Below are 138,909 nucleotides of genomic sequence, written 5' to 3'. Positions count from 1 at the left end.
CAGGCTGAGTTTTTTTAAAAGATCACATGATTTTTAAGCGTGCATACAGTAAAATGACCAGGGGTCGATTTCACAAAGTGTTAGGACTAGTCCTAACTTAGAACTAGTCCTTGGAGATATAGAAATTGCATGGACAGTCCTAAGTTAGGACGAGTAACTGGTCCTAACTTGAGATTTAAAAGAACGCGTTGCCTTGGATCGGTCGAGTTGGTCTTTGAAAAGCATTTGAAACCGTTTGTTATGGATTGCATATGGTTAGAAAGATGTTTTAAAAGTAGAATATAATGATCCTAGTCCTAACTCTTTGTGAAATCCACCCCAGGTCTCATTGCCAGGTCTCATTGCCAGGTCTCATTGCCAGGTCTCATTGCCAGGTCTCATTGCCAGGTCTCATTGCCAGGTCTCATTTTCAGGTCTCATTGCCAGGTCTCATTGCCAGGTCTCATTGCCAGGTCTCATTGCCAGGTCTCATTGCCAGGTCTCATGGCCAGGTCTCATTGCCAGGTCTCATTGCCAGGTCTCATTGCCAGGTCTCATTGCCAGGTCTCATTGCCAGGTCTCATTGCCAGGTCTCATTGCCAGGTCTCATTGCCAGGTCTCATTGCCAGGTCTCATTGCCAGGTCTCATTGCCAGGTCTCATTGCCAGGTCTCATTGCCAGGTCTCATTGCCAGGTCTCATTGCCAGGTCTCATTTTCAGGTCTCATTGCCAGGTCTCATTGCCAGGTCTCATTGCCAGGTCTCATTGCCAGGTCTCATTGCCAGGTCTCATTGCCAGGTCTCATTTTCAGGTCTCATTGCCAGGTCTCATTGCCAGGTCTCATTGCCAGGTCTCATTGCCAGGTCTCATTGCCAGGTCTCATTGCCAGGTCTCATTGCCAGGTCTCATTGCCAGGTCTCATTGCCAGGTCTCATTGCCAGGTCTCATTTCCCCGTCCAAACTGCACTTATAACACATTTCATCAGACGACCCTTCCAAAGATCAGCCGATAAGATCAGCCCGTGCAACATATCACTCTTAAAGGCACTGAACACGTTTGGTAATTTGTCCGAGACAAGTCTTCTCTTGGTGTATCCCAACTTAAGCGTGGTGAAAAATTTTGCTCAATTTTTTTTGTATTGGTCATCGAAGTTGCGAGAAAATTATACAAGAAGAAACACACTCGTTGAACGAATTATTTTGTGCACTTTCAGATAGGAATAAACGACTTCTAGCTGGAAGTCTTTTTATATTTTAGTGAGAAATTACCTCTTTCTCAAAATCTAAGCTATTTCAGAGGGAGCCGTTCGTCTTAAAGCCATTATACACTTTCAGTAAACAGTATTGTCCAAGTCCCACACTTCGTGTATCACAACTTATATATAAAATAACAATCCTGTGGAAATTTAGGCTCAATCGGATATCGGAGTCTGGGAGAAAATAACGGGAAAACCCACTCCTGTTTTCGCGCATTTCGCCGTGTCATGACATGTGTTTATAACAACTCCGTGATTCTCGTTAACGAGAATTTATATTGATTTACCGTTTTCTCAAAAAGTACAGCATTTCATGGACTAATATTTCAAGAGAAGTCTTTCACCATTACCTTCTATAAACCCTGTAAATTATTTGTAAATCTGTGAACTTTTTTTTTTCTGTACCGAAAGGGTCCAATGGCTTTAATGCTATACACTATCAATAACTCTCCAATGCTCGTTAACAAGTCAGTTTTTGAGTTAATATTTGTTTTGAGTAATTACCAAACGTGTACCTTCCCTTTACAAAAGAGGAAAAGAGTCTCTGAGTAAGGGTAAATGAGCGCTGACGTCAAAGCAGAGGCAGAGTTTTCCATCTCAACTTGACTTTTTGAGCGGGAACACTAGAATTGTAATCAATCAATTTCCATGGCAACCAGAAAGAAGTTCCCTTTATAATATTATTGAAATTTTGATTAGAACATAGAGTGATGTAATTTAGTCGAGCCCCGTTGTCTGATTTCTCTCTTGGTAAATTTTTAAATAATCTACTTTTGAAGGTCATCTTGGTTAAAAGTTTGTATTCAAAAATTTTGTCCGAATTGAAATCAAATTAAACCATTAGGGCGTCCTTCAAAGTACAATCCAATGCTGTGAATACAAAACATGAAAATACTTACTAAGACCACAAGGCGTGTACACATCATTATGTTTCTTGCCCATACTCTGTAACTATTGAAATTCCACTTTCTTATGGTGAATGTTACTTTCATTAGCAAACAACTCGTTTGTTTGTTGTTTTTGTTTCATTTATAATTTGATCAAGTCTGTCTTAATGTTGACACACCGTCGTCGCATTGTTATTTTCGGAGGACACAAAAGACGACGCCGATATACCAACATTTACAGCAAAATCAAAACCGCAAAAGGGGGGGGGGGGGTAGGATCTTTGGAAAAGATCTAATGTACCAAGATCTGAAATTTGATTTTATTTTTATTATTACATTTTTTAAGTCGGCGGTGGTCTACTTCGTTACCCGACTATTGTAATATTTGTCGTCATCCTACATAAATTCCACTTTCTTATGGTGAATGTTACTTTCATTAGCAAACAACTCGTTTGTTTGTTGTTTTTGTTTCATTTATAATTTGATCAAGTCTGTCTTAAATGTTGACACACCGTCCTCGCATTGTAAGAACACAGGGGTAGATTTCACGAAGAGTATAGGACTAGTCCTAACTTAGCCCATGCTTAGCCCAAGCCTATAGAGATACTAAAAACTTAAAGCTAGTCCCAAGTTAAGACGACTAACTCGTCCTAACTCGAGACAAGACTAGTCTTAACTCTTTGTGAAATCCACCCCTTGGGAGGTCCGGTGCAATACTCTTCCCCATACCACACTATGGGGCATTCTGATTGCTCTGTTTCTGCAGAGTGAGCGGTGTCTAAACTGCCAGTAGTACAGCTGCTGAGGCAGGAGATTTTGTCCCACTGGGGATTCTATATGGCGAACTGTGTACAAAATTCTTCTGATATAGCGCCCTCTTTTGAATCGTCCTCCTCCAACCTATGACGGGGGACAGAATCTCCGGTGGACAGATTTCTCCGGCGAACTAGAAACTCAAGAGAAGAAGCTAATCTTAGAGGATTAAAGACAAGATGTGATAACATATCACGTGTTGTAAATGATCTCAACTACATCGGCCAACAACATGTCTCTAGGCTGTTCGTGCCGTCCATAATCAAAGTTGCCAATTTCTAGAACTGCAAAGTTGCCAATTTCTAGAACTGCAAAAAAACGTGGAAACAACCTCTCGATCCGAGTTTGCTTCGTGTAGCGCCAACTATTTAAAGGCAGTGGATGGACACTATTGGTAATTGTAAAAGACTAGCGTTCACAGTTGGTGTATCTCAACATATGCATAAAATAACAAACCTGTGGAAATTTATGCTAATAATGAAAGAAAAATAACCCTTCTCACACGAAGTTGTGTGCGTTTAGATGGTTGATTTCGAGACCTAAAGTTCCTAACTTGAGGTCTCGAAATCAAATTCGTGGAAAATTACTTCTTTCTCGAACACTATGGCACTTCAGAGGGAGCCATTTCTCACAATGTTTTATACTATCAACCTCTCCCCATTACTTGTAATCAAGAAAGGTTTTATGATAATAATTATTTTCAGAAATTACCAATAGTGTCCACTGCCTTTAAGATGTCTTTTGGCTTTATTGTTTCCATAAATTTACTCCGAATCTGAATGTGTCAAGAGAATTCATATGCGGTGCGTGCAAACAATAGTAATATTAATTATAACACCCCTTGCAAGTATTTTGCCTGCTCATTGGTTTAGAGCGCGTCACATGACATGTCTTAGTTTTGCTAGACGACGGCCGTGTGATAGTGCGTCGGTTTGCCACGCGCTAGTCCGAAGACTAGCACACGGCGTGTAGTACCCAGACGTCCGTTGCGTGTACGAGGATGATAAAATAATAGTCTGTAACCATTTCGGATTGCACGACACTACATGCAGCACAGTAAACGTTTTTTTGGAATCTGTACTCGCGTCGTCCGTGGATTGTAGCATTTAGGTCTGTAACTTAATAATAATAGTACAGTATTTAGAAATGTTTGGGGTGTTATAAAACAAATATTGACTGCTTTTACGCGTGCAATGGTTAAAAACTATGACTCCCTCGGTGATCCCCGTAGCGTTCTATTTTCCCTCGGCTTCGCCTCGGGAAATAGAACGCTCCGGGGATCACCTCGGGAGTCATAGTTTTAACCATAGCACTCGAAGCAGTCAATATTTGTATACTATTGCGGTTTGATCTGGTTTTCTGAGAATAAAACTGCTGAAAAATTAGTAAAAGAACACCACTAGATATCTCAATATCAAAGGAGATATTATATTGTGCAAGAAGCACCCAACGATCTGTCTATTAACGAAATAGTTCGTCAGGAAGGCCCACTTTTCATAACTGACAGCTTACAACGAATGGTTTCAATTAAGGAAAGAGTATTAGATCGTCCATGAAAATAAATTAAAAGTCAGCAAAACAAACACTGATTATTCATTTGCTAGCTGCATGTTATCTATTTTGTTGTATATTATACAAAATCCCTATACTACTCTAAATGTTTACATGTACGTGCTTGTGCACCGACTCACGTCAGACCTCGAGATTATACTCAATAAACCTGATACAACAAAAACCACTAATCTGGAATCTTTGATCAGAACAATTCCCATCTGAATAAAGGATCTAGAAACGAAGATTTGTTTTCATTCTGATTGCAGATTTCCTTAAGAAATCTACAAAATTAAAGGAACACGTTGCCATGGATCGGTCGAGTTTGTCTTTGAAAAGCGTTTGTACACGTTTGTTATAAAATGCACTATGGTCCATTATCAACACACATTTGCCTCGAAATTGCGTGGTTTTCCTTTCACCTTGCGAACTAACACGGTCGGCCATTTATGGGAGTTAAAAATTTGGCCCCCATAAATGGCCGACCGTGTTTGTTGACGAGGTAAAAAGAAAACCACGCAATTTTGAGTGATACTTGAGTGGATCATTATATTCTACTTTTAAAATGTCTTTCAAATCAAATGCATTTGATAACAAACGGTTACAAACGTTTTACCGACAAATGAGAATTCGTCACCCCACTGCCTCTTGAAAGACGTTTTCTTCACAGAGCTCTGTGTTATGATAGAACAATACCGTTACCATGAGAGAAACTACAAAATCACTGGATTTGTTTTTCAAATCAATGAATTGATGTTTCGACAGTAGGAAAGTAATGACAATACGACACACATAGACAGGCACGGCCTGAGAAAAGCATTAGAATGGAAAGAAATGAAATAAGAGAAAAGAGGAAAGGGGAGAGGGTGGGGATACAGGAGTGGATTTCACAAAGGTAGTCCTAACTTAGGACTAGTCCTAGGCAATGCTTAGAGATGGGACCAGTCCTAAGTTAGGATGAGTTACTGGTCCTAACTTAGGACTGGTCCTATCTCTTAGCATTGCCTGGGACTAGTCCTAAGTTAGGACTACCTTTGTGAAATCCACCCCAGGAAACCCACAGAAACATCAAGAAGTGAACAATGAAAAGGAGACACCGGTGGGGGTTGATCACAATGTAGGACGCCCTCTGTTGAAGCTCTACTGGCCAATATTTCAGCAGTAGGTGCTGGTTTAAAATAATTGTAAGGTGATGCTCGCAAAATACACCATTAAAATAGATTTGTGAACAAAACTAACGACGGATAATCATCATGGCAGTAAAACGTGTTCGAGTTTTCAGAGGTTAGATTTAATAAGACATCAAACGATATACGTTTGTCTTTCAACAGAAACTGATATACCGTTAGTATAAACCAATTGGAGGTTACACTAAAAAGACATTTTAATTTTTTTTATTTTATTTGAAACAACAAAACATAACTAGAGAAATACAAAATATTAACATATAACTCCAGCGCAGTCGTACAAAGCCTCATTTTCACCAGTCTTCGGTGGAGCACTCCTGATTTTAATTTTTCTTGGGAAGATGACAAAAAATGGAAAATTCACCTTGTTGCAGACAGGGCCCAATTTCATAGAGCTGCTAAGCACAAAAATTTGCTTAGCATGAAATTTCGGCCTCGATAAAAACAGGATTACCAAAAAAAATTCCACATGATTTTCAGGATTCAGCAAACATCAGCTGAATACCAGTAACAAGCAATATGCAACAAATGGAAATTTTGTTGGTAATCCTGTTTTTATCAAGGAAGAAATTTCATGCTAAGCAAATTTTTGTGCTTAGCAGCTCTATGAAATTGGGCCCAGATATTTTTTAATTAAAATCAATTAAATTCAAATACACATTATTTCCATACTTCCATAAACAAATATTATCAATTACATGTCTGACGGAGTAAGGCATGCACAAATAATTAAAAGTATCTTCTAAATAACTATGCTCCAATTAAAGGCAGTGGACACTATTGGTAATTACTCAAAATAATTATTAGCATAAAAACCTTTCTTGGTTACGAGTAATGGGGAGAGGTTGATGGTATAAAACATCGTGAGAAACGGCTCCCTCTGAAGTGCCATAGTTTTCGTGAAAGAAGTAATTTTCCACGAATTTGATTTCGAGACCTCAGATTTAGAACTTGAGGTCTCTAAATCAACCATCTAAACGCACACAACTTCGTGTGACAAGGGTGTTTTTTTCTTTCATTACTATCTCGCAAGTTCGATGACCGATTGAGCTCAAATTTTCACAGGTTTGTTATTTTATGCATATGTTGAGATACACCAACTGTGAAGGCTAGTCTTTGACAATTACTAATAGTGTCCACTGCCTTTAAAGGTCTTTCAACTAAGGACCAGACATTGTGATTTTTTATTTAAAATAAGTTTTTATAATTTTTGTGTAATTATTGTTACTTTCAATTTATTTAAAATTTATATACATAGTTCGTAATATAGAGTTCTTTTCAAATGATACCTGTAAATGGCGATTACCCGCTGTTTGATATCGAAAATAATTTGTTTGATAATAACACCCCTAACATTTCTAAATACTGTACTATTAAGTTACAGACCTGAATACTATGGTGGCCCTGAAGGGACATCGCATATCGCAAACGTGTGCGCATACGTATGCAATGTCGTAAAACAATTCGCAAATATGTGCGCACACGAATGCAATGTCGTGAAACAATTCGCGAATATGTGCGCACACGTATGCAATGTCGTGAAACAATTCGCAAATATGTGCGCACACGTATGCAATGTCGTGAAACAATTCGCGAATATGTGCGCACACGTATGCAATGTCGTGAAACAATTCGCGAATATGTGCGCACACGTCTGCGAATATTATTTGCGATGTCGTGAATTTTATTGCATACCATGTTGCATACCTTTGAATAAAATGTCTAATGATCTGGGGGGTTTCTTTCCAACAGTGAGATAAGCGGTAGTCATTGCAGCAGTAGTCTTTGTTGTGAGGCAAGCGAGGCGTGTGGTCGTCCTTGGCCTGGTGCCAAGTTCCTGGGTATACACATGCTTTACAGAGGGAGCCTGCTGTAGCGCCACAGTACTCCCTAGATCGGTAACAAATTATCCACAACTATGACATCATCCTAATGGTATGCAACATGGTATGCAATAAAATTCACGACATTGCAAAACAAATCGCACTCGTGTGCGCACATATTCACGATTTGGTTCACGAAATTGCATACGTGTGCGCACATATTCACGATTTGGTTCACGAGATTGCCCACGTGTGCGCACATATTCGCGATTTGTTTCACGACATTGCATACGTGTGCGCACATATTCGCGAATTGTTTCACGACATTGCATACGTGTGCGCACATATTCGCGAATTGTTTCACGATATTGTATACGTGTGCGCATATATTCGCGATTTGTTTCACGACATTGCATACGTGTGCGCACACGTTTGCGTTATGCGATGTCCCTTCGGGGCCACCATAGAATACGACTCTTCTTAACTTCAACACTTTTGAACATGTTTTACTGTGCTGCATGTAGTGTCATGTAATGCGAAATGGTTACATACTTTTTATCATCCTCATACACGTAACGTTCGTACGCTCATTTCAGATACACATCATGCACAACTGATTGGGTTTGAGGAAGTTAAAAAAGACGTTTAGGTACTGCACGCCGTGTGATAGCCGTCGAACTATCACACGGCTGTGCGGCACCATAATGTAGCCCGAGCTCTAAATGTAGCCTGACCTAAATGTAGCCCCAAACATACATGTTACAGGCAGAATATTTGAAAGGGGTGTTATAAAAAAACTAGTCGGGTTTAATGAGTTTTATGAGCAATCAACCACCTCTTCCCTCTGAGCATGATTATAATCATTTACAAAAATGAGCCTGTGGCCTGAAGCTTTGACCCTGGCATCGAAAGACTCTGCAAATGGTCAAACTGGCTATAGTTTGTGCATTTATATACCGTACATCGAGTCTTTCCGGTTGATAAGTAGTTTGCAACAGCTAATTCTATTTCCCCTCAATAATGATTAAGGATGGATGCACTTTGGGTATGACTGTTTTTTTTTTTGTTTTTTTTTTAAAGCTCTGTAGCAACATATTGATTAAGATGAGGATAGCTTAATGCACTTATAGATCGGCCTTGAGTTTAATTTTATCGGTTGTTTAATTTCTTTTTGCAGTTTGTATGATAACTGAATCACTAATATCACTAATGTTTAGTCGTGTATTGTGGGTATAACATACTCATTCAACTGACATAAATATCCCATCTGAAATACTCTACAGTCACGCAAATAAATTATGTTAACAGTTCGCCTGATAATTTAGGGTAAGAACATGTGTAGCCTCGTCTGCAACCATAATAAGGATCGAAATACAAAGACCAATAAAACAACAAAGCATTTTTATAAAGCGCTCTACCATCCAGAGAAGAAACGCTCAACACACATAACACAAAACCCAAACAAGCACAAATTAAAGGCAGTGGACACTATTGGTAATTACTCAAAATAATTCATAGCATAAAACCTTACTTGGTGATGAGTAATGGGGAGAGGTTGATAGTATAAAACATTGTGAGAAACGGCTCCCTCTGAAGTGACTTAGTTTTCGAAAAAGAAGTAATTTTCCACGAATTTGATTTCGAGACCTCAGATTTGAAATTTGAGGTCTCGAAATCTGCCATCTAAACGCATACAACTTCGTGTGATATGGGTGTTTTTTCTTTCATTATTATCTCGCAACTTCGACGACCAATATTGAGCTCAAACTTTCACAGGCTTTTTGTTTTTGTTTTATATTATGTTAAGATACACCAAGTCAGAAGACTGGTCTTTGATAATTACCAATAGTGTCCAGTGTCTTTAAGCACAGTATCGGCGAGCCTCTTCTCTTGTCGACACACTAGGTTCTTTTACCTGAGTTACATGGGCACACGGAACTAACAGCTTTACGTCCCATCCGAAGGACGAAGCATCACGGTTTGGATCCAAACCCAGACTCCGCAGATCAGAAACACCATATGGTTGAGACCGGTGCTCATATTCGCTTGGCCACGTGGCGTGGTGGCTTGGTTAGGCTTACTGCTTTTATAGGATATCATGACGTAATTACTTGCGCATACGATGTGGTTTAGACAGTCATGATATCCCAAGGACCAGCATCAACAAAAACATGTGGTTTCCATTCCAGAAATTTGTCTGAAAACCATTTTTGTTTAAAGAAATATTATTAAAGGAACGTTACAGATTTGGTAAAAAGAACAAAAATCGTGAAGATCACAGATTTACATAAAACTTACACGGTCTAATGATGATAATAGTAGAAAACATCCCTTGAAAATTTCTGTCAGAAATTTCAAATTTTATGAGAAATAGATAATCTAGTTTCGCGTTTGGAGTTTATTGCTCAATGAGCGTTTTATTCATTTTTGTTTTTGGCCTCGATGCAATGCAAAATTTGTAATCACTTTTCACTATTCTCTCGTGACCCAGTAGATGACCGATCGATCTCGAACTTCTACATGTGTCAGTTTGTGCATGTGGTGGATTACATAAAGTGCTTACACTGCCAGCAACTTGTTTGCTAGAAAAAAAATTTCTGTAATGTTCCTTTAAGGGTTACTAAGTACAAAATAAGAACGACTTACGTCCTTGTCTAACACAGGCGCATTTAATTTGTAACCTGGGGCCGATTTCACAAAGCAATAAAATCCATCACAAAACAAATTTTCAGTATCACCATAGTGATTTGTATTGTGACGTCATACTTTACTAAGCAACTGCGATTGGTTTGGAGTTGTGATCAATCTTAGATCTTTGTGAAATCGGCCCCTGTTATAGAATATTTAAACTTCATCACGACAGCAGCCGTTTTTCTTTCTCGTTTTCCTTTTTTGCCGATGGATTACTCTGTGCTTTCAAATCATACAAAAAATTAACCCTGATCAGGGAAAAGTAAGGTTATATTTACTTGATCAGTTACACCAATTAAATGGTGAATCCAGCAATTAGTCGCTTAGTCTCGCTTTTCATTTGAATCCATGTTGAACACTGTGGAATCGCATGCTCACAACGCGATCTTGGCCACTCTGTATAATTAAGTTACCGCGCTTAGAAAATTTCACCATTAGGTTGGGTTCCAAGGTCAAATACAGGGTTGTGTGTGATGCACTCGTTAGCAATAGATAAATAAAATCCCCTAATATAAATTGGGAAAAGTTCTAAAATAAATGTACAAATTTGGTCAAAATGTCATTCCTTTCCAGACCGAAACTTGAAACATGACGTCATTGGATACCATAACAATGTGTCTGTAACATAAAAAAAAAAAAAATTTTGCGTTACTCAAAAGCCAAAATTGAACCCCGTTTTAACTGAATATCACTAATCAAAAAAGGTTAGGAAGGAACTGGAAAGTTAAAACAGTTCATATAAAAAAATATACACACCATATAGGATTTGAGGCATTACATGGTGAGGTATCAATGTATATTTGGTTTGCGGTAACACCATGTGTGTATCTACTTGCCAGGTAGAGTTGTTCTTAGAGAACTGTCTTGCTTTATTCTACTACCGCAGAGTAGATGTTCGGGTGTTCGGGATACTTCTCAGTTCGGAAGAGAACTGCCCTGTTTATCTTTTTTTTTTTTTTTTTTTAACTATTACCCGGATGGATGGTATAGAAAATAGGCTGAGACTACTACTTCAGCTTTTCGGATCGTGATTTACTGTACTACCGGGGGTTCAGTTCTGAAATTGGTCTCATCAACGTTTCGACTATAGCTTGCTCTAGTCATCATCAGTTCTCTATGAACAAACTCTACCTTGCAAGCAGATACACACATGTTTGAATTGTGAGTAATAACTATGCCTGTTATTTTTGTTCAGAAAGCTCGGGTTGTACTAAGTATACAGTGCTAACACACATCATTATAATTATAGGTAGAAATGTCCATCTTATAAATTACAACGTAATTTTTACACTGGTTGCACGAGTAGTTTGAAACTGGTTATTTAATTATGAGTGAGTATGACCTTGTGGCCTCGTATGCATGCACACACAGTCTGGTGTAAAATAGCCACACTATTCGTAGCTACGTTTTAATCAATAGTGGTAAAATTAGCACTGTGCTAATTAATGACCACAATCCATGACCACAATTCATGACCACAATCAATCAATCAATCAATCAATCAATCAATCAATCCATCAATCAATCAATCAATCAATCAATCAATCAATTCAATCAAATGATTTGTCTCATATTGATGAGATTCATCATTATATTTAAAAAAATAAATCAAATAAGCATTAAAGGGAAGGTTCACGTTTGGTAGATACTCAAAACAAATATTAGCTTAAAAACTGACTTGGCAACGAGCATTGGAGAGCTGTTGATAGTATAAAATATTGTGGGAAACGGCTCCTTCTGAAGTAACATAGTTTTTGAGAAAGCGGTAATTTCTCACTAAAATAACATAATAAAATACTCTTAATCCTATCTGAAAGCACACAACTTCGTCCAACAAGGGTGTTTTTTCTTTCATAATTTTCTCGCAACTTCGATGACCGTTTGAGCCCAAATTTTCACAGGCTTGTTATTTTATGCTTATGATGGGATACACCAAGTGAGAACATTGGTCTTTGACAATTACCAAACATGTACATTCCCTTTAAAGTGCCCTTGGGATAATTGGATATAAACAGAACACTGCTGTAACGTAAATGGAAGAATATCTGTGTTTGTCGTTCCCTTTTTATATTTGACCTTTTTACAAATTGTGTTAAATGACCTTCGGAATTCACTGACCGTGAAATCAATTTATTTTGTTTAAGGTGCAAATTACCTTCAGTAGGCCCTATTTAATAGTATCTGAAAGCAACTAAAAAAAATAGAGTTGAAGGAAAATTTAAGGTTGAACTTGAATAATGAAAAGAAGAAAACAAAAATGGATAAAGGTCAAATCTATAAATAAAAACCCAACTAGCATTGAATTCGTTGTAAGGAAGAATCCGCAAAATATCAATATCAACATCTAAAAAGCATCGGAAGGTAGAGTTAGGATTTTTGGATGAAAGACGAGAACTTAAAAGTATTAAGACGATCTCATTGGATTTTAAATTCCGCACGTTTTCGGTATCATCAGCCATTAAATGTGTACCACGTGTTTAAAGAATATCTGAGCAATATCTGAGCAAGTTCGTCGTTCATACTGAATCTGCAGCTAATTTTCTTTTTAAAGTATTTGTTTCTTTTTAAAAACCTTTAGAGACACATTGTTAAAGGCAGTGGACACTATTGGTAATTGTCAAAGACTAGCCTTCACAGTTTGTGCATCTCAACATATGCATAAAAATAACTAACCTATGAACATTTGAGCTCAATCGTTCATCAAAGTTGCGAGATAATGTGTGCGTTTAGATGGTTGATTTCGAGACCACAAACCTGAGGTCTCGAAATCAAACTCGTGGAAAATTACTTCTTTCTCAAAAACTATAGCACTTCAGAGGGAGCTGTTTCTCACAATGTTTTATACCACCAACCTATCCCCATTACTCGTCACCAAGTACGGTTTTATGCTAATAATTACCTCTGAGTAATTACCAATAGTGTCCACTGCCTTTAAAGATTTTACAAGGAAACCACAAACGGGGAGCAGGCGGAAAGCGTTGTATGTTAATGGTGGACATGGTTTGGGGACACAGTTGTTCCCTTTTTCGAATGGGATATAGATTAATAAAAGTTCCATTGACACATAAACAAATTAGGACTTCTGGCCGTGCACAAAACGCATTCTCCACTAATTAGTTTTGTAGTACTCGGCTGGCCGCAAAAATTGATTGCGTTTTTCGTGTTCATTTTTAATTTCATTTTTTTAAAATACCGATTTCAAGGTTCAATGACTATTTCAAATGGGGTGGGGGGGGGAGTGAGGTTCCACAAATGATTTTGTATTAATGTATTAATAATGTATTAATTTACATAAGTAACTTGTCGTTCAATAACTTGTGAAAGTTACAAAGGCCACCCTGATATTGTGATCATTATTATTTTCTCGTCAACGTTATGAAACAAAGGTTACCTCGGCTTATTACTCAAAACCTTGTCGCTGGCAAGTACAAAACTCTCATCAAACAAGAAAATACATTTTGATTGAATGATGACAACCTGAGGTGTGCAGTAAAAGAAGAAGAAATATAATATGTTGTCAATATCTGAAAACAGCCTCATCCGACGTACCGCATGTTGCAGTCGCTTCGGGCGTTTTGAACGACTCTCGGTACGGACGGTTAATTAATCTAACACGGTCGCGAAACTAACGAGTTTGCTGATTCTGTATATCCTCATGTTAGATATGAGCTTAACGACGCCATCTTGTCAGATTTGATTCAGTTGTTGAGTCAAAAGGAGTGATGTGCTGGGCCCAATTTCATAGAGTTTTTTAAGCAGAAAATATCATTGCTTATACAATTGTTGCACACTGTGACGGGTTCCATGGCGTTTTGTACACCCGAGGGGGAAAATGGCACCCGAGGCGAAGCCGAGGGTGCCATTTCCCCTCGAAAGTGTACAAAACCCATCGGCCCCAGTCACAGCGTGCAACAACTGTTTTGTTATACCTTTGTATAATTGTTATTCCTCTTCTCGAAGTTCTGTTGTCATCTTCAAACATTATTACGACGATCCATTGTTTATAGTAAGCAGACAAACAAGAAAAATTCCCTCGAACCCGCGGTTGTTTCGTTCACAGCGCTGGAAGTCGACCAATGCCGGGAACGATTGTGTACATCACTTTTCATGTTACCCGGCCAGTCGCGAGCCATGTAACATGCGTCTTTGTTGCGCGTCACATGATTGGTTCTCGACCAATCAAACTTCACAGTTTGCTACCGGGGTATAAAAATCACAGATGCTACATGTGAAATGGTACTATTAGCTGGTAACCTTTTCGCAGTAAGCATATTTATTGTTGTGCTTAGCTAGTTTTCTTGTGCTTAAGTAGCTTTATGAAATGGACCAGGTTGTAGCGGAGACTGCAGAGTGGGCTTGAGTGCACATTGCAGACATAGGCTACAAATACTGGCGAACTGAACGAAGCCTCGATGTAATTGATCAAACATTCGTTACGACAAGACATCTATTAATCCAAGGTTTTTCCGGACAAACTGGTTTAGGAGACCTCAGCTGCTGCTGCTAATTATGTTGAGACGGGGAGACAACGGCGCACTAAGAGCAGTTTACTATCGATCACCATATTGTGGAATTAGATGTACCCGGCTCGCAAAACAAATTTAGTTGGGTGACTCGTCAACGATAGGTCGATGGTACGAGTCTCGGTTAGTAGGCAGTGGGTGTAGTCATTCTGCCGTCAGAATTGATAATGGACCGGGTATTAAAGCTGCATCTATTGGGACTTGTCTCTGGGCTTTCTTATCTTCAGGTGGTTCTAACCCAACCTAAGCATATCGCCCGGCATGGAATGGACTCTGTTACTGAAGCCTTGGCGTTCGTTCAGGAGATCGCTAGCCAGCCAGTGGGAAACTGCACAATCGGTCTGACACTCGATCTGGACTATGACAAAAAGAGATGGAGCATAGAGGCTGACGTAGCTGTACGATCTGCCAACTTACTGACTCTATTATCTAGAACTGGTTTCGTAACTAGCGGGGTTTATGAGGATGAGTACCTCTTATACGCTATTGTTATTGATAATGTGGATAGTAACAGTAATGTGTTTGGTGCAGGGATAGCCTTTGATGCTTTCATCTATAAAAACCTTTACTTATTCCTACCGTATGCTTACCGTAGGCCTGATGGCTCAACAGAAGCCAAAGATGTGGCTGCTAGTATGGATTACCAAGAAGAACACGGGGAATGGTTTCATTATCTCATCCAGAAAAATAAAAATGTCACTTTTGGCTCGAATTATTCTTTTTATCGAGATCCGAGCGGTGAGAATTCATCTGAGTTGAGACTACAGATTAGTGATGGTTATTGGACGAAACCTTATTTTGATTGTGGTGGTGGGAACGTATGGATGGTCACATTCTCAATGCCTTTCTTTGTCGGCGGAATACAAGAATCAGAAAATGTCCAGTTGCAAAAGCTGAAGTTGGGGTAAGTTCAAACACCAATTCAAGTTATTTATTACTCATATCAACCTAAACTTTGACCAAGGAATGATATTTGAAAAGTATTTAGTCCAAGTGAATTCACCCATAGACTCAATCAATGACAAATTTGACTACCATGGGAAATGCAAACCATTAGTTGTTTAACATCACAACGCCCTGCATATTGCCGGGCTTTTAATCAGAAAATGTCCAGTTGCAAAAGCTGAAGTTGGGGTAAGTTCAAACACCAATTCAAGTTATTTATTACTCATATCAACCTAAACTTTGACCAAGGAATGATATTTGAAAAGTATTTAGTCCAAGTGAATTCACCCATAGACTCAATCAATGACAAATTTGACTACCATGGAAAATGCAAACCATTAGTTGTTTAACATCACAACGCCCTGCATATTGCCGGGCTTTTAATCAGAAAATGTCCAGTTGCAAAAGCTGAAGTTGGGGTAAGTTCAAACACCAATTCAAGTTATTTATTACTCATATCAACCTAAACTTTGACCAAGGAATGATATTTGAAAAGTATTTAGTCCAAGTGAATTCACCCATAGACTCAATCAATGACAAATTTGACTACCATGGAAAATGCAAACCATTAGTTGTTTAACATCACAACGCCCTGCATATTGCCGGGCTTTTATATTGAATAACTTAAATTTGTTTGGCACCGTTGCATTCAAAATGTACAATTTTTTTAAATGAACATGGGGAGATAGAAAATTAAAGTAATTATTTATGACTTGCATCAATGACTAGTTTACACACTTATATGACATATATTAGGATAAAGTTAAAGTCATTGTTATGATGATATCACATAATGACTATTATGAATCAGAATTGGACTTCACAAAATAGTTCTCGATAAGAACGTTCCTAATTATATTGCTGAACTTTATTTGTGGATAAAAATGCGCGACTGATCCATGGTATCCGGACCCGGATCACCCTGACCCGACAATATTTTAAAGGAACATTACAGAATTTGTTTTGCTAACAAAACCATATACCTGAACTGACAAACCTGTAAAAGTTCAAGATCGATCGGCCATCTAGGGTCATGAGAGAATAGTGAAAAAAAAAACGATTGCAAATTTTGCATTGCATCGATGCCAAAATAGAAATGAATAAAACGCTCACTGAGCGATAAACTCCAAACGTGAGATTATTTGTTTCTCATCAAATATGACATTTTAAGACAGAAATATTTCAAGTGATGTTTTCTACTATCATCAACATTAGACCGTGTAAGTTTTATGTAAATCTGTGATCTGCACGATTTTTGTTTCTTACCAATTCTGTAACGTTCCTTTAAGTGTACATCTTTGGGTAACTATTCACCCAAAGTGCCAGAAAGTATTGATTGATACCTTCATAATTAAAAGGATACTTGTCGAATTCCATCAACACTTTGAAGGGGTGACTCTGTGTACATAACGCCAAGATGTCTAAGCAAACATTTCACCGAGCCACAAAAAGAAAGCCAGCTCTCAGTACATTATAAGTATGTTTGATAATTATGTACTTCAATCTGATGGACTGTGTTTGTTATGCCCTCGTAGGACTGCACAATTTTCTTTATGGGTTTTTATTAATGACATTTTAAGCTATGCATGTGTTGCTGCATACTCCTGGAAAAGGCATTATGCCATTTTGTTCTTAATGTTTATAAACTACAACTGATAACGTTCGTTTCAAGTCGATTAGTTTGCGTACAAGGATTTGTAAAAAGATTTTTCAACGAGAATTGTTTGTTTTCGTTGGCTGATTTTCTTTAATTACATAAAAAGGAAATACTTGTATGGCGTAAGGGCTTAAATTAAAACACTCTAAATTTACGACGGTAATATTACGGCCTAATATACGACGTTTTAAAACTATATTACGGCATTTAATGCCCTTAGTTTACGGCGGTAATATAACATCCTAAATGCAACACGTTATGTATTGATAACAATGGTAATAACATTTCTTAGTTGGTTAAGAAAGGAAAGATAATAATAACGATGTATATATAAAATAAAAAGAAGGTACATTTGTCATACCCTTCCACTAAGGAGGAATTGTGTACAAAACATGCCTCCTAAGTATATAGATATCAGAACCACACAATTTCGCATTGCTGATGACTAGCGGTTCAGTTATACACCGTCGCGATTAAACTCGTTGTCATGGTGTTGATCATTAGTTACATTGAAGTCAGCCCAAATGCATTTTGTCTATCCTACCATTATGCTAAATGGGTCTAGGTTTATTGAAGTCAGCGCTGTTGCATTTATTACGCCCGCCATTTCGCCGAGTTGGTATCTGGGTTTCCGGATGAAAAACCCTGTATCCATCCAAGGTCGGTTATAAGTCCCGGGAACTCAAGAATCTTTTTGATGGGATCAGTAATTTGTAAAAACAAAACAAAAAAACAAGTAAACCAAAAAAGAATCGTTACTTACAGGGGGGTGGGGGGGGTGTCCTTGAGGGCAAAAGTATGTCAATTTCTTCTCATTTATAAGAGCCATGGTTTCATGTTTAAACTCAATGAAGGAAGTACAACTGTCTCCTTTGTTTCATTGCATTTTGTTATCATAACATTGCATAAACACAAAGAAGGCATTATTACCAATCCCTCGGAATCAGGTTGAGATTTTCCCATTCTTGTTTATCCCTCATTAGGTTAGGGAGATCAGTCGGAATCACCCCCCCCCCCCCCCCCCGATGTCCCTGTCAACTATTATTAGTCAAAACAACACTCACGCCTTAATAGGAAGCAGTGGTGAATGATGTGTGTGACTCGATTTCACAAAGCAATAATTAAAACATCAATCGTAAAGATAAATTGTCGGTATCACCATAGTGATTTGTATTGTGACATCACACTTTACTAAGCAACTGCGATTGATTTGTAGTTACGATCAATCTTAGCTCTTTGTGAAATCGGGTCGATTTCACAAAATAGTTAGGGCTAGTCCTTACTTAAGACTAGTTCTAAGTAACTCCTGCTGGGATTTGTTAAACACTAGGCTAGTCCTACGTTAGGACATAGAGGTAGTCTACCTCCATGGTTAGAGGCAGTGGACACTATTGGTAATTACTCAAAATAATTATTGGGATAAAACATTTCTTGGTGACGAGTAGTGGGGAGCTGTTGTTAGTGTAAAACATTGTGAAAAACGGCTCCCTCTGAAGTGCCATAGTTTTTGAGAAAGAAGTAATTTTCCACGAGTTTGATTTCGGGACCTCAGATTTAGAACTTGAGGTCTCGAAATCAACCACCTATAAACGCACACAACTTCGTGTGACAAGGGTGTTTTTTCTTTCATTATTATCTCGCAAGTCTGATGACCGATTGAGCTAAAATTTTCACAGGTTTGTTATTTTATGCATATGTTGAGATACACCAACTATGAAGGCTAGTCTTTGACAGTTACCAATAGTGTCCAGTGTCTTTAAGAAAGAGTATCTCATCCTAACTTAAGTTAAGACTAGTCTTAACTCTTTGAGCAGTTTACCCCTGGATCGTTGTATATCCCAGTCTCATCACATGAACACTCCACTCTTTTTTGCGTTCCGCTCTAAACCAACTCGGTGCACTCGGGATAAAATACACAGGACTCCATTTCAGTAAGCAACTCGATGCAGTTAGACATTTTCTATTGTTGATAAACGAACCGTGTGATGGGTTGAATTTAGAATGTTAGCAAAACATTCAACCGATGTGCTGACTGAACTAAAAACGTCTTACGAACCAGTGGTTTGTTGAATTTTGTTTCCATCAAACTAATGCAATTTTTGAACACTTGTGTAATTGATTTACAAACTGTGGCCATTTGTTTTTGTTTTGCATTTATAGCTTTCCACAGTTTTCCAAACTCGGTTGGCAAACGCTCGGGCTGTGACCTTTACGATAGAAATGTCTAAACAATAGTGCATGCATTTAATATTGCTACCGACGCCTTGACAAAACATGTTGACCCTGTTGACGCAGGCAGTCCTCCATGTTCTAACAGGTCCATCTTGCGCCTTGCTTCGCTATACGATCTTTACTTGACACTGATTGATGAATTCGAGTGTCCAAAGTTAATTTTGTCATCCATGCCAGACAGCAGTAACTCGCATAGACGGGTCTATTGATGAAAAGCTGTGCCAAGTCTTACGTAATTTAATCACATTAATTGGTTGATTGGATGTGCATCTGACGCGCTGAAGAAATCTAGTTGGCTCAAGGTTTAATTTGATGAAATCAAACAATATATTTTAATCACACTGTCGAGTCGCAATAAGTGTATGCAACTTGACGTTTTGATTCTGAGCAAATTCAAATCACAGGGTGTTGACATTATTATTATAACAAAATGTAATTGAGTGGTTCACAGTTTTTTTTTTAGTGCATGTATACAAGACAGTTTTTGTTGAAGGCGCAATAAAAAAATTAGTATTCTTGAATTGAATTACTGGTGGTCACTGTCTGGCTGAACGACGAGGACGCCCTCTTCCGATCTTTAATTTTAGTAGTCGTTTTGCTGTAGAAATCCAAGGAAGAATCTTCGCACAGTGAAATTAAAACAAGATTGAAGCTTGGTTACGTACATGGCGCCCTCTTTTGGCGGTCTGCATTTTACATCCGGCTTGCGATAGACTTCGGCTACAGCTACGTCTAGATCAGCGCGTCTACCAGTGTTGAAGAATAGTCAGACGCGCGCGATCTAGCCATAGCTGTAGCCGAAGTCGCCGTTTCGGACACGGCCTTTACCCCACGAGTATGAAGTTGTTGATGCCAGTCTACATAACATAACGTTGCGCATGATCGGCTGATATACGGTCTTGTGGCAACTTTGATGTACAGAACGGGCAGATAGTTCTTTTACATGCCCAAATATTGAAGTTAGCTTTTATGTGGAAGGTATAATTATTAGACTGCTGACAATATTTCACAACGGGTTATAATCGCAGAAAGACGCCCGCCAGCAAACATAGTTTCCCCGTGTAGTAGAAGCCCTCTAGGCTTGTTTGAAAAATAACACTGCCACCTAAGTCAAACCGTCAAACAAAAGAAAATGGTCCTTTCTCAAGGGTCAACCCATTGTTTCTGTTTTGAGCCACCCTTTTTTCACGTTACTGTAAAATGAATTTCTATCTCTATCGTTGTAATTGTGAGACAGAATAACTTAGTAAACTTGTTCCTAAAGACGAGCACAATGTCCGAAACGTCGAGACGAAAGTGGTTCTCTCTCAGAGGCAACTCTTCTCCCAGAATGAGTTTTTATTTATATGTGGTTTATTTAAACAATAGTTTTTATTGATTCATAATTGTCCATACAAATGTGTTCAATCATACTTGTTCACAGTACAGTTTTACATTTACTCGGTAACGATGCTGTGTATACAAACAAATAATTCCGTTAGGCCGTCAGCACAAACCAAACATTGCCTTGAGACCCTCAAACAGCGCCCTCTTTTGATTAATTCAAAGCTTATTTTTTTGTTATCCTGACCCGAACATCTGACGTCACACTAAGAGCTCTTTAATTACGCCAGAAAGATGGCCTTGAGCCGACGTCAATGAGTTGGTGTGGATGTGACGTTGATTCAAGGCTTGCATTCATTTTGATATGGATGTTGCATTTTTTTATTTTTTATTTTATTTATTGACATCCAACAGCGGAAAGCCACCACTTACAGGAATCGTTAAAAACTATGTAAAAATGCATACATTTTGCAGCATGTAAAAAATATAACTGTATGGATGTACATGTAAGTTTACTGTATGTACAACCATTGATTATATTATCGCTGGTTCTGGTAAGTCAATTCCTGCAAGGCCGGGGGACCAGTCTTGTCGTGTATAGAATACAACAAGATGACAACAACACGAGAGCTCATCCATCTAGACTATAATCATCATACACCATAATTGATAAATGGGTAGTCGCTATCATATCTGACGGTTTTACTGTCGCCAAGACAACATTACAAATGATTGTTATTCCCTGTGAGTCAGGTTTCGGCTTCTGATGGAAATATCTACCCTGAACAAAAGATGGCTTTACTTTTCACCTCATTAAACTAGGCTTGCTCTTCACTTTAATATGATGACACGTATTTTTTAGAAAGCTGAAATACCATTGTTGCTGTCGAAGGCTATATATTGCGTAAAAGTTCAATAAAATACCATGATAAATACACCACATGTCGTGCATATAGAATTGTCACTTGAGTACATTGTGTTTATAAATCAATTTATAGACGGATTGCCCGAGGATCGTGTTGTCTGAATTACTCGGTCCTCGTGGATAATTTATATCTGCCTCGAGTTGACAAAAGCACGTTCAAACCATCATTAGCTGCAATGATGGTCATCGACTAACGTGACAGCCTTAGGGAATATTGTTTATTTCCAAGTTCTACTAGTTTGTATAGCATTATAGAACGATTCATGTTAATGCGGACGTAAAAGTAAAGATCATTAACATGTTCGTTCTGATACAAATAACATTACTTCTTTCACATCGTCAGCTTCGGCTAATGATTGGGCTTGGGCAATAGACCTTTATCACGATGAAGTTCTTCAACTGATATCAATGTTACCGAAACCGAGGCTGGAAGAACAAAATAATCTGGTTCCTATTTACAAAATGATTATTAGCATTAATTATTGTTATAATCGGTACGAGGAACAAGACCAGATGCAGCATGATAAAGGTATAAAGGCTACCATCACTAGCATGGAGTTTATGACTTTGTTCGGAATGTCATGAAACAATACCACCATTAGTGCGACTATAATCATGAAGGTTCACCGTTTGATTTCCTCTGTCGTTGGTAAAATTTATCAGATACTCTTGGATATGTGTGTGTGCTGTACATGAGTGCTTAGTTTTTTGCTCAACACAAAGTGCTATTTGACCAGTTTGGGATATAACAATTATAACTCCAAATGTCATCATGACACTTTGGAATGATGGCTTAATTAGTAATTGAAGGACTCATTACCGGGTAGTTCATCTCACTTTAAATCACTGTATAGCTTAGCAGCCTCTGGAAACCTTTAAACAAGGGTGCTTGCTAAGTGAACAGAATTCATCGTGGTTTACCTCTACGATGTGTTCTTGATTCGTTTATACGTGCCGACCGGCCACAATAAAAGACAACTTACGGCTTAATTCCCCCATCCGAAGGACAATTAACGCAACTATGGTAATTAATCATCTTGCTCAAGGATGCAAGTGTCTGGACTGGAACTTGAAGCAACACTCTGTCATGATAAGGAACACAGAGCTTAAGTCTGCTGCTCAATTATCTTCAGGATTGCTCGCCCAAAACATGTCACAAAACCCTAACACTAATCCTAACGTATAGTAATTGAAAACGTAATGAACCAACAGTACATTGTTGAAATTTACTCATCGAAAATCAATATGACGTCAGTGACACAGCATAATATTTTTTACACAAAATATGCAATATTAAACCTTGCATTTTCAATCAATTTCCGTTACCATAACAACCAATGAGTTAATGAATTTTCCAATCACTAGAAAACGATGATCTGCAAAATCAATTACTTCATGGCCAGTTATTATGCCTGCAAAAGTCTTCATAGATAAACTCGTGAGTAAAATAAACACCCACTAACGGTCACTAAAACTCGAGGTTAAAGCCATTGGACACTTTCGGTAAACAGTATTGTCCAAAGGCCCACACTTCGTGTACCACAACTTATATATCAAATAACAAACCTGTGAAAATTTAGGCTCAATCGGTCACCGGAGTCGGGAGAAAATAACGGGGAAACCCACCATTGTTTCCGCACGTTTCACAGTGTCATGAAATGTGTTTACTATAATCCGTAATTATTGTTGTCGAGAATTGATAATTGTTTTAATGTTTTCTCATAAAGTAAAGCATTTCATGGAATAATATTTCAAGAGAAGTCTATACCGTTACCTTCTGTAAACCCTGTAAGTTTTTTGTAAATCTGTGAACTTTTGTTTCTGTTCCGAAAGTGTATAATGGCTTTAAACAACAAGAAAAATCATTAAATATTTTTTTCCGGGTTATTGCAATGACGTAGCGCCTTCGTTGTGCAAAATTATAACGTAGTGTCTTACAAACTGAATGCAGGCTGGTAATTCGAATCGACCTATGCCCAATACGATGGGAGAGGGTTCGCCCCCAAACAAAATGTTCCCATACTTAACGCACCATGTTCTTCTTGTCAGAAGTAACAACCCTGCCAAATGATGTTGATGGTCTACAAAGATATGACACTCTGACAGCTCACTGATAAATAAATGTTCACATTTTTCTAATCCTACTAAGTTGAGAAATATCCACTTTCGCTAATTTTGATTGATAAAAGTGTGGGCCTTTGGACAATACTGTTTACCGAAAGTGTCCAATGGCTTTAACCTCGAGTTTTAGTGACCGTTAGTGGGTGTTTATTTTACTCACGAGTTTATCTTTGAAGCACATGTCATGACACGGCGAAACGCGCGGATACAAGGGTGGGTTTTCCCGTTATTTTTTCCCGACTCCGATGACCGATTAAGCCCAAATTTTCAAAGGTTTGTTATTTGATATATAAGTTGTGATACACGAAGTGTGGGCCTTGGACAATACTGTTTACCGAAAGGGTCCAATGGCTTTAACAAGCTATTTACAGTAAATTACAATTACCACAAGTTATATAACAATGCCCCACGTCAAAACCAGTTTCTTTCATACTCAAAAATGGGTTTGTGTGCTTAAGAATAAACGAAACTGTGAGCTTCCAACTAATACCACCTCTCACAACAAACAAATTCTTCGTACCTGATGTTTACGTTTTCTTCATTTTATGAACATTTTCCAAAGATACTTTGGTATCTGTTTGTGGCAACACCGGCATGGTGTTAGTTATCAACATCACATTGTCAACGGTGAAACAAACACTATTGCAGCGTTGTCACATGTAGATACCAATACAATATGTTCAACACTATTTCCCTTACAGGTTGTAACCCCCCCCCCCCCGCCCCCCCCCCCCCCCTAAAAAAGAAGAAAAAAAAACAAAACACTAGATTCTCTAAAGAATTTACGGGATTCTTAATACGCAAAGAGGACATATAAAGGGGGTTGGGTACCACCGCGACTATGAGCACCAACATGTACATGATCATGGTATGGTCCAGCATGACCTTTCGTTAGCGATATTCACTTCTTCAGTAGGTATGATTTTTTTCAAACATTAAGTCTAATTACAAACTGACAATGAGTAAAGTGCATATTTCCATTCATCTTTATCAGGCTCTTGTATCCCACCAGATGAATAGTACAAAGAACTCAATACAAGTCAAGTCTTATACTGTAGTCATAAGTGATGAATTAGCTATGACGCAGTCAAAATCGTTATTTCCTTCTTCTCGGCGATGTCACAGGGAATGTATACGTTTTGTAATCACTCCTAAAATGAATCACAATAACCTCTCTTGTCTAGACGTACGATAGCTTTGGATGATAACCAACATGAGAATGAATTTACTCTAATGTATGGCGGTTATGGAAAAATAAAACAGTTGTTACCCCCAACATTTGAATTTGAGACACGTTACGTTTAAACAAGGTTTCTTAGATTGTTTATTCCAATCACGGAACAATCTTCCTACACGTGTAGCACTACAACGTATAACATGCCTGTGATATTTTGTTGACAGGACTTGGGAAAGTACTGAGTATACAGTGCTAACACACATCGGTGTATGGGTAAAAATCAAAAATGAATACAATATTTATCCCCGATGCAAATTTAACACCTCTTATACTAAAGGTATACTTCAACAGTGAAGGAAGTGTCAACAGTAAATGAATGTTGTGCTTCCTTTCACTCGCTGTGTATCGCTGCTGCTTTTATCGAACATTGTCATGATGGACATTATTTTATTTAAGGATACCCTCCAGTATACAATCATTACCCCTTTCCCTTTGAATAGAATGCATGCATGTTTATATATATAAACAGTTGCTAGCTTCACACGCTCTACTTTTGAAAGCAATCCCCGTTGAGTAAAGTGATATACAACAAATAAGTCGGTGTGACACAGCCCCTTAAATATATACCTGTCATATTATTTGTAAAACAAATAAGTCGTTGTGATACAGCCCCTTTAACGGATTGTTGCAGAATTGGTAAGAAACAAACATCGTGAAGATCACAGGTTTAAATCAAGACGGTCTATGAATGATGATAGATAGCAAATATCGCTTGAAATATATCTGTCTGAAATAATTCAAATTTTTTATTTTAATTTTATTTTTACTATTCTCTCGTGACCCAGATGGCCGATCGATCTCGAACAGTTTATGTACATGGTGGATAACATAAAGTGCTTACACTGCCAGCAACTTTTTTTTTGCTAGCAAAACCAATTTTGTTATGTTCCTTTAATGTGTACCTTTCATGAAGAACAAATAAATTGGTGTCATGCATCCCCTTTAATGTTTACCTTTCGGTTGAAACACACCCACACAGCGCGAGACACCTTAATAAAGATTAATCCCATACCACGTGTAGTCTGGTGCGGATATTAATACGAGTCTTGAATCATGAATTCGACAGGTAGTTTGTTGGTTCATTCCATTTTGCTTACGGCGATGTTCTTTTCTGTGAATGATGACAGGACACGACTTTCCCCTCATTACCTTACGCTGTGAGTTAAAATAAAAATTAACAGAGTGAACAGATTTCTTGTTTTTTGACTTGACAAAGATCAAATTAACAAATCAACTTTGACCATTAGATGCTTGTGACCTGCAGATACAGGCAAAAAATCATGCTTGTGTATTTTTTCAAAAGAGTCTCATTATTGTTTTAAAATTGTATTGGCTTTAATTATTAATTTAGATCTGCTGTCACTTAACGTAAGTCACGACAATGTTTACATGAAGATGTTAACACTTTTTTAACAGATTGAACAGATTTCTTGTTTTTTGACTTGACAAAGATCAAAATTAACAAATCAACTTTAACCATTAGATGCTAGTGACATGCAGATACAGGCAAATAATCATTCTTGCGTATTTAAAAATTGTTTTAAAATTGTATTGGCTTTAATTGTTTTAGATTTGCTATAACGTAATGTAAGATACGACAATGTTTACACATGGAGGTAGGATTAGGGATGATCGTGTATTTTTGTTTAAGATAAAGAATATTCAATTATATACATACACCACATTTGCCTTTGACAGTTCCACCAGCAAATTAATCCAAAACAAACACTTTAATTGAGACGTAAACACAAAGTGATGATGGTTGGTAATGCAGGTAGCAACAACTGCGCAATCTCCAGTAGGCGTGTTAGGCTTGAATAATAAGGAAGTATCGATATTATAACAACCTGTGCGTTCACACATTTCAAGTAGTTGGGCCACCATGTACCGACTACAACCGATGTGGTTGCTGCACCTCATCGTGTATGGAACCACCGTGGTGCACCTCTCGTTCACACTGACCCTCAACTCGGGTAAAGAAGGGCGAGATTCTGTTACAGAAGCCTTAGAGTACGTCGAGGAAATCGCTGGGCAGGATGGTAACTGCTCTTTTGGACCCACACTCGATTTGGAGTACAATAAAGAACGATGGACAACAGAGGCTGCGGTAGCCGTCAGGGCAGCCAACTTGTTAACACTCCTCTCCCGCACTGGTGGTCATATTCAAGGTGATCATATAGAGGACGAAGAGCTTCTATATCGAATCGTAGTCGCAAATGTTGACAGCAATCCGTTGGTCTTTGGCTCAGCTATAGCGTTTGAAAACTCACTATTTAGGGACTATACCATATTCTGCCCGTATGCATTCCGGACTCCGGACGGTCCTACTGATGTTAAAGATCTCTCCATAGGCTACAACTACCGGAGTAACGTTACTGATTGGTTTTATATTCCATTGTTAAACTTCCAGAATGAGTCTGTGAACTCGAACTTTTCGTTTATAAGACCTAGAGATGTGAATGAAATAGCTGAGTCGAGACTGAAGTTAAATGATGGGTATTGGACTAAACCTTATTTTGACTGTGGTGGTGGAGATGTTTGGATGGTCACGTTCTCAATGCCATTCTTTCTTCCGATTCGGCAACTCTCAACAGATTCGATTTCTGATAATCTAGCTTTTGCGTAAGTATACGATTTACTTGATACAAATTTCCATCAAATTAAAGAATATTCATTTTGATTTTCCTCAAACACCGCTGTGTGTTTAGCACTGTACACTTCCTGAGTAAAATATGCCTGTGATCAGAGCTCGGAAAAGCATTGAGTATGCTGTTTGTGCTCATATCGGTTTGGGTAACACCAAAATTGTTATACGATTTACTTTAAGTACCTAAAACAATAATCTTCTGATAACAGTTTTTAGCGTGTCGAACAGTGAAGTGATTTTTCCCATACATCGAGCGCAAGTAAAATCACGCAAAAAAAAAACAAACAAAAAAAGTCGCAAAAAAAAGGTTCTTGATTTTGTAATTACTTGACCCGTTCCTCTGACCATACAGGTGGGTGTTGATAGACTCATTCAAGCGAATATATGACCCAGGTTTCAAATCGAATTAATACATCCAGGCGCGAAATCGACTTATATGGCAATTTGATTACACTTATCAATTAATCTCTTTTATTTGGATATTATTCAGACACTCGACAATTCTACGTACGGTCCCCGCGTAACTCCGTGTCCAATGATTGAGTGACTTACACTCGATGACGGGAAAAATCCAGTATTTCATGGAGTCAGTGACTCAAGTTTATTTACCGAGTGGATTTGCATCTATCGATATCATAGCTTTGTCTTAGAATCCGGCTTTGGTTTTAGTTCCGTCAATAATCAGTTTTTAGTAGAACGTGCACCTTAATTAGTCGCGAGACTTCGGCCAGCGGCCGATTTCACGAAACGCTAGGATTAATTCTTTCTCGAGTTAGGACTATTAACTCGTCATAATTTAGAATGGGTTCAACGCGTCCTACGTATTTGGATACGGAATTTAACTCCCTAGTCCCAAGATTAATCCTAAGTTAGGACGAGTTTGGATTAGACTACGGCCGATCTATGGCGTAATAATATTCACGAACCTCAAAGTGTGACGTCAGATATTCAGGTTGTCACACACGAACCATGCTATGAGACAGAGCTATACGATGTGCTTTTGATAACGGCCGCTGCCTTGACGCAGTGCGTGTTATTTGACTCTTTAAAACATTGTCCATCACTAGAAGAGCCCTTGTTGCAACGATAATAATCGATTCTAAGAAGTCTACCCCAGTTCAACCTTGGGCTGCAAACCGAATATTTTACTTAAAGGTCAGTTTTTACATTGTTGGTTTGACTTATTGATGACATTTGTGTAACTCGTAAAAGAACTCGCAGACCAGGGAATAAACGTGTGTTGTAGATTAAAAGATTAAGGATAAAAATGAATCAATTACTTACCCGTCTCAAATTTTTTCCAGCGTTGACACAACCGATACATTGCGATAACCAGGTATCAAAAAAATAACATATGGTTTTGATGTGTCCATCTACGTTTTAGGGCCTATAGGATTAAAATAGTCGAATGGTTACTAAAACTAAATGTTTACTTTCCTGTTAAAGGCAGTGGACATTATTGGTAATTACTCTAAATAATTATTAGCATAAAACCTCACTTGGTAACGAGTAATGGGGAGAGGTTGATGGTATAAAACATTGTGAGAAACGGCTCCATCTGAATTAATGTATTTTTCGAGAAAGAAGCAATTTTTCCACGAATGTGATTTCGAGACCTAAGACTTAGATTTTGAGGTCTCGAAATCAAGCATCTCCACACACAACTTCGTGTGACAAGGGTGTTTTTTCTTTCATTATTATCTCGCAACTTTGACGACCAATTGAGCTCAACTTTTCACAGGTTTGTTAATGTATGCATATGTTGAGATACACCAAGTGAAAAGACTGGTCTTGGACAATTACCAAAAGTGTCCACTGTCTTTAAAGGACAAAAATAACTATGACATTGGGACTTGACTGAGACTTTGAAGGTATTGCTGAGGGTTTCATTTACTTCAAACATTAACATAATCAACCCTGGCATATTATCCGTGGGGTACCAGTAGATATTTAAACATGTATACCCCTCTCGAGACATTAATATTGCTTACGACCTTAATCAATGCTGACAGAGATCACATAAACCCATCATTCTGAAGGCTTTAATCTTTAACACGACGTCTGAACTTTCTGCCTCGACAGAGCTACCAGTATACCATCTTTATTGTCATTTCATTCCGCTATAATTATTCATTGTTGCTGATTACTATGATGCAATGAGCTGCCATAGCAAATAGCCCAAGTCAAGTATTCGGACACCGGTCACGTGCTTTAAAACGAGACACACTCAATGGGCCAGATAAATAAAAACTAGCATTTGCTTTTACTAGTCTTTTACTTAAATCCTCATAAATAAAAGTAAGCCTTAATATTGCTAGTAATTGGTCGAACTAGTAGGTAAAATCAATGCTTGAGGGACTCTTCTTATTGAGATGTAAATAAAACCGACATTTTACTATTACCTGATAGTTTCACAAGATACTAGGCCGTATAAAGGCCAGCATTAACAAAATGTCGATAAGTTTAAGATCAGGCATGAGAATTTGCTCAAATCTCTATAAATAACCTTTTACTGGAAAAACACCATTTACTTGAACGGATTAGTAAGTGGTCGGAGAAAAGCACATTAGCGGGGTATTCAGGAGTATAACAATAGAGGCACGGACTCATAGATCAATAGCGATTAACAGAAATGCAGGCGTGGCAGTTTCCACTTAGTCAAGTTTTTGATGGCGGCAGTGGCTATGATGAGGAAACAGCCAGCCTCTCCACGCCAGAGCTCCAGAGATTGGTTCTTTTAGAGCAATTAAAGTACACAACAAATTTATAAGTAACATTTACAGTTGGATCATTAGGCCAAGGCAAAAATAACCCTTTAACCCTGTAGTCCCTGCACCGCCCGAGTTTGCTGAAAACTAATATATCAAGATTCTTGCAGTTAATTACTGGAATCGTAGTCCAAATTTTAAAAGATAGCCACAGCTTAACTTTATGCACAATTTGAACCTTGATATTTGTATAAAAGTACAAGTTCGCATGAGAACAATGAATGTCTCTCGTTAAACGGCTGCGGTAATTTTTATGGCGAATAATATTTGTTTGTATAAGAAAAAAATGGACACAATAGCTTTCCAAGGCTTTTATCTGACTTAATTATTATACTGATTAAATGCGAAGGCGTGAGTTTTCGACAATATTATCATGAATGATGAATAAATACAGTTTCCTTTGTGTTTACTAATGAGCGTTTTGTTGGGGTAAGAGCTAAATTATTTCATCATCATTAATAGCTTCATTAGCTTAATAATGACTATCGAGGATTCTTTTGACGTTCCTTTTTTTCTACAAACACAAGCTAGCAAGGTTTCCTCCTACCACATACAGTATATCGATAGGCGGCTGGGCGGTCCAGTGGATAAATGGTTAATACTGACGCGATACCGAGCCATATATGCAACACTGTTGTTTAAGTAAAATCTCAAGCTCCTCATGCAGTAGCTTGTAAAAATACAAGTAATTGCTACAGTATGTTAGTAAAATGTCGTTTTTATTTATATGTCTATAAGTGAAAGGTAATCCAGTGAGCAAAATGTTCATGCCTGATCTTTTACTTTTCAGTCTTCTTGCTAATGCTGAACCTTTAACTTGATAAGTAATTGCTAGTTTTTATTTATCTGGCCCAATGTCAGCAGCTATGTTGCTTATCTTAGGCCACTGCTCTAGAATTGCAAAGATCGTGGGTTCGAATGCCACCCGAGTATGCCTGTGATTTTTTTTTCCACAGAACTCTGTTAATGGGTAAAAACCAGCATGAATATTCTTTATTCCCATCGTAAATTTAACATCTTTAATTATATCTTCAGGCCACGTGGGTGGCTGCGACTCGGGCTGTGGCTAGCGGATTAATCAATGTGTTGCTAGGGTCCTATACCTATCTTCCACGTACGTAGACATAGTTGTAGCCGTTGAAACTTTACAGATACAGTCTTTAAATTGGGTTAATGAACGATTTTATTCAGGCCCTTTTAACTTGTGTAACTGAAAGACGTTGTTCACCTTTTACCAGCGTTATTCGTGACGTAGGTCTGGCTCGCCCAATACACACTGGCGTGACGAGTGACACGTGCACGTATCAGAACGTAAATATTGCTCACTATAATCGTATGGTAAATCCGGTAACGGTTCCTTAAACACAAACTGCAACTTTGCGAGAAATTTGTCTTTGTTACACACACGCCTTATTTCAAAGACGTGCTCCTGACAACTATTGGGTAAAAAAAAAAAAAATACACATTTTTGGGATCATGTTGAAAATGAAGAGCGTGTTGTTTGGTCATAGAAGCATGTTTGTATTGAGACGTCACCAAATAAACGGATCGACTATTGTTTCCACCTCACACCCAAACAGCCTAAATAAACGTTGTGTTTCTTTTGCTACAAAAGACATGATAGCGCATTTAAAATAAAAAAATAATAGTTAATGGCCTGACGTTTTGACCCTATCCAAGTCTTCCTCGAAGGCTAAAATGACAACAAAACACACACAAGCGTAGCGTATTGTCCTCAGTATATAGATTCTTTCCATTTATTATTTAGCATAATTTAATAATAGAATAAAAGATTCTTCGACCCGTAAGGTCTGTCCAACCTGAAAGTAAAAGCTTTACTGCAGCTGAGTGAAAGAAAAGCACTCTGCTGTCTCAGATACTATTTTTGCACAGACTTCTTTCCAAATTATCATCTTTTATTTTTGTATGCCTTCTCCTTTCCCCACCATTAGATTATCCTTTTTAGCCTGCCTCGCCCACTAACTAATTAACTTTCTTCTTCTGCCCATCTTGTTGTTTGTGTTTCAAATTTCCTCTTGTCAAACCCGCCTTTTGTCCCCCTTTTCATTGTCTACCCCGTTGCTTTTGTGTGCTTTCCGCCTGGCTGTCTATCTTGCTCCCTCTTAAGGTATTTGCAGTTGACTGTTCATGTCATACTTATTATTATACATGCTTGTACATTGTGTTTCTAATTGCCTTCGAGAACGACTCTGCTAGGGTCGAAACGTCAGGTAATTTTTGTGTGAATAATACGCATATATCATAAGTCCTTTTTTGGTAAGCAGTTTGCATTAGCTGATACTTGATTCTTAGTTATTTTAGTATTTCCCAATTGCATTATAAGATTGATACATTCACGGGTTTTGTTATGAGTAAGAATGAAAAAAAAAAAAAAAAAAGGGAAAAAAAATGAACATGTGAGATAATAAGAACGTGAAATTATCACACACAGGAAAACAATACAGGCCTGAATGTATTCCTCAAACATGTAAGCTAGTCCGGAGACTTGCACGGGTACAAAGAATAAAGTAAAATAGCTTGTGTTGGTACAAAGAAAAAAACATGCAAAATTTACCACGTTAACACTGTACCTAAATTTTGGTTGCTACAACCGAAAACCAGATGTTTCTTTTTTTTAAAGGTTTTTAGATACAGTTTTCTCGAAACCTACTTCATTTCATAGAGAAATATGTCACAGAAATAAATTGTTCTAATATGAACTTGATATTCCGTTATCAACTAAAAACTTAATTATGTTTTTCATCCTTTAAATGCTGTTTAGTAAAGGTTCATTAGTTAACAAAACAGTAATAGGAGTAACAAGCGCTAATGTTCTTCTTGAATATATTATACCTAAAACTCCGCCAGATCCAGATTCGAACCCTTGCTCGGACCATGAGGGGTTACTTTAAACCCCGGTTCGAATCCGGTTAGACCCACCCCCCCCCAAAAAAAAAAAAGAAAAAAAAAAAAAACACGACGAAATGCGACAAAATATAGAAACCGAAAAACTAATTTACGACAAGAGCTAACGCAGAGTTCAGGCTACCCACAGTTGGCAGTAGATGCTTTTGGGGATCTTGTTTCACTGCAAGATGAATTCTAGTACAAATATTTGTTGAAGTTGAGTGCATGGTCGTTTAACCAACGAGGTTAATTCTAGTCTATTTACCGACCGCGTGAATAGGAAAACCCGGTTTGCACCAAGGGATTCAATTCTGTGATAAAGCATGGATGAAATGCATTCAATATTTGTTTTATATAACTCACGCATAAGCCTTTACTTGAAACTGTTTTTCACAATAAGCACAACATACAAAACAAAAACTCGTTAAATCATACTCTGAAAAAATCAACCTCAAAACAAGCAAACAAACAAACACCTCCACAAACAAACACAATCTTATAAGCAACGTGGACGTTTTTATGTAAGCACCAGCCTTGTCCGTCGTAAACCAAGAGTTGCCCGTTTGGACAAACCGAAGGGGAACAATTTTATGTATAAACGGCACTTATCGAAAAACGGGCAATGACTGTGGCAAACAAAAGGATGACACCTGACGCATGTTCAACCAATCAAATGACAACAATCTGGTGCGTGTGTGTGTGGTATAACTTAATAGTATAATCCACGAAGGATACGGGTCATGAAGTTGCCACAATAGCTTTTAGAACACCTCTTTTTTAATTACGGAGCAGGGTCATTTAAAAAGCATTAATAAAGACCGCGGTGCTTTTTGGTTCTGTTTTCATTCTAGATCAGTCGTCAAATTTAATAAAAGCTCAAATGTCATTGTCCAGCTTTTTTATTTTCATTGTGTCGTAATGGAACCCTTTTGTTTTGAATAACAATGCGATTTTGTTTTACAACACCGACAACTTATACACACGCCATAGAAGGTGCACAAGAAAGGACAAGGATGCAATTCTAAAAACACGAATCAAAGCAACACCAGCAAACAAATTAAATTGGATCTTTCAATCAGTGGAAATTGAATAGAAAAAAATTCATGCTCCAAATATAGCCTGAAAATATAAAAACAGGAATTATTTAAGTGATTGCATGTGTTCTATTACGAATATTCCGGAAATTTGGTAATAGCGAAAACCTAATTGAGTTTGTTTGCCCCAACCTTCAAATTCGAACCACAAAGGTGATACAATTTGATGCTTTGTGCGAGAAACTTGGCGCTGGGTCGACAAAATCAAGTAAGAATAGCTGGGAATGGCTAAATAGAACAGTGAAAACCGTTGAATTCTATTTTTGAAAAAAACTAAGCAGTAATCTAATAAATTGTAAAACTATAATTTTGTTATTGGTATTCCGGGTAATTTTTGGCAGAAAGGTTTTCTGTGTATATAGAAATCTATTTTAAATTGAGGGTATTCTGTGATGAAGTCATGCGAGACCGGCCTTCAGTTTGGCCGTCTAGTTTACAGGCACAGACAACTTTTGTAAACAAAATAATGTTTTTGTTCTAAAGCTACGGCTCTCTCATAAAAGCAAACATTTATCATAGCCAAGAACCCAATGTGGATTAGACAACGAAGGAAGTTTGGTCTTAGATATGGGAAAATTGTTCAAGGCGAAACTAAAACGCAGTCCTGTGGGTAGGGACTGGAAACCTAATCCACATAGTGCTCCCGTTGGGATTAGAACCGGGGTCTTAGATGCGGAAGACGAGGCAAGATACCACTCACCAACCTGACAATGTCATTGTTCTATGCACGGATCTGTTGTTCTATATTGAACTTTTTGAAATGTATATGTCGTTGTGCCAGACACCTGGGGCGGATTGCAATAAAACGGTCTTAGTCAGCCGTCTAAGACCAGTCAGTTATAGCCGGCTATCTGCCTTAGACGGTCTTAGCTTAGTCAGTCATTAAGCCTGTTGCAATAAGCCGGTCTTAGATAAGTCGGTGAAAAGTAATGAAATACGAACAAATGTCCCATAATACTTAGCACTTTGCAGGCACTGGTGGTACGGCATTGTTCTTATTGCTTTGGTTTAAATCATCGAATATCAAATCTGTGAGTTGTATCATTTTTACTTTGGGGAACATACATTTACGATACAATCACCTTGATCATCATCATAATGCCTCCCATGGGTGTAATCTATTTCTAAAACAAAATATAATCCTAGAGCTCTTTGAATCAAATCATCTACAACCAACAAATGCAGCGCCATCTTTAAAAACCAAAACAAAGACCGATTATAGCCAGCTCAAAGCAGGCTTAAGATTTAAGACTGGCTATAATTAAAGACCGCGCTATTGCAATCGGTCTATAATTAAAGACTGTCTAAGCGCGTCTCAAGTTAGCCGGCTATAGCGCATAGACTGGTTTAAGACCGCTTGGTGCAATCCGCCCATCATCATGTAAGTTTGGTTGTGCTTTAACATACTACTTTGGTCTTCTTCATTGTTCAGTTTGTTAAAGTAAATTTATGTCGAGAAACATCAGGTAAGTTCTTCTTATGCAATAAGTGAAGCATTGGCAGATCTTTTAAAATATAAAGGAGAGGACACAGCACGAACTTTTAGCTACAATTTAACTGCACAATAATTATTACAACAAATGAATTTTGAATAAACAAATATACGCTGCACAAATCTGCTGCTAATTTAAATGCTGTATGTTATAGAATTGCATAAAACTAAAGTTTTGACACAGACCGTTTCAGTATGTGATAGAAATGAACACATCTCAAACATTGTTCCTATGATTTTAACACTTCTTGATTTTATGTCAACCGACGAACACACCTCCCGAAATATCCAGGAGTGTACCAAATTGTCTACCAGGAAATTAAATGGATGAACAAGGTCGCTTATATTGTCAGTATCGTGACCAGATACGTTGGTTTAATAATACACTGACAGGACTTATTAGTTCCTCCAAGGAAACGATAGCCATCTTTGTTTTCTCAACAAACTTTGCTCTCTACCGCAGTTTCCTTAATCAAAACCTCTTTGTAGATTGAATTTGCTCTCGAGATACAATTGTGTAATTAAAACCAACAAGCAGAAGGACCACTAGGGTCCGACCAACCTCAAGAACCTCAAATTAGAAATATCTTAACTTGGGTTTGAAGTCAAGACATGAAGCTATACCGTTTGTAGATTATTGTTTAATTTATTAAGTTTTACTGATTGTTTACATAGGTCACTCACTGTTTAAGTGGTTGAAAATTGCATACAGAAGGCAACGTCCCAAAAGGGTATTGCTAAAACACGCAATTGCCAATGGTGCTGTTGTTTGAAGTTAAATGACCATGTTATTAAACAATAGTAATACTATATGCTTTTTTTTGTAGAGCGCATAAAGAAAATATATGTCTCGCGTACTTTAAGGAAATGGACAAAAATCTAGAGATTATAAAGTAGCCATAAAGGTACAATGGTTTACAATAAGCATACTAAAACACGTTACGATTGAAATAGAAATGTATTCAAGACGGTTTAGAATTGTTTCTTTGTCAGAGATTCCTCGGTCATTGTATTCCAGAGTGTATGGGCGCTGCATATTCGAAAAGCTTGACCATTCCCTGCTGTCGAATAACTGCAAGGAAGTAAGAGGCTTACTAGAAGTTGAACTGTAATGAGATGTAAGAAGATGTACGTAAATGAGGTTGCTAAGTGCGTTCTTTGCTTGTGATCTTTGTGATGTTTAAGGACAGTGCCAGTTATGCAGAGTCCCTCGCGGCGTGATTTCATTGGTCTTATACGTACGCTGACTCCTTACAAATGACTGTTACTAAAATAAAGGACTGAGGACTTTCAGCAGAATGTGGGTTCGAATTCCGGTCGTGACACCTGTGTCCTTCAGCAAGACAACCAAGATACTTCGTCCTCTGGATGGGACGTAAAGCCGTCGGTCTCGTGTGTTGTGCAACGCACGTAAAATAACCCAGAGCATTTATCATCGTGGGGTTCGCCCCGATATTCCCGGTTTGATTGGCTGCATATTCAACGACATCATTATGCTGTGTTAAAATGAGTAGGTCTTACACTTCAAACATAGTCATCCATTGCAGAAATCACTGATTAAAACCGCCGTTATAAGTTGTGTGTGTTATTATTATTTGTTATATTATTAATATTATTATTTCAAATTCGTTTATAATTTTGAAAGGTAACTCATTCCTTTACGAGGAGTCGGTCAGTGCACGTATAAAATCGAAGACATTTCAGGAAAAACTCTTTCAGACCCGATGGATACTACATTCAACTTTGCGTTCAATAAGTCAGATATACTTATTATGCCCTCAATAATGACAACTTCAAGGTAACCTTTGAACACAGGCTTCCTGTTGTGTGTTTGGTGGTCATTATTGCGGGCACCAGCAGTTATTTTATGTCAACAGAATTAGATATTAGATAATGAGAGGAATGATTACAAACACTTCGCTTGACTGGGCACCTGCCTTTATCCGCAAAGGGTATATATATAGGGTGCGTTCGTTTGGCTTCCCTGGGTCGACCCCGGTCTGCCCCGGTGCGTTCGAATAGCTTTTGACGTCATTCCAAAGGCTTACTCAGGTCAGCCCCAGTGCCCTGCTTGTGGAGTGGGTCACTTGGGGGCTGGCCCCAAGTAAACGACGTCACTACGAGGGCGGTGAGTGGTCGTTCGTTTAGCTCTTGTCAGGGGCTCCCCCGAGTGAGCACCGCGGGGTAGACCCAGGGAAGCTAAAACGAACGCACCCATAGTTAACGCTACTCGGGCCGAACTCAGCTCGAGACGTTGTGACCACTGGTTTGTTCAATGTTAGAAAAGGATCCACTCTAAGGTTAAAGAAAAGCCTCGTAGTCTCGGTGGATACTTTACTCATTATTTTGAAGGTCAAAATAAAATAGAACCGCGCAGTTACAAAAATGCAATACAATAAATTACATATATAGAGTGCTCTCACTCAAAGATGGTTAGGGCCTAGACGGCGCTGAACCGTAATCTAAATAATTTAGCCAATAATCCAGCTAAACATGTAGGTCATTGTTCAAATAGATGAGTTTTCAGAGCCTGTTATTAAAAATTATCCACGTAAGGGGAGCAGCAGATGCACGGTGGAAGCTTATTCCAGAGTCGATGTGCATGTGCCTGGATCACATAGACCCTTTTCGCAAATACCCTTTTCGCAAATACCCGAAGAGAGCTAATAATGGGATGTCCACCCGATATTTTGTTTTACTACTTTCGTAGTTGTGCATGATTCAGTGCAGGGGAATTCAATAGTGACAATGTGTGTGCCGCCGTGTTTTAAATCACTTGCGATGGTCGCGTGTGTACAAAAAGCCGTATCCGAATTTGCAGATACTGATGAGGCTATACGAGTACGACTGTCTATAAGGGTGTTGCTAAGGACGTCCTTTATTTCAACGCTTGGTTTCAAGAGTTTTACCCCAAAATGAAACGAAAACGGCAATCCCCTATTGACACATTGCGAGTGATCTTGGTTATCGCTAATATCAACCCGGCATAAACCCATTGCAACTTAATTCTTACACTCCTTATATACGTTGAGAGTGTTAATTTGGGTTTTAACCGTAGATACACCTAGTGTGTTAGTCTTGTACCCAGTGCTTTCTTGAGATCTGTGGAAAAAAATCACAGGCATGTTGGATCGAGTGAGATGAAGTTAAATCGACTCATGGAAAGACAACCAAATGGAAATCCGCTCATCAAGCCAGTGCTTTTATTTACGTACACATAAATTAAAATCGATAATAAAAGCCGTCTTCAAGATGGAGAGGTAATCTTCATGCATCGTGACACAATAAGAACGTCAAATGCCATTCGGTTCAGACATCTTGTTATGTTGTTGATCTTTCAATCAGAATGTGGCCACTCCGAGATATTTATTAGATCTTTTCCAATTTACCTGGATCTAAGAAACGACCGTTCATGTTCGCGCATATATTGACATCAAATAGATTGGTTGTAGGCAGAGAGACACACACACACAGGAAAACTGAAGATGTGATAGAAAGATACTGTATGTTCGTAACGTGTGGAAAGTCACATTACAACTTGAAATATCGATTTTGGGTAAATTTGAAGGTTCACGTTTTGCGTAATGTTTTGAACTCAGTCCTTATCTCACCACTTTTGTTTTAAACCTGAAAACATGCATGCAGACCCATGGAGACGGAAAAAAACACATTCAATTCAGTAAGGCTACATACAAACAAAATAACACAGATTGCAAGCAAACTAAAAAACTAGTAATCATTAAGAAGCATCGTAACTGTTGCTTTGTATTCCATTAAAACAATACTGTAAGCTTAATATCAAACTTGATTGGATTCGTGACAACATTCCAGGTTCCCAACCTCAAAGAAAACAAATAATGCAGATAAAAAATAAATGATGACCGACTATTTATGGTTTCGATTGCACAATGTGTTTTGGTAGAAGCCTATTATTCCTGTAATGTTCATCAAACACTAGAAGTGACATGTTTTTGATGCTTTGTTTATATTCAAGTATTGTGTTTACAATGTCAGATGAGAGTTCCACGTGTTTCACATTTCAATTTATGTCTGTGTTGATAGAGTATTGGAGAACTCTGTATAATATGCATTGTGGATAAAGTGATATGAAGTCATGATACGCAGTTAATCAATGCGACGGTCTCATGGTTGCCTATAAAACAGACATTAATTATCAATCGTATTGCTTAACGAAACTAAGCAGGACACCAGTCATAGTTAGCACATTTTGACGTGGTATTTTGGCTGGTTCCTTTTTGCAGCCTGTTGGAATTAGACAGACTATAGTAACCAGACAGGATCGGGATATTATGCAGAGTTTAAATTTTCTTGACTTTCTTTGTTAATTGTGAGTTGATTTGTTTGGTTTTCGCCTTTACGTTGAGATTGTGTATTACGGTGATCTAGTTAGTAAGACCATGGAGGACCGCGGTCGTTTAACAACACCTCGTAATCACCGACATACCTTATATTTTTATACAGACAATGGGCGACCTGGCGTATGTGAATTTTCGCGTGCGCACCTGGTTCTTCACTCAACCATGGTGTCGTATGTCGTATGGATATAATACAGAAAAACAACTTTTTTGAGACCTGATAAAATTTGTGTACACTTGTGCTCACCAAATCGAAAAACACAATTGAATACCAACCACCCTCGTGTGCTAATACCCAAAATTTGAACCACCGCTAGTACCCGGAAAGTCACAAAAAATGAAAAAATATGCCATGATGTTTCAGTGAAACACCACAAACGGTAAATGAAAACGTGTTATTCACAATTCTTGTCTCCAATGATTCAACTTTACACGAAGGCAATGGTGCAGAGCGGCGGTACCGCACGTTCTGTACAAAGAGATCTAATCCTGCTCGTTAATCAGCCGTCCAGCTGGAGGTCTCCTATCTTTTTCCACTGGTCAGACAGGGGCATTGTCAGGGTATTATTTTGTTACTCTGCGGTTTTGCGGGTCGTTCGAGCTCCTTCTCTTCCTTGCGCCATGGTAAGACAAAACTGCTCTAGAATTGCAAGGGTAGTGGTTCGAATCCTTCCAAAGTACTGTGCCGGTGTTTTTCTTTCAAAGAGCTTGGGAAATAATAATTTAGTATACTCAGTGCTTACACATAAATGGTAAAACCAGAAATACTACTCGTAAGTTCCCCGATGCAAATTGTGTAATAGTTTTGCACACAATAATTAATACACATTAGTATCACCGAGGCCCATTATATCGAGCACCCAATAGTGTTACCCAAGGACATCTTTTTCTTTCATGCCCATATACTCCCTGTGTAAGATGCGAAGTAAAATTGTGGTATTGACCTTGGAAAAAGCATTTAGTACAGGCATAGCTCATGGATTCCATTGAAAAGGGACAGAGATAGAGCGTTCTATCTACAAGCTGAAGTGATTCGGGAAAAGTAGATAATTTAATAAGAGAATATTTCATTCAGTTGCCTTTCAGTGGTTGACCTACTTAGGTTCAGTTACTTGAAATGTCAGTTTTATCACAGTATGATAGCGGTAACACGAGACACGCATTCACCTACAAAGGGTGAACCGACACCCACAGTGTCTTAATCAATGGTTGTGTAGTGGGAAGGGGTTGGGGGTACTGGCAGACGGGGTTGCTGGTCCAACCCTCAAACAAATAAATCATTTAATTGTTATATACGGATTGGGCTATTATACATACATTTCTCAGAGTTAACAAATCACCAATTATAACAAAAACCATAAATTTATCAACCAGTACTTATACCAGTCTTATATTTTAAATCAACCTCGGTTTGTTTGTTGGGTGATTGCTTGTACAAAAAAGACATCATAATTTGTATATGATTTTTTTTTACAATGATGACCAAAGAAACTCTTCGGATGGAACATTTAGATTTTGTCATCCGTGGTTTTTAACGAAACAAGTTGCATTAAGATATTTCACGGTGCTTTCATCAAACCTTTTTAGATTAAGTTGACTCTCTCCTATAAATCAACGGTCTAGCTGAAGGCACGAATTTCATTTTGTTAATGGTTCAGATAGTTCCAATGCCCAGTACTTTGAGTAAAATAAGTCGGACGTTCCACAGTTTATCTTTATTATTTATTTTCCTGGTGTCAAGCGAAGTTTATAACAGTCCCAGTGCTTTTTTTGATTTAGGATTGTTTAAAATCATTGTGTGTTTAATATCTCATATTAAAAAAAAAAAAAACACGTTGTATAAACAAAATATTTGAACATATTATTCGACAGATTTGCCGTTAGTGTTACGCAATTAACATCTCATACTAATAGCAGCATCTTGTTTCGGCAAGAGAATGGGAACATTATTCGCCAAGGAAGGTTTGGCTTTTGGCGTATAGTTTTGCGCTGAAATTTAAGTGATAATAAGTTGTTCCCATTTTACTTTGTTAACCAGTTGTTTACCTTTCGTTGCGAATCGAGAATAAGAACACAAGAGCAATCTTAAAATACAAACTGACCTTTCAGCTCGTCTTCTTGATTGTTGATTCAGCATTTTTAATTTCAGAAATAATCTCAGCACAGTTCGACATCCGAAAGGTCGGACTAATAGTTAAAAAAACAATCATCATTGTCAACGATGGTTCAGAAAGCTCTTAACTCCATTTGTCAACCTTTTCAACAGGGGTGTGACGACTATCGATGTTGAACTGAGTAGTTTGGATATTAACCAGTGTTCTGGGGGCGAGGATAGTAACGACGTTTTTGATCCGTTTGTTGACACACATCTTTGTAAAAACACAACACAGGTGAGGCATATTGTTATATTTACTGTTTTGTTATCTTACACAGACGAAGAACACCAAAAACGCATCAAGAGATTATCTAAACAGTGACCTAAATCAATGTTGGTTTTACAGGCAGTGGATACTGTTGGTAATTACACAAAATAACTGTAAGCGTAAAAACTGACTTGGTAACAAGCAATGGAGAGCTGTTGTAAAAAAAACAAACAATTTTCCACTGAAATATTTGAATATTATTTCGAGACCTCATACATAACTAGATTTTGAGGCCCCGAAACAAGCATCTGAAAGCACACAACTTCTTCCATTACTATAGCTTGCATCGTCGACAACCAATTGAGTTTAAATGTTCACATGTTTGTTTTGTTGTTGCATTAGCGTGTCTTTAAAAGTCACCGTGGTCCAGTGGTTAGACTGCAGGAATTGCATCACCCAATTCGAATCCCCAGCTAACCGCTGATTAACAATGACTAGAATAAATAATTGTCGTCTAGTCACTGAATCTAGATTTCTTGATTTGTAATTCACAATCATAGACGTTAAACCAATGTTTGCATGAGGGAAAGATTGGCTGTTGCCAGCTTGGTGTTTATATCCCTTTATGGGAGTTTGCCAAGTTCCCTTGATGGAAAGAATATTCAAATAAATAAATAAACAAACAAACTAACTCGAATTCTACGTCAATTTGACCCATTTCTGCGTTGATTTTGTCACAGTGTCCTTGTCACACTGACCCAGAAATGGGAACCCAGAAACGGAACCAAAATCCGGGTCAATTGCAAGGTTTAAAATTGTATTCATTGAAAACTACGGGTCGGATGATCAAACCTTTAAATTTGCACGGTTTTCCTTTTACCTCGTCGACTAAACACGGTCGGCCATTTATGGGAGTCAAATTGTTGACTCCCATAAATGGCCGACCGTGTAAGTTCGCACACAATCAAAGGAAAACCACGCAATTTCGAGGCAAACTTGTGTGGATTATTGTATTCTACTTTGAAAACATCTTTCCAACCATATGCATTTTATAAACAACGGTTACAAACGCTTTTTATAGACCAACTCGTCCGATCCAAGGCAACGTGTTCCTTTAACGACAGCCTGAAGTAGTGATGCTCAAACAATAAGAAGTGAATTCTGATTATAAGACTTCTTAAGTGGTTTTTATCAGCGATGCAAATCCTTTAGAGGATAATTTTTTTGTTACAAAATGGAGCAACCCGTATTGAAATACGTCTGCTTTTTAATTCAGTTCCCTCACAATAACAAATGTATAATCAAATCAAGGAATTATGTAACCATGGGAAACAAGTCAAAAATATTCAAATGGGGTTCTGTCAAGATTAATTCACTCGGTCAGTTAGTCGAATACTTACGGAAGCGTATTCCCATAAAAACAAAAATCTATCTTATCATAAGTTGCGATTTGTCGTGTACGTTAAGTTTTCCCTTCTCTTCTCTCCATTTGGGTTCTTGGCTAATAAAATGATTAAGTTTGCTAGTACAGTCAAGTACACTTTACCAAGAGTTCATGTTCGCTTCAGTACAAAAATAAATAAATCAACAGGTTTTTCCCCCAGTTTAATACTCACATTCAACTAAAAATAACAAATAATAATTTGGTTTTACCCGTACACCGATGTGTGTTAGCACTGTATACTAAGTACTTTCCCGAGTCCTGTGAACAAAAATCACAGGCATAAAATTTATAACATTGAAATCTCGAGCGAAGTGCAATTGTAAAAAATAAAAGAAACAAAAAAGTATGTAATGAGTGTTTTTATGATTATAATTAGTGGACACTCGGATAACCGGCACAGTGCTAATTTCTCGTTAATACTGCAATTAGTTGTTGATGAGTCTGGTAGCGCAATCTTGAACATAGTCACTAGTAATACCACGCTACCTCAGTTGCGCTAACGTTTTGAACATTATCGGGTTTGGCAATTAAATGATCTTAAGTTAATTAGGCAGAGCAGGGATTAAGTGGTGACTATGCTTCATTAAAACTTGTATCCCTATGTGTGATGTCATTAATGAGCACTGCGGTAGGGAAACAAAATGGCTTCCAACTAATAAACAACTACAACACCGTCAATTACTAACACTAGTTTTTGTCAATATCTGTGTTCGACCATTCCACCTGATGCAACGACCCTATGAAATATTTCATAGAAAGGAATATTAAAATATATTTGCAGAAAAAAATCCAACGAACAATCCTTTGAACAATGTTCTCGTCCCAGAAGCTTAAAGTTATATCTAACATTTGTATTGTTTCTTATGTTTATTTTAAACACAGTGCATTCCCATATCAAGCCTTATATATTTACAGAAAACATCTAAAGTGAGCAATCCTTTGAACATTCTTCTCGTCCCAGCAAGTATATTAATTTATTAGTTTTATATCTGACATTCTGGTTGTCTCTTTTGTTTATTTGTAACACAGTGTATTCCCATATCAGGTCTTGGTTTTCAGCGAGGGGCTTATATATGCCAATGTTTGAAGGGTTACTACTTCCCTGATACGACAGCCAGTAGTCCAGCATTCAATGGCACTACACTTGAAGATGAGTACAGCAAGAGTGTACGTGGGTTACCTAATACATACGACAGGTTAGTCAATATTTAGTTTTTTCAAATTTTGTTTGACGAAACGCCTCGAATATGACGAGTCAGGGGAAATAATGTTGGGGATCGTGCTTTTGATATAAGTTTAATATTGTCACTCGGGTATGTCACAAGAAAGACGTACCGTTATAATGGCACAACAATGCAGCTCGATCCAAATATCTGTCATATTGAACTCCACTAATCGCATATTTGAACAACACAGGAACAGCACAATTTCAAAATTTTCAAAATGGCTGCCATTGCATGTTTTTATTTTACCTATATTTTCAAAGGACAAATCTGCGATGGCCATACAGCCATCTTCATTATGACATACTCTGACTGTAAACCCAATTCCACGTGTGCGTCATCAATCAAAGGGACAATTCAATAACAACCTCCAATATAAACTTTAGCTGTATTCCCCAAACACACATGATGCCTCATTTTTTTCGGAGGGTGTTATTTAACACGCATGAATAAATGGGGCAGCAGTTTTCAGAATTCAGCAAACACTATTGCCCTCGCGAAAGAAAGCACATGGAGTCAGTCCCAAAAATGATGCCTTCAGTTTTATAGGAGTTTGGCTTGGGGCTTTCGTGCTGGAAAAAAAAACTCATGGCTCAATTAATAAAAGAGCTAAGATTGGTTTTATAAAATGTGTATCAATCTTAATTGAAGCAAAGTGCGATGACCTATTACAAAACACAAGGTGGTATTCAATTAACTTTTGTGTGAAATCGAACCCCGAAGACACCCAAAATATGAAAACCTTAAGCCACTGAGCAACCCTACTTGTCAATCAATTTGTATATCATGTAATTTTTAACATGTTTTCTTTTTCTTCTTCTTAATTTACAGCAATTTATTCGACTGCTTACAATGCGCAGAGAAATGTGATGAATGCGTGGACGACTCGCCTTGTTTCTTAAAGCCATCTCCAATCTTAAAGATAGTTTCTCTATCTGTGACTGGCTTCTGTATTTTCATGCTGTTTCTCTTCACTATTTACACCTGGGTGCATCGAAATAATAAGGTGCGATTCCAAAGAAAATTTATTTTGAGTTTTGTGTCGATTTATTTCCTCTGTAATTGATTGTTTTGATGTATTTTGCTGTGACCTTCGGATGGGACGTAAAGCCGTTGGTCCCGTGCGTTGAGTAATGCACGTATAAAATAACCCAATGCACTTTTCGTTAAAACGGAATTTGCCTCGGTGTTCCTGGTTTGATTTGCTGCATACCAGTATGTAAACCATTTCATTGTGGTATGTAGAAAATGTTTCATACTTCAAAAACGTAGCTCCCACCTTGAAGGAAAGTACTGAATGTTGGAGCGCCATGAGCATCACTGATTTTGTGCGCTATCTAACTAGGAAGCCACTTTCATTATTGTTTTGTCATTATATTCAAACTCCTCCATGTATTCAATTCTTTATGCAGGTTTTCAAAGCAGCAAGCCCAGGTCTTCTTTATGTTTTTCTACTTGGTTCAGCAATAATGTACTCAGAGGTTTGTATAATTAACTCACACAATGGGAAGCAATTATCTTTTGTAATGAACGTCACCATTTGGATTGAGTTTTAATTGCTATGGTAATTAATTTTACGAGTACAAAGCAGACAGCTGTACCCCCCCCTACGGCATTTTGATAAATGGTTAAATTGATTGAAAACATGAATTCAAATTAGCGGATCGAATTGTGTGATTATGGCATGGCGCTTAATTATCACTTCCAATTACCGAACAATGATTTGAACGACATACGCCTTTAGATCTTTATCACGGTGCAGCCATCTTTAATTTCTTCCATTATCAATGTTACAAAACCAAGGCTGGAAGAACAAAAAAGTCTGGTTCCTAATTGCAAGATGATTATTAGCATGCATTATTGCCATTCGATACAAGTAAATTATGATCAAGATGAGGAAGCAAGGGTCTATTGAGTTAAGGGTGGGATATACTTTTGGTAAGTTGTCAACCAGTATCCTCTTATACATGTATCAACATATGAATAAAATACGAAACTTAAGGAGGTTTGGGCTCAATTGGGCAATACAGTTGCATGGAAATAATGAAAGAAAACACCCTTGTTGTATAGGGTATCGTGTGCTTTCAGATGCATGAGAAAGATGTTGTAATATGGTATGTGATAGGATGGGAATGATGTGATGGGAATGATGGTACAAGCTTTGAATTTGGCAAACAGTCAGAGTTTGTCGTCGCAAAGATATTTAGCTGCAAGGTCATCGTATAATTTACCTTAAAAAAACTCAGACAAAATAAGAAGCAATTTTATAAATTTGAAAATTACTGTTCAAAGGTTATTTACGTTCAAAGGGACAATGCTTGATGACTTTGTCCCAAAACATCTTTTGCAAAAATCTATGCCCGACATACTAAATTATCCTCTTTTCTTCAACAGGTTATTCTACTTGCAGTATTTACAGGCACTTTGCCTTGTATTCTTCAACCTTGGATACGCTATATCGGTATTGCTTTATCTTACGGAGCCTTGCTGTTTAAAACATGGAGGTAATTATTATTATGATTATTTTTATTTATAATAATGAAAAAAGAGAGATGACAACATACCGATATCATGCTCCAGGGTCGTGGCCAAGCGGTCTAGTAGGGTAGTGGACCCAAGTGCTGTTATCTACAGGGTTCGAATCCTGTCCTGGAAAGTCGCGACGACACTTGTGTCTTTGAGCATCGCACTTGATCATAAATGCTTCTCTCCGTACATGAGTGCAAATGGGTACCGGGAGAAACTGGGTATCGACTTGCGATGGACTGCCATCCTGTCCTGGGGGAACAATTCCCAGTCGTTTTAAAGCCAAGTGAATCGGATATAAACACCGGTCTGATGAGCCTCATTGGCTTTGGACAGACTTAATTTACTTTTTGCAAACGATGGTCCTGACTGTAATCAACACCGTAGGTGCACGGCCATTTTATAGCCAATTTGTGTGTCGTGCCCAGCGGTCTAGAGCAAGGTTTCCCGGACCCAAGCTCCGGTGTTGTCAGCAGTGTGGGTTCGAAACCCATTCATGATCCACGAGCAAGGCACTTAAAGGAACACGTTGCCTTGGATCGGACGAGTTGGTCAAAACAAAAGCGTTTGTAACCGTTTTTTATAAAATGCATATGGTTGGAAAGATGTTTTAAAAGTAGAATACAATGATCCACACAAGTTTGCCTCGAAATTGCGTGGTTTTCCTTCTACTGTGCGAACTAACATGGTCGGCCATTTATGGGGGTCAAAATTTTGACCCCCATAAATGGCCGACGTGTTAGTCGACGAGGTAAAAGGAAGAATTTTGGAAAACCACGCAATTTCGAGGCATGTTTGTGTGGATCATTGTATTTTACTTTTACAACATCTTTCTACCCATATGTATTTTATAAAAACGGTTACAAACGCTTTTCAAAGACCAACTCGACCGATCCAAGGCAACGTGTTCCTTTAACCATAATGGCTTTGTAAAATGTTGGGAATGTAGTGCATTGTGCTCTACCAACCAGACTTCTAAGTATACGCCGCTCTAAATCTTTTGAACAATATCCCTCCTTGCATTAGACAGTCCTCTCCACATCTAAGTTAAAAAACCCATTTGTTTACTTCACCCATTTAATTCATTCTTGCTCTGTTTGTTTTTGTCTTTTACATTTTTTGTTCTCGGCATGTTTTGTATTCCTTGTAATGCTCAGTGTAGTATACTTATATAGATCACTGCGCAACTTAAATGTCTGTATTATTACTATTATTATTATTTGTATTATTATTATTGTTATTTTTTATTAACCTAGCCTTTAGTCAAGGCGCACGCGGAAGCCCCATGTAAACCACGAACGAAAAAAAAAAACGGTTTCGGCTCTCGCGCTGGTCTTTTTTTTCTGGCTTGACATCCGGGGGTGCTGCCGCCGCGTGGGGTTTGGTAAAAGGCTAGGGGCAGCCCCGTTTCAGCCCAAGGAGTAGGTGGCATTGTGCCCCTAGTGGCAGCTGATTAAATTGATAGCCAACTCCGTTAAGTGTAGTCCTCACCTTTACGTGGCTGTCCGGCCTTGTGGTCTTAGGCTATTTTTCATTTTAAAGGAATTACAAAAAGTAATTATCTGAAAAGGTCAAATTTTGGGTACGTTAATCAGTGATTCTGATTATAGTGTGAAGGTATGTAATAGAGATATCAAATCTGCCGCCCCGTGGCCTTCTAACAATGCTGACAATAGTAATTTATCCAAGGACCAATTTTACTGAGTTGCTTCAGCGAACACATGTGGCTTACTGGAAAAGAGACTTCTGGCTGTTGTTTCATTATACTGTTTATGACAATGTAAATACTTCTGAATCTCTCTCTCTAAAACCACTTTCCTTTGTTGAAAGGAATTGTTTCTGAAAATGGTTATACATCATCAATAGCGGCAGTGTTTATCGCCAAGTATTACCCCCCCCCCCCCCAAAAAAAAAAAAAAAAAAAAAAAAAAACTCGTTCTCACACCGTTCTGAAAATGTAGTCTTGTTACAAGAAGATAATAGGCCTCATGTGTGCGGCGAGGAGGGAGTAGGGGCTCGCGATAGTTGAGTGTGCTATGTGGATAGCAACGTCTTGCACCCAGACTACATTTCTCAGAACGAGTTTGGTGTGATTTTTTTTTCTTTGCTGTAATGGCCATTAATTATTTTAATATTTACCGAATAATGCGTATCGTCCCTTTTAACAGAATCACCGTAGTGTTTACCGTCCGGAGCGCCAAGCCTGTCCGTATAAAGGATACCAGACTCTACGTCCGCATAGCAATACTAGTCTTATTAATGGTAATATTCCTGACCGTCGGCACCATCGTTGAGCAACCCACACTAGAGATTCGAGAAACATCAGCTAAGATGAAATACGAGATATGTACAATAACACTTTGGAGTTACATCGGTGAAGGAAGTGAGTAAAATAGTTCATGAGATTTATTTGTATACCATGCTCTCAAGCACTTTGGAATACAAGAGAGTTGCTGTTGCAATAGATTAAATAATAAAGTGAATTGGGTTATTGGTCCATTAATGGCATCACTTTGAGACAAATTATTGAATTACTAAAAATCAATTATTACATCTACATTTTAGTTTATCTGATTAAAATGAGTGCCCTGGAAGCATGGTTATTGTGTAGGGCCTAAAAGCACTTAGCAAGTTCAGGCTGCAACACACAGTAAATCGTCTCATTACCAGATAGCTGAAAAGTAATAAACAAAATTATGTTTTCCTTTTAGTTTACCTGAACCATACGTAATTGTTGTTATTATATTCATAATTTTTTAAATTAGGTTTTGACTGTTTTGTTGTTGTCCCCCACCCCTCTCTCTCTCTTTTTTCATCTTCCTTCTTCTTTCCCCTTAGTATTTATCTTCCTGTTTCACTTTATCATCCTTATCATCATCCCCCTCTTTTCTTCTTTCTCTTACCCTTCCCCTTCCTCTCATTTTCCTCTACTTCTCCTCCTTCTTGTTATTCTTCCCATCTTCTTCCTCTTCCTTCTTCTTCCAGTTCACCTTGCTCCTCCTGCTCATCCTCTCGCCCTTTTTTCTTCATCTTACTTTATTCTTCCTCCATCTTTCCTCTTTTTCTTCTCCTCCTTCCTCTCCCTTCGTTTCTCATTCCTCATCTTCAACCTTCTGCTCTCTTCATCCATCTCTTCCTCTACCTATAATTTTTATCTTGTTTCTCCTTCTCCACATCTTGTTCTTCTTCTTCTTATAATTATTAATATTCATTTTAATTTCCTAATCTAGTTACGCTTCTGCTCTTGTCATGGGGCATTTATCTGTGTGTGAAAGTGCGGAAAGCACCGTCTGCCTTCAATGAGAGTAAATTCATCAGTATTTGTATATACAACGAAACATTAATGGCGATCTTCAGCATCCTAATGAAAACAGTGTAAGTAAAATCAAAATGATATTTATTTTGGTTTTATCCTTTTACACCGATTAGTTTGTTTGTTTGTTTGTTTGTTTGTTTGTTTGTTTGTTTGTTTGTTTGTTTGTTTGTTTGTTTGTTTGTTTGTTTGTTTGTTTGTTTGTTTGTTTGTTTGTTTGTTTGTTTGTTTGTTTGTTTGTTTGTTTGTTTGTTTGTTTGTTTGTTTGTTTGTTTGTTTGTTTGTTTGTTTGTTTGTTTGTTTGTTTGTTTGTTTGTTTGTTTGTTTGTTTGTTTGTTTGTTTGTTTGTTTGTTTCAATTCTGGAGGAGTGTATTAGGACGCTGCTCTAGATTTGCAACGGTCGTCGTCACTTCTCTAAAATTGCAAAGGTTGTGGGTTCGAGTCCAACCCGGTAGTATATACAGGTTGATTTCACAGAGTTCGGGAAAGTACTGAGTATACAGTGCTAACAAACATCGCTGTTTAGGTAAAACCAAAAGTAATATTATTTATCCCCGATGCAAATTAAGGTCGATCTGTTAAATAATATAGAATCAAATCTCACTGCTTCGCCGAAATAAGTTGCGCTCTACTCTGCGCTTCTTTCGTCTATGCAATTTCTTTAAATTCTTGTCCATCTATCTGCTTTTATGTTTGCCTCATCCTCTGACCTGAGCTTTCTGCATCCAATCAATCAACCCATCTTGCTCATCACTCTCTTAATTCTAACGATTGAAAATTCCAAGCTTTGAGGCGATTGAGTCTTTTTCCAATCTATAACAGATTGAATTTAGATTGAAAACAATTGAAAACGATTGAAATTCCCGTCTTGCGCAAAATCCAAGTCCCAATCGTGAAAAAGATTGAAAGCCGTCTCATTTTTGTCTCAAGCTACAATGCGATTGAAAACTTGGACCAATCAAAAGGCTGCATTAACAAATAGATTGAGAAATCGGACCAATAAAAAACAAAACCACTAATCACGTGACGAAGAATTTCTATCTCAATTTTGTTTAACTGCCGCCATTTTTGTTTGTGTGTGTGTGTGAGTGAATTCGCACATTTATGAGCAGCAAATACCAGTAAAAAAAATGGCTTGATCTCCGCGAAATTCTAGGGCCGGGAACGGAGAAAGATGGCAGTGCTTCTGCTTTGTTACTGCGTAACTAACTGAAGTAAAAGACCCGTTGTTGTCCGCCGTGAGCTAAGATACTTGTATTTGTACGTATAGAGCGTTTGGAGTTCGACCATGATTCGACGAGGCGAAATCGTGTTTTGGAATGTGAGTACTGCCTGTGTAGGTAGGCCTACAAGTTTTGATTTTGTAAATATTGCCACCATGTACAGGCCTACGAATGTTACTTTTTGTTCAAAGTTAAACCATGGAGGTAGACATAACGCTATGGCAGAACAAAACACAACCGATTAGCTCAGATAAACACCGCTGTCGACAATACACGACTTTCCTGGTCGTCAGTAATGGCTCAGGCTAGTAGGATGTTGAAAGACCAAGCCTCTCACCGGACATTATATCCACACCCAGCAGTGTACTTTTTATTCAAATCACCAAATTAGGTTTCATATAAAGTGTTGTTTCAGTTTCGATCAAGTTTCTGTAGTGAATTTTCTGTTAATCGTATTTGTTACTTCATATTTATTTTAAAATGCAATGCATTTCTGTGTTAGTTGTAGGTTGCATCTGTTTCTTTATTACACTATTCTGGAAATATAAATAACATAATCTTTATACTCTCTTTTCATCTTAATTTAAAGTTGCAAGTGCATTACATTTTGTCCTACAGATCAACTTAGAACCTGGACTCCTGTTAAAGAAGAGCAAGACAGTTGCATTACTAGGTGGAGTGGTGTTTGAGATGCAAGTAAAGGCTCCCATGTTTCATGGGAGCCTTTACTTGTTTTGTTCATCCCCTGCTCCCTGTTTAAACTATTCCTAAAAAAGAGTTTGTCAAAATTTATCTTGTTTGGCCTTAACATGGGAAATATTTATTTGGTAATATAAAAGTATTGGACTTAGGACAGTTCAAAACTGAGGGGATTTTTTTTACTGAAATTGAATTAAGAATGGTAAGTCAGTGAAAAATAGCTTAGCACAGCAAAATCGTGGTTTCCAGCAAAGATACCATCTCACATGTACCATTTTTGACTGGTCCCTGTACAATTTTGGTACGCAGAAAACTGTTAAGCAATTTGTTGCCTAAGCAGTTTTATGAAATTGGGCCTAAGTATATAAATAAGATCATTGACCCATTTCAACAATTAATAGCTGGGGACTGCCTAAACTTAACTGTAATTTACTGTGTTACTTGAATTGAATGTATTTATTGAATTTAATGTACTGAATTGAATTGAATTGAATTAAAGCAGCAATGCATTGAATTAAGAATACTGGGTCGTATGAATAAAAAGTAGTATTTACTGACAAGTACTAGCAAAAAGTAAAAGCATAAACTTCCAAGTAGAAGCATTCAGTAAAAGCATCTTCTGAATTCCGTATGAATAAACATATTCTTTTACTGCAAAGTATTCACTTTATGCTTTGGAGTAAATACTTCTGATATACCATGGCTGAATGGCTCCTAACAAAAGATTTCCTTTGTATTACAACTCCCATTCACGTCTACGTACGCACTCACACACACACAGCCAAAGCGGTATTTGATTTAACAGAAACATAGAAATCTTCAAGTCAGCCATGAGGTTTTTATTCTGACAACATTTTGATGAAGACGACTCATCTGGACACACAGAATGAAAACGTTTTTGTTAAGCTTTTGAAACTTGGAGTGGAGCATGACAGCGCTGTATAGAGAAGATGAGAGCTGGATATGAGCATAGCTATTTAACTTAAATTTAAAAGTTTTAATAACAACACGAACAACATTCTATTGAAATGCATTTAATTGTTTAAAAAAATTAATTCTTCTGATTTAATGAACAATAAGCCTTAATGATCGAGGCATTAATTTCTGAGTTGAAAAAATTCTTTATATCTTTTTAAAAAGCTTACTGTAATGATGCAAAACGGATTTTTTACAAACGGTTTCATTTTATCCTCAGCATACATAAACAAGTTTGATTAAAAGCAGTTTGAGTTTGTGTGTATTGTTTCTGTTGTGAAACACTGTGTATGTGTCTATTTAATATTTCAGTGATGTCTTTCCTTTGGACTAAAACATTTATCCTGTGAGGAACATTCATAAACACTGTCATTTCTTCGGACGAGCCTTTTACTTCTGTGCCCAAGGTAGCTCTGGAGCTACCTTGAAAAATCACTAGTATTTACTTGCATTTTGTAGTATATTCTCCGTTTTATTCATATGGAAGTAAGTAAGTGCTAAAATTAAAAGAATTTACTCTTTGGTAAAAGTAGATACTTTTAGCATTTTAGTAAATACTTTTAAGTAACAGTTTTTACTTCCTTTAATTCATATGGATGGTAGTAAATACTTGAAATTTCCAAGTAAAAGTAAGTACTACTTTTTATTCGTACGACCCACTGTTCTGTAGACATGGAATTTTTGTTCAAGTATTGTACAACTTGTGTATGTTGACTTCCAATACTGATTTGGACTGAGAATTTTCAATCTATTTTATAATGATTGAAAATTTCGAACTACTTTCAATATTTTAATGATTGAACATTTTAAAGTATTAGATTGAAATAGTTCAATCTTCAGTCAAGATTTAACATTTTTCAATCCAAATTCGATTGAAAATTGATTGAAATATTCAATCTAATAGTTTGAAATTCCAATCGTTTTTAGATTGAAAATTTTCACTCTAAATAAAGATTGATTTTCAATCCGGACAGATTGTACCCCAACGGCAATCTGTGAAAGATTGACAATTCAATCTAATAGAATGAAATTTCAATCCTCAGGTATAAGAGAGCAAGTCGTCCTATTTGTTCCCAAATCTCAATCCAAATATTGCAGTCGACAAACCATGTCATTTTAATTGAAAAGCATCGGTCGGTTGTCATGGGAAACACCTGTTGACAGCCAATTAGCAAATGTTTTGACTTAATTTTTTAATCTACGTCAACGAGTAAAACTAGCGTCAGGAACTGGCACAATTATCAGGGAAAATATAATCACTTTTATTCAAATGTCACAGTCATATGTTTATTAGAAAGAAAGAAATCATAAGAAAACCACATTTCTTAAATAAATTTACATACAAAGTTTCGAGAAATTATGCGCTATACATATCGAAATCTACCCGAGTGATCTGCCTGTGCTGTTTTCACCGAACTCGGGACTGTAGCCCCTTACTGAGTTTACATTACCCAATGCACATCAGTGGAAGGGCAAACAATTCTTCTGTTTTTGAAAAGAAAAGCCGAGGTTAGGACACTGACTAACCATGACCCCAAACGGTAAACAGTGACGCACAAAACTATGTTATTTACGTTGAAGCGAATTGAAAATTCTACTAAATTTCAGGGAAAAAACAAAACAAAAAACAACAACTCTGATCCCCCATATTTATTTATCCAGCGATTGCTGGTTGAGTGATGCGGCAATCGCAATTTAAATCTCCCAGGCCAGGAAAGTTTAAGAGTCAGTTCAGGTAAATAGTTGACATACTTGCTCACGGTCAAAATATGAATTTTTTTTTATACTTTGTTGGTGGAAGGGCCTTGGGGTGCAAGTAAACAAAATTGCATTTTCAATTCTATATATAACCCGTTGCCATGGTTACGGCTCATTTTGTTTTTTGGCCATTTTAGGCCGATTTTGGGGTCTGAAAAACTGGTTTTTAGCTCACATTTACAACTCCACCCAACCAGAATGCAACATAATTTCAAAAAACCTTTTTTATCACTACAAAGTATTATCCTTGGCCTTCCTTGAGAAAAAAAATTATTGCTTTAAATAACACCCTTGTGCTATTTTTGCATTATGCATTACAGTATGTTTTTAGAACTTGCAAAATCAACATTTTTACCCTATTTTTGGACCCCAAAATGTCAACTTGCCAGGGGTCTCAGAAAATAGCCCTTTCGGCTGTGATTAGGGCCAACAGTGGTCTTTTCATATCTGGTGTCAAAAACTTGGGCAATTGTATCCTGTTGTGACAGTACTGCCTCAAAACTAGACTTTTTTCCCCAAAACTTGAAAAATGCCTTTTTAAGGGTCTTTTCACATAATATTGAAATACGTGTCCACGGTAAAAAAAAGAATATTTTTCTTATACTTTGTGGATGGTAGGATGGTAGGGACTTGGGGTCCAAATAAACAACATTTACATTTCAAATCATAATATAACACGTTGCCATGGTAACAGTTCATGTGTGTTTAGGCCACTTTAGGCTGATCTTGGGGTATGAAAAACTGGTTTTTTAGTTAATATTTACAACTCCACCCCACCAAAAAAACAAAATTAGTTCATAAAACCTTTTACATCACTACAAAGTATCATCCTTGGCTTTACTTGAGACAAAAAAATATTGCTATAAATTTCACCCTTGTGCTATTTTTAGAACGTGCATTAGAGTATGTTTTTAGAACTTGCAAAATCAACATTTTTACCATATTTTTTGCCCTCAAAATTTCATTTTTTTTCAGGGGTCTCAGAATATTTTCCTTTCGGTTTTGATCAGGGCCAAAATTTGTCTTTTTTACTTCTGGTAAGAAAAACTTGGCAAGTGTATCCTGATGTTAACAGTACTGTCTCAAAAATAGACTTTTTTCCTCAAACAGAAAAATGCATTTTGAATTGTTTTTTCTTCATATTGAATTTCTAACATTAAAAAGTAATAATTCTATCAATCTTGCAGCTTTTCCTTAGCACTAGTGGATTACCCAAATTGATCAGGAACTGTTGATGACCTTAATTTTACAATTTGCCCGGCCCAGCCCCAATCATATTTCTTGACATTGCATAAAACAATGTTTTGTGAATAGCGCCTCTTTTTGTGAAAGTGTTCCCTTTCGGTTGTTATTGTTGTTTTCATGTCTTCTGGGTTGAAACACTGTGTTTATTGTATCCTGTTGTGACTGATCATGCCTTAAGTATAGTAATTTTTCCAAAAACAATGCATGCTTGTTAAAAATCTGGCACTGTTTCCATGCCCTTTGAGTAATGAATACAAAGTTTTTATTTAAACATAATGGTATCCAACCAAACCGTAACCAATGCTTTGCCACTGAGAGTTCTTGATTTGGCTACTTTACCTATTGTACAGGTATGATTCCCATTGCAAGTAGAGTGCGATGAGCATTCTTAACAAGTTGTCTTTAATACAGGGCCTACTCTCCTTGGTCCCTGCCTGCTACCAAATATAAAACTTTTCTTAGAGATAGAGATCATAAACAATGTAGTTTCTGTGCTTGCGGCAGATGGTTTGGAGCATCCAATCATGTCCAACACAAACGTGGGAAATTAAAAAGCCCGCTTAAAAGTGTTGGAAAAGTTTGCCAAGATCTTATTAAAAACAATGATACTAACGATTTGCAAGATGAGCGTAAGAGATTATTTAAAAGGAACACGTTGCCTGGGATCGGTTAAGTTGGTCTTTGAAATGCGTTTGTAACGGTTTGTTTTAAAATGCATGGTTAGAAAGATGTTTTTGAGTGATACTTGTGTGGATCATTATATTCTAGTTTTAAAATATCTTTCTAATCATATGCATTTTTTAATAAACGTTTACAAACGCTTCAAATACAAACTCGACCGATCCAAGGCAACGTGTTCCTTTAATGAAACAACATTGAAAGAAGTTGTAAAAACTTGCACCTGCTGAACATAAATAAGTAAGATGCATTTGCAGTGACAAAAGTCTATTCAGGCTAGTTTGATTATTTTTTCCATCTTACTAATTCATAATTATTATATATGTCTCTGAGAACGATCAACAAAAAACATTGAATTGTTTATCACGTTAAATAAACCAACTCTTTCATTGTTTGCAACAGTACAATTGAAAGGAACCCCACCATAGATGGGGGAACTGCTTACAGAAGGCCAAAGCAGGTGAATGGCCATTTAGCCCTTTAGTCCCTGCACCGCCCGAGTTTGCTGAAATCCAATTTCTCAAGAGTCTTGCAGTAAATTACTGGAATCATAGTTCAAATTTTAAAAGATAGCCATGGCTTAATGTGTATGCACAATTTTTTACCCTTTCGGTAATATTTGTATAAAAGTACAAGTTCTCATGGGAACAATAAATGCCTCTCGTTAAACGGCTACGGTAATTTTTATGGCGAATATTTTTGTGCACGGATAAAATGAACACAATAGCTTTTCAAGGCTTTTTTCTGGCTCAATGCTCATACTGATTAAATGCGGAGGCGTTAATTTTTGACAATATCATAAATGATGAACAGTTTCCTGTTTACTAATAAGCGTTTTGTTTTTCGTAAGAGCTAAATTATTTCATCATCATTAGCTTCGACAAGTCAACTGTGAAGGGAGAATTAATAACGATCTATAACAACTAGATATATTAACAAATGCGTAGACCTACTATTGACTATCGAGTTTTCTTTTGATGTTCCTTTTTTTCTACAAACACAAGCTAGCGAGGTTTCCTTGTACCGCATACAGTGTATCGCTATAATGCGGCTGGGCGGTACAGCGGCTAAATGGTTAGATACTTTGGATACAGTACTTGCTCACTTTTAGAGCCTCTTTGTTCTGATTGGGATGAAAATGTTTAGTTTGGTAGCGGGCAGGGGACCAAGAAGACTGTTATAAGGCCATGTAAAGACAAGAACAGTAAAGATTGCTCATCGCACTACTTCTCTTCTTGCAATGTGAATCATACCTGTACAACTAGGTAAAGTAGTCATGACAAAACAAGAACTCAGTGGCTTAAAGAGCATGGAAACAGTGCCATATTCTATTAACAAGCATGCTCGTTTTTGTTTTTTTATCAATTCAAACTAAGGGATAACTTCAAAATGCATTTTTATTGTTTTTGGAAAAATTACCATTTTCGAGGCAATAGTGTCACAACAGGATACAATAAACCAAAGTGTTTCTCCCCAGTAGACATGCAAACCATAATGATAGCCCAATCAAAACAAAAAGGGAAATATTCCGAGAACCAATAAAACATTAAAGACAGTACAAACTTTCTTGATGTGCAAGGGGAATTAAAAAATGTGACTTTCAAAAAAAAAGGGGCTGTTCACAAAACTGTTATTTTATTTTATGCAATGTCAAGAAATATGATTGGGCCAGGGCCGGGGTGGGGCAAATTATAAGATTTAGGTCATCAACAAGTCCTGATCAATGTTTGGTAATGTACTAAACCTACAAAGTGCTTATAAAAAGCTGCCAGATTGATGGAATTATAGCTAACTTCTTCATGTTATAAATTCAAAATGAAGCATATATTTCAAAATGCACTTCTCTATGTTTTCGGGGAAAAGGGTCTATTTTTGAGACAGTTCTGTTACATCAGAATACAATTGTCTGATTGTCTGAGTTTTTCTTACCAGAAATAAAAAGACAAATTATGGCCCTGATCAAAACCGAAAGGAAAATATTCTGAGACCCCTGAAAAAATGGAATTTTGAGGGCAAAAAATATGGTAAAAATGTTGATTTTGCAAGCTCTAAAAACATACTGTAATGCACGTTCTTAAAATAGCACAAGGGTGAAATTTATAGCAATATTTTTTTCTCTCAAGTAAAGCCAAGGATGATACTTTGTAGTGATGTAAAAGGTTTTATGAAATATTTTTGTTTTTTGGTGGGGTGGAGTTGTAAATATTAACTTAAAAAAACAGTTTTTCATTCCCCAATATCGGCCCAAAGTGGCCTAAACACAAATGAACTGTTAACATGGCAACGTGTTATATTATGATTTGAAATGTTAATGTTGTTTATTTGCACCCCAAGTCCCTACCATCCACAAAGTATAAGAAAAATATTCCTTTTCTTTTACCATGGACACGTATGTCGATATTATGTGAAAAGACCCTTAAAAAGGCATTTTTCATGTTTTGGGGAAAAAAGTCTAGTTGTGAGGCAGTACTGGCCCAACAGGATACAATTGCCCAAGTTTTTGACACCAGATATGGAAAGACCAATGTTGGCCCTAATCACAGACGAAAGGAACATTTTCTGAGACCCCTGGCAAGTTGATATTTTGGGGTCCAAAAATAGGGTAAAAATGTCGATTTTGCAAGTTCTAAAAACATACTGTAATGCATGAGCAACTATGTCAACTATTTACCTGAACTGACTCTTAACAATTCAAAGTAGATTTACCGGGATGCTTTTAAGGGTCAAGATCATGTAAAAGAAGACGGACTGTTCCATTAGGATTGATACACAAAGCATCTTGTGAACAATTTAAGTGTAGTAACGGTGTGACAATAAACCCATCAAATATTGTTCCATTAACCATTCAAGGTCACATCGGTGACTTAATTAGAAACTCCGCATAAGCGCTCGAAACTCTTAACAATTCACAAGAAGAAGATGACAAAATGCAGCAAATCCTCCCTTTATCTTCTCCTGATGCGTGACCTTTTAATTTTATCCTGAAATGAAAGCTTTAGGGAAATGGAAAAACACATCGAGCTGCATGAGTAGATGTTTTAATCAAATTGACAACTCGTAAAAAAATAAAGGTTCGACTTAGCGGCTACGGCTGTGGCTATGTCTACACCGCTTGCCATCATGTGATGAAACACGGACGTCATAAGCAATATCCTCTGCAACATTTGTATCCCTAAGCCGCAGCCGCAAATTTGAGTCCTGACCTGTACAAACTGCAATTTAGCTAAAAGATGGCATCTGGCAAGAGTCATCCTCGACACAAACATAGGCCTTTTTGGAAACCCTGATCAGATTCAAGTTTCTGACGTTGTTCACATATTAAACACTTTCGGTGATTCTTTATATAAAATATAAATAATAATTATTTTATTTTACGACTAGCGGGCGTGGTAGGCTACGGCCCAACTTCTTGTAAACCGCCATAAGTTGAAACATTGAAAAGTAAAATGTAAAAATGGCTCAGTCTTATAATTCTAAATTAACACAGCTGACGCAAATCCGGTGAGAAAATCGTTTTTTTTTTTTTTTTTAAGAGTTTTTGGGGGTTTAATGATCCACTTTTTCATTGGCGTTTTTTAAATCACGTGGTGGCACTTCGCTTCAGTACAAAGCAAACCGGATGATACAACACCCTGTTATACTTGCATGCCTGATCAACCCTGGACATTTTACTACGTGGCGTTAAAAACGCCTGCAACGAAAACATACGAATGTGAAGTTGCTCAGACCACTAATGTGAGGGAACACTTTACGCGTTATTTCATTAAACCATTTCCAAGACTAAGTTTAAAGACACTGGACACTATTGGTGATTGTCAAAGACCAGTCTTCTCACTTGGTGTTTCTCACCATATGTATAAAATAACCATCCTGTGAAAATTTCAGCTCAGTTGGTCGTCGAAGTTGTGAGATAATGAACCCTAGTCATACGTAGTTGTGTGCGTTTAGATGCTTGATTTCGAGACCTCAAATTCTAAATCTGAGGTCTCGAAATCTAACTCAAGGAAATTAATTCTTTCTCGAAAACTACGTCACTTTAGAGGGAGCCGTTTTTACACAATGTTTTATACTATCAATCTCTCCCCATTACACACTACCAAGTAAGGTTTTATGCTTATAATTATTTGGGGTAATTACCAATAGTGCCCACTGCCTTTAAAAGTAAATATAACTTGATTGCACACATTTTTATTAGACAGGTTGGCGTTTACAAATGGTGTACGAAAGACACAATGTTTCAAGGTCCGGTACGAACTTGTCACGCTAAAAAAGCTTGTCAATACTTATTACATTTACTGTGATTTTCTTTTAGCGATAACATACATTTGTACTGTCCTATGTTTATTGTTTATTCCTAGTTGAACCAGAATGCACCAATGTCCAAAATACCCAGTTGTAAAAAACGCTTAAACTCTGCTGAGATGTATAGACATGCGTAACTGAAAAAAAAAAATACAACTGTTATTGCAGTTAGACTGAGGACTCTGAACTCTTGTAAATGAGTTACTACCAGTTATGGTTTGCACTGGGGACTGCACTATAGATAAACTGACCATTACATGTGGGCGCTTTCCCTAATGGGTTTAAATCGAAGCATGAATTAGCCTTTTGTCAAGGTCTTCGTGTTAGCTAAGCTTTGTAGAGCCACGATCAAAAGCGACTGGTAAGGGGAGACCAACAAAATAAAATATTATGGTGCTATATGATTCTGTATTTGTCGCGAGTCATGACCCCATGAAACTGTTCAAATTTGTGTTTTATTGGTTGCAGTATTTTGGAGTCAATAGAGGAGCTTGCAGCCGACAAAGAGTTATTGGTTGAAGTTTGCCGTGTCCACCTTACTGTTACAATCATGGTTGCCTTATTGTATGGGTCAAAGGTCAGTAATACTACTGAGGCTATTGGGGTGGGTTGGGTCACTTCAGCAAGAAAAATTGAGAGTTTAACTTTTTCTCCCAGAACATCACATTTATAAAAACAAATATGAAGTTTATGGTTATTAACCTTCCTTTTGAGAATTGCAAAGGGTCATGTGGTCTTCGGGCTGGGTGTTTTGTGTTTTTAATAAATGGCGTTTGTAAGTATAAAATGTTTACCATCATCATCTTCCTACACTCTAAAAACTAAAGAGTTGAATCCACGTGACACTTGCACATGCTCGGTGAGTGACTGCTCTTTGAAAGATTTGGATCCAGCGTTAATTTGTTAAACCTAGCATTTAAAGGAACACGTTGCCTTGGATCGGACGAGTTGGTCTATAAAACCGTTTAAAACCGTTTGTTATGATATGCATATGGTTAGAAAGATGTTTTAAAAGCATAATATAATGATCCCCACAAGTATCACTCAAAACTGTACGCCTATACGTCGCGAACTAACACGGTCGGCCATTTATGGGAGTCAAAAATTTGACTCCCATAAATGGCCGACCGTGTTAGTCGACGAGGTAAAACGAAAACCACGCAATTTCGAGGCATATAGATCATTGTATTCTACTTTTACAACATCTTTCTACCCATATGCATTTTATACCAAACGGTTGCAGATCCAAGGCAACGTGTTCCTTTAAAATTTTCGATCCAACGCAAAAAGTGTTAATTCAACAATTTAAGTGTTATTTCAACATTTCTAAAAAATATTCCTTGGAATTGTTGGATCGGCATTTTAAACGTTAAACTGACAGTTAAATTGTTGACTGAATGCTTTAAAATGCTGGGTTTAACATATAGAATAATGGATTCAACATTTTCAAAGAGTAGTCACTCACCGAACTCATGCAAGTGTTGGATTCAACTCTTTAGTTTTTAGAGTGTATACTGTGCCGAACCTCCGGAGATATTCGCACACTGTTTGGTTGGAAGGATATTTTTAAAAAGAAAATTGTTACTATTACTTGTAATATTCCTTGGTAGGCCCTTTTTAGGCCTGTGACGCACATACCACGATGAAGCACCAACTGTTTCTACTCATAAACACTGTGGACCCGATGATCTGGTAGTTGTATATTCGAATTCTAGAGGTTATTCGTGTTATGAAATCATTATGATCACGAATTACAAACAACACACTTGAGATGTGTTAGTGATTGAACAACTCCTTTAAGGATAAAGTTATAGGCAAATAGCAACATTTGTAGCAACATTTGTAGCATTGTGCAGCTTTAAACTACTCTATATAGCAGCCACATTCAAGTCGTGGATGTAACAACATGATGAATTAGATATATTACCTCCAACCTCGTCAGAATAATGGAATGCGCCAGTCCCGGCCTTGTGGCGAGATATTGATATTAATTAAAATCGAACAGATTTCTCGTTTTTGTCCTTTATGGTGAGTCTCAGGGCTGACAACATGATTGAGAAGTCTGTCAGATATTTTGTGAAGTTTGATTTTATTTTACCTCGCACTCAATAAGTGTCATAATTCCTTCGACCCTAGATATACCACGTGGTGCACTTCAAGGAGACCGGGGGTTCTCAATTTGAAATGAAGTCAAAAGACAGAAAGGCACGAGGTGGGCAGAGTGCGTCGACAGGGCTGAACACATTGGATTCAATATCACCAACTATTGATTTCTGCTACACAAACCCTGACGTTAAAGTGAGTTCCGATCGCTATTTATTCTGATATGTCGGTTTTTCAAACTGATAAGAGCCATTAGTGTGTCATTAAAACCCCGAGTACGAGGTTGCCAATGGGAGACTTTGGAAGGCTAGGTGGCCTGCGACTGCGACTGCAAAGCGATTAGTGACGTCACACGGCTGTTTTCGCAGCGAATGTTTTGTAGGAGTTGAACACAAGTCAACATTAGAGTGCATGTGACCCAGAATGATTGGTCTAGCCATGAAGTATAAAAGGGGCAAACGAAGCCAATTTCAAAAAGAACATGATACGTTTTCTGCTCTCTAGGCTTCAATGTTCTTAATGTCACGTTTTGAAATATTTACCAACAAAATACAATTGTTAATAATTATATTAAATATCTCTTTCCAAAAGGCCGAAGTGACGAGAATGGAAAAAGTTCTTGACTCAATCAAAGAGACAATGACTCTCCGTGATGATGAAGTATCGGTCAAGACGTCTATTTTAAGCCTCGTGAAGGAACATAAACTGCGTCTTGAAAAAGAGAAGCAGAGGGTATTGAGGGAGGAAGAGGAGTGTCCAGGGCCATCAGGAATTACACGTGGTAGTGTTACACTTAGTGTTACACCTCCAGATGGCGTCACACGTGGTGTTACATCTACTGGTGGTGTTTCACCCGATGTTACATCTGCTGATGGCGTTACACCTGGTTTAGCACATCCTAATATTGTTACACCTGGTGACACAAAAACTGATGGTGTTACACAAGGTGTTGCGTCTGATGATGGTGTTACCCCTGGTATTACAAATGTGGATGATGTTACGCCTAGTATTACACGTGATGGTGACGTTACGCCTGGTATTACAAATGTGGATAATGTTACGCCTGATGCTACATCTGATGGTGGTGTCACACCTGGCGTTGCACAAAAGGATGATGTTACGCCTGGTGTTGCAAATGCTGACTGTGTTATACATGGTGTAACATCTGATAATTGTGTTACCCCTGGTGTTACACATGTTGGTGCTGTGACACTTGTTGTGACACCTGATAATGATGGTACACTTGGTGTTACACCCGCTGATAGTGTAACACCCACTGATAGTGTTACACCAGCTGATAGTGTTACATCCGCTGATAGTGTTACACCAGCTGATACATATGTTGATGATGCTAAACCCGGTGATACATCTGCAGATGGTGTTACACCAAGTTGTACATCTGTTTGTGATGTTACACTTGGTGTAACACCTGCTGATGTTGTTATATCTGGTGTTACGCCTTCTGATTGTGTTACACTTAGTGTTATGACTGTTGATGATGTTCCACCTGGTGTTGCACATCTCGATGATGTAAGACTTGGTGTTACACCTGCTGACGGTGTAACAGCTGATAACAATAACAATATGTTTTCATAAAGCATCTTTGTTATAGGACGAGAAAGGGATAATATTGAGAGTTCCACATTTTGGCACAAGTCAAGCTATAGAAAAGGATCTGTCCTAGAGAGATTTTAAATCAGTAAGAAGTTTTCATCAGAAGATCGAAGTCCCACTCTGCTTGTTTGATGGTGTTACACCTGGTGTTATTTCTGATGATGTTACACCTGGTGTTATTTCTGCTGATGGTCTTACACCTGTTTTTATATCTGCTGATGATGTTACACCAGGTGTTACATCTGCTATTGATGTTACAACAACTGGTGTTACATCTGCTGATGGTGTAACACCTGTTTTTACATCTGCTGATGGTGTTACACTTGGTGTTATATCTGCCGAGGGTAATGCACCTAGTCACGAGATACTTACACAGAATAAGATTGATTTCAATATAAACCTACATGCCTTTCAGGATTACGAACACGACGCTGACAACAATCACGACGACGACAATGGACGAATATCAAAATATTATAATCAACATTACTATTAATTGTGGTAACTTTTCAACAAAATAAAATTATGCAACTTTAAAATGTTTTGTATTTTATTGATAGCAACAGTAATGACGTCAACTCAGAAAAACAGTTGTAAACCAACATATTTCTCCGAAATGTATTGCTGACAAACGAAGTAACTTAGACAAAGTGCGCAAAGCAATTCCCAACAATTTGTTAATACTGTAATATGATATGCAAGTCGGGACAACAAAGCATCTTTTGCACAAACTGTGACTACTACAATGGTTTCTCAAAATGACATGAATATTCATTATTATGCAAATGAAGATCACGAGACTCGGACAAAATTTCTAATAAAAACAAGTACCACTCAAAGCACGACAACGACGTCATTAAAGAAATGCAATAGACAAATCACTTACAACCTCAACCCCACGCGTAGCCAGATTATCTGACGTCACACTTCGAGGCTCGTGAACCAGAGAGTGGCCCCTAACCCAGAGGTCAATCCCCGTCCATAACCACCTTTCACCTTTATATTCATTTTACAAGGAGATACGCACTCAACTCATTCACCTACTTATGTACTGTACACATGTGGTCACTGCATGCAGACGACAGGAAGTTAGCTTTCCATTGTTTTGCATGATTGGTCCGGAAATGTTTGTAATCTGCATCAACATCGCCTCAGACTCATCAAAACAAAATGATGTGTAAAGCTTACATCACTGCTGCACGCTTGTATCCAATGGCATCAATGTAGCCAATGAAATCACTAGTTCTGAAAAGTACCTGTCTTATAAGGGGACCAGTCTATACCCCACGCCACGTGTGGAATGCAAACAAGAGAGGGCGGTTGTTATCAAACGCAGTTTTGACTACGTAGCCGACGTAGAACAAGAAAGAGCAGACGATAGACGCCACGTCGCCTGGCTGGCTTCTATATCACATAAAGTGACATAGTAGAACCGGACCAAATTTCAAACAGCCAATGTTGTGCTAACTGTGCCATTTCCATTTCATAGCGCTGCCAACCATAAACACAAGAAAAGGCGTACTATTATCCAGTGCTCACATATGAAAATGAATGACGTAACAAAACAAATCAACGATGAACGCCCAAGATAACCGCCTTATGTTCTGGCTTATCTGCGAATACACTCATGATGAGCACATTGTTATGCTACAGTTAACAAGACATTTTGCTTATACCGTTAAGCAGCTCTTTGATTGTGGGCCTTGCTAACACGCTGTGGCTGTAGTGGCTGAGTTACTCGTCCTAACTTAGGACTAGCCACACGTTTTGTATATCCCCTAGGACTAGTCCTAAGTTAGGACTAGTCCTCACTCTTTATGAAATCGACTCCATGGCAGAGATGAGTATCACATGACGGCTAACTGAACGCTCTTGTTTAGTTTTTCTAACACGCGAAGGCTAATCACGTACCCATAGCAAACTGACACACGGGTAGGCATTTGCTACAAAAAGGACACATCTGTATCTGTTTCTGAGAGCAGATAACTTTTATATTTTTCCACTACATCTAATTAACTTAAGTTCTATTTTGTGTAAACAATTACAGTATATTTATTAAGTTCAGTAAATAAACATGTGTTAACTATTGTAAAGTGCACTGGGTTACAGTATTCTCATTAACATCCCTTAAATTGTGAATTTGAAGGGTATTGTATATCTTGTTGACTATTAAATTTGAAAATGTATGACTTGCTTAAAGGTATTTTAAAAAATAAAAGGGGATAGAAGATTACCTATTTTGTGATCATATTTTATCCAATTAATATGCATGCCCATCGATTATGGTAGGTGGTTGATAATTGTTTTTTGTAAACACAGTGACATTTTTTGTAAACTATAATAAATGAACACCACAAAGAGAAGAAATAAAACAATAATTCAGTTTATCAAACGAGAGTTCATTCTCTACCCGATTTCGAGTCCTTCTTTTCCCGCCCATTTAACATTTCTTTGTCTGAGATTAATTCAAGAGTCACTCACTCGGATTTCATTGTGTTCAATCCCGTGTGAACTGAGCAAGTCTCGCGAGTTTGCTGAAAGCTGGTTCTGTGGTTTCACATATACCTCTCCAAGGTCAAATTGAGTTTTGTTATGCACTCATGTGAGCCGACCTTATCTCAACATAAAAAATGGGACAAATTTCTTACTTTCAGAGCAAATTTATAAACATGACGCCATTGGATAACAGCAAATAATGGGTCTGTACATTCAAAGAGAATTAAAAAAAAAAAAAAAAAGAAGTTGTCTGAACAAAAAGGACAATGCATTTGCAATGTGACGTCACGGTTTTAGGGACTATGGCAAATTTTGCACTTAAAATGTATGAAACACAGTTTCATTTTACACCATTATAACGTGCGGTTGGAGATTTGAAAAATGAGCGGATAAACTGAACTCGAAAGCTACATGAAAGTGTCTATAAGTGTGCAGTTAGCGGCTACGTGTTTCCGACACCGCAACAACAGAGGGCGCCCTGCAGCTAAACACGCTGCCAGTGATTGTTATGCATTTTTATACAAAACAAACTTATAATAATAATATCGAAATCTTACTAACCAAAATAGTTGTAAGGTTACCTACAGGTCTATTGCCCTGGCAGCTCAACACAGAACCACCAAGTTTTTTATTCAGAGAGTCCACGTATAATATCTCACACCATGCAAGCACCGTCTAATCATACTCTTGAATGTGCACACGGAGACTGTCAACAGTAATGTATATAGTATAGCCCGGGAATAGCGCAATACTAGCGCAAAGGGTAAACAAACTAAAAAAAAAGCATATTAATGAAAATAAATCCCCAACGCCTTTGTCAAGGCTAACGGGCAGGTTGATTGTGACGAGTGGCTGGCACATACATTGTTCAGTCTCGCCCGTTGTAAATGAAACCAGTATTTGTTATTGTGGGCAATCATGTACTTTCTGAAACAGCAGTTTATGGTTGCACTTTAGAAGCACAACATTGTTGCAATAACAACATTGTTTAGCTCGTAGTGAAAACATTGATTTATGATATTTTCAACTTACAACTTCCTCTTGCGCAAAAACGTTTTTCTTTGTCAAGCATTGATTCAAAAACCTACCCTAACAAAGGTTGTTTTTGTCAAAAACTATTGCCTTAAAATGTTATCTTATCTATAAAGGCAAGTATCTAGACAGTACAGCGAACAGGACTGAATGTAGTGTCAAAATAAACTCGATATTAATCTTAAGTTACCATTAATAGGCTTCATTCTGTCAAACTCTAGTAAAGTGATACGTGAATACTAATTTTACATTTTATTATTGTGTTCGTATAAGTTTAGAAATAACACAAGAAAAAAAGCAATCTTGAAAAACCAACTACGAAATGCACTTAATTCTTTTGAAGTTTTAAAGAAGAGAAAACAAACTTGATTATACATTCATAAAAACAAAACAGCAATTCTACAGTTTTGACAAGGCGCTCAATCAAAGACACACCATCTTAAGATTGACATCAACTTGTAAATACAGTTACTTGTATATGGTTTTTAGGTAAATTCGATCCAGGAACAAAACAAAACGAGACAAAGAAAACTTTTTACGTTATTACGTTTCGACCACAACGAGTCTTCTTCACTGGCATACTGTAAACAAAAAACGATGTCAGCCTTTAGTTGTTATCATTTTTTTTTACTACGAGCGGCAACTTATAAGTGGTATGGTGTTTTTATTAACGTGAAGAGGGTCGAATTTTCATCTCTGTGGTTTTGAGTGGAGAATACGACCTCTTCCAGCCATACCAAATAATTCCCTGAGCAAATTCAGCCGTGGTCCGAAGATATACCCCGTTAAGATGAGTTGAGAAGCAGTTCCTGAACCACCACGCACCGTGGTACAGCTGGGCACAGTTCCTGTCGCCTGCATCGTTGTCTTGGTCTTTGATAGAGAACTGGTTCTGATTCTGGTGTATCAACGAGTCACCTGAAACAAACACGACGTTTTAACTTTTTCGTTAATCTGATTATTATTATTTTTTTAATTACATAGCAACAACTTTGCAATCTTTATGGTTTTAATGTTGGTATTCAGTTATTTGGGTTGTAGAACTTTGGCTTGGATTGAAACAAAATACTGGACCCATTATGTGGCAGTTATTAATAATGCCGAATTGTCAATTAGTTTTCCTGTACTGGTTTTTGCGAGAATGATCTTAAATTCATACCTGCGGTCCCTGATGAGTAGCCCCTTACCGTCAGCCTATAGTTGTCGCTCTCATCAGCGATGCTGAACGATTCATAGTTGGCATAACTGGATTCGTTTTGGAAGTCTGAGAGATCGACGCGGAGTTCGTACTCGCCCTGAGCAGTCAGACGGTGCAAGTTGTCATTACCGAGCCAGAACTCCCCTTCTAGATTCCCAAAGCCACGGCTGTAGTTGGCAAAGTCCAAAAAGAAATCAACACTGCCGTCCTTCCGCCGCTGGAAAACCTATCAAAGGGAAGTGTCTTTTTTTTATTCCTATAATATAGTCTTCTTCAATTTTATTTGATCTATTAAAGATAGAGCCTGCTATGAAGCAGAGGGTGGTGTCATTAAGGGCATGAGGTCCGGGCCCGCCGAAGGGCCCGGGAAAATTTTGCATTCTAGATGCTCTGTGCTGCAATCTTATCATTAGGCCAATAAGAGGCGAAAATTGGAACAGAACATAAGCCTTTGAAATGTGAGCAGCAGTCGGACCTTTTGGGTTAACAGCGTCAAGTTCAGGTGCGGATCTATGACACAAATTTTAGGGGGCAATTCTGTCAATTTGAGTTAGCATGAGAGTGTGAAGCCTTCACGGCATCCGGGCCCGCTTAAGGGCCCGGGAAAATTTTGCATTCTCGATGCTCTGTGGTGCAATCTTAGGCCATTAATAGAGACCCAATGGCAAACGAAACCGAACAAAACGTTTTCAAAATTTGAGCAATAGAATTTTGGCCTTTTTGGATTTTTGAAAATACTTTGACTTTCATTATTAATGAAAAAGATGGGTTTGTGTATAGTGGATTGTTCGCAATGCTTGTACGCAAGGTTTGCGGGAAAAGCAAACAATCTCAGACACGTTTCAGTTGAATGTTGTGTCAAATGGAACAGAGAAATGACAACCTTGCATGGGTGCGGAGTTATCGGTAATAGTGTGTTATCTTACCGTCCATCCACCACCGTCTGTCTCCATATCACAATACACATTGACAGCCCCACCGGAGCCTAGAGGTTGAACCGTGTACACGCCACTGAACGATGCACCACTTGCAAAAATCTCGGAACAATCCTTTGGAAAGGCAGCTGTACACATTGATGAAAACCCCAAACATTCTTTTGTTATTCCCGTATACATGCAACGACTTAATTAGTTCCATTTAATATTCAAAACTCTGTGCAAGGAAATTCCAACAGGTAAAAAACAAAGGACTTGAATTATTCCACAATTTATTTAATGCGGGATGTGAACCTGCGACTGCAGGTTTTACGCTAAGTATTTTTAAACCCAAGCTTTCAAACGCATGTACTCAGTTTAAAGCCACAATTGGGCCGTATTCATAAAACTTAGCAATTGCTTTTTCTAGGCTTTTCCTTACATAATACTATGTATAAAGATATAAGCAAAAGCCTAGAAAAGGCAATTGCTATTATTTTTATGAATACGGCCCATTAATAACTGGCTCTCGTCGCTGTGGTTCTCTTTGTTATTTCGGCTGTAATGTGAGCCTGGTTCAAACAAATTTAAGAAATTAAACTACTTGTCGGTATTGACGGGATGAAACAACTTTTTCTTTATAAAGTTAACCTAATTTTCTTTAACTGAATTTAATGACCCTTGGGAAGTATCCATATGTTATTCCGAGGACGAGAGAATAATTACTTCTTAGGGTAAATAGGAAAACAAACAAAGCTCCCAAAATGTGTGATTTCATCCAAATTAATGTTCGGTATTGTAAAAGGGGGAAACAATCTTCAATTTACAGGAGAATTTTGAGCAAGTTTTAGCTGATTAGTCGAACATTGTCAAAACAATAACATAATAAACTTACCATAAATGACTTTGACTAGGGTAGATACTGCATCTTGCAGCTCCTCCAGCTGTCGTTTGAGACCTTGTATCTCAGAAGAAGCCGTTTGATTTGCGGAGCGTCCGCAAACGGGCGGATTGACTGTGATGTGTGGCTGACACACACATCGTTCAGTCTCACTTGTCGAAGCCCCAATGCTTTGCTGAGTTTGTGATCTTGCTCTCATAGCAAAATAAGCTATGAAGACTAGTATGGTAAGTTTTACACATGCTGGTGCCATTTTAATGCACGCTGAAACAAAAAAGAATTCGGCAATATCCGACTTTTTGACCAAACGGCTTAAATATGTTTTTTTAATTTCAGAGGCACAGAATACCAAGAATTGGCTCACAGTGTATAAAGACGTCGACTTATATTTTATTTTCAACTTACCACTTCCTCTTGCGCACAAACTTGTTTTGGTCAAGCACTGATCTAATAACCAACCTAAATAAATTACCTCATAATGTTGTCAAATCTATTAATGACAATTATGACGGTATACCAAAGTTGACATAATGAATTTGAATACAGCGGTAAACTTGGCAAGTGCCCCAAAACCAATCTAACGAAAATTTAACATCAATTGTGTTAGTTTTCAGTAGTTTTGTTTTTTTCTTTTTCTTCTTTTCTTTCGTGGGGTGTGTGCGTGCGGGTGTGTGTGGGCGTGGGCATGTCTACGCATTCAAACCGAGGACTTTAACAAAAGGGGATCCGGGAAAAGTCACACCGAGGACGTCCTCAATTCGATTTCATGTACAAAACCAATTGGGACGTCTGAAAAATAAACTATGTCCAAACAATGGGAGAACAAAGAGAAGTCCTCGGTTTACACCATAAACATGGGTGTGTGTGTGTGTTGGGGGGGGGGTGGGGGGCTGATGCTGTAGATTGTTTTTCAACCAGAAAACAAAAGCCCTGAATTGTTGTAACAAACCGAATACACGAATACATGCTCGATGGGAATTGAAAGATGGTAAAACACGTCAAGATGCTCATATACTGGGGTTACTCTTATATATACCGTCTCGCTCCCTCTTCCCTTCCCGAATCGAAAGCTCCCTAAAACATGGGCTGGGTGGGGATGATTCAAAAGAGGGCGCTACACCAGAAGTAGTTTTTTAATACAACAAAAAACACCAAGAATTTCTCCGGCGACAGAATCTCCTATAAAAAAAAATAAGGGCAAGCTTGTCTACAAAACTGGATTTCGATCAAGGCATGCTGAGACAGATGTCTCTTTTTCAGTCATTCGTGCTGCAATATTGGCTAACAAAGTGAACTTAGCCAACAAAGACTGCTGTCTCTCGTGTCGTATCATCATTGCGAACGTGCAAGCATGGAGGAAAAATCCTTCCTCCATGGTGCAAGACACCATTGTTGACAGGGAGGTAGAATCATGGAGGTATAATTTAAGGGTATAATATGTACTTTTTCCTAACAAAAAACACACAATGTCCACATATTTACATTAAACTTACACAGTTTGAAGATTATGACAGGAGAACGCTTCCCTTGAAACTGTACTTACTGAGGTGCTGTAGTTTTTGAGAAATGAGTAAAAGTAATAATTTTCGTCTCAGGTTTAGCATGTAAAAACGTGTTAACCAGTTATGCTATGGTTTTGGTAAAACTACATGCTAAAACAATTTTGGTTTCATGAGACCAAAACTATTTTGTGACTTGTTTTACTCATTTCTCAAAAACTACACAACCTTAGTAATAATGTAAATCTGTGGACATTTTAAAAAAGTACCTGAATCCTTTAAACGGCCCCCTTTTTTTTCTTTTTCTTTTTTTAATCATGGTTTGTGGAATGGAGGAGCTTAAGGAAATAGCTTGAGGGTAATGCTTAACTAATTTTACTTTATGAGACTCCGAGTTTCCAGAAACTAAATATTTTTTTATTTCTCAGGTTGATAGGAGAACCCCCCCCCCCCCTTTCTTGGTCCTGTCCCCGCCTAGCCCCTGCTTCCCTCTATACTTTACGTACTTTTCTCGCTGGTCCCATACAACGACCACACTGTTGTTCTAGCCATACCGCGTGCGAACCATGGAATGCAGATTGTTTTTCTTTCAGAATAATATTACCCAGAATGCAATAGTATTTCACTGCGCCATTTTTGATGGCATTCGTCATTCAATCGTCAAACCATCGGTGCAAATTTCATCCAACATCATCTCGTGGTTGAGTCGGCAAGGCTCAATTTTCATCATGACTGACGGTGGACCGTATATCGGGAGTACAATTAGCCTGATTTCACAATCAGAGATTCGTTATGAGGGGTGTTTATACTCAATTGACACAGTGAAGTCCACGGTAACTTTGTCCCAAGGTGAGAAATTACATTGACCACCGTTCATTGTTGTTCTGTATAGTGTTTACTTGTAATTGCAATGTACATTGGACCGTACAGTTTCAGGGCACTCAAATTTTTACATGCAGTTGATTTCAAATCATTGTACAACTTATTTTATCTTGAACTAGGAGTAGGCCTATCCAGCACAGACGACGTAAATGCATTGAAAATGTATTGACGAGACACACAGAAGAAGCAGGTGACCCAACAATCATCATGATCAAGATTCTAGCACAATTAAGTGCAAAACATGAGAGTGAAATTTGCTTTTTTTGTAAAATGAAAAAGTTTATAACCATTGCTCGATGGTTTGCTTTGGCAAGCAATGGCTGTCCTGGCAGTAATTTCATTTTCTCACAATAATTTATTTGGAAAATTACATTTACAAATTACAAAATACAATGCATTTGACACGATCCTTGCCAACAAAATAAAGGAGATGACAAATAGTATATAATACAAATTATCAGCTTTGTTGTGTAATTTTTGTAATTGATTTTCTATAATGTTTGAGGAAAACCCTTGTGATGTAGATGGGGAAAATCCATGCAAACGGGAAGAACTGAAATTGAAAAACCCACCCATGCACATACATACATGCAAGGTCTGCGGTGGGATTTGCACCACACCAGGATCCACAGAGGTGAATGAATTGAAAGGCAGGCAAAGAAACCTCTCGTCAAACTGATCCCTTGATTCAATACAAGGATATCTTTCAGTATGTTCAGTATCCTGCCACACCACTTTTTCACTAAAAATAAAAAGGGATATACCTCCCCCATACCTTCCCCCTACCGCCACGAATAAATCTTCGAGACCTGTTTTGTTATCGTACGAGTACGAAATGCAGCAAAACTTTTGTCTGGCAGTTGATACCTGTATTAAGAATAGTGTATAGGCCTATTGGTCAGTTCAACTTGGTTTTAGGTCGTTCCTCCGATGTTAAACCCCGGGGGAGGGGATGTGTCTGCTGGGCCCAATGCAGCAAAACTTTTGTCTGGCGGTTGATACTGATGTTAAGAATAGTGTTATTGGTCATTTCAACTTGGTTTTAGGTGGTTCCTCTGATGTTTAACCCAGGGGAGGGTAGGTGTCTGCCGGGCCCAATGCAGCAAAACTTTTGTCTGGCGGTTGATACTGGTATTAAGAATAGTGTTATTGGTCATTTCAACTTGGTTTCAGGTGGTTCCTCTGATGTTTAACCCGGGGGAGGGGATGTGTCTGCTGGGCCCAATGCAGCAAAACTTTTGTCTGGCGGTTGATACTGATGTTAAGAATAGTGTTATTGGTCATTTCAACTTGGTTTTAGGTGGTTCCTCTGATGTTTAACCCAGGGGAGGGTAGGTGTCTGCCGGGCCCAATGCAGCAAAACTTTTGTCTGGCAGCTGATACTGGTATTAAGAATAGTGTTATTGGTAATTTCAACCTGGTTTCAGGTGGTTCCTCTGATGTTTAATTAACCTGGGGGAGTGGAAGTGTCTGCCGGGCCCAATGCAACAAAACTTTTGTCTGGCGGTTGATACTCTCTTGTATAAAGAATAGTGCATAGGATTGGTCATTTCTACTTGGTTTTAGGTCGTTCCTCCGATGTTTGACCCTGGGGGTGTTGGGGGGGGGGGGGGGTTGTCTGGCAGGCCCAATGCAACCAAATTTATAATCCAGGGCCACAACCTAAACAGCATACATGTACACCTTTTCAGCCCTACAGCTGATGTCGTTTTTAAATTGATGGGCTTTTAAAGTTTGAAAAAAATATCACAACGACTCGCGTAGTCGGTCGGAGGTTTTAGCATATTATTTTAAGAGGCTGTTTCTCGGAAACGATATGGAGTATGGATTTAGTTTTTGGTGTGTGTTCATTTTAGCCATAGTGGAACAGTTGGACAAAGTTTCATGTAAATCGGAGCTGATTTGGCAACTGGTTAATTTCAACCCATAGGTTTGTACAGTAAATATTTGGGGGAGGGGGTGTCTGGCAGGCCTAATGCAGCAGACAATTTTGTCTGGCGGTTGATATTTTTTACTAAGCATCATCTCAATGACCATTTCCACTTGGTTTCATGTGGTACATGTACCTACAATGTTTGATTCAGCCCATTATTTTGCCTCTTCGTTGGGGGTCCATGCGCCAAATGCAGCGGGGGTCCCTGGCAGACATCCATATCTGACTATGTGAGGTTATCCACTAAATTTTCCTGTACTCAAATATTGGTACCTCGTTCCTTTAACCAAAGTGCTGTGGGCTGCCGGTCTAATATATTTCATATCGAATGAAAAAGTGGTGGCGTGATACAGAAATTGTTCCCAATACATTCGCAATGAACAAGTCATCCAAAGTTCCAACAATAGACATGTGACGCCAAGGAAGGTTATTTCTCAGAAATTTCAGTGAGTGAAATACAAATTATAGCATAATGTGCTAGCAGTGGTCTCTCCCGTCGGACTGTAGTAATAATCTGCAGCTCTAGGATACTACAAAGGTTATAGTTTTACTGTCAGTAACGTTTTTTGAACTTTCTTAAGATAAGATGCAGTAATTGTAACTCTATTCCTATCCTATTCCTACATCCTCTCAACATTTGGAGACCGGAAGGTTACAGCTCAGGATAACCAATCACCAATGTGCCCTTTCGACCAGATTTGATTTTTTTTTTTACTGCTTTTCAAAAATCATGACGAACATTCTTGTGATTCTACCAACACGGATTTAATCTCCAAGTCCAATGTGTAAATGAACGAAGGATCTACTTATCAGTGATGTATTTTTTATCTCTGCGTCTTGCACATCAGCAAAACAGTGGTTGACTGTGATTACAAATTTGTGTCATAATCACAGGGGAATTCCCAGGCAAAGCAATACAGGCCTGGAATTACACGCAGGCCATGGGGCCATGGCCCCACTGCCCCTGGTCTTGGTCTTGTTGCCCCTTCAAAGTTTCCATTGACTTTAAGATTTTCAAATGGAAGTTCCCTTTGCAAAATGAATATGGCCCAACCTTTTTAAAGGGGGAATTCTAGGCCTGATGTACTACTACCCAGCCCCCACTATGGTACAACAGCTTCAGGGAACGATTTCATCCCGGCAATTGGGCATTTGCAAAACGCTAAGATTAAACATATTTTTATGTAACCACAGTTCATTTTGGTTGGTAAGCATGTCTGCAATTAGCTAACAGTATTTTCTCAAACTTAAAAAAAAAAAAAAAATGGTGGGAGGTTTTTAAAAGTATTTTTGGAAAAACAGTAGACTCTGGGACTTCTTTCACACAGGTTGATGGTCACATTGGTCCAATTGATCTTGCAAATAGACAACCTGCCAGGCCAGATACAATTGTCTCCATGCCTCCTGGTCTTTGCCTTGATGTCCTTGAAACGTTACAGTAGAAACTTACAATTTCCTCGTAGGGTGCCCTTTACCAATAAACGAAGCTTACAGGCCTAAACTGGGCTTGGCAAACCTTTGGCGAACCTTTGAGCGTTGGTTTTGATCCCTACCAGCCCAAGTTAACAATTTGCAATCTTATTTTCAGTTCGGTCATTTGGGACGGAGGGACGAGAAGCTCCAAGGACTGTAGTAGCAGGAGATGAGGTGTACAGTTTAATCATTTTCAAAGGGAGTGATATTAAAGAGCTACATGTTTGTGAACCACCTAAACCTCAGAGTAACATCGCCCAAGATCCTGCCATTCTACAGGTAAGAACTTTGTTTCAAATTTCAGAGGAAACTGAAAAACAAATGGTGTGCTGACAAATATGAACCTGTTGGGTATAAATGGGTACCTGTGAAAGTAGAGGTTGATATCGTGTTTGAAAAAACCTTTGGAGCGCCATGGCAGCCCAGGCTGTATACTCCTCAGGGAGCTTACAGGAGTACAAGAATGTTATTGGCCTAATGAACAGGGCACTAATGTAAAGCTCATTGGAGAACTTAAGGTCAAGTTGGCAAAAAAAGTATTTAAAAACATAAGCCCTGACCACTGCAACCCTTCAAAAATCCAACTTGGTGTTTTGTTTAGTTATTGTACTCAGTAATTTGATCATTGTTTACATTGTGTACATGTACATGTGTTCAGGCAGAGTACTCTAACCAGAGTTCAGCAGTTTTGGGTGTTGAAATGCCTTAAGCCTGGTTTGTGTTAAAATGGCATAAGCCTGGTTTATACAAAGCAAAAGTGAAGCGAATTCTAATGTCACATGGCTGCTTTTGCACCAAATGTTTCGCAGGAATTGAACACAGTTTAAACTGTTGTGAATTAGTTGTTGCAAATCTGTGAAATCAAAATTTGTATCGCACTCACATTCACAGGAAGTACAGTTTATGAACAGGGCTTCATAGTGTTTGATTTTGTTGAAGCGAGGAAGGATCCTTAGTTAATAATAACTCCAGGGAGATGGGGTCAAATTTATTGCAGCTCCCTCCCCCTCCCCCTTGATCATGAGTACCCCCCTTTAACTTACTATAACACCATTGTTTTATTTCACAGCATTCTGCTGCTATTCCTAGTTCACATAGCACTGCTCCGGGATATCATCGAGGGCCTTCATTCAATAATGCTCAAGGACAGTATAGCTCGTATAATAGGATGCCTTACAATCAGTATGGCCATATCGGAGGAGTCATGCCTGGATTCTTTGGGGGTCAACCAAGCCACCCTCCTGGATTATCTGGTAAAAAAAAAATGATTGACTTTCAAGTTTCTTCCTTTATTTTCCTTAATCTAATAATTTTGAGCAAAAATGAAACCTAAAAAGAAGAAATAGGTGAAACAAATTTATTGCTGAAGATTGTCTGGATTTGTCGGTTGTAAATTGTCAGCATGACCATGAGTTATTGTGTACCTAATACCAATGGGAATGTCTTACCAACCAACCTGTATACATTCGACTCTCGTTATAACAAGATCCCTTGGGACTGGCCGGACTCCATGTACCTCTCTATTAAGAGGATAGTTGTTACAAGAAGACAATGAAGACAGAAACACAAAGCAGAAATGAGATCTGATACTTAAAAATATTCTCTTTATAAGCAGAACCTGTTTATAACTGCTATTTATATTAGAGGGTGGACTTTATAGCATGTTGTTATAAGTAGACAGCCATAGAAAGATACACAAAGCATACAATGTAAATGAGGTTTGATATTACGAATGTACTTTTTGTACTTTGATCATGAACACAAGCCTTGTATGGAAGCCATCTCATTGATATCAACCCATTACAGGTCACACAACCCCACCACCGACAATGACACGCCGCTCACCGACCATGGAACAAGGTGTACAGGCTTCCGGTCCAATCAGTCCCCAGAAAGACACCAAGGCGTCTACTAAGGTCTCCGCAGCTGATAAGCACCAATCCAAAGACAGAGAGGAACAAGGTCTTCCTCAGCGAAGCCAGCAGCAGCGACGAAGAGGCTCCAAGGAGGAGAAACCAAACCAGAAGAAGGAGATCCATCGACAGGAGGTTAAGGATAAGAAACCTGAGAACAAGGTTGAGAGACCAGAGAGGGGTGAGAGAATCGAGAGAGGGGAACGAGGAGAAAGAGGAGAGCGAACAGACAACAGAGGAGAAAGAGGTGATCGGGATAATAGAGGGCGGTCTTCACAGGGTCAAAGACAGAACTGGCAAGGTGAGTTTTAAGGCTTGAAGTGTTTACCTTAGGGTTCCTCTTGATCTTAAGAAATTGTCTAATGATTACTGACAGTTGGAACGATAGTTCAGCGGTTTTGCATAGCACAAACTGAACTTATTTTGCACACTGAATATTCATTCTTTCTTTCTTTTATCAGTTCTCGATCTGTCCGTTAGTTGATTGTTCTAAATTCTAGTGTTTTTGTCTGTATTGTTTGAGTGGGAGCCAGTTTTAATATCCCCAGTGTCAGGGAATACAGTCTTTATATTATATTATTATCTTACCCTGTCTTGACTGTCCATCAGGCATCTCACTGTAGGCCTCGGCTTCGAGATTATTGCTACGTACTTTACAACATTTTCTGCCTTGTAAAAAGAGCTTTTTTTCCATGTTTTGCCATGTACTGTATGGGAAATTTTATGAAGATTGGAAATAAATGCAAGTTTGAATCTCATCTCATCTCATCTGTAGGTTACAATCAAAACAGAAGAGGAAGAGGGCGTGGCCCTCGATCGCCAGGTGTCAAGGAAAAGGTCGGCAGTGATTTTGATTTCTCCAATGCCCAGTTTGAGAAGAAGACACTAGAAGAAGAGTTTACTGAGAAGCTGAAATTAGATGGATGTAAGTACAAAACGAAATTGTTTCTGTTGGTAGAACGGTGGCCTGTTAATTGGGAGGTCATTGGTTCGAGTCCCACTCTTTTCTTTGTTCAACCCCAAAATCATTTAAAAATGTACCCAGTCAGTTTCCTTGTTGTATATATTGATATCTGTAACCTTTTCCTGGCCATTTTTTCCAAAGTCGACTGCACTCGTACTCTCTTCTTTTGTTATTTTGCTCTATTCATGGTGATATTAGTGTGTTTAAAATTGGCCTCTGAACTCGACAGAGCTGATATATTTAAGTAAGATATCAGGCTTTGTGTTAGAGTGGTCAAACAATTTGGTCACCATTGGTTGGCAATAATGTTGAAAGTATTGGTAACAAGACAGTTAACTGGCCTGGAGGCAATTCCATCTGTTGCCCTGGTCTTGGCCTTGATCATGTTGATGGCTCTTCAAGTATCTACGATAGACTTTGAGATTTGCCAATGGAAGTGCCCTTTGCAAAATGAAATTGGCCTTGCCCCTCTCAAAGATTGAATTTCAGGCCTGAGTTTTAGAACAAGTCTTGTTGTTGTTCTACACTGGTTATAAATGACGTCAAAGTCTTGCAAAGTATTGAGAGATTTTCTTTAATCAGTGATTTTTTCATGAAGGTCATTGCTTATTCTTTATAAATTTTTCTTATCAAACATCTATTTATCTGTTCTAATTTAAATTGTCTTTGATTTGATGTTGATACTGTGGAAATAAACTGCTTGATTGATTTTGTTTGCAGCATCTACAGTGAATGGTGACGTAGTAAAGGGTACTGAGGATTCCGGGAATGAGACCCAGCCTAGTGATGCTCCTGAGGAAGAGGAACCTTACTACGATTCTTCCAAGTCCTTCTTTGATAACATATCTAGTGACTTAAAGGGGTAAGTCATCAATCAATTGATTATAGGGCCAAGTGTCATGGCTCTGCTTACCATAAGCAAAGAATCTGTGCTTTTTGAAGGTGTGGAATGAACTGGGGATGTCTGAGCAACAAGATCTGGGGTCAATTTCATAGCGCTGGCAAGCCAATCTTCCTGTGCTTACCTCATGAAAATGGGTGATGAAACTGTGCCAAATCATAGTAGCTCGAAAATTTGATTACCAACAGCGCTGTAAAATTGGCCCCTGAGAGTCTAATGAGATACGCTTGAAAAGTAAGTTTTTTAATGTCATTTCAAGTAAATGCCTTCCTAATAAAATATCGCTGGCCCAGTAGATATCTCCACAATTTAGTTTTTCTTTCACTTTTAATTTGTCCCATTTGCTTGATTTTTACATAAATTTGTATATTGTTCATCAATATCTTGTCAAGTCGCTGATGTGTTTTTAACCAATCATTTTTGAACTACACAAAGTACTATTCCCTATTAATTTAAGTCAATGTTCTATTTCCGTCCTATTTCAACAGGCAGCGACAAAATTGGAAGGAAGAACGCAAGATGAACTGCGAGACCTTTGGCATTGCCTACGCCCGTAACCGTGGTCGTGGAGGTTACTACCGTGGGTACTATCGTGGGGGTTATCGTGGCAACTATCAAGGAGGTCGAGGTCAGAGTCGAGGTGGGCGTTCATATAGAAGCAACCGAGGAAGAGGAGGCTGGAGAAATCAAGGAGGATGGAATGACCATGCTAACGACACAAATCAGCAAAGTGAGGTAATATCATGTATGCAACTTTCCTCTGATCAGCTGATTTTCATTTGTGCCATTCAAATTCGAAAAAACACTGTACAAAACCATTCAAATTTTCTATGATGATTTATTTTATTGCAAGCCTGTTAATATGGAGACGTCTTGAAAACGTTTGAATCTTAAAACTGATTCATGCATGAATAATTTTTCAGATTCCTAAGGGTTGTTGTCATTTGAAGACTGCTGAAACCAGATATGCAGTTCATACCTGGGTATTTTGTATTTCACGGGTTAGGGGCGAATTTTGACGTGCGCGTGCATACTCCATGTTACTAGGTATTCTACGCTTACAAGGCTAGTGCAGAATTTTGGTGTTATTATGTCAAGGGGGAAACGTGGTCGTAAGCATAGAACTCGGCGGTAAGCAGAGCCATCAAATTGGGCCCTGCTGTGACCTCGCTAAACATTCGATTAATTGAACATTCTTGTAAAAATACCGAGAGAGTTTTTTGCTGTTTGCCTGAACAAGTAGACACCGTCTTTTGAAACTTCCATAAGTGATATCAGTTGTTTCATTGTTTTTTTGTTTGTAAATCAGCATGACAAAAACATAATGATGACCTTGTTACTTTAACCTTAAGATTGGCGTTAATTTTCAGTAATGAACAGTGAAGGTATAAGGCGAGTACGTGTTTGAAGATTTTGCAGAACAGTCTTTTATTAAACGTGTGCACCACTATATTAATACCTAATTGGTTGTATTCATTTACAGATCACAGTTAAGACTGAAAAAGCAACAGAGGCCACATCATAAGACACTAAACTGAAGTCTGCTTAGCAAGGATTTATACCAAAGGATAGATGAGGCACTCCAACCCACCCGCCAGGAATGCAAGAAGCTTCCCCTGGTCTTTACTTTCATCTCTCTCTATTTCTCTTTCTATCCAATGAGCCAGATGCGAGTTAAGCCAGCCTCAGGTTGACCTACATTTTTGTTGCGCCCGCAACAAACTGTCCGCAATGCGTAGACAAAATATGCTCAGGTCACAACAACTGAGAAATCATGCGCCTGCTATTGGTTCCCGACCGTTGGGATCATGTTGTTCAAGTTGAAATTGTTCTGCTCTTGTGATTGTTAATTTTTTTGAGCGGCGACTGTTTCAGATCCCCTTAAAATCATCGCAGTTACGCTCAGGTCATAAATATTCGCAGACTAAAAAGTTCCTGATGATCTTAGCACAGGCGCAGTGTGATCCTGAAATTCAGTCGCCGACTTTTTGTTGTTGACGCAAGGTCAACCTGAGGCCAGCTTTAGATTTGAATAAAGTCTTGTACAATGACTTGCTTAGTAACAAGTTACTGCTTCAATTGGAATACCTCAGACTGTAGAAAGTTGCTGTGTCAAATGGTTCGGCATGCTTTTGTATTCCAGAGGAGCAAACCCTTGTACCATACACATTCATTCACAGTTGTGTGTGAGTTTTGCCGTCTTGTAGTTAAATATGCATAAGCTTGCCTGAATCATGTTGCATAGCAACTATATCTATAGTTACTTACGATCAAGTATTTTATTGTGCTAGACAAGATTCAAACCTAACAGTTATGGCTGATTCTTCTTCTGTTTTTGACTAATTTATTACCCTGTGTAAGGATGAGAGTTTGTGTGTACGATATACACCGTCTAGTTTTGCTGGATCTCGTTCTTGAGATTTTTCAAGATCAACTTCTTGATCTGATGGCACTTCTTTAAGTGTTGATTTGGAATGCCTTACTATGTCAACATGTCTCCTATTTTGTTTATTTTTGTTTTGGAATTATAATAATTGACTCTGAGGTACTTGTTTTGATAAAGGAATTTGATAAAAAAAGAAAGAGTTCGTTAAAAAGCCAATTCGCACAAATGAATTGCTTAAAAGCCAATTTGCTTCACAAAATACTTTGTTCAATGCCAATTAATTTATTTATAAAGTTTGGATGATGTAGTTGCCTTAAAATACAATAGTGGTATATAGTGGGTTGTTAAAGTTGCTTTTACCCGTTAAGAACGGACAAGTTGTTTGATAACTTTTTGTTGACAACACTGGACATGAAGAAAAGCTGTTTTAGACAAAAATATCCTCTGAAATAATTTGAGACAAAAGTCTGGTTGCAAGGTGCAAGTTTAAGATTGGAATATTTGCCTGGTAGTGTCACTCCTTAGCCTGCTAGCAATCTAGTCTGGGTAAAGAAAGCCTTATCGTGTGCTCTTTTGTTATGATATTCAAATTTGAGGGCCCTGGAGTTTGGTTAGTATGCTTAAAGGGTATTGTCACTCCAGGTAATTTGTACAGGAAGCCTAGAAGCAACTCTACTGCATAAAGAAATAACCAATTGTAATAGCCCAAGGGCCATGTGTTGTCACAGCAGTGAATTTTCAGGCAACCAGTTCCAGGCTGTCTCCATGAAGAAAAAGCATTTGAATGTTCACATAAGTTTTGCAGGTTGTCTGTAAAATTGATTTGTGTGACATGAACATTGATGGGCACCACTTAAAAACAGAAATAAGGATCAAGAACTGTTTGAGTGTAAGACCGCCCGGTTGATGGGTTATATTTTGACACGGTTTATTTAGGGTAGCTTACAGATAACAAACTAGGAATCTTTAGCGTGCATGTAAGGTGAGTTTAACAAACCTATTGATGATGTACTGGACTAGTGTTGGAGTTGTTGTAGTTGACAAACAATCCACCAACAAACCCAGTGTTATCGCATTAAAATCCTGAATTTAACTACCGTTATAAAACACTCCAAAATCTTCTTGTTATTCATGCGTAATCCTCCACACATTCAACATCAAGTGAAGCCAATTTAGGTGCATGTAAAAAGTCATGAAACCATGTCAACATTATAAGGCTACATCTGGGTTGCTGTTCCATCAAGAACTAAGTATAGGACGTCTTGGCCACAGACGCAGCTGTAGCCACAGTCTGTGTAGCCGCAAACGGGCTAGCTGCCATTAGTCAATGAAAAACAAATTTGCAAAAGAAGACCATGTAAACTACCAAGGCTTTATCGTATTCCGCGATACTGCTTTAATACTGTAATTAGACGATATTTTATAAATTTTCATATTATTTGCTGCTATGAAAAAGAGGATTTTTTTTGGTAATATTGTGAGCACAATTGAATAATTCCCTGCATGCCAAGTAGGCATGCGATATTTTATTTGATCTTTAAACAAGTGATGATGATTGTCTCTCCAAAGTGTGTGTAATTGTAAACTCTTTAGTTTTTCTCTGTGGGTGGTGTTAACATTGGAAACATATTCATTATCAGAGAAAGTCCAAACTTTGTTTATAATGTGATGTTACAAAACGGATCACAGGTTGACAGGACCTTTTGATTCGATACACCAAGTCTATTTTATGATAAATTTGTTGTATTCTTGTCACTTGTTAAGTCAAACTGGTTTACAACCAAGTGTGTACAGGTAAAGCTACTCGTGTATAAAACAATACATGTAAAAAGTACCTATCCAATAAGAAATTGTTACTCACTCAGGCATTAAGTGTTGGAGGTAAAGGCAACATCAGTGGCTATGGATAGTTGCTTGTAGCCCCTGCCAACAGCTCCAGATAAAGTCAATAGATTTGTCACTGGCTTTTATTTCTAGATTTAAAAATATTTGGTACATGTATTTGTTAATTAAAGTATATATAAAACAACATCAGTTGTCTAACAGATTTTGTTTTAAATCAAAATCTTGCTTCCAGATAAATTTTCTGTCTTGTATGAAATTGTTTATATCTTTTTGCCTTTGCTGTTGACATGGGTGTTATAGGCTCATTGAAACAAATTGTAAATTATTAGGATTTCCAAAGGAAAATGAGGTCCATATTTACATTTTCAAGTTAATAAATTGATTGTGAATTAACTTGATTTGATTAATGACTTTGGATACATGGTTTTGTTTCTTTTACTTTTTGAAAATATGAAGTTAATTTGTAAAGCAACTGAGAGATAAACTAGACAATGTGGACATTTTTGACAGGTTTGTGAACCATGATCCCATGTATGTATGAAAGCAGTAAGTCTAAATAATATGAGACCAACTTCAGCTTGCGCCTATCCATAGAAAGATAAAACAGTAGCTGCCAGATTGTGGTGTAGATATAACTATGCGCAGGCCAAATAATTTATTTTGCGTTTCCTTTTGTTTATGACAATTGGTCCTTCCAAACTGGAAGGGGTGGGAGTGGGGAAGAACTCGATAATCTGATGGCCTGACCAATCTAACTGAACAAAACAAGTAGATTTCTACTTTTGGTCCACATGGACATACAGGGTGTGTTCAATAAGTTTCCCTGGGTCAACCACGCAGTGCTCACTTGGGTGAGCCCATGACAAGAGCTAATCACCCATGACAAGAGCTAATCACCCCAAAGTGACCTACTCCACAAGCAGGGCACTGGGGGTGAGCCCTGTCAAAGCTATTCGAACAGACCGAGGTCGACCCAGGGAAGCTAAGCGAACGCACCCATAGTTGACACTCTTTATAACCAGGAGCAAGATTGAGTAAGGGACTATAGTATTAGTTGACTAATAGATTGGTTACAATATATGCGTCTTCGAACACCATCTTTGATGTAAAACAATGGAAAAGTGCACTCGTGTACATGCTGGCGTGTACGAGCCGCGCATGACGTTTAGGCAGTGGCAGCTCTTCACGCGTGTACAATTCAAAAAAAAAAAATTCATCTATTGCAATCCATCTATTGTGACCATTGGTCTATATTGCTTGGTACAGGATGTACATGTACAGGTAAAAAGTCAACAGTGATCCAGTGTATAATTGGACCCTGCGTTTGTCTTTGTTCAGAAAGAAAACTTGGGCAACCTTTAGTTCTCCCAAGTATAGTGCTGGTAATGTGAAAGAAACAAAAATGGCTTTCTGGAACTTGTTTAAGTGACTCGCACATTCTGTTGGACTTGACAAGTCGCTACATGAAGTTGTTTTTTGCCATAATTTCCATGATTTCTTTCAGAGATTTATGATTTTATAAAAGCAAGTGTGTGATTTGGGATTTGCAGTTATTTGAGAAGTATTGGGTTATACAGCTGGAGCTAGTCTTATGGCGAGTCAAAGGAATTCTTGTGAATCCATAAGGAGAATTTGTTTCAAGTCCAAAATTTTATTCACAAATTTTCCGACATTGTTGGTTTAATGGACACAAGGCCTACATTACATGTAAGTTGAACAGGCAATTCATTCATAATCTTAACCAAGTTCAACAATTCATGTGTACAATGTATGTATTGAGTTACCACAAAGTGGTGTATGTTGGATGATATGGAAGGAATCTGGCCATTAACTATAGCGGAATAAAGACCAATGTCGTCACAATAATTATGTTCTCACTAGGGTGTTTTCATTCATTTGACTAGCCTTGCTCAACAAGGGAGTCCCATTATTCACTCCGAAAAGACACCGCTTTATACCCACCCGTACACACTGCGTGGTGCGTGTAATCACACTGCATGACCCACCCGTATACAGACTGTCACATCGTACGACTACTGTGCACACAAGTCATCTGCACTCGTACCACTAACCGCATGCGGAGGCCGACACGCATGCGGATAGTGGACAGGGGCATCTTGTCGTGCGATGTGGTTGCAGTGTATACGGGTGGGTTTTTATAAAGCGGCGGTCTTTTTTCGGAGTGAATAATTCGACTGCCTTGAGCAAGGCCATCATTTGACCCTAAAACTAAAGTTATAAAATCTCTCAAATAAAACTGATTTAAAGAATAAAACAGCATGTCAACAAGTTGATGTTGGTTTTGTCTTTTCATTGTGGGTCACTGCTGTACTCTGTTTATCAAAATCCGATGATGTTCTATAGATGGATGAAGGAGAAACCTTGATTAGAACCTCATCTTAGGCAGAATACACACAGAATACACAGTACTAACAAATTCAAGTCTTCATTTTATGCTTTTATTGATTAACTTTTGTGTAGTAACAAACAAAATACCCCCAAATTTGTCCATCAAAGTGTAGAAATGCAGTAAGCTGAGGTTCTCCCAGGATTTGTCAGAACTGGGGGTCATTGTGGTCAAACATTTTTGGAAGTTTGATTAAAGCAAGCTGAATTAAAACTGTTTATACATGTATTGTTTTTAGTAAAATATACAAATTTTATGTTTTGCCTTATCAGGTGATATGTGCGCTTATCTGCATTCAATTCGCGCTATCTGCTCGGCGCACAAGCTTGTGCATGGGAAGGATCCTGCCCCTACCTCTCAAAATTGAAAGAAGTAATTTTGCAACCAAGTTCTGCATGTTTTTGATGAACTTCTCTGAGAATAAACTTCACTGTGGTACTGACATGATAAGAGCATCCTCAAACCATACTCCAAAGTAAAAAATTCTGTGATGATGTTGATAGAAAACCAAAGATATCGACAAATAGGGAAAATCCCCAGCATACATGTAGGGCTACATGTACTTAGTTCAGTTGGTAGAGCACCGGCGCGTTAATCCGGTGTTCCAAATCCTGCTCCAGTCAGTTTGTCTTTGTTCAACCAACTTCAAATCAAGATGATAGAATCAACTCCTATCCATACTGTCAGTAACTTCACTAACATGGTCCCTCACTACTCCATCCAGTACTGTATACACATCCTTGCATCCCTTCATTGCCATGTCCAACACCTGAGAGAGGTTATCAACATGTAGACGAGAGTTGGACTGAAATAAGGCAATCTGTTCCGACTTGGGCAGGACGGCTAAGATCATCTCAGGACCCCCGAGAGATTCCTCCAAATAGCTGATATCAACGAGGGGGGTGTCACTGATGAACCCTGCTGAACATGCGCAGATGTAATCCCTCATGGGTATGCCGGCATCAATGATTGCTAATGTAGCAGCGTTAACACATGCACAGTAGTTCCCTCCATCTGCCTGCAAAATCTGTAACGAAATAAGGCACAGTGAATTACAACATTTAGCACTGGGCTTGTCTGATGCTCCAAAGACACACAAATTAATGTTTGGAAATAGTTACGAAATATTGATTTTAAACCACTGGTTCTTCTCAGGAACAACACTACTCACAAATGGTGTTACTACAAACATCATCTGGAAATATTTACCAGTAGGATTTATCCTAAAACTATGAGGTTCATTCCGCTATCGCCTGCCATCATGGAAACAATTGCAAAACGAACCTCAATCATAGTTTTAGGAGTACATGTAGAGTAGTGAGGTTATCAATGATTGATCATTTTAAAATGTTTTGATTATTTCATCTCTGTCGTACCTGAACATAAATATCAATCTGCGAGCGTGGATACAAGTGGGTCATAATCGCTGCTTCAAACGTCCTCTGTAAATTAAGCGACATTTCTTGTGATTTTCGATCACCCATGGGTCTCTTCTTTCTCTCACCAGTGCTGAATGTTGCCATGCTGTACTGGCAGTTAATATTAACGCGATCATGATGGGCTCTGGAACGGTTGCCTGTCACCTGTAAAAGAACCAATAAATAAAAAAGTTGGACTAATCTGTTGCAAACTCACAGCCAAAACTATGAATACAAAACAAACACATGCCCACAGTTTGTATTGTATACAATGTCTCACAGATAGTTTTGAAGTTTTTGGAAACAAAGGCCCCTTTTTGAAACCACGGCTTTGGCTTTGAATTCGGCTTGAGGCTCCGTTATCTCGTTAGTTGTCAATATCAGTAGTAAAACACTTGATATAATTTACTTTATTTTATTATTACAAATATTACAACTTATAATATTTAGTGTATTTCATTTGTAAACAAATAAAAAAGTAATACTAACTAAATGAAAAGAAAAAACAACAAACCATTTAGTTTTCCTAATTTATTAAATTTAAAATATTATATTACCATGAAGGAAGGAAGAGGAAGGAAATTTCCTTCCTCCATGCATGTACATTGTACATGTATGTACAGAGTCATGACACTACATACATACCTCATGCGGTCCATAAACTGTAGCCAGAGCTTTCGTATTGCCCTGTTCAATATAAGCGGATCCATCAGCTTGCCTGAATACACCCATGCGACATTGGATTTTTCGTAATTCATGAGGACGACGACCATCAACTCGGAACCCTTGATCGGAAAGTAGCTCCATTTCGGCGGTTTATAAACAATTTTTCTGCACCAAAATAAAGTTCATGAATTGTACACATGTACCAGCACCCCCACTATAACACCATCGAGCAATACGAGGTTGACATCTCTCGATCTCTCATCAGTCTTATTGTAAAGTACCGTTGGAAATAAAGTAATACGGAAACGAGGTTGCATACACGGTGAGTAGTCCGTCTCTGTATGTACACTGTGTTGTATGAGGGGCCGTTTATGACTAAATGAGCAAACCCAGATATATATATATATAGGAGCAAAACCATATATATATATATGGGGCGCCGTTTATGACTTTACTACGAAACCAATATATATAGAATGGAACCAATATATATAGAATGAAACCAATATACATAGAACGAAATAAATATATGCAGGACGAAATAAAAATATATAGAACGAAATATGAAATATATAGAACGAAATAAATATATAGAACGAAATAAAATATATATAGAATGAAATAAAAAATATAGAGAACGAAATGAAAATTATATAGATCGAAAATAAATATATAGAACGAAAAATATATAGAACGAAAAAAATATATAGAGAACGTAACCAAAATATATAGAACGAAATAAAATATATATAGAATGAAATATATATCTATAAAACGAAATAATATTTGATATATAACGAAATAATAATATAAAATAATATAGAACAAAACAGAAATATATGGGACGAAACATAAATATATAGATCGAATCAGAACTATAAAGAACGAAGTAAAAATATATAGAACGAAGCGCCCCCTTCGACGAATAAGGGCCAGGGGTTGTACAACATTAGCACGAACATTAAAGGAACACGTTGCCTTGGATCGGTCGAGTTGGTCTTTGAAAAGCGTTTGTAACCGTTTTTTATAAAATGCATATGGGTAGAAAGATGTTGTAAAAGTAGAATACAATGATCCACACAAACATGCCTCGAAATTGCGTGGTTTTCCTTGTACCTTGTCGACTAACACGTCGGCCATTTATGGGGGTCAAAATTTTGACTCCCATAAATGGCCGACCATGTTAGTTCGCACAGTAGAAGGAAAACCACGCAATTTCGAGGCAAACTTGTGTGGATCATTGTATTCTACTTTTAAAACATCTTTCCAACCATATGCATTTTATAGAAAACGGTTACAAACGCTTTTGTTTTGACCAACTCGTCCGATCCAAGGCAACGTGTTCCTTTAACATAGTAGCAGGGCACGGACATTAGCATAATAGCACGAACATTAGCATAAATAGCAGGAAGCGCCGCCCGCGCGACGGACCAGTATTTTAGACTTGAAATCAGGTCGTTAGATAACAGAGTCGTCGTGTACACTTCCTTACTGCTGATGATAAATGTTGAATTAACTATCGCTGTTGTAAGGATGGCTACACGACTGAACACGTTAACTAATAAATGTCAATGACCTTTGGATAATCACACAGCCACAGATAATTTTTCCCAATGTTGGGGAACAAACTGCAAAAAATGCAATGGTGAATCCAACTTTCAGAGTATTAACACTAGGGGAACTCACTTAAGCCAGCAAAATTCAAGATCAATAACTATATGCAAATAAACCAAGAACACGGTGCCAATGTTTTTTTTTAACAGATTACAAATCAAAAGCCATAATACCTTGAAAAGCAGACATTGCTGATATTATGAAGTAAACTACGCCGGGGTTGACAATTTTTTATGCAATGTTTATTGAAAGTATTTATAACAAAAGTGGTGCAAGAAGAACTTCTCTGAGACTCTAAAAAAAACAAGTATTTTCTTCAACTACCACACCAAAACTGCAACGACTTGTTTATCAGCCGCATAAAAACAAATAATAGCACTAAAAGTACAAAAGGTTATTATTAAAGGATTTAAGATGGTAACTTGAATTAAACAAAGGAAGGAGAATCGACTATGCTGACGGTAAGGGTGGCTAGAGGGAGATGAATTGTAGTGTGTCAGGCGAGGATGATTGCAATGTGTTGCAAAACAAGGTAGTGCACGTTATTATGAAAAATTAAAGTATGGGTCATCAAGACTAGAGCTTGAATATCAAAAAGTACTAAAAATTGAAATGTATGGACTTGTGGCTGGTGCCAAATACCAAAAACTTCAATTGGCTAGTAAAGAAATTTTTTAAGCAGTATTTTCTGCTCAACAGATGAAACTGGTGGGCCCTGGTATGTGAACGATATTTTTAAAGCATCTTGGGGAAGGGAAGGGAATCTTGAGGGATTCATGAGAGAACGTAAGTGTATCTTGAAACGTAAGTGTCGCTGCGTATCTTGAAACGTAAGCGTAGCTGCATATCTTGAAACGTAAGTGTCGCTGCGTATCTTGAAACGTAAGTGTCGCTGCGTGTTTTGAAACGTAAGCGTAGCTGCGTATCTTGAAACATAAGCGTAGCTTAGATTGAAAGCACACCTTTTGATAAAAATTATGCATATAACATGAAGAAACGTAAGTGATCTTGGAACGTACTGTAGCTTCGTATCTTGGAGCGTAAGCGTAGCTTGACTCGGGTTGAAAGTGTAACCCTTGATTGAAAGGGTAACTGGACAAAACGTAAGCATATATTGGAATGTAAGCGTTGTTGCGTAACTTGGAACGTAAGCGTAACTTGACTCGTGATTGAAGCGTACCTTTTAATGGAATTATAGAGTATCTGGAAGGAAAGTAAGCATATCTTGGAATGTCAGTGTAGCTTGGAACGCAACCATATCTTTTGGAACAACTCATGGGAAACTGCAACATTTAAAAGCTTAGTCGAGTCGCATCTACGCTATTCAACTCACTCTCGGTCGTGCTGCTACGACTACGTACTGTAGTTACGACTATATACGTACTGAAGTCGCGATCGAATTCCTGCTGGTTATAAACACTTTTGTCGCTCACGACTATTCACGAATTTCAAAACACAATCTTTCAATCCATTCAGCATGAGTTTTACTTCATTGTGCTTCGACAAACAATATGTCGCGATGCATCTTGGGCAACGGGAGTTAAAGATTCGCGACTAGTGGAAGTCGCAGCTATTGAGGAACTAGTTGAGTAATAAATTCCATTACAGGTAACCACTTGCTTGTTCTGTATTCTGGCTGGCTGAAACATGGTCACGTACTTGATCTAGTGATCGCGCACGCGTTTTATTCGTGGGCGGGCGGGCTGGCACTATTAATATAGTCTTGGAAAATAGTGTTTGGCTACAGCGCCCTCTCTTGACTTGAACCATGAACAGCAACTACAAAACCGAACAAAAGTTGTTAACATGAATGCTATTTAAACAAGTTTACAGGCCCAATGTTTTTGTTTATCAATTGAATGTAATTTTGATACTTTGACACTTTTTTCGTAATTATTGATTATTGACTGCACTTGGAACTGAATCGTCATAAACCAGCCTAAATTTAAGTTGCAGTTTGTTCCTCCAAATTGGGAAAATTGTCTACTATGGCTATGTGATGATCTAAGATCACTGAACATTTTGAGTTAACATGTCCAGTCGTGTAGCCACCCTTATAACAGCGATCGATAATTAAACGTTTATCATCAGCAGTAAGGAAGTGTGCACGACGACTCTGTTGTCTAACGACTTGATTACAAGTCTAGCATACTGGTCCGTCGCGCGGGCGGCGCTTCCTGCTATTATGCTAATGTACGTGCTACTATGCTAATAGGGCCTTATAGCGCGAAACAGAAATATATATAGAATGAAACAAAAAGATAAAGAACGAAGAGGCCGCACTGTGCGGCCTGGCCATTATTCGTCGAAGGGGGCGCTTCGTTCTATATATATATAGGGCGCGATCGGTCAATCTGCGCGATCAACCGATCGCGCTGCGCTATTGAACGATCAAATTATGATCAATTGGTCGCGCAGCAATCGGTCGATCGCGCAACAATCGGTCGATCGCGCAACAATCGGTCGATCGCGCAATGACATCTTTGCGCGATTGACCGATTGCGCTACGAGTATTTTTTCCCGTTATCAGCGGATCGCGCAGGAAAGGCTTTGCGCGATCTACCGATCGTGCAGGAATGGGTTTGCGCTCGACCGATAGTGCAGGAAAAGTTTTGCGCGATCAACCAATCGTGCGGGAAAAGTTTTGCGCGATCTACCAATCGTGCAGGAATGGGTTTGCGCGTTCGACCGATCGTGCAGGTAAACTATTCCTTGGGGCGATTTCTCAAAGCAATAAAATTCATAGCAGGACAAATTTTTAGTATCACCATAGTGATTTATATAGTGACGTCATACTACGATTGATTTGCAGTTACAAACATTGTTACATCTTTGTGAATTCGGCCCCTTAACATCAGCCGATCGCGCCAAACAATTCCTGCACAATCGACCGATCGCGCAAAACCATTCCTGCACAATCGGCCGATCACTCATAACCATTCCTGCACAATCGGCCGATCGCGCAAAATCATTCCTGCACAATCGGCCGATCGCGCCGAGCCATTCCTGCACGATCGGCCGATCACTCATAACCATTCCTGCACAATCGGCCGATCGCGCAAAACCATTCCTGCACAATCGCGCATGTTCGTTGCCGAATGTTGCGCGATCGACCGATTGTTGCGCGATCGACCGATTGTTGCGCGATCGACCGATTGCTGCGCGATCGACCGATTGCTGCGCGACCAATAGATATTTCAATAGCGCAGCGCGATCGGTCGATAGCGCAGCGCGATCGGTTGATCGCGCAGATTGACCGATCGCGCCCAACATATATATTTTTTTCATTCTATATATCTGTTTCGCGCTATATATGTTTCGTTTTGTTTATTTCTGTTTTGTTCTATATATTTTTTATTTTGTTATATATATTTCAATTCGTTCTATATATTTTTATTTCGTTATATATTTTTTTATTTGATCGTTCTATAGATATTTTCGTTCTTTATATTTTTTATTCTGTCCTATATGTGTTTATTTCATTCTATATATTTTTTCGCTCTCTATATTTTTTTTTCATACTATATATATTTTTACTTTGTTCTATATATTTGTGTTTTGTTCTATATATTATTATATTTGTTCTATATATTTTTTATTTCGTCCTATATATATTTATTTCGTTCTATATTTATTGGTTTCATTTAATATATATTGGTGTCGTGTAACGCTTCCCTAGTGTTGTTCGATGGTGAAAGCTGGAATTATCAGGAGGACGGAGACAGAAGATACAGAACTAAAGATGATTTATTTCGGGTTACTTCACCCCTTCAACATAAGCATATCAGGTTGCCATCTTGGCAAGTATCCCAGCAGTCCTCAGTCAAGGTCTGTCACATGTCCAAGCTCTGTCACATGTCCAAGCTCTGTGTTTACGGTCACGTAGTTCATGTCAGAGGTCAACAGGTCATTGTACCATGTATGTGTAGTCGATGTCCAGTCATGGTGTATTTGGAAATGTAATTCCGTTACACTCCCCTCCACTAGAAAAGGCATACATGTGGAGAATCTGTTTAAATCACATCGAGATCAAATAGGCACAACTCTTAAACTTAAAGTTCTACTAAAAGTTTTCTCTTTTGTAGAGATCAATGTTGAAACAAAAATGTTACTCTCAATGTCCTCTCCAGTGAGTAGCAAAGTTCTATCCATAGAAATCATTCCACCACCAAAATAAACCAAAAAACAAACAAGGCATATTTGCCGAGGGACAGTTCACAAACTGCTATCTTTTTGCTTTAACAGGTTTCAGTTATGCTGCACTTTTCGTGTCTTCTCAAGGTTTTGTTTGTTCTTTACTTTTTTTTTAACAAAAAAGCAATACTAAAAATTGTAACAGTTCCAAAAAATCTGGTGCTTTGTACAGGCTGTCAAAAACAAACTTTTCAAAGCAAATCCTTTTTTTCTCTTTTTTGTAACCAAAACTTGTAATTTGTATCCGGTCCAGCTGGGACAACAACGGGTTAAAAATAACCATTTTCTGATTTAGACAGTCTCTATCAGTTCTCAGTTAGGGTTCACATGACTTTGTCTGATCAATGTGTGCAATCACTTCCTTCTTGGCATTAGAAATCGCGGTTAGTTTATAGTTAACAGGAGTCAGGCGTTCAGTGACGTTGAATGGTCCACACCATCTTGGTGCAAGTTTTGCAGCAAAATGTTTCTTGGCGTTTGACAGGGGGTGCGTTTTCAGCATCACTGTATCTCCAATGTTCAATTCGGCGATGCGGCGTCCTTTGGCATAGAACTTTTTCCTTTTCTTCCTTGAGCGATCATTTTGTTCAGCTACTGTCTGGCTGAGTAGTCCAGGGTCCTCGGGGGGAGCACTGTCAATGTTGAGTTTGTTTGACAGTGGTGTGCGAACATCAAAATGCTTGGTGCTATGCCTGTTGTAGCATGTGCAACTGAGTTTATGGCAAATGCAAATTCTGCAACGTGGATATCCCAGGTTCGGTGATCATCACCAACATAGGACTGCATCATGGCTTTGAGGTTACGGTTCACTCGTTCCACCCAATTTGTCTGAGGGTGATAAGGTGAAATGAAGACTTGTTCCACTCCCCACTCCACACAGACTGCTTCCATGGCCTTGCAGGTAAATTGAGAGCCGTTGTCCGACAGCAGTTTCCGTGGGGCACCGAATCTGCTGAACAATTGTCGAACGATCAGACAGGCGACTGCTATTCCAGTGGCTTTGCGGAGTGGAAACACTTCAACCCATTTAGTATAATGGTCAACTGCGACAAGTAGATATTCATGTCCACCGTAACTCTTTGGAAGAGGTCCAATCAAATCCACACCAACAATCTCCCATGGGGTCTCAGAAGTGGTAGAAAGCATAAGCCCTGGTGGCTTACGAAATACTGGCTTGGTCTGCCTGCAAATTTTACATGCTCTCACAAAGCTTCGCACATCGGTGGTTATTCCCTTCCACCATAGATGTAGATCATGAAGTCGGTGCAGGGTTTTGGTACGGCCAAGGTGACCAGCAGTAGGTTTTGAGTGACACGCCTGTAGAACAGTTTGTTTGAGAGATTGGGGTATAACCAGCTTCCATTTCAATTTGTTGTAGTGATACAACACGTCATCTTTGAGGCGGTACACAGGGGAATCCTGCACATTTTTTCTCAGTGCAGCCAGGGATGGGTCTGCAACCTGTTGCATTTGTAGTTGTGCAAAATGTAGCAATGGGGGTGTTGCCTCATCTTGATTTTTGGCTCCTGTAGTTTGCCACTCAATTTCTCGTATGGTTTCCCAACGCTTCTTTTTACATGAGGGGCAGGAGTAAGAAGACACTTGCTGGGCGTGCTTCTTTTTGATATGTACACACAGTAGGTGATACCATTGGTCACAACCATCACACTGGATCCAATTGACAGGATCAGTCTGAGGAAGTTCACAGCGTGGTGCGGCACAGCTTTCGTTGATGGTGTGGTCATTGGTAGCTGTGGTAGTTGAATTTACATCATCAGTAGTTGTCTCATCTGGAGATGGTAGGCTTCGGACCACTCCTACGATTGCTTTTTCGTAGACTCGTGAGAGAGCATCTGGGACCAGGTGTTGGGCGCCGGGTCGGTAGGTAACATCGAAGCAGAAATCCTGTAGTCTTAACACCCATCGAGCGAACTTGCCTGAAAGATTTGCTTTTTTGAAAAGCCAGGTGAGGGCTTGGTGGTCTGTAACAACTTGGCACCGTTTTCCTTCAAGATACGCTCTCCATTTCTCAAGGGCCCAAATCACAGCCAAACACTCTCGCTCGGTGGTGCTATAGTTCCTCTCACAAGTGTCAAGGGAACGGCTGGCGTAAGCTATTGTATGAAGCTCTCCATTTGTCTCCTGCAGAAGAACTGCCCCAAACCGGTATTGCTAGCATCAGTGTGGACAACAAATGCTCTGCTTGGATCTGGGTACGTCAGTACTGGCTCTGAAGTGAGAATTGATTTCATCTCGATGAAAGATGAGTGACACTCGCTGGTCCATTCCCACTTCGCTGTTTTGTGTCGTAGTTGGTTCAGTGGGGCTGCGATGCTGGCCAGGTTGGGTATGAACTTTGAATACCAGGTTACCATGCCCAAGAACCTCTCAAGTTGCTTCAGATTCGTGGGGGTGGGGTAGTCAAAGATTCCTTGAACCTTCTCTGGTTCAGTTCGAATGCCATCAGTTCCAACTATATGACCAAGGCATTTCATGCTGCTGCAGCCGAAGTTACACTTTCCTTTATTGACTGTTAAGCCAGACTGCTGAAATCTCTGGAAAATTTGACGGAGATTAGCGTTGTGTTGTTCAGGTGTAGAGGAATAACACACAATGTCGTCAAGATAAACATAGCAGATCTTCCCAATCAGGCCATGGAGAACAATTTCCATTAATCTTTGGAAGCTTGCAGGTCCATTGACAACCCCAAAGGGCAGCACTGTAAACTGGAAAAGTCCTTCCTCGCAAATAAATGCAGTTTTCTCCTGGTCATCTGGGTGCATTTTCATTTGGTGATAACCACTCTTTAGATCAAGAGAACTGAAGACCTTTGCACCATGTAGTGACTCTATGATGGAGTCGATAGTTGGCATCGGGTAAGCATCAAACTTTGTGACTTTATTTAGCTTTCTGTAATCGATGCATAGTCGGTAGCCGCTTTTCTCCTTCTTCGGGACCATTACCACAGGGGATGCCCATGGCGAAGAAGAGTGCTCAACTCTGCCATCAGCTAGCATTTCATCTAACTGTTTCCGTAGTGATTGACGGCGATCATCGGAAAGACGGTAAACTGGACCACGGAGGGGTTGTGAATCTCCAGTGTAGATGCGGTGTTTTCAGGGAATTCGTGAAGCAGATTCTGTAGAAGAAGACTGTCAGAAGTAGTGGGGGCTGGGTCAACGTCACATGCAGGGGGGCCATTTTCCTTCTTCTGAGGGGGCTCATTGACTGGTAAGCCCATCATTGGCCACTTAATGCGGTGGTCACCAATGCCATCTTCCAACCAAAATGAGTTCATGTGAAAGTCCATCACAAGGTTGATTTGCTCAGCAAAATCTCGCCCAAGTAATAGTGGAGTTGGCATACTGTTCATCAGCTGTAGGTGTATTTGTGTTTCTACACCAGCGACTTCAATTTTGGTCTGAATTTTCCCCACAGGTGAACATTTGGTTCCATCAACCATGTAGAGCACTGAGCCCGAAGACTCGGGTGTTGTTGCTAGTGATAAGGATTGGCATAGTTCTTCTGTGATGAGAGAAACACAGGAACCGGTGTCTATCAGACCTATAACCTCACGGTCACCAATTGTCACAGTGATGTAAGGGCCATTGGTTCTGTGCTCTAAGTCGGGGGCATCATCCAGGGTGTCATTCATCAAGAAATTTACTTGTGGCTTTGGTGGCTTTGTTGGCTCGGCAGGTTTGGTTGAGCCTTCACTAAACTTTGTTGTGAATGGTTTGGAGTTTTGATTGAGCAGGTGGATAGGGGCACTCCGCAATTCGATGACCCATTTCATGACATATGTTGCAGACCGAGTCAAACTTTCCAATTGTTTTGGGCGGTGGGTGACCTTGTGCATAGGATGATTTACCTTGATTGTTTGCTGATTTGAATTGGTCCTGACGTTCTTGTCTGTGATCTGATTGGTTGGGTCGAGGCCCGAAGGAGTGGGAGTTTTGGTGATTGAACTGTTGTGGCTTAAATGAAGTAGTGTTTTGATTGGATGACATCTTTCTGTTAAGGATGTGTTCATCAGCAGCTTTGGCTGTCGCCTGTGTTGTGGGTAATTTCTTCTCTCTCAGTTTAAGACGGAGTCGTTCATCAGCCATGGAGTTGAGGAGTTGATCTGTCATGATAAGCTTTATTATTCTCTTAACATCATCTGATTTCAAGGATTCATCAGAAGGCTTGGTCCATCTTTTGAACTAGAGCTCCAATCTTGTTGCAAACTCTTCAAAGGTTTCATCTGGATTTTTTGAAGCACTTTTGAACTTCAAGCGGTATGCTTCGGGTGTCAACTGGTAATGACGGAGATTAATAGCAACGATTTTGGTGTAATCTTGTTTATCTCCTTCGGTCAGTGCGTGGAAGGCTTTCTGTGCCTTACCGGTGAGGTAAGGTTCGAGTAGACGAGGCCACTCTTCTTTTGGTCTCTTCTCTGCTGTGGCCATTCTTTCAAAAGTCGTCAAGTAACAGGTGATGTCATCGTCACTCGACAGCTTATGAAAATCAGGCAATTCTGGGCCAAATCTAATCTTAGTGGGAGTTGTAGCCTTGGTAGCTTCAGTTACGGCCTTCAGGAGGGTTTGACAGAGGACCTCAGTCTCCTGTTTACGGTTTTCCTCCATCTTCAACAACAGTTGCGATACATCTATTTGTCCTGGCTGCTTTTTGGGCGGGTCAGGTTGGGGTTCCTTCATGTGGGGAAGGTCACAAAGGCATTGGATCCTTTCTTGCTTTGTCTTAATCTCATTTACATCTAAGTGGTTGAGCTGACATAGTTGGGCTATGTATTCACGTGTGAAGCGACGTAGATATATCGCCCTCTCAGCCATTGTTGACTTCAAAATTCAGCAAAACGTTTTTTTTCATGCAATAGGTGCAGTTCATACATCCATCTGTGGTTTGGCCACTAATTAACAGGATTCTCTTCAGGATATTGATAATTAAATCAACTATGTGGGTATCATAATGTTCATGATATTTTTTTCAGACGTTCAGTACTCACCCAGCTGCATGATGGGTTTCAAGGTTTCACAGCATCATCTTATTCATCGTCAAAATCCACCAAAATCATCCAGTTTAAACAGCCACCCTGCCGACTACGCCATTGTAACGCTTACCTAGTGTTACCTTTGTTTGATGGTGAAAGCTGGAATTATCAGGAAGACGGAGACAGAAGATACAGAACTAAAGATGATTTATTTCGGGTTACTTCACACCTTCAACATAAGCATATCAGGTTGCCATCTTGGCAAGTATCCCAGCAGCCCTCAGTCAAGGTCTGTCACATGTCCAAGCTCTGTCACATGTCCAAGCTCTGTGTTTACGGTCACGTAGTTCATGTCAGAGGTCAACAGGTCATTGTACCATGTATGTGTAGTCGATGTCCAGTCATGGTGTATTTGGTATGTAATCCCGTTACAGTCGTAATAAAGTCATAAACGGCGCCCCATAGAGGACAGCTCTGAGCTAGCTAAGTTCGGTTTATATCTGATGGTGACATCTTTCCTTCATCTTCTTCTGGATCGACGTATATATTTAACTGAATAAAATCAGCTTCTGTTTTGTTAATCGCTCTCGACAACCAGGCAGTGTGTTTCTCACTGACTGACACTACTCTTCTCATCTCAGTGACAGTGTGGCCTCTGTAGATAGGTAGTGTTAGTTTCTGTAGTTGCTAATGCTAGTGTCTGGTCAAGGACACAGGCTTGCTCATCATCATCATGCAAGTTCAACAAGTAAGACTTGCCTACCGCTTTTGTATTTTCATTCCTTTATTATTATGCTTTTATTTTTGCACCTGCCATGTTTCTTTTTTGTGCATTGCGTACTGTTCTTACTATAGTCCATGGTTCTACCTCCAGTCCATGCTTAGTCCATGGATGGATGTATTTATGACTTGACTTACTTGACTTACTTCTTGAATCCACCGACGCCATCACACAACTGGGGAGGAGACGGTGGTTCTGGTTACTGGGGCAGACAGCTTAGAAAAGCTTATGTAGAGCCCCCCGACGTTCTTTAGGAATTTATCCACATGTCCCTTGAAAATGTTCACACTTGAAGCTTCAACTGCCCTTCGAGGGAGAATGTTCCAGTAGTTGACCACTCTCTGGCTAAACCAGAACTTCCTGAGGTTAAGGTTGGATCTTGATTTGTACAGTTTAAGTTGGTGACCCCTGTGCTGCCCGGTTGACAAATCAAAGAAGTGATCAGGGTTCAGGCCCTCAAGGCTCCTGAGTATCTTGAAGGTCTCGATAAGATCTCCTCGCAGCCTCCTGCACTCCAGGGTGGTCAATTTCACTTCCCTGAGTCTGTCAACGTAGTCTAGGTGAGATAGACCTCCAATCATTCGCAATGCTCTCTTTTGAACTCTTTCTATTAGGTCAATGTCCCTTTGAAGATGAGGCCTCCACGCCTGTACACAGTAATCTAGGTGAGGTCTAACCAGTTCTTTGTACAGTCTGATGATTGTTGTTTTGTCTTTGTTCGTAATGGTTCTGTTGATTAGCCCCAGGGCTCTGTATGCGCTTTTGACTGCCTTCGCACAGTGGGTACTTGCATTAAGTGACTGGTGGATGGTTACCCCAAGATCTCTTTCTTCACTTACTGTCTGAATTATACTGTCACCAATGGAGTAGTTGTACTTGATGTTACTATGTCCGAAGTGGAGGCACTTGCATTTGTCGATATTAAATAACATTTGCCAGTCATCAGACCACTGGTAAAGGCAATCGAGGTCGTCTTGAAGAGCGCGAGCATCTGCTGGGGTTTTCACTTTTCTGAAAACTTTGGTGTCGTCAGCAAACTTCAGGACCGAACTCAAGATATCCTCGTCAATGTCGTTGATGTAGATGATGAACAACAACGGGCCAAGAACAGAACCTTGGGGGACACCGCTTTTAACTCCTGACCACTCCGATTGGGCCCCGTTCACCACCACCCTCTGTTGTCTGTCGGACAGCCATGCCTCAATCCAAGCAGTTGGGTCACCTATCCCATGTGATCTAAGTTTCGCCAGTAACCTCTGGTGTGGAACTCGATCGAAGGCTTTACTGAAATCGAGGTACACTGCATCAACAGGGTTGCCATCATCAACGGTCTTTGTTACAAGCTCCATGCTTAGTCATAATTGATAACATGATCATGATCATGATCATGATGGAGGAGAACAACATTTTTTGCAGCATCACGATGACTTTGCACAATCTGTTTTAGAATGTGGACAATATGTAGTGGTCCATTTTCTGTATACATACAGTGTCAGTACGGCCTATTTGATTTGAATCACAATAGTTTGGATACAAAATAATGAAAAAAAAAAAATAATAAGTTGCTGAGCCTGTTTTATTTATATCTTGTCACCATAGTCGGGTGATAATTACTTTTGTAAAATAATTTAAAAATAGAGGCACTAGGCAACCACAGAGAGACTGTTCGTTTGAGTAGGGAGAAACTCTGGATTAGACGCCTCCAGACCATTCAACCCCATGGTCTGAACATCCAAGAAGGAATCGAGACCTTTTGTTTTGCCGTCTCCTTTTTCCCACCCGGCCTTTTAGCTAGTTGCGATAACGTAACCCCAACTACCTTTTAGCCTGAGCCTCATTCACTAATTAATTACTTGTTTACCCCACCTCCCCACCCTTGATATTGTCCTTTGTGTTTCCATCTTCTTGCTTGTGGTCAAGCCAGTCCCTTCCCTTCAACCCCCCCCCCCTTTTTGTCCCCTATTCATTGTTTACCCCCTTCCTTTTTCTGTATGCTTTCATGTATTTCTCTACTTCACTGCTTATGTTTCACTTCCTGTTCATGTTTGTTATGTTGTCATTTAGCCTTCGAGAAAGACCTTGCTAGGGTCGAAACGTCAGGCCATTTACTATTTTTTGCATAATTTAAAAATATCAGAAAGATTTCTGTTAAAATGAAAAAAAAAAAAAAAAAATCAATCAATTTAGCATTTTTCATTTGATTTTGAGTATTCAATGAGATACTGCTCATTTATTTCATAATTTTGTTCAGGCCTGTTTTTATATATTATTATTTCCGTCATGATCAGTCTAAACACTGAGAAACGCATAAAATCATCTTGCTTTATTACTGATTTTTCTTTGAAGGCTGGTTTTCGATTTGCGATCGATCGAGGTGGAACATTCACCGATGTTTACGCTCGTTGTCCCAGCGGTAAGACAAGGATCTTGAAGCTCCTCTCGGAAGATCCTAGTAATTACCCGGATGCCCCCAGGGAAGGAATTCGTCGGATCCTTCAGGAGGTAAATACACAAAACAGGGTTCTGCCGAAAGAGGTCTGAGGTTCTGGGAAAACCGCCCAGCACTCGGGATTCCCAACCAACCACTGGAAGAAATCTGTTTCTGATTGCCTCACATTTTCAAAAAATTTTAAGTTACACATTGCAATTTTTCAAAGGTTTTCACAAAATGAAACATTGGGTGTTTAATCAGTGAAAATGTTATCCAACACCATTAATGCTGAACCTTTCTTTGATAATGAGTCTCTTTATTTACCATTAACTGGTCCATCTCGCAATGGTTTCCAGGGACTATTAAAGGGGTAAGGCGGTATTAAATAATCACAATGTTTTTCTATTTTTAGAACAAGCATGTTGGAAATCGGGTTCTGGTTGCATTGTAACAATGGAATCAGACGAGGTTATACTGAAATGCCTCAAGTATGAAATTAGACCTTGACACACTTTGATAAACCATGGAAATATTTATATTATGTTTACATACAGGAAACGGGTCAGTTGATGCCCTCTGACGTTCCAGTGGATACATCACAGATTGAATGGATACGAATGGGTACAACAGTAGCTACGAATGCTTTATTAGAGCGCAAAGGAGAACGTATTGCTCTAGTCATTACCAAAGGATTCAAAGACTTGCTCTACATCGGCAATCAAGCCAGGCCCAAGATATTTGATCTGGTTGGTTATTTCTTGGTTTGTTTTAAAAGCAAAGTCTACTTTGGGGTTTTTGTACCCTTTAAATTGTTTTTAAAATCTTATATACATGTAGAAGTAGAGATACATGTATACAATAAAACTGAGCCTTGAAAATATCATTTCAAAAGGTGGTAGCATTTTTCAGATATTGCCGAAAAACTAGAGTGGTTATGTCTGACACACAGAAGGAGTAATACCTATATTTTGCTTTACACTATTGTTCTTCAAAGATGTGCTTTATTTTATTTTAGGGTTACTATAATTTACTTTCATATTACATTTGTCATTTGTGAAACCAGTGCAGCATTTTATTTTTTATTTTTTATAGCAGTTCGGGTGCTCCACTACAGGAGGGTCTTACCTCCTCTGGCTGCAACCCCCATTTGTACTTAATTTAAACTTATAACAGTATTTATTTACTTGAAATTATTATTGTTGTATTTTTTGTTGTACAAATGGAAATAAAACAAACAAACAAACAAACAAACAAACAAGTTATCCGTAATAACACAAACTGAGAGGCGCTTCATACGGGAACACCACAGCTTGAATCTGGTGCTCCTAACCCTTTTGGGTAGTTTAAAATGTATAGTAAGGTTTGTGCTAACTTTAATTGAGTTGTGGTGGTTCAGAAAAAAAACATAAAACTGTTCAACTTGGCATTTTTTATGCGCTTAGAGGCTTTTGCATTAGGCGCTTTACAAATGTCTTATTATTATTATTATTATTATTATTTCAATCAGCATGCTCTGATTGTCTTCTGGAGAAAGCTGGATTGTGGTCACAAGTGGGCCTGGTGACTACAGCAACTAAATCAAATTTAAATTTGTGTGACCCTTTTGTTGACCATTAGGAGATTGTCACCCCTGAGATGCTTTATGAAGATGTTGTTGAGGTATCAGAGTGGGTTGTCTTACAACAAGATAAGTGTCAGCTTGCCAAGAAACGAGACTTGGAGGTCGTGACGGGTACAACAGGAGAAAAGGTTTGTATATCATTTTATGTTTTACCTATACACTGATGAGTGGTATGCGCTGTGTACTCATTTAACTCTCACCTACTTTGAGCTTGCCTGGTAGCTCGAGGCAGTCCGGTTTGTACTCATTTAACTCTCACCTACTTTGAGCTTGCCTGGTAGCTGGAGGCAGTCCGGTTTGTACTCATTTAACTCTCACCTACTTTGAGCTTGCCTGGTAGCTCGAGGCAGTCCGGTTTGTACTCATTTAACTCTCACCTACTTTGAGCTTGCCTGGTAGCTCGAGGCAGTCCGGTTTGTACTCATTTAACTCTCACCTACTTTGAGCTTGCCTGGTAGCTCGAGGCAGTCCGGTTTGTACTCATTTAACTCTCACCTACTTTGCTAATTTTTTCCAGGAAGTCGACTAACCATTTGAGAAATTTGAGAGCTGGGTAGTTGCGATGGTAGAGATTGTGAACGCTTAGTATAGACCCCTTGCAATACGTGCAGCGTACTCTGGATGTCATTTTGGGTTTTCATTTTGGGTGTCAAAATCTTATCTAACATACACAAAAGAGAGTTGAAATCCAACATTATGCGCATTGTTCGGAGGCACATTCTGTAGTGTGAAAGAAATCCGTAGCTCCCCGTTGCATAACGCGAAACGCTACAGGTACGATGAGGTCACGCACACGTTTTTATGCACAGAGAACAGCTAATGATCTGCCTCCGTTTTGGGAGTGTGATGTCACATGCAATGGGTCTATAATCTATGTGCTAGTTTTTGCATACTCCAAAGGAGTTGAGATGTTTTCAGGGACGCTTGTTTGAAAGATATGTTTGAAAGTGCCTAATAAATGTTTTGGACTTGAAGCATTACAGGGTGAGATATCAATATATGTATTAACACCATAAATGTGTGTATCTACCTTGCCAGGTAGCTTTGTTCTAATAGAAAACTGTCTTACTTTTTATTATACTACTGCGGAGTAGATTTTAGGAATTCTATAGACTTCTAAGTTCTGAAAAGAACTATCCTGCTTTTAAACTACTGCTTTGGCAGAAGGTAGAAAATCAGCCGAGAATTCTACTTAGTTAGTTAGATAGTTAGTTCCCACATGACATAAATCAGCCATCTTTACAGGCAATTTGGAACACACAGCCGTGCGTTTTGCTGGGAAGGGCAAGTAGCACGTGCACATTTCTCAAAACTTGTTGCCTGATTGGTTAGTAAACAGCGTGGTTGCGTTAATTAACTGAGCGCTTGACGCGCCTGCAAGCCAAAATTCAATTTACCCATAAAGATGGCATCTATTGCAACTTATCTATTGTAACTTATCTAATATTTCGACTATCTTGCTGAGTCATCGTCTAATAAAATTCTTATACATGTAGTACTGTTGTTATTTTATAGCTTGAGGTACGGGAGGGTATTGATATGAAGAAACTTCAAGTTGATCTTCAGACGGTACTTGATAAGGGTATACAGAGTCTTGCAGTTGTTCTCAAACATGCTTACACGTAAGTTGCTTAAAAATGTGTATCAATCAGGGCTTGAATTTTACACTGGACCAATTTTGGTTAGAAAAAACCTGAACAAAGAAGTCATGCGGTCTTGTTTTTTTATCCTTAAGGTATGTGAAGGGGGTAACCCTGTTTCAACCCCAGGAGTAGGTGGCAATCTGCCCCTGGTGACAGTTGATTTGGGTCAGTAGCCCAAATCAGTTAAACGTAGCCCTCACCTTGAAGTGGTGTGAGATAATCTCTCATGGAAAAACACCAAAAAACAGCTTTGCACTTACTCAGCTTTTCCAGATGGGTGCTTCCTCCATTGAGCTTGTAACAATGAGGTCAGTTATTTGAGCTGCCTTCCGTCTGGCCCTCTTCAATAAATGTAACTAGATGAAACCAAATGGCGGACTGCTTCCTTCACACCATTAGTAACGGTTGGTGTTATTTGCTTACAGGTTTGACAGGCATGAGAAGCAGATTGGAGAACTAGCTAAGCGGATGGGGTTCCATCATGTGTCACTATCAAGTAGTGTCATGCCGATGGTTAGAATGGTCCCTAGAGGCTATACAGGTAAGGAGGGCTCACCCGTTCCCCCAACCTCTCCCCCTAACCCCTACCCCTAAACCTTACCCCAACCTCTCCTCCTAACCCTTACCCCTAACCTCTCCCCATAAACCCCTCCCCTAAACCCCTCCTCTACCTACCTCATTATCCAGTAGTGTCATGCCGATGGTTATAATGTTCCCTAGGGGATATACAGGTAAGGAGGGCTCCCTCCCTTCACCCCCTCCCTAACCTTCTTATTTTAAAACATAGTAACTGACAGATTTGGGGAAAACAGAAGGTTCCCAAATCGCACAGAGTTGAAGGTGATGATAACATGTGCCAATTTCTTGGATGAAATTGTTTTCTTATTTACTTTGACTTTAGCTTCTGCTGATGCCTACCTCACACCTTGTATTAAGACCTACCTGGCAAGCTTTGCAGGAGGGTTCCAGAACAGTCTTGAAGGGAAGAGGGTTTTATTCATGCAGTCCGATGGTGGACTTACCCCTATGGACAAGTGAGTTGTTCTTTGAGTTTGATTCAAACCTTATTGTATGAGACACTGCATGTATGTCAAAATCCTTCAGAAGATGGGACCTATAAAGCTGTTGTTACTGTGTGTTGTGTAACGCACACTACAAAACCACTGCACTTATTGGATTGGCTACATATTACGCCACAGCGTCTTGTAGACCATTACATGGTGCTATGTTAAAGGAATTGGTCTCATCATTCAAACATAGTCCCACATATCTTGAAGGAAAATACTGAATGTTTAAGCATTATGAGCATGCTATAATAAGAAGCCATTATTATTAACTTTTTCATTTTCAGATTTAATGGTTCTCGTGCCATTCTATCGGGGCCAGCTGGAGGAGTTGTTGGGTACGCAGTCACTACGTACAAAAGAGAAACAGATCTACCTGTTATAGGATTTGATATGGGAGGTAAGCTAGATTTCCTCATCTTATTTAGTGATCCATCATGCTGGGTAGAGGATGGCACCCAAACCTTTTTAGAGGTGATGTTTTTTTTAAGTTTTTTTTATGTAAGTTGCCAGACACACAAGGCCTGACGGCCACTTCAAGGTGTGGGCTACAATTATTTTTGTCCAGAGGCCTATGCCACCTCCTCCTAGGGCTGAAACAGGGTTACCCCTTTTACAGTCGATACGGATGTAGGCTTGGGTATCATCAGTCCGAAGCCTGGCCGGTAGAGCAGTGGTGGGGGTTGGGGTGATGATGCCTTAAGCAAAATACAAAATGAAACTTGAACTTCACTCTTGAAGAGGCACAACAATTGTCCTCTGTTAAGGTGCACTTCTAGGTGGGAAATGTTACTTTGTATTGGAACTTGCAGAGGGCACCACAGCAAAAGCACAGGGCACCACGGCATATGATACGGCTGATGTGGGTTATTGCGAGGCCTAAGAGGGTTTTTTGGGATATAATTAACTCAATATCTTTATGCTAAATTAACGCTGAGAAAAGGTTTTGAACCAAATTGTAGGCTTTGTATGTAATTTTACCCCAAATCACTAATTTCTTTTTACTGAATTTTGTGCCAATATTTTTACTTTTTTGACAGTTTTGGGTTTTAACAAAAAAAGACTTGAACCTGGTGTTGGCAGTCTCCCTATAAGTCAATATCTTTGTTCAGTGGCTCATTACTTTTTTATTAAATTTTGCATTCCAGGAACTTCCACTGATGTGAGTCGCTATGCTGGTGAATATGAACATGTTTTTGAGACAACTACTGCCGGGGTAACCATACAAGCACCTCAAGTAAGTAAAATAAGCTTAATCCTATTGCAAGATTGAAGTCAGTTCATGTTTTTTGCAAAATAGGAACAAGTTTACCATTGAAACGTTTGCATCTCATACTTGAATGCTCCATTTGTCAGACTTCAGCCATGTGTGTACATGTAGGTGAACAAACTTATTTTATAAATTTATAATCATTTGTAATTAAAAGTTGGCAGGTATAGACTGTTCAAGTGTTCTGCATTTTCAAACAATTTTGTGACCATTGTGATCTCACGTTCAATACATTATTGCGTGAAGGAAACAAACTCGCACACTTTAATGGTTGCAATGTTTGAATGTGCACTAGACTTGCACAGTCTATTGGCGTGAAGCTCTACCTGGAATGATAAACAAAGTAGACTTGTACCTGTCTTTCGGACTAGACTTGCACAGTCTATTAGCATGAAGCCCTACCAGGAATGATAAATAAACTAGACTTGTACCTGTCTTTTAAACTAGACTTGCACAGTCTATTAGCGTGAAGCTCTACCAGGAATGATAAAAAAGTAGACTTGTACCTGTCTTTTAGACTAGACTTGCACAGTCTATTAGCATGAAGCTTTACCAGGAATGATAAAAAAGTAGACTTGTACCTGTCTTTTAGACTAGACTCGCACAGTCTATTAGCATGAAGCTTTACCAGGAATGATAAATAAACTAGACTTGTACCTGTCTTTCAGACAAGACTTGCACAGTCTATTAGCATGAAGTTAAAGGCAGTGGCCACTATTGGTAATTACTCAAAATAATTTTCAGCATAAAACCTTTCTTGGTGACGAGTAATGGGGAGAGGTTGGTGGTATAAAACATTGTGAGAACGGGCTCCCTCTGAAGTGCCAAAGTTTTCGAGAAAGAAGTAATTTTCCATGAATTTGATTTCGAGACCTCAGGTTTAGAACTTGAGGTCTCTAAATCAACCATCTAAACGCACACAACTTCGTGTAACAAGGGTGTTTTTTCTTTCATTATTATCTCGCAACTTCGATGACCGATTGAGCTCAAATTTTCACAGGTTTGTTATTTTATGCATTTGTTGAGATACACCAACTGTGAAGGCTTGTTTTTGACATTTACCAATAGTGTCCACTGCCTTTAATACCAGGAATGATAAATAAACTAGACTTGTACCTGTCTTTCAGTTGGATATCAACACGGTAGCAGCAGGTGGTGGATCGCGTTTATTTTTCCGATCAGGTCTCTTCGTGGTTGGACCTGAATCAGCCGGTGCACACCCGGGACCTACTTGCTATCGTAAAGGTAAAAGGTTACTCTTTTCTCGTACAACTTTTTAGATGACAATTAAAGGAACATTACAGAATTGGTTTTGCTAGCACAAAAAAAAGGCTGGCAGTGTAAGCACTTTATGTAATCCCCATATACATAAACTGACAAACCTGTAGAAGTTCGAAATCGATCGGCCATCTGGGGTTACGAGAGAATAATGAAAAAACGATTGCAAATTTTGCATTGCACCGATGCCAAAACAAAAATGAATGAAACGCTCACTGAGCGATAAACTCCAAACTCAAAATTAGATTATTTGTTTCAAAGGACGTTTTCTATCATCATCATTAGACCGTGTAAATTTTATGTAAATCTGTGATCTTTGCGATTTTTTGTTCTTACCAATTCTGTAATGTTCTTTTAAGCTAAGTGAAGGACTCAAAATTAAAAGTAGACATTTTACTCCAAACCGGTGGCCAGCCATTGTGGTAGTGTTTTAGAAAAATCTCAAACCAAACAAGTAAAGTGGTTCAGTGTTTCACCCCTGTTTGCAGGTTTCCTCAGACGTATATGAGGCATCTTCTATTTCATAACCAGAAATACATAATACTAATTATAACAATAGTTAAAGCACTCGTTTTGTGCATGCAATGTTCGTGGTTCCATCCATTAAGGCATTGTAGAAGTATCATCCCTAATGACAATCTGTGATTTCTGAAGGTGGACCACTCTGCGTGACAGACGCTAACTTGGTGCTTGGACGTTTAAGGCCAGAGTTCTTCCCCAGTATATTTGGCAAGAGTGAAGACCAACCTCTGGACATTGATGCATCGGTCAAAGCTTTCATTACTCTCACCAAAGAGGTAGAGACACATCCATAAATATTTAAACAAAAATAATATTAATAGTGACTTACTGTTATGACCATGTTCCACAAAGTAAATATATATTTTATGGACATTAAACATTGAATTGAATTCTTACATAGCGCTCAAATCCATCATTAAACCTCTAGGACATTATTACCCCAATCACTGGGCCATTAATTTCATTAGGTGCCAGTTTTGCCAAAATGAGCGCATGTAGCTATCAGTGACAAGACATTATCTAGTTCTTGAAGTACTTTTCAATCTCAACTCAAAACGTATTTAATTCTCCAGGCTTTACTCACTCATTGTATTGCATTTTCACTGTCATTTTCCCTGTATGTATTTGAGAGTTTTGGTATTACACCGTATGTCTTTGTTTTGTATTCTTGTGGGTGCCTTGGTGGTATTTAAGAACCAAGTTATAATAGATGTTAAATTTGTATCGGGGATAAACAATATTAATTTTTGGTTTTTACCCATACACCGATGTGTGTTAGCACTGTATACTCAGTACTTTCCCGAGTCCTGTGAAAAATTATATCGTTGCGGTACCCGCTGCCAAACATAGGATTCGAACTGCCTCTAGCTACCGGCAACCTCGGTAGACTAGTTAGTAAGACACTGCTCTAGAATTGCATGGGTCGTCGGTTTCGAATCCCACCCGAGTAACATGCTTGTGATATTTTTTCACAGGACTCGGGGAAAGTACTGAGTATACAGTGCTAACACACATCGGTGTATGGGTAAAAACCAAAAAGAACCAAGTTTTTCCCTAAGAGAATCTTTTAGAGTTTGCATTTCTTGTTTTTATTTTGAGGTGAATGAGTTTTTGGCGAGTCAGCCGGAGGGAACCAAGAAAGAACCAATGAGCATGGAAGAGATCGCTATGGGTTTCATTAACGTTGCTAATGAGACAATGTGTCGACCAATCAGAGCTCTCACTCAGGTAACTAAGGAACGGTCTAACAAAAGCAGAATTTTCACCGTTATGAACTTTCTATGACATTGTGGATTATCTGTTCTTAAATTTTGTTTTGGTATCAGAGTCGCCAATAATTCTCCCTGATTCTGCAGAAAGTTCCCATTATTTCAATGTTCCAATGTACAAATTGAAAATCTCCCTGATTATGTCTTTTTGTCCCTATACGCCTCTCTTAATATTTATGCATGAGGTACGTCACAATGCTTACTCAAAACGAGGCGATGGGCGCAGCCACGGCAAGTGATGGGGGAAGTGCGCCCATAGCCTCATTTTGGGTAAGAATTATGACGTCATGCATAAGTATTAAGAGAGGCGTTAAGACAGTGCAAGTATTGTGCATATTCAAACATACACTGTACATGTATGAGTACAAGGTGAATGAGTTTGTTTCTTTCATGCGTTAAACCAAAGTAGTCACAAAAACATTTGAATATGCGCGAGACATGCACAGTCTATTATGTTAAATGCAAAACACAAGTTTCAAGTATAATTGTCTTGGATGAATTTTCTGACAGTTTGAATGTCTTTTTCTCCAGGCTAAAGGTCATGACACGTCATGTCATGTGTTAGCTTGTTTTGGTGGTGCAGGAGGTCAGCATGCTTGCGCTATAGCAAGGTCATTGGGAATGTCAACTGTCTTCATTCATAGGTTAGTTCCTGTAAGAGGTCATAGGTCAATCCAAATCAAAGTTGTTTCTATTGACAATTTCATTTTTTTGGAACTTGCATTTTAACACCGGTTTACTTTAAAGTTTCTTCAACTGTTGAACAAATTTGAATAAGCACATAATTTTGCATGTTCACATCTGAAACTGCCACATAGTCGTAGCTTAACTCGTTTTATTCAGATGCAGCCTAACTTTGTTAGAAATGTCACACTTTCATTTGATTTCAGACTTCATTTTTGTCAACAGTGACTCTCACCCCTGCATTTATTCCTCTGTTAGATTTTCTGGCATTTTATCAGCCTATGGAATGGCGCTGGCTGATGTTGTACATGAAGCTCAAGAACCGTGCGCCTTGCAGTATGAATCCAGTTCATTTCCTCTCATTGGTTGCCGGATTGAGGAACTAACCAAGCAGTGTGTTCAACAACTAGAAAAACAAGGATTTACAAGGTACGCATGTATATAGGATTTGAGGCATTGCATGGTGAGGTATCAATATATATTTGGTTTGCGGCAACACCATAGTGATTTGTATTGTGACATCACACTTTACTTAGCAACTACGATTGATTTGCAGTTACGATCAATCTTAGATCTTTGTGAAATCGGCTCCATGTGTGTATCTACTTGTCAGGTAGAGTTTGTTCTTAGAGAACTGTCTTTCTGTAGAATAAAGAAAGACAGTTCTCTAAAACAGTTCTCTAAGAATAAACTGTACCTGGCAAGTAGATACACGCATGGTGTTACCGCAAACCAAATATATATTTACAAGGTAAGGAAGCACAATATTGGGTTTGGTATGAGAAAAATCAAATGGTCCTCATTTGTAGTGCTGGGCGAATAGTGAAATTTTGTTATTCGGACACCGCTGGCCAACTATCCGAAAATTAACCGGATATTCGAATAGTTTTTTCGCCGCTAGAGGGCGCTATTTAAAAAAAAATTAAAAAAAAATTACAAAATATTTGTTTTTGCCGCTAGAGGGCGCTATTCGTTTGTGAATGAGATCTTATAGGCGGATTGATATTAGTTTTAGACAGTGTCACTCGGTTCATTCATAAAAATGACCGGATCTAATTTAAAGATGGCGATTTGCTTTTTCTTTTGATCGTGATTGACTCTGCGTGAAGGAAAACTTTTGTAATCTTTGAACAAATTACGTCAGAAATGTCATTGTTCTAACTCTTCACGGAGGTGAGCATAGTTAAATACTTAATATATGCTGTTTTATGCTGTCTCAATAGAAGTTTCATAAGGATTCAGACAAAATTTTCATATCAGTTGTCGCCCGACGTCCGCGGATATTCGGATATTAAAGAATATCCGGTTACTAGGTTGTAATTACAGAATTATCCGGTTTGTAAATAGGTATTCGCGCCCTATGCGGATATCCGGTTAAGAAAAAAAAGACATTCGCGGTTACGGATAGGAAAACCTATTCGCCATTAACCGGATATTCGAATAATTCGCCCAGGCCTACTCATTTGGACTTGGACCTAAGACCCCTGTGGACGATTTCACAAAGAATTAGGACTCGTCTTATCTCGAGTTAGGACGAGTAACTCTTCCTAACTTAGGATTAAATTTAAGGTCTGCATGCCACAGTGCAGGGTTGGGACTCGTCCTAAGTCCTAAGATTAGTCTTAAGTTAGGAAGAGTTTTGTGCAATCGACGGCTGGCAAGATTACTTATATAATTTGTTTTTACTCTTACACTGATGTGTTTTAAGCACTGTATACATGGTATACGCAGTACTTTCCTTGAGTTCTGTAAACAAATCAATATTCTTTATCCTCAATACAAAACTAATATCTAATAAGATTCTTTATATCGCCCCGTTGGTGCAAAAAACTTGTACCTCAGTGCCTGCAGGTTTTGTGTGAATACTTTAAGCGAAATACAAAGTCTCAGCATTTCAAACCCTCATGTAACTTAATCACTATTCATACTATTAAGAATAATAATAGTGGCTTCTTATAATAGTGGCTTCTTATAATAGTGGCTTCTTATATAACGCCTGATTCTGTCATGCAGTGACACTCAAAAGGCTTAGCAACTGTGTTATTATCTTCTCATAAAGAATAAAGTTGACTGTCAGATTATGGATGGGTTACAGCATAGTCTTTGCATGTATTTTCCATCAGCTGCGGTGATGTAGTACCCGTTATTAGTCACGTGGTCATGCAATCAGTCTATTAATTTTTAACGATAGCAACTCGCTTCAAAATAAACTGCACAGTTTGTATTGGATGGTTTTCCAAGGTATTCTTATTAATCCAATCTTTTTTTCTGTACAGGTCACAAATTGACACAGAGTCCTACTTACATCTTCGGTATGACAGAACGGATTGCGCCCTCATGTGTTCAGCAGCTGACTTTCCAGCAACTAAAACAAGCTGTTGCCATGGTGATTTTGAGGGAGCATTCAATGCCAGGTAGGCCTACAGAAAAAGTGTGACATATTTCAGTTAAATAACTGATGAAGGGGGCCTTCAAGGTTGGCCATGTTGTTTGAACTCAAGAACCAATTATTATAATAATTTTTTATTTCATCTGAATAACTATACATTTGTTTTATTAAACATCCAAAAAGCACAAATAGCGCCAATAACAGGTTGAATAGGAAGCTAGAAGAATCATTAAGTTTTGTATACAATGTATGTGACGAAAACCCCAAAAGGGGAAAACCACGCAACTGGGTAGGGACTGAAAACCCAATCCACATGCAAGGCTCTGGTCTGAGATGGGATTCGAACCAGGGTCCACAGATGTTAAAGAAGGGAAACAAAGCACTGAACCAACCTGATGCCCATGTGACTTGGGAGGAAAACCCCAATGAAGAAAACCCATGAAACCAGGGACTGTCAACCCAATCCACATGCAAGGCTCTGGTCTGAGATGGGATTCGAACCAGGGTCCACAGAGGTTCAAAGACAGGGAAAGAAACCACAGAGCAAACCTGATCACCAATGTACAGCTAAATAGAGCAACTAAAAATCACAGACCTTCAAATTGAGAGCACCTAACTATCTTCCTATACATGTAGGTACAAGCGAGAGTTTGGTTTCACTATTCCAGGACGTTCAATCATCGTTGATGACATCAGAGTACGTGGAGTAGGAAAGACGGATATCATTGAAGATAGACTACTCAAAACGAGCGCCAAAGAACCAAAGAGTCAACTGGTAAACTTTGAAGATTTTTCTTGATTCATTTCAAGCTCACAATTACTTAAATACCAAAATGTTGATCAAACAGAAAGTACATGAACATGTAAAAGAGAAAATAAATGGAATGATCGACACATTGTACATGTAGAAGCAAAAATAATGCTAGTATGGAGGCATCTGGAGAAACTGTAACTGGTAAACTTTGAAGATTTTTCTTTTTCAAACTCATATTTATATCCATACCAAATGAAAAGCAAATCATCTACCTTTGGTGGATCAAGTTTTTTGGTAATGACATGAATCCCTACTCACTGTGAATGAATATGTTATATAATATACCTGTAGTAGTTTCAGCTTTAATTAGTTGTCAAGCTTTTGAGAAAAATAGTGAAAATCACAGAGCAATAATTTCAGGAGAGAAGCATAAATCCATTATACATGCGGAAATAATTTCGTCTCAAATGATGAGACAAAAATTATTTCTGTGAAATTGTTTTACTCATTTCTCCAAAACCACAGCATCTCAGCAAGTATTATTCCAAGGGACGCTTTCTGCTATCAATATTTTTAAACTGTTTAAGTTTAGAGTAAATCTGTGGACGGTTGTGTTTTGTGTCGTACAAAAAGTACCCGAACCCGATCAGTTAGAGTTTATTTTGTTCTGATTTGGATGACTAATCACCAGGTGACGAGATGCTTTTTTGACTCAAAGTACTGGGATACCAAACTCTATCTGCTAGATGATCTGTCAAGCAATCATACCATTCAAGGACCAGCCATCTTGATAGAGAAGAACAGTACTGTTGTGATTGAGCCACACTGTCAGGCAAGGATAACACAACGAGGAGATATACACATCAAGGTAATCAGTATTATTTCAATTTTATTACCTTCATTGAACAAGCACACAGGCCCATTAAATGGGGACCCTTGTTCACACATCAAAACCAAAAGACAAGGGACAAGCACAACTGGGCATGACAGGCAAAGAAAAATAAAGAAATACTATAAAAAGTAATAAAAAAAATCACAAAGAAGATGGAAAAACTACAATTCAAAAATGGCAACCAATTATTGCACGAGGAGAACTGTATTGTCCAAATTATTTATCACTGGCTCGTGAGTATTGGCCAAGTAAAGGGGCCAGATTTAAAAAGAGAAAGAACTTGTGAGTTCTAAGGTTGGGTGGAATTATTAAAAGCCATTTCTGAAATAACAACTACAGCTAGGGCTACAGCTAGATTTCCATGTCATCATGCGTTGAGTTATAGGACATCCTTAGCAACACCCTTTAGCAACAGCCGTAGCCGTAGCTGTAGATGCCAATTCGGATACGGCCTCATCTTATATATTCCGGTAATGAAACCAAGGTTGCCTCATAAATGAATTTAGTTACTGTAGCTCGCAAGCCTGAGGAAACTGTAAACAGAGGTGCTTGCTAGGTGAACCAGAAACACCGGGGTTAACCCCTATTCTTCCAGGATAAGTGGTCTCAGTTCTGCCGCTACTAGCAATCTTAGTACACGAGATGGCAATTATATTGCACCTCATTTCCATACTTCCCAGATGAAAGTATCTTGCTCAAGGGCACAAGTGCCACATACTGACTAAAGAACAGTGCAAATCATCAAGATCGTTTTTCTCTTGGAAAGAAACTGAGGATTCTTCTTCTTACAAACAATCTTAAAAGGGTTCTTTTAAAAAAAGGTGATGGTTTGTTTCCTGGGTACATGTAGATTGGTATTAACTTATAGAACAAATTTTCTACAAAACACAGCCACTACTCACATAATTTTTGTTAACGTTACGACTAGTATCACTTGTCATCCTCAGAATGAGGCACCACCAGTCGGTTGATGGCGCTGTTTCCTGCTACGGCCACTGGCTGGTGGTTTGGTGATCTACATTGCAAGGTGGAAAAATTCCTTTATAAGTTGATATTTTACCAGCCTGTTGATGAACTCCTTTCATTATATAGATTGGTAGTGGTTTGAGAAAAGGTATCGGAACGGAGTTAGACACCATTCAACTTTCCATCTTCTCACATCGGTTTATGAGTACAGCTGAACAGATGGGGAGAATTCTACAAAGAACAGCCATCTCAACAAATATTAAGGTCAGTGCTAGATCTACACATAGATATTAAATGGTATGCTTAACAATGGTAAGACATAAATACGATTGTTCACAAGTTAATACATAGCATACAACTAAGCGGAAAACTTGCCTGGAATGTTATAAACTTAAGAAATGAATTTACAGTTAGTTTTGAGCTTGTGTGTCCCAAACCTGATGTTTGAAAACAGTCAAAACGGTATTATTGTTTTATTTTTCCATTGACCAATATTACTGAAAATAACTCTCACAGGTTTGATTTTTCATAATAAAAATGATTACAATAAACCATTGTTATAAAGCACATTGCACACAAGTCCCAATTCATGTTTATGTTGGGTTACACAATGTGACAATGGCTTTAAAAGCTTTTTGGTAATAATATTACATTGTATTACAAATTTTAACAAAATTTTCTTTTCTAATATTAGATTCTTTGGCAAAGTTTTTTTTTGCCCCAACTGAATTCAGACTTACAATCATTATTTTCAGAGTGCCAATTCCTCCTCTGCATATTCTCATGAAAAATAATAACATCTTCCTATGAATTGGACATTTTTATTTTCCTGCAGGAGAGACTTGATTTTTCTTGTGCCATGTTTGGATTTGATGGTGGGTTGGTCGCCAACGCTCCTCATATTCCTGTCCATCTTGGTGCAATGCAAGAAACCGTTCAATACCAGGTAGGATCTTAATCCTTCTCTTAGCACAAATCATAGAAATAGAACCCGGAGAACGCTGAGCTTGGCTGTCCTCTGTGTCGTATGTGGACGCGGCTAATCGATACGTGCGCGATACACATGTATGGCAAAACGATCATCGCGTGAGACAAAACGTGTATGGCAAAATGGGCATCACGTGACACGCGTGTGAGGCAAAATGGCAAGGTGGTGTCGCACATAGACCGTTTCTACTATTTTCATTGGTCAATGTGTTGTTTACTGTATGGCAATATATTTTTCATACACGCGTAAAAAATGGCGTACGCGTGTCCATAAAAATGGTCTCACAGTGAAACCGCACGCACAATGACACACTCAGCGTTCTCACGGTTCTATTTTTGTGATACATACTCAACTTTGCATTGAAAACATGTGACTTAGAAAAATACTACTTGTTTTGAAAATGAATCTAGAGATTGTTTTGATCAAAATTAATGCTTTGTAATCATTCATTTTATATTGAGTTTGAACTTGGTTGATCTGGGTAGAAATAGAGGTTTAGGTTCACTTCGTTTCTTAGTCAACCATTAATCAATTGTACCAATTAATTAAATTTGAACAGAATATAAAGAGAATTTCAAAAAAATATTGTATAGCTAATTGTGTTGACTTTCTATCCGTATTATAACTTGACAAAAGACATTGTCAAAACTTCAGACCTTTAGCTATTTATTTACCTAAAAGAGCTAACTAAGCTATCATTTGTTTAGAATGTCAGAGATTTTCTCATTTCCTTGCAGATGAAAGTTCTTGGTGATGATTTGAAGGAGGGTGATATGATATTAACGAATCATCCATGTGCAGGAGGCAGCCATTTGCCGGATTTAACTGTCATTACTCCAGTAAGTTATAAATCCAATCTCACTCAATCGAATACCCTTTTTAAAGGGTGTATGTAACTTTTGTAGGAAAAAAAACACAATGTCCACAGATTGACACTAAACTTACACAGTGTGAAGATAATGATAGTAGAAAGCTTCCCTGAAAATATTACGTGCTGAGTTGCTGTAGTTTTTGGAAAATGAGTAAAACAGTTTCATGAAAATAATTTTCGTCTCATGAGACGAAAATTATTTTAAGTATTTACAAACGTATTTTCATGACTTTGTTTTACTCATTTCTCAAAAACTACAGCACCTCAGTAAGTAATATTTGAAGGGAAGCTTTCCACTATCATTATCTTCAAACCCTGTAAGTTTAATGTAAATCTATGGACATTTTGAAAAGGTACCCAAATCCTTTAAAAACAATGGTTTGGGCTTTGGACCATTTCTTTTTGTTTATCAATTCTAGTTGTGAAGCCAACGACTCTCAGAAAAGTGAACTTAATTCTGTACTAGCCAAGACCCCAATGGAGAGACGTTTTAGTTTAAGATGTGGGAGGAAACCCGAGAGAATGATTTAAAACTTGCTATCAGTTTGGGACTGAAAACAAAGTCTACATAGTGCATATTATTAGCATAAAACTGCATGATCAGAATGTTTTGTATTTCTCGTCAGTGGTCAAAGGATCTTTTTATGTCCTGTTTGGATAAGTTCACAGACCTTCCAATTAGTAATTTCAACAAAGTAATTGCAGTTTTAAAAAAATAAAAATCAAGGGAAATCGCCTTTCATCACAATGCAAGGTGAGGGCTACACCTACATGTGTAACTGGGCTATCAACCCAAATCGACTGTCACCAGGGGCATGTTGCCACCTACTCCTGGGATTAAAAAAGGGTTACCCCCTTTACATTCTGTATGATTTAGGCATGGGTATCATCCACTCAGAGCGTGGCTGCTAGTGCAGAATGAAATACTGTCCAAACTTTTTACAAAGCAACTATGGTTAAGTGCTTAATCTTGATACATTTTTTGATCTGACTCAGGTGTTCTATCCAGGAAGTCTGAAGCCTGTATTCTTCGTAGCTAGCCGAGGACATCATGCAGATATTGGTGGGATTGCCCCTGGGTCTATGCCACCTAACTCTAAGCATCTTGGTGAGGAAGGAGCCGTCTTTAAGACATTCAAATTGGTTAAAGATGGCATCTTTCAAGAAGAAGGTAAGTCATATATAAAGGAATTCAAATCTGTGCTTTTGATGTCAGTTTTAGTTTTCACAACCAGTAATTGTTTGTTTTCCAACTCTCTTTTTTCCTTTTGGGAATCACTATTATTGTACACTTGTAGTGGAAATAATGACTTTTGAAAATTACCGAATGTGTCTATGGGTGGATTTCACAAAGGTAGTCCTAACTTAGGACTAATCCTAGGCAATGCTAAGAGATAGGACCAGTCCTAAGTTAGGATGAGTTACTGGTCCTAACTTAGGATCAGTCCTATCTCTTTGCATTGCCTAGGACTAGTCTTAAGTTAGGACTACCTTTGTGAAATCCACCCCAGTGCGTATAAATGAAAGATTTCCAAAGGTCTCTTTATTCATATTTTGATCAAACTTGTTCTCACAAAATATGTTGAAGTGTATACATGTATTTGGGTATTACTGATGATTGTGTTGACAGATGTAGTGAAAGCATTCAAGGCACCAGGTAAGATACCAGGGAGCAGTGGTACCAGGAACCTCCATGACAACCTAGCAGATCTCAGGGCACAAGTTGCAGCCAATCAAAAGGTGAGCTTATTGGGTTGGGGTTCTGGGGCCAATTTTATAGAGCTACTTTAGCAAAAAGAATTGCTTGATAAAAGTAGGTCGTTTATTTTACACACGTTACTGGCAAAAATTTCATGCCATATACATTGCTTGTGACTGGTATTTAGCTGTTGTTTAGGGAGCGTCTCAAAAGTCGGAACGGTAGGAACGTTCTTTTTGGATCGCAAGAGTATCCCCGCCGCTTTTGTCCGTTCCACAGGACCGGTCTTTTGGAACGCTCCGCGTATACTTTGTCATGATGTTGCGATCCTGCGGGCATATGCCCGCGATCCATTGGATCGCGGGCATATGCCCGCAGGAACGTTCTTTTGCGCTAGGAACGTGCCCGACTTTTGAGACGCTCCCTTAATTAGCATAACAGTTGAGTGGAGTCTTGCCCGGTAATCTGATTTTACTAAGCAAGGATTATTTTGCTTACGCAAAATTTTGTGCTTAAAGCCATTGGACCCTTTCGGTACAGAAAAAAAAAAAAAAGTTCACAGATTTACAAATAATTTACAGGGTTTATAGAAGGTAATGGTGAAAGACTTCTCTTGAAATATTAGTCCATGAAATGCTTTACTTTTTGAGAAAACGGTAAAACAATATAAATTCTCGTTAACGAGAATTACGGATTTGTTATAAACACATGTCATGACACGGCGAAACGCGCGAAAACAGGAGTGGGTTTTCCCGTTATTTTCTCCCGACTCCGATGTCCGATTGAGCCTAAATTTCCACAGGATTGTTATTTTATATTTAAGTTGTGATACACGAAGTGTGGGACTTGGACAATACTGTTTACCGAAAGTGTGTAATGGCTTTAAGCAGCTCTATGAAATTGGGCATAGTGTTTTATTTAGGTTCAGCTCCTACATTTAAACACTTGTTTTCTTGTATTGTTTCTTTACAACTATGAGCTCAAGAGGTTTTTTTTAAGGGCTCTAAACTTTCCTTACTTTTTTCTCTTGATTTGAGGTTGTACTTTTTTGAGTGAAACTTTTTTTTGAGATCTGGTAACTTGGCTTCTATTATAAGCATTTGTGCGATGTGCTATTGAAATCTTCATGTACATGAATAAATAGACATGGGCCCAATTTCATAGAGTTGCTAAAGTAGAAAATACTGCTTGACATTAATGTCTGATTAGCAACGATGAGCAGGATACCAGTCACTAGTTGGGGCATGGTGTTTCTGTCGGTAACCTTATTCTGGTAAGCATAATTTTTAGGCCTGGGCGAATTATTCGAATATCCGGTTAATGGCGAATAGGTTTTCCTATGCCTTTTTTTTCTTAACCGGATATCCGCATAGGGCGCGAATACCTATTTACAAACCGGATAATTCTGTAATTACAACCGAGTAACCAGATATTCTTTAATATCCGAAAATCCGCGGACGTCGGGCGACAACTGATATGAATGTTTTGTCTGAATCCTTATGAAACTTCTACATTTGTATTAAGACAGCATAAAACAGCATAAATTAAGTATTTAATTATGCTCACCTCCGTGAAGAGTTAAAACAATGACATTTCTGACGTAATTTGTTCAAAGATTACAAAAGTTTTCCTTCACGTAGAGTCAATCACGATCAAAAAAAAAAGTAAATCGCCATCTTTAAATTAGATCCGGTCATTTTTATGAATGAACCTAGTGACACTGTCTTAATATAATGTCAATCCGCCCATAAGATCTCATTCACAAACGAATTGTGCCCTCTAGCGGCGAAAAAACCTATTCGAATATCCGGTTAATTTTCGGATAGTTGTCCAGCGGTATCCGAATAACAAAATTTCACTATTCGCCCAGCACTAATAATTTTGGTTGTGCTCAGCTGCTTCTAGCAGCTCTACGATATTGGATCATGATGATTGATATATCGGATCATGATGATTGACATATTGGATCATGATGATTGACATATTTGATAATGATGATTGACATATTGGATCATGATGATTGACATATTGGATCATGATGATTGACACAAAATCCCCCTCGTCCATACTCCCTACTAGGGTATCACCCTGATCACAGAACTGATTGATAGCTATGGTCTTGATGTCGTCTTGGCTTATATGGGTCACATTCAAACCAATATTCCCCTCTTCCTTACCTGTTACTTGGGTATCACCCTCATCATAGAACTGAGTGATAGCTATGGTCTTGATGTCGTCTTGGCTTATATGGGTCACATTCAAACCAATATTCCCCTCTTCCTTACTCCCTACTAGGGTATCACCCTGATCACAGAACTGATTGATAGCTATGGTCTTGATGTCGTCTTGGCTTATATGGGTCACATTCAAACCAATATTCCCCTCTTCCTAACTCGCTACTAGGGTATCACCCTGATCACAGAACTGATTGATAGCTATGGTCTTGATGTCGTCTTGGCTTATATGGGTCACATTCAAACGAATATTCCCCTCTTCCTTACCTGTTACTTGGGTATCACCCTCATCACAGAACTGATTGATAGCTATGGTCTTGATGTCGTCTTGGCTTATATGGGTCACATTCAAACCAATATTCCCCTCTTCCTTACTCCCTACTAGGGTATCACCCTGATCACAGAACTGATTGATAGCTATGGTCTTGATGTCGTCTTGGCTTATATGGGTCACATTCAAACCAATATTCCCCTCTTCCTTACTCCCTACTAGGGTATCACCCTGATCACAGAACTGATTGATAGCTATGGTCTTGATGTCGTCTTGGCTTATATGGGTCACATTCAAACCAATATTCCCCTCTTCCTTACTCCCTACTAGGGTATCACCCTGATCACAGAACTGATTGATAGCTATGGTCTTGATGTCGTCTTGGCTTATATGGGTCACATTCAAACGAATGCTGAGATTGCTGTACGTGAGATGCTGAAAGAGATTGGGAAGAACACCTTGGAGAAGACAGGCAAGACGAGACTGATGGCTGTTGATTACATGGATGATGGCACACCTATTCAACTCAGTATTGATATCAATGTAAACGAGGTAAGTAAGTCTATGACATCACTGGAGTATAGGGTGCCTGACATACATGTATACCTTTTGGCAAATTCCCTTTGTGCAAGCGCTAATTGTTGAGCGAGGAGCATGCTGGTCTAGGACGCCAGCAATACCCAGCATACATGTATACCTCATTCCCGCCTAAACTGCAAGTACCGACTATTTGCAACAAGGTCTATGTAGAAAGTTTTTTTTTAAATGAGAGGTCGCCTAACATCATTAGGCTAGGACAGCCACTTCAAGATTAATACATTGTGATTCGTAAGAACTTTGAAAGTTATTTAACTCCACCTTACAGTGCCTCAAATCCTACATTCTTGTTATATTGTTAATTATAGGGTGCAGCATTTTTTGACTTCACTGGTACTGGACCTGAGGTATATGGTAACTGCAATGCACCAAGAGCTGTTACCATGTCCGCTATTATCTACTGTCTGCGCTGTATGATCGGACATGATGTACCACTTAATCAGGTAAGAACAATGCTTTTGTCTCTGCTAACATTTAAACAATGTCCGCTTGCTTCCAGCAAAGCGATTTTGTTCAGCGTAGTGAAAGTGCTGGAAAGCCCTGAATGACTGAAGGCCACTTAAAGGTGTGGGCTACAATCAACTACTTTTCGAGGGGCCATTGCCACTGCTCCTGGGGCTTAAACAGAGTTACCCCCCTTTACAGTCCATACGGATGTAGGCTTGGGTATCATCCATCATAAGCCAGGCTGATAGGGCATAAAGCACAACCTCCCCAACTTTTAAAGCAATCATGGTTAAGTGTCTTCCCGGAATTGCCATTACCGGGACTCGCAACCTACATGTATGTTCTTCCTCAATCAACCTTCTCTTGGAGTATCGGACAAACACTAAAGTAGGAGACAGGGTTTTCCCCATTGCCAGCTGGGCCCTGTGGATCTAACTACCAGATAGCTGAAGAAAAGCAAAATCTCTTGAATCGTTCATGAAATTGTTGAAGACTCACTTGTTCCGTCGTCAGTGGTTTTATTTTGTTTTGGCCCATCTATGATTTTGATCAGATGTTAGTTGGAGACATCCAAGCGCTTTGCATCCTCTAGAAAAGGCTCTAAAATGTCAGCTTATTATTCTTGTTGAAAACGAAGATGACCATTTCAATATGAGTTTTCTGTATATATTCATTTTGGTTTCACCCATATTACACCAGTTTGAAAAAAAAAATCAATTAATTTCTGCCTGACTTTTTTTGTAGGGTTGCTTAAAACCTGTGCAGTTACACATTCCAAAAGGATCCATCCTCGACCCATCTGAGAATGCTGCCGTCGTCGGGGGTAACGTTCTGACATCACAACGTGTAGTTGATGTTGTACTCAAAGCATTTGCTGTCTGTGCTGCATCACAGGTAGTTATTTTTCAAACTTTTCATTGTTTTAAATTGTATTTTCATGTTGAGCTTGAGCCCCCCCCCCCCAATCTCAGAACACTTACCTCTCCTCCCACTCCGATGAAATCAGAAAGCACTGACCCCCTGAACTGAAACACCTTGCTTTTTTATTGTTTTATTGATTATTTTTTATGAGAGCTTTGAGATGCCCTCAGATGTGATTTGGAGCGCTAAAAAATGCAGCGTAGTTTATCAGTAATTTGGGGGGTTGAACAAGGAAACATTGACTAGCTCGGGATTTTAACCAACAAAATCCCTTTAATGTACAGGCGCTCTACCAACTAAGCTATCTAGCCCTATGATGTTGGTAATCCTAGTTTGTCAATATCTTTGGGGGTGCCAGTTAAAGGGAGACCACCAACATAGGGGTAGATAGGTTAGTGGAGCACCGGCACGTTAATCCAGAGGTTTTTGGTTCCACCCCTACTCTTGTCAATTTTACTTTGTTGAAGCCCATGTCATTTAAAACTTACCCAGTCTGTAACCCTTGTGGTAAATTATTTGATAGTTTTGATTTATTTTTCTCGCTGTTCTTCTTAAAGGGTTGTATGAACAACATAACATTTGGTGATGCAGATATTGGTTATTACGAGACGGTCTCGGGAGGTGCAGGAGCGGTAAGCTAAGACCTGATTTCATTTCATAATCTCAGGAGGGAATACTTCAGACTTTTCTCTGAATTTAGTCCTTCCAGATCTTTGTCCTTTGGTTGTACAAAATGAGAATTACGAAAAAACCGTCTGTTTATGATTTTTTGTTGATTATAGGCAATTCAACAAAGTAAGTCTTTGATTTTTTGGAATCGTTTGATTGTTTTAAACGATATAAATGTAGATGTACACATTAAAACTCACATCTGAAAATTTCATTTTTAAAAGTGGTAACGTTTTTTGGAGACTTGTCTTAAATCTGCAGGGAATATGTCCACGCTTGAAGATGAATCCCTTGAAGGAATGAACAATCTGAGATGGAATACGTGTTCAAGTCTAAGATTCAAATTTTTGGACATGCTATCTTTTTACATATTGTCTTCAATCATTCAACAAAACTTTGATTTTGTTGTTCTTTCTCATTTGTAACTGTATCCTGACATGCTTAGGGACCAACCTGGGATGGTCAAAGTGGAGTCCACACTCACATGACAAACACAAGAATCACTGATCCAGAGATACTAGAAAGAAGGTAAATTGACACAGGTCAGCCATTTTGTTTTCCCAACCATTCAAATCACTATCAACCATACCAAAAATCAAAGAATTGATGTTCCTGCACTTTCAAAGAACGCAATAATTAATTTTGTTTATCTATTTTTATAGCCTTCATTGGCCCAAGGTATGGAGGGTGTTCATATAATTATAGATATACATGTACGTATATAGTATACTATTAATAATAATAATTTGGGAGGCTAATCATCCTTACTCGCAGCTAATAGCTGAATAGCGAAGGACACGGCTACAACATGTTCGAGAAGCAGGCATGCAAGGGCGCATTCAGCTGCCAGCCACATCAACCCATTATGACCACGGAGCACAGCCAAGACGGAAAGTGTTTGATTTTTCCAGAGGGAGGCAAACCAGATGGTCTGGAAAACCCTCCTGGCACAGCAGAGGACCAACGCACAACTCAACTCACATGGCCCTGGCCGGGTATTATTGAACCAAGCCAGGGTCACCTTGGTGAGAGGCGAGTGCATTACGCACAATCCAACCATGCCACCCTTACATGTGTGCTCTCTTTTGCAAGTGTTCAACTTGGGCACTGGTTAACCCTGAGCGTCAGACAGACCTTGCATACTCCACAGATGGCCTTAAATATTGCACATAAACCCTTACTAAGTTGTCAACTGGGACGATGCAGCGATTTGAAAAGTACAATCTACTGTTGAAAGAAAAACTTATTTTCGTATATGCAAGATCCACTTCAGATCATTTTGGATGTAGACACCTCCAATTTTAAGAAATTATATTCAATGTCTTTTACCTCTTGGTCTGAGCACATCAATGCACTTTTTCTGGACAGATATCCAGTTGTACTGAAGCGTTTTGAGCTGAACCCAAACACAGGAGGACTGGGTCAGTACAGGGGTGGTGACGGAGTAATCCGGGAAGTTCTGTTTCGACGACCTTTGACATTGTCTGTACTAACAGAGAGGAGGGCATTTAGGCCATATGGAATGAAAGGTGAGTTTGGAAGGATACATTGTATATTTCATGACACTTTTGATCCAACTTGTAGATTTTGTGTGATTTTGTAAACAATTTGAATTTATTTTGGAAGTGTTATTTAGTTGTGTTTTTCTTCTCATCTTTACACTTTCTAGTTTCTTTACAGATTTTAAAAGTAAATTCATCTTTGAAAAATGGCTTTTTGTGTACACTATTGTTCTATTTCTGATTGTTTTCCCTACAACTTGCACACTCCTGCCTGATTGCCTTTTTGTACCACATACATGTATAGACCTTATTGAACATGACGTCACCGTTCAAATATTTGCCCTACAAGATGTGTGTGCGTGTGCCTCAAAGCTTTCCTGCTATTTAATTTAAATCTTGTTGGAGTTGATACCTTCAATATCCTTTGCAATATTTTTGTTCTCACCTATTGAGTTTTTAGTTCATCTTTCAAAATGGAAGACAGTTGAATTTATATGCAGTTAAATTTAAATGTACCATAAAATATAAAAATTGATCTCATACAATTTTCCCGAAAGGTGTTCATTAAAAAGAAAAAAATTATTTTTTTATTAATTTGTTTTATATACCCATAATCTGTAGAATGATCTTTGAAATATTATTTATTTATTTTTTTATCCGGTAAGGTGGAGAACCTGGCCAACCTGGTAAGAATCTGTTCATCTACGAGGACGGTAGAATAATCAACTTGGGAGGCAAAACTGCCATTAATGTCAAGGCAGGAGTAAGTCATTCAAACTTTCAGAAGAACTTGGAAGCAATGTAAATTTCAAATATCAAATTCAAACTCTGCATACCACCGAACTCTGCGCTGAATTTCTGCGCTAGCCTGCAAGCCAAGAATGCTTAGTAGTGTGGAGAATGCACACAGGCACAAGGGAATTCCCTGCTAACCTGTGAAATACGCTTAACCTAAGCATGGACATCCATTATGAATTAAAATGGACCCTGACCTGATGGAAGACACAAACATTTTCTCAATTCTTAGATTTCTTTAACCACTAATGCCAAACAGTCGCCACTTTCATATAATCCAAAAATAATTGTGCACCTTGTAAGTAAGAAGGTGAAAATTGGTGTGCAAAGTGGGTCAGATTTCTTTTCTTAACCACCCTGTATTGCCATGGTCTTGGCCTTGGTGCCCCATCAAATATTTCTTTCAGACTTTGAGGTTTTTCCACTTGAAGTGCCCTATGCAAATATACAAAAAATGCCCATGCCTTCCTTCCATGCCTGTTTTAGGTAGTAATTTTTATCCAATTTATTGCTGTAACCAGCTAACACTCGTACAAAATGATCATACATATACCAAATCTTAACTGATCAATTGATATTGCTTTTTTTCAGGACACTCTGCAGCTGTGCACACCAGGCGGGGGTGGGTTTGGAACACCGCCCGAAAAGAACTGTGGGACAGACTATGACGTCTTACCGTCCAAACGAAGACGTCATAACCAGGTGGCTAGTCAGCTTTATACAGAGAAAGGAAGTGTACATGCGTTTCGTATGGCACAGGAACAAGTGTGATTAAGATAAAACTTGGGGTGTATCCAAATTGGCGGCTACACTGCTACAGCTACGACTGTTGCTAAAGAGTGTTGTTAAAGACACTGGACACTATTGGTAATTGTCAAAGACTAGTCTTCACAGTTGGTGTATCTCAAAATTTGCATTAAATAACAAACCTGTGAAAATTTGAACTCATTCGGTCGTTGAAGTTGCGAGATAATAATGAAAGAAAAAAACACCCTTGTACATGAAGTTGTGCGCTTTCAGAAGCTTGATTTTGAGACCTCTAATTCTGAGGGCTTGAAATCAAATTCGTGGAAAATTGCTTCTTTTTCGAAAACTACATTTCTTCAGAGGAACCGTTTCTCACAATGTTTTATACTATCGACCTCTCCCAATTACTCATAACCAAGTGAGGTTTTCTGCTAATAACTATTTTGAGTAATGACCAATAGTGTCCACTGCCTTAACGATGATCATGCAGTGATCTAATCATAGCTGTAGCCATGTGGTAGCCATAGCCGCAATTTAGCCACAGCCTCAAAAGCATCATCAGCTCATTGAGATCATCTAAAAATAGATGTTTATCTTTCATAATGCATATATTCTGATGCAATATTCCATTTTTTTTTATAAATGCAATTCCATAACTTAAGAAAGTTGTGACGTGCATTGTCATTCGGTTAAGAAGACCGAACTCTAGCTCTGATATTTCTGATTCCTTCAACAGTACAAAGAAGATAAGATAGAAACACCTCATTGACTATTTTTAAACCTTGACTTCTGGTATTTCGGTTACTTGTTAAAAAGAGAATCTATAACTTGTTTTCTTTCCATAAAAATGTTTTTTTTTTTTTCAAAAGAAAGATTATATATAAATTATTAAATGATATATTTAAAAATGGTATATGATATATACTAGTATATTTTGATATAAAAAATACCTCAGACAGTTTCGCTATTCCTATTGTGGAGAGCGCGTTTATAACCAGTTTTGAGCGGATACTCCGCGCTAGTCTTAGTGCAAGACGTTTCTTGTTACAGGCGATGCGCGCGCTGTCGTTGAGTTGGTTGCGCTGTGTGTGAAAGGAAAGTGATAATGTGTTGAACCAAGGCTATACACGCATGCGCACAAATGGAGCGCGGAAACTATTGGAAATGGGCGTCTCAGTCATAGCAGTGCATTACACGGATGTACACAAATGTACAGAGCTCAAGCATGTCGGAAACAGAAAAGTTTGACACAGTTTCTTACTTTACTATGCCTTCTAACCAAAAAGGCATTTATGAATGAGAATAAGAGAAGTAACTCGTTCTTTTACAGACGTTAAAAACCTTGCAGGGTGGTTGCCCGTGTGATAAAGGCCCTCGCCGAAATCACACTGCAACCACCCTGCCGGTTCTAAACAACCGTAAAAAAAACGAGTCACTACACTTTTCTTCCCTTATTAATTATATTTATACCAACTGGAGTATTTGCAATAGGACCATTTTGGTGTATGTGTTTGCTGGCAACATTTCACTCTAATGGTCTTCATATCAGAAGTAAGCTTGACTCTGATAATACATGCTTTGTTGTCTATTGAAGGAAAGTATTATGGTGATTTGCAAAGAGTATGAAATTAATATTTGTACTCTGACATGTATTTTTATCTTTCTATCTTTTATTCAAACTATTATGATTTTTAACCATAAATAAACAATGTTTGGAAATATAAAATTTGTTCAAAATGTTGCGATACCCACTGCTTAAAATAGGATTCAAACTGCCTCCAGCTACATGTACTGGTAAAACATCTCTCTAGAATTGCAAAGGTGGTGGGTCCGAAAGGTCATTTTATAGAGCCTGGACTTCCCGCACGCCCAATTTGTAGATACAATCAAAGGTGAACATTTTTATAGGGTTGTAAAGAACAATTTAATCAGAAACCTTTTATATCACAAAGTTTTCCTGTTCTTGATTTTTAAGTGGTTTATTTGGGTTTGTATCGTGTTTATGAAAAAAAATTGGTATTGAATCGGTAACTTTAACTTTTTTTGAACATTAATTTGTAAATTCTGATGCTTTGTTTGAACATTTTGGGTATCGTGGGGGAGCGGATAACAGCACAGCAAGTTCTGGTGCTTCTGTTCAGAAGAGTTTGGGTTTGAATCCTGGTTGTTACACTTGTGTCCCTGAGCAAGACACTAACTATAATTGCTTCTCTCCAGCCAGGGGTAAATGGGTACCTGTGAGGGCAGAGATGGTTCTTGTGATTGGTTTAGCCATGTTGAACAGGCTGCATACTCCCCACCCGTGATGTACATGTAATGTATGTCTCGAGAGCGAGACCAGGTCTCCCCCTTGGGCAGATTAAAACTGATTAAATATTGTTATTATTATTATTATTATTTACAAGTTCTAATGGATAATGAATTAAGTGCTACAACTTACATGTAAACTCCCAGAGTAGATTTTAAATTGATATGATCATTGAATAAGTTGACTTATAAAGACACAATGGGAATATGTTAACAAAACCAAAGCTAATTTGTACTTCATTTATGGTTACATAATTCTTTCAGCAAAGAACATAAACCAAAGTTCAAAGGTTATCTTCAATTGTACTATGATTGTTTAGTCCCAGAACACTTAGATCATTAAAGCCATTGGACCCTTTCGGTAAACAGTGTTGTCCAAGGCCCACACTTTGTGTACCACAACTTCTATATCAAACAAAAAACCTGTGAAAATTTAGGCTCAATCGGTCATCGGAGTTGGGAGAAAACAACAGAAAACCACACCCTTGTTTCCGCGCGTTTCGCCGTGTCATGACATGTAATTCTCGTTAACGAGACTTTATACTGTTTTGCTGTTTTCTCAAAAAGTAAAGCATTTCATGGAATAATATTTCAAGAGAAGTCTTTCACCATTGCCTTCTGCAAACCCTGTAAGTTATTTGTAAATCTGTGAACTTTTTTTTTTTTCTGAACCGAAAGGGTCCAATGGCTTTAACCTATCAGTTTATTAGATATTACTTCAACACACAATTACTGTTTAGAGACTTTGCTGAAGTGTTAACCTTTTTGGCAAATGGCAAAGCCGAATTTTGCTTGCCAGTGGCTACAGCCACAGCGATGAAAGTCCACTTTATTCAACATTGTTGTTGATACAAACAACTGTAGTCATAGCCAGAGTCATTTGACTCAGACATGGCTTATCTTTCCCTGTGATTCACTCCTGGATTGCTCCACTATAAAAGTACTTTTACCATTGCCATAACAATTAATAACCACAATCAACTGTCCTAATGATTTCCCTAATTTTTCCATACTTGAATTTATTTGTCTTTGATTTAGTTACAGCTCTGTCTTGCTTTTATCCTGCGATACTGTGAAGCCATTGTTTTTTATTATCCCAGCGAATGTTTTAGCCGATTCTCTGGGAGTCCGTGGTCGTTCCGGGTCATCAAAGTTGACCTCATACAGACCAAACTTCTCACGGTAGCCTTCCGCCCATTCAAAGTTATCCATGAGGGACCAAGCGAAGTATCCCTTGACGTTCACACCATCAATAAGGTGGGCTGAAACAAAACAAAATATGTAAAGGTGATATTAATGGAAAAATATTGAGTGGAGATGTGAAGACAGAAATAAGTGAGTTAGAACCTAGACAGTGCCACACAGATATTAAACTGTGGATTTGGCAGTTGCGTGCATCATAAGGGTTGATTAAAAATTAACCCCTATGTTCCGACACCCTGGTGTTCCGAAAGCCATATGTTCTGACACTCCTATGTTCTGACACCCAGCATGTTTTGACAACCCTGTTCTGACACCCCTATGTGCCAGCACCCCCATGTTCTGACGCCCCTATTTTCAAGCATCCCTATGTTTCAACACCCAAATTATTAGAAAAGTGCATTCGGGGTGTAGGAACAGGGGAGTGTCAGATCGGAGGGGTGTCGGAACATAAACGTAGGCGTGTTCCCGTCCGTGGCCGAGCGAATGAGAGCACCGAACTCGAGCTCTGGTGTTTCTGTTGTGCTGAGTGGTGGTTCGATTCCCAGTTATGACACTTGTGTCCCTGATGGTTCTTGTGATAGTGATAGATTTAACGCACAAAATGTCACAGACTGTATTCCACTGGGAGCTGAGATGATTAAGGAGTGAATTTAATGGCGCAGTGACCCACGGTACACATTATTGAAGTGCTGTGAGGCACCCTTCGGTGCGTTAAGCGCTATAAAAATAAACATATTTGTATTATCATTATCATATTATTTTGTCATCCATACTCTTGTCTGAACTTTGAGTATATCTTACCTTTGAGTACCTCATTGATGTAGGCCTTGAAGTACTTGACTCTTAACTCATCATTGACGTCCATCTCACTCTGTGACATACCATTCTCTGTGATGTAAATAGGGACATCTCCATAATGCTCCTTGATCCATCCCAGCAATCTCCTCATCCCCCAAGGTACGATGCTCAGCCAAGATGAGGCAGCTTTCGGCCATGCATCATCTTTGGATATCTCCATGTCATAATCTAACATAAAGCTAGCAATGCGTGGGTGAGCAGTGGATTTGTGGTTGACATAAGATGTTGTGTAGTGATTCAAACCAAAGAAGTCAAAGGTTCCAGCGATCAATTTTGTCTCACTCTCTGAGAATGTAGGAAGTCTAGACGTTGTTAAGCCCTGAAGGCGACTGACATTAGCGACGTACTCTTTCATAATCACAGGGTAATCTCCATTGACAAATATGGGATGTGCCAACCAGCCCATGTAGAGATCAGACATTCTTTTAGCTGCTAATTGATCACCATATGAATCCGTCTTTGGTTCGAACCAATCGGAGTTGAAGACGATCGATACCTTACCACCTTGCTTTGAACGATACTTTTTGTCATAGATATGCCAGGCATTTGCATGGGCTTTGATAGATGTATGAGCAGCTTTGTATGCCCCATATCCACTATGTTTCAATCCAGGAGCATGCATGCCTAACTCGTACCCAAAAACTGTAAACACAATTTGCTCATTAAATGTGATCCACAGTTTCACCTTTTCACCAAACTCCCTGAAGCAGATATCGGCATAGTCACTGAAATACACGGCCATCATTTCATTCTCCCAACCTCCGATGTCCTGAAGGGCTTGAGGGAGATCCCAATGGTAGAGAGTCACCATAGGTTCAATTCCAGCCGCTTCTAAGGCAGTTAGAACTCTCCTGTAGTAATCCACACCGGCCTGGTTGAAGCTCTCAAGGGTACCCGTTGGTAGAATCCGAGACCATGAGATTGAGAAGCGATAGGCCTTCACTCCAAGCTCCTTAAGCATCTCCACATCTCTCTCAATCTTATTGTAGCTGTCACATGCAATATCCCCCGTCTGATTCTGGTAGACTTTGCCTTTGGAATGACTGAAGGAATCCCAGATGCTTGGACCCTTCCCGTCCACATCCCAAGCTCCTTCGATCTGGTAAGATGCTGTTGCTACGCCCCACAAGAAATCATCAGGGAAGTTTCCAATGAGGAATGTATCTCGTTGGGGATCTTGAAAAGCATCAAAGATGAAGCTACCCTCAGATGATGCAGTGATGACCAATGGGAAGGTGACAGCGAGAACCAGTGCAAGATAATTCATCTTGTTTCTTGAAACTTTACCTACAAGTTTTAAAAGGTTAACATTGTTAACATTCAATGCAGTTGTCGGTTGATTGTGCTCACCTGATCACTGATCATGCTCATCGTGTATTGGATAGAACAGATTGTATGAGTGATACCATACAAAATCTGCATAATTATCATTAATCAAATATATGATTATAACTAGTTGTGTTTGATCATGGAGGTGCAAATCTACCTTCAGCTGATGTTTTTTTTTCTTTTTTTTACGTAGGATACCTGGTATAATATTCAGTGTTGGGTATCGCCCTGTGTTTACGTCAACATGTACTTTGCTGTATAGGTTCTCATTGATTGAGAGCCTGTCTTGATATAATGTGGGTTTGACTGCTGTAAAGTAGATTGCGGAGTTCAGGAGGCTTCTTACATCATGTAGTTCTGAACAGAACCACCTGCTTATAATGTACTACCTACTGGGGAGGATCAGTCGGTACTACTGTTGCTTATATGAGGAATAAAAATTCAACCAAACATCATAATCTCAGAAAAAGATGGATCATGGGTAGTTACGCGGCTCCGCCGTCGGCAGGAGGGTTACGTTATCGCAACGAGATCATGGGTGGCTTTTGATATGGTGCAGGTGCTTGCAATTGAAAATTATCAACTTGATGATTTTGCTATCAAGTATTTAAAGCTGTATCTTTGAACTTTAAGACATGTTATGGTTTGAATTTTGAAGAAGGATTCTCATAGTAAAGCCCTATAAAAACCTTCAAAGGCAAGACAACTTTCTCATTAAAACTTAACATTTAAAGTCCTTTTTTATTGCCCCAAATGATTTCGAGCACCCTTTGCTCTTATAGTCTTGTAATTCAATGTGTAATCTGAAAGAAAGTATAGTAACCATGTCAGTGCTTATTAAAATGTGATGCCTTAAATCCGAACCCCAATACAAAAAACTGCAATGTTTCAAAAGTGTGCTGAAACATTAAAGAAATATTTGATTTACTGCAGGCTCGATACTCCCAAGGTTAATTAAGTGTGCAGAAAATTTCTTCTTACGTTACCCAGTTAACATGGTTAACTCGGAACTTGATTCAATGATCACATATCACATGCAGCTACACCTTGGGCCGGCAATGAACCAACCATTTAAAGGACATTAATTTTCCTTGTTTATAATTATTATAAATTTTGGTTCAGAGGAGGCACTATTCCCATGGAGATAGGAATTAAAGATGTCCAAGTTCCTGCTTGTTTGAATTTGTCATAAATCCTAGTGCTTTACACAATACTCCTCCCCCCCCCCCCCCCCCCTGCCCCAGGATGCCCCAAGGAAAAGGTAGCACGTCTATAATAGGTTTATAAAAAAAAAATTATCTATCCATCCTATCCACTACTGTATACTTGTATATCGGTCTACTTACACTGGACTCGTGTTCGATCAGTAAATCTACCAGCAGCTCTGCTTTCTGCTTTCACAAAAGCGATGATATATGTAGTTGTTTTGGTCATACTGTTGCATTATTTTGTTCTCTGATTTTTATCATCATTGAAATTAGGCAAATTTATGTACAATTTAATCGGCAATCACTCTACCTGTATTCACTCTACGAGAAAAAAAACTACAATAACTTCTACTCAAATGCATATTCCTTATAACCTTATAATTCATGACTTTTAATAGTACGAGTCCATTTAATGATTGATGACTAGCCTCTGTGTTGTTTGTAGGCCTACGCCTATCGTCTGACCATGTTGTCCCTTATCTTTGTCTTCGTTTGTGTTCCTTGGTATCATGTTTGTCTGTCAATAGGTTAGGGCACACAAGCATTTTGCTTAACCTAACACCTAAATGTTGTCTTTAAATTACTGCTCGTTTATTTTTTGAAGTATTGTGTACCTAATCAATGGCCAATGCAAGATTCGTGTGTTTTCAGTGGCACTCACCTTACTATGTGCACTCACGTTGATTGTCACACGGTCAGAACAAAACGTCTGTATACTATATACAATTAACGAACCCTGCTTCTAGAAACTGGAGCAGCTAATTGTTTTAGAGAAGTAAACGAACCCCGAGTTCCCAGCACAGTACCGGTAGATCAATGTTGCAGACGACAACCCCTACCCTGGCATGTTGTGACACCATAACCCAAACACGCACTCTCGGTGCAGTGGACGGTTCAATGACATTCAGTGACCTTATTAGAATCTCGCCATCGCTAGCGTGTTGAAATTTAGCGCGTGTTTTGAATTCTAACCGTTTCCTTATACCAACATGCCACATCCGAAATAATGTGTATACTGTGACCGTTTTGGGCAAACCGGATATTAAACAACGGTACAACCCAAAAGGGGGTGCCCTCCTCGAGGGGAAACAGACCAGACGCAGCTCATTGGTTTGAATTTTTCATTAGCACGTGAATTCTACATAAACAATGAGGTTGAGATGCACGGGA

General features: G+C 38.6%; 6 protein-coding genes across 8 annotated transcripts; 3 read left to right on the top strand and 3 right to left on the bottom strand.

The window, feature by feature from the left end:
• The first annotated feature begins 27,047 nt into the window (after positions 1 to 27,047).
• Positions 27,048 to 65,883, top strand: LOC139934804 (metabotropic glycine receptor-like). The gene is made up of 11 exons (XM_071929207.1): positions 27,048 to 27,772; positions 42,701 to 42,824; positions 45,271 to 45,437; positions 46,296 to 46,470; positions 46,877 to 46,945; positions 47,859 to 47,968; positions 50,159 to 50,373; positions 51,221 to 51,365; positions 62,653 to 62,761; positions 64,321 to 64,482; positions 64,879 to 65,883. The coding sequence occupies exons 1-11, from the start codon at positions 27,051 to 27,053 to the stop codon at positions 65,881 to 65,883; spliced, it is 3,003 nt and encodes a 1,000-aa protein (XP_071785308.1). The 5' UTR covers positions 27,048 to 27,050.
• A 4,125-nt stretch (positions 65,884 to 70,008) lies between these two features.
• LOC139935131 (ficolin-2-like) lies at positions 70,009 to 72,501 on the bottom strand. Its single transcript, XM_071929605.1, has 4 exons — positions 72,437 to 72,501; positions 71,554 to 71,690; positions 70,589 to 70,853; positions 70,009 to 70,347 (listed from the first exon to the last, which is right to left on the bottom strand). Exons 2-4 carry the CDS (start codon positions 71,578 to 71,580, stop codon positions 70,097 to 70,099), a joined length of 543 nt encoding a protein of 180 aa, XP_071785706.1. The 5' UTR covers positions 71,581 to 71,690; positions 72,437 to 72,501; the 3' UTR covers positions 70,009 to 70,096.
• Positions 72,502 to 74,551: 2,050 nt separating this feature from the next.
• On the top strand, positions 74,552 to 88,390 carry LOC139934582 (protein LSM14 homolog B-B-like). The gene is made up of 8 exons (XM_071928861.1): positions 74,552 to 74,790; positions 78,345 to 78,508; positions 79,299 to 79,482; positions 80,036 to 80,443; positions 80,918 to 81,067; positions 81,827 to 81,968; positions 82,496 to 82,742; positions 83,491 to 88,390. The coding sequence occupies exons 1-8, from the start codon at positions 74,670 to 74,672 to the stop codon at positions 83,530 to 83,532; spliced, it is 1,458 nt and encodes a 485-aa protein (XP_071784962.1). The 5' UTR covers positions 74,552 to 74,669; the 3' UTR covers positions 83,533 to 88,390.
• On the bottom strand, positions 84,510 to 90,975 carry LOC139934583 (exosome complex component RRP41-like). The gene is made up of 3 exons (XM_071928862.1): positions 90,709 to 90,975; positions 90,022 to 90,228; positions 84,510 to 89,672 (listed from the first exon to the last, which is right to left on the bottom strand). The coding sequence occupies exons 1-3, from the start codon at positions 90,868 to 90,870 to the stop codon at positions 89,310 to 89,312; spliced, it is 732 nt and encodes a 243-aa protein (XP_071784963.1). The 5' UTR covers positions 90,871 to 90,975; the 3' UTR covers positions 84,510 to 89,309.
• An 11,036-nt stretch (positions 90,976 to 102,011) lies between these two features.
• On the top strand, positions 102,012 to 133,360 carry LOC139934640 (5-oxoprolinase-like). Of its 2 annotated transcripts, none has more exons than XM_071928947.1 (30): positions 102,012 to 102,195; positions 104,658 to 104,813; positions 105,297 to 105,488; positions 106,360 to 106,491; positions 107,879 to 107,985; positions 108,432 to 108,547; positions 108,908 to 109,040; positions 109,358 to 109,470; positions 110,219 to 110,307; positions 111,468 to 111,585; positions 112,273 to 112,415; positions 113,239 to 113,367; positions 113,940 to 114,052; positions 114,351 to 114,521; positions 116,369 to 116,506; positions 117,118 to 117,256; positions 117,927 to 118,103; positions 119,220 to 119,357; positions 119,929 to 120,039; positions 120,819 to 120,920; positions 121,949 to 122,123; positions 122,583 to 122,692; positions 125,487 to 125,708; positions 126,062 to 126,196; positions 126,945 to 127,094; positions 127,679 to 127,753; positions 128,236 to 128,318; positions 129,159 to 129,319; positions 129,958 to 130,055; positions 130,679 to 133,360. In XM_071928947.1, the coding sequence occupies exons 3-30, from the start codon at positions 105,312 to 105,314 to the stop codon at positions 130,856 to 130,858; spliced, it is 3,735 nt and encodes a 1,244-aa protein (XP_071785048.1). In that variant the 5' UTR covers positions 102,012 to 102,195; positions 104,658 to 104,813; positions 105,297 to 105,311; the 3' UTR covers positions 130,859 to 133,360. The 2 variants fall into 2 exon arrangements, with proteins under 2 accessions (XP_071785048.1, XP_071785047.1); XM_071928946.1 differs by having other exon boundaries at positions 102,012 to 102,278.
• Positions 133,361 to 133,505: 145 nt separating this feature from the next.
• Positions 133,506 to 138,695, bottom strand: LOC139934641 (cytosolic beta-glucosidase-like). Of its 2 annotated transcripts, none has more exons than XM_071928948.1 (3): positions 138,401 to 138,695; positions 135,146 to 136,489; positions 133,506 to 134,403 (listed from the first exon to the last, which is right to left on the bottom strand). In XM_071928948.1, the coding sequence occupies exons 2-3, from the start codon at positions 136,467 to 136,469 to the stop codon at positions 134,180 to 134,182; spliced, it is 1,548 nt and encodes a 515-aa protein (XP_071785049.1). In that variant the 5' UTR covers positions 136,470 to 136,489; positions 138,401 to 138,695; the 3' UTR covers positions 133,506 to 134,179. The 2 variants fall into 2 exon arrangements, with proteins under 2 accessions (XP_071785049.1, XP_071785051.1); XM_071928950.1 differs by lacking the exon at positions 138,401 to 138,695 and adding an exon at positions 137,878 to 137,962.
• Between the last annotated feature and the right edge of the window lie 214 nt (positions 138,696 to 138,909).

Source organism: Asterias amurensis, chromosome 3 (genome assembly GCF_032118995.1).
Source record: "Asterias amurensis chromosome 3, ASM3211899v1".
Classification (NCBI taxonomy): Eukaryota; Metazoa; Echinodermata; class Asteroidea; order Forcipulatida; family Asteriidae; genus Asterias; species Asterias amurensis.
The sequence above is the reverse complement of the archived record's forward strand: the minus strand, read 5'-3'. Positions and strand labels throughout refer to the sequence as shown.

Bases quoted from the DNA above. Each gene is read 5' to 3' on its own strand.
- LOC139934804 (XM_071929207.1), top strand. From the start codon at position 27,051: ATGTGGTTGCTGCACCTCATCGTGTATGGAACCACCGTGGTGCACCTC. The intron at 45,438-46,295 runs GTTAGTCAATAT...CTTAATTTACAG, and splicing joins TTACCTAATACATACGACAG to CAATTTATTCGACTGCTTAC. The intron at 46,946-47,858 runs GTTTGTATAATT...TTTCTTCAACAG, and splicing joins CAGCAATAATGTACTCAGAG to GTTATTCTACTTGCAGTATT.
- LOC139935131 (XM_071929605.1), bottom strand. From the start codon at position 71,580: ATGGAGACAGACGGTGGTGGATGGACG. The intron at 70,854-71,553 runs GTAAGATAACAC...TCCCTTTGATAG, and splicing joins CAGACGGTGGTGGATGGACG to GTTTTCCAGCGGCGGAAGGA. The intron at 70,348-70,588 runs GTATGAATTTAA...TGTTTGTTTCAG, and splicing joins CTACTCATCAGGGACCGCAG to GTGACTCGTTGATACACCAG.
- LOC139934582 (XM_071928861.1), top strand. From the start codon at position 74,670: ATGACTGACGGTGGACCGTATATCGGGAGTACAATTAGCCTGATTTCA. The intron at 81,969-82,495 runs GTAAGTCATCAA...CTATTTCAACAG, and splicing joins ATATCTAGTGACTTAAAGGG to GCAGCGACAAAATTGGAAGG. The intron at 82,743-83,490 runs GTAATATCATGT...ATTCATTTACAG, and splicing joins ACACAAATCAGCAAAGTGAG to ATCACAGTTAAGACTGAAAA.
- LOC139934583 (XM_071928862.1), bottom strand. From the start codon at position 90,870: ATGGAGCTACTTTCCGATCAAGGGTTCCGAGTTGATGGTCGTCGTCCT. The intron at 90,229-90,708 runs GTATGTATGTAG...GTTCTTTTACAG, and splicing joins CAGTTTATGGACCGCATGAG to GTGACAGGCAACCGTTCCAG. The intron at 89,673-90,021 runs GTACGACAGAGA...ATTTCGTTACAG, and splicing joins AGATTGATATTTATGTTCAG to ATTTTGCAGGCAGATGGAGG.
- LOC139934640 (XM_071928946.1), top strand. The intron at 114,053-114,350 runs GTTAGTTCCTGT...TTCCTCTGTTAG, and splicing joins TCAACTGTCTTCATTCATAG to ATTTTCTGGCATTTTATCAG. The intron at 130,056-130,678 runs GTAAGTCATTCA...GCTTTTTTTCAG, and splicing joins CCATTAATGTCAAGGCAGGA to GACACTCTGCAGCTGTGCAC.
- LOC139934641 (XM_071928948.1), bottom strand. From the start codon at position 136,469: ATGAATTATCTTGCACTGGTTCTCGCTGTCACCTTCCCATTGGTCATC. The intron at 134,404-135,145 runs GTAAGATATACT...GTTTTGTTTCAG, and splicing joins CATCAATGAGGTACTCAAAG to CCCACCTTATTGATGGTGTG.